The following is a 141281-nucleotide window of genomic DNA, read 5'->3' on the forward strand; positions in this document are numbered from 1 at the left end:
CTGCGATGGAGACGCATGGTAGTTTGTACTTTGGTGTTGATATTCGTATTACAATCGCTACATTAACATGTTTTTATTATTAAATTATTTATGAAATTATAAAAAAAAACTCCCAGTTTCAACACGCATTAAAGACAATTCATTCATCCTCCTCTAAAGCGCCGAGTTTTATCAAACCGTTAAAGACAATAGTTTGGTCTTTAGATGAAGCAGCGCAGTAAGCAAATACTACAAAAAAAAAAAAGCGAATACCCGCAGCAGGCAGTTCCACGAGTTTCAAACACCTTTTGTTGCTTGCTTTTGTTCATTCCCCTTTACCCCATTCCTTGCGCGATTCCTCGTCACCAATAACAGTAAAGTTAACCACAAACTTTATCTTCCATTGTCTTCACTTGCTGCCATCATCATATCTTATGCTGTTTCAAAGGCAGGACAACCTTGTTTTACACACTGTTTTACCGCACGGCACGGTACCCGCTCTATGAACGATGGGTTTAATTTTGCTGATGAAAAACATGGAAGTACCACCTTCCTAAAACCCTAAAGGTAACTCTCTAAATAAACTCTCCCCCACACTCCGACACACCAGCGCGGCTGCGGGTACTCTTGTCGGGGTTACACTTAAAGATACGATCGTTCTTTTTATCACAACTCGTAAAACTAACCAACTGCATACACCCACTCTCCTGTTCGCTCGTTACAATGGCACTCCGTACTGGACGGGAGGGGGGGGGGGGTCATGCGATACAAAAGGACCCTCCGGATCTTGCTTGGTGGCCTCCCGTCTGAAGGGTGGATTTGACGGGGTTGCTTAAAAATTATGTTCATCCAGCATCGTCTCACTCCCGACCAAGCCTGGCTGGCTGTACTGTCACGGGATGCAACATCGTGTAGGACATCTTTTGCCAGTCTGCACTCTTCTTGGTTTCCGTAGTTAAGAACTCATTTCGAGTGTTACATGAAATTACTTGGCCAGTGTACCCCAGGCCGGAGCGGTACTGCTTGCTGCATGACCTACTCTACCGAGAACGTTGACGTAAACGCACCCTCGGGCAGGCTGTGCAAGCAGCCGTACTAAGTGATGAAGGTCAGTCCGGGAAGGACGGGAGCACGGTGAAAGTCCAACAAGCAGGGGATTTTTCTGGAAATTTAACATAAACGAGAGAGCTTTCTTGAGCAGGAAAGCCTCCAGGGAGCATGGAACCTTCTCAAGAGAATGATGCTATGGGAAAATTTCAACTTTCAAAAGCTTAACCAGATTATTAGCCTATCCACCGGCAGGGATAGTAATGTGTCACAATCAGCATACATAATAATGATCATAAACTCGATTTATGGTCATCACAACCGTTTATGTTTGCAGTAGGGAGTCCCACTTTTTCTACTGCCAGAAGCACATCAGCCATTTTAAACCCTGCTATAGCCTGTAACATTTGATGCATCATGGAATTGACAAAAAAATTATTTGAATAATTTAAAAAAATAGCGATTGCAACATAAAACAAAACCTTTTCTGGTCCATTGATTGGCCAGACTTCTGCGATAAAGCAGAAAGGTATTGGAAAGTCAAGTAAATGATTGTTGTCGTATTATTTGCGAGCTTTTTTATGATCGCATAATATATTTTTCCATTGGGTGGCTTCCATTGTTTGTATGGAAATTTCCTCCCACATTCATTTTGTAGCGCTAGATGTCCTCTTCGATAACTATAAACATGTAATTTATACCGTCAAGACAACGCAAATTTAGATGCCTTTGATCATATCAGCTTTCTTACTTAAGTTATTTTTGTCTAATCAATTTAAAAATAGCCTAGGCCATCGAAGATATTCGCTTTCTTTCAGAAGAAAACTAACATAAACATCTTAAGTCGATATCGAACTAAACAGTACAACATTTTCAAATCTCTTTAATATAGTCCATCGAGTGAAGCCCATTCAACCAACAATATTTGTTATGTATAAATAAAAATGACAAGAAATTTGTTAAACCAGAAAAAATTGAATAAAATACAAACGCATTGCTTCAACAAACGCCATTTACAGCTAGCGCACGCTCTTGACAAAAGGATGTTCCCCTTGAGGTGTGGAAGCGTCGTTGAAATGTTACTGTACGAGCTTGCATGGTGTATCGCAAAGAAAAAGAAACTATTCTCTGCATTTCTTTTTTGAATTCTTCTAAAGGATATGGAAAGTATCTCGCCCCAACCACAGGCAGTAATAAACCATCAGCATAGCACAAAGGAAAGTGGAAAGGATCTGTAAAAGAGTGTCTATTTTCTGGGGAAATGGAAAACTATAACTCGTTTTCAAATGAACATTCTTTGGGGGTCTATACTTTTTCTTGTAGCCGTTTTCTATCGACCTGGCCGATCGTATTTCTGCTACATCTCTTTGCCTATTATGAAGGTCTGTGAGAAGTACTAAGCTTAATAAATGTCTTTCTGATGCATTAAAACGATCCTTTTTCTGCAATGTAATCTGTACAATTGTTGAATTTAGCCTTAACACACCCCAAGTTGCTACGTCTTGCTTTAATGTTTACTAAACACTTAAGCCTTTACAATTCTAGCAGAACAGTTCCCAGTTAAAGGTGCTACACTCGTACAACCATGCCTCTACGGTGGATCATTGATTTGAGTTCGATATTGGAGCAATTCGGTTTAATTAGCTCAACTCAATTCCACCCAACACTCAGGACCGTTATCTAACTCATCCTGCTAATCTTATTTTGTAATTGAGAAAAGCTGGCCATTGTTATCGGCTCCTAGTTAATACTCCCCAGTGAAAGCTCCTGTAAGTGGCTCAATACGGGAACATCGATTGAGATTAGCTGCATAGAAGGTTTGTAAGATGAGCTGCGTTGTTATTAATTGAAACTGCTGAAGGTTTTGATTTACCAAGTTTTACAGCAATTGTTTCAATTGTTCTTTTAAACCGTACGAAAACTTGTACAATCTTCTTCGGATTATCCAACAACATACAAACTGTGAAACACTTTTTATCGCTTCCTCACCTAAACAATCACGCCAAACGCACGAGAAACGCATTCTTATCAGACAATATTATAATTCACATATCATTTGCATTGCATTATGAATAATCAACACCGTTCGTCCTAGTTTCGCCCTCCACCCTCCCCAAAACCCCCAAGGAAATATTCTTCCCAGCTTCTTCACGGTCGTTCTCTTGACTCAAAACATCTGCTCGCCACCACACACCGAGATAGTGCAGCTGATGGTTATTGTCTTAAGAATTTACCCACCACAGACAAACACCAAACGGTCCTCGAGCGAGCCGACGGCGCACCAAAAGCTACGAAAACTCACCAACGACGACACGATGCTGCGTTGCCGAAAATGCAAATACTTGCTGCAACGGACGTGGCTCGTGAGCATACATTCACACATACATCCGAGCGATGCGTGCGTACACAATAATAAGATACGGATGGAGCTTTTCACTTCATGCTGTTTGCATTTCCCTTGTCCCAACAGACGACAAACGCACGGCCAGAAGAACAAAAAAAAACGCCAGCTTGGATAATCTCGCTGCAACCGTGAGCAAATATCAACAAACGGGACGGATTTGCGGACCAATGATGCTTTCGGTACAAAAATCCATCTCTCGCCATGAGGTTCAGGTTGAAGTTTTGTTGTGCGACACGGACGAGGAGACACGGGGCGGTGTTTATCGTTGTTAGCCCGGGTAAGTGATATATTATCACTTTGGCCAGGTGTTGCGTGCTTGCAAATTGTCTTGTTCTTTTGCGTTTTATGAGCTCGTTTTATGGCGCTTTACATGGTGCGTTTACGACGAACCGAGTGGAATTGCGAAGTGGCCTGGACTTTGCTGGCGGAGGAGCGTTGTTTAACAGACAGCGTGTGCCATCTACTGTGCCATGTAGTTTCGTTTGACGAATAAATCCATTCGGGATTACTGCCTGTGTAACAGGAACAGTGTAACAGTGAAGGTTCGAGCGGGTGTAATTGAAAACGAAGAGTTATTTAAGAGCTGAATGATCCCGAATGTTAATATGAGCGACGTTGAGATTGTAATGATGATATGTTTAAAGGTTTTGTACGCTCAGGAGATGCCAATGTCACAGTTTCATATTACCATCATTCTTCAAAGTGACATTTGGGGGCTCAATACACTTCCTGATGCCGATTCTCATGTCGGCCATGTGGCTGGACTCCTTCACAGGTATTTATACTGCCTTTTTATTGCTTTCACTCCGACTCTTGCTCCTCCAATGGCTAGTTTTATCAAAGACCGAACCCAACATCCAAAGTTAACGTGCACCGGTGAGGTGAGGTGAAGCTATCTGCTCTACAGCTCTATTCCCACATTCACATCCAACCATTAACTCTCAACTCCAAACTCCAAACTCCAATCCTGCATACGAGTCGTTTTGTTGTATCGCACCACGAACATCCAAACCCACACACATACAGACAGCTGTTCTCGAGCACTTTTGATCTGGCTGCAATTGCACTTCAAAGTCGTCGGACACTGTGGATGGTGCACGCTCGCAACCATTCGCCACTAAATGGTGATTTGCCAAATGGATTGGCGTACGTAGATTACATCTGATGAGATTACCGCGAGCGAGAAATATCGTGCCCTTGGATGTACAGGATTAGAATCAAGCGCGGATCGAAACAGACATTCGCGAATGTTATTGTGTGTAGGAAATTATTCAATTTCCGATCTAATGCATTATTCTTGAATGGACAGTTTGCTAGACTTTTCCCATCACTGCCACATGCAATAAGGATTTGCAAAAAAGACGCCAGAAACACGAAGCTCTGCCATGTGCCGCTGACTGCTTGTTTATGTAATTCAATCGAAACATCGTGCTCTTCTTGTGCTTTTAAGCTTCCATTTTAATTTGTACATTCTACTACTACTCGTGTCACTACTACCGCACTAAGCATTGTCCCATGTAACGACGCGAACGTAGAGACGAACGCTCCACAAAACACTACAAAACACTACACGCTTTGTTTCAGAGTTGGCCCGATGTGGGACTTTTTTAAGCTCTGTAACAACACGAACCGTACAAGTGCTCGAGGGGCTGAGCTTCTCTGCTGGTGACAACTGAACCGAGTAATTTAAAATAACAACACTGACACATTCCCAGCCACCAGCACTGCCACCACGAGCACCCAAGAACACCCAAATCTCACTACGAAGACGGGAAAGGGTGGCCTCCATTATGCATGGAAGTGAAGTATTGGACGAGGCAAAAGTGTTTTCTTTATTCTATTTGGCGTGTTGATGCTTGCTTAATGGAAAGTATTGCAACCTATAGAACAGTAGGTTAGTTTTGGAGATGGAGTATTGACCAGCAAATGTGACACGTCAAAGCGTAATGATTGTTCTACTACTTTGATAAATCCATCATTTCCAGCTGATTGTTCTTTGAATTCTTTTATTTTTTGCTAATAAGTCATCGTCGTCTGTTCGACGGTTCGGTTGGTCTGACGCTTTCCCAATTGTTTTACAGTCCCGCTGTGTACGGTTTGCAGCCCTACAGTGACCTTCAATGCATGCAGTAAACACCCACCAACAGCTGTTCCGGTGCCCAGTAAAGCGAATAATTTATGATTATGCTGCCATAATTAATCACTTTACCGACGGCACTGGATTACTGGTGGTCGTGTCGTCTGTCGTGAATGATGGTACAATGACGCTACACCGAAACATCATGCTTCACTAGTGTGTCACTCTAATCAGCGAACAATCACGGTGATGAATTTTGACAGCGATTAATCATGCAGCGGAGAAAATCGATGGTGGAGAGACGTCGCTCTGTCTATCGGTCGCGAATGTTTGCTACTTTCGTCGAGATCTCTGTCCACAGTGGCCATGCACGTGGGTGATTCTGTAGTGCATACGGGCCAAGTAACAAGAAATGAACGCCTTTTGATGCTCTTAGAACGTCTCATATTGCACGTACAATACGCCCAGAGCTTGCATCACAGCGCTCATCAACTTAATCACTCGTATTGATGATAATAGCAAGCTCATGTTTTACACTCAATACTTTGTCCAAAGAAAGATTGATCAATTAAGGCTGTAGAACACAACATTTGCACGAGTATGAATCAATGCTAATTACCGTTGATTATGTACTTCTTCCAACGTATTTCATTCTCTCTCACATGAACACTATTCTTGCGATAATGGCTCGAAGGATGTGCACTTTTCCACTTGCCAGCTTGATGCGGCTTGAGTTGTTAGTAATTATTTAAGCTACGGTCTGGCGTTGTAAGGAAAGTTTTTGCACCAACACTCTACCAACGTGTCGGTGGAGCTGTGAATGTTGTGTGGTAGTGTAAATTGAATTTAGTTATAATTGAACAGACTTGTGACTTGAGTCTTCATGACCGTCTTGTGGAGTTGTCGTCTGGAGGAAGAGAAGCTGTTTTGCTTGAGTTGGAAATGCTCATTAGAGTACATTGGTTGCAATAAGCTTTCCAACAGCAATTTCGGCGAGCATAATGTACTAAGAGCGATGCTGTAATATTTCAAAATTGGTCTTTCCCTTAGTGTTGTTTGGTTTTGCCATGCATCACTTCATTAAACTCTTGTATCGGTACTTCATAGCATCGGACAACTTTATTCCTTCGAAAAGGGCATTTCACTTCCGTTCAACTCTCTGTCATCAAACACTTAAAGTTCAACTAACACAACTTCCACGAAAATCGCCTCAGCTGACTTCACACTGCTTTCACAGTTTCTCAAGATGGATGGCTTGTGTGGGACGATCGTCAGCTTGGTTAAAGCTTGGTTTCATGTTCACAGACACAAAATGAATCGGTGCGACAGCTGGAGGTACATTGGGTGAATCGATTTCCACATATGCCCTATGTACGTCCCGGGCATCATCCGTTATGACGCAATCTAGTCTGAAGACTGTTGGCCACAAGTGTCTGCTGCGCTTTTGTTCGGTCGTTTGACCTGTGCTTCTAGCTGACGTTAAGTATCTTTTGATTAAAAATGCTACATGACTCGCTTGTTTCCTCACACAGGCTGGTTGATCGATACGTTTGACAATGACACCGTCGTGCAGTGAGAATCGATGGCCAAGAGGCACTTCAGTAGAACTCGATTATGGTGGCAATTGTGTTGAACCAATCGTTCAGACTCATTTCCTAGAACAAAACATTATTTCCATCCATTTGATCCATCGAAATAATTGTTCAAAAACATATCACACATCAACATGATAGAAAAATCGCAATTTCAAGCATTTGTCTTTTGTTCCATTCAATTGCAGTTCAGGGAATGTGATGAAGAACGATAAAAAAGAACAGCTTCCTCTACTTTTTCCTGCAATAGAAACACATTCTAGCATTGTTTGCATGGCTTCGAGCTCTCCTACTTTACAATAGAAACCACCTCTGCAATGGCCTCGTACAGCAGCACGTAATCCTCGTTTTATGGTTCGGATTTTAATTGAATAAATTCCCTCTCTAATTAGTCGCATTCCACACCGTACCCGATCGAACGAGCAGCCCGATCGAACGACGTGGAGCATTTTTCCAGCGCTAATTTAATTCCCGTACGGAAGAGCTCTATAGTCCTAGAGTCAGTTCCGGAATCGTATCATTTGCTTTCTTTATCTTCTGTTTGAATGCTGGCTCTCGACTCACTTTAAATGCGTCCAGCAGCAACGTTGGGTTTACCTATTTTCCGTCGTTTGCATTGTGTAAGGAAATCAATTAACTCGTTGCAACAGATACTGACATCTTCATTGTACATTATGTAGCACGATAAGGAACAGGTTTCTGCGAGTTGTTGATGCACTTCCGCGTGCTTTATTCTTGTAAATCTAACCTTTACAACATCTTTAATGTTCGGTTTAAAGTAACATCATTATAAGCTTTTAAACTCGTTTGAAAACACTGTCTGCTCATCAACTGGTGTCAAACTGAAGCTTCAACTTTACGCAACTTTATGACCTTCGTCCCCAAATCAATGCTACGGATCAGTGTATTATTTACTTTTTATTCCGCCTCTCTTCAATCTGTTTATGCGCCATTGACAATCACAAAGAGTAAACACACTTTAAGCCTCTTCTCAAAGCTTCTTTGAGCTTTTCGGTGCAACTTTGTATTGTTCTCTTCTGTGCCTTCCGTTTCGTCACCTTAACGACCCTTTTGAACGATGCTCCAATAGATCTGGCCTGTACAGCGGCGCATTGACCGGGTTTTATTAATGTTTTATGTCTTATCAAAATCCCATTAAATCCAACCGCCGCACTCGGAATGTGCCGATCCGTTAACAGACTGTCGAACTGCTTACGAAGAATGGCAAAGAGACGAAATCAACCCAAAAGTGTTCGCCAAACACACCAAATCCGTGCACCAAGTATCAACGCCTTATGATGTATTGATTGTGACTCCGCAAATGGAACGAGATGCATCATCAACGACCCCTCGATTGGCAATTAGTGGAAAGCCAGCTCCCTCTTCCATTTTACAACCTTCTTTTCCTAGCTGAAAATGTTTAATGAAAACGTACCACTTTACTCCTCATTCTGGTAGGAGTAGAACGAAGACAACTGCCAGCAGGAGGAAACATAAATTACCAACACTCAAGCATCTCCATCGTATTCTGCACGCACTTTGGCAGTTTTATAAACGGCTTGTTTACATCTCGTTCGATGGCCACGCTGGCCGTAACAATAACTTTCCAGCGGGGACCCACTGCGAGCTCGCCGGCCGCAACCTGAGCCCTCCGAATTCGCCCGTTGCGCGACGATTCTTTGCCGACGCGCAGGAGCAGGAAATGAATTACCGACAAAAGTTTGTAAATTAAATGTCCAACTTTATGCTTCGCACTGGGTCCAGTTACCCCCGGTACGGCCGGCTGGTTCAGTCATACTTTTGCACAATTTGTTGGCGGAGAAGCGAAGCAGAGAACTATTACGGACGGTTATTGCTAATGAGAATTATTGATTGTGTGTTTGTACGAAAGCGCGCGCGAGTTGCGGTGGAGTCCACGAAATACCGGAGCGCGAGCAGAGAACAATGAAATATTGAAAGTAATTGCAGAATGCTTCCGCACATTGTTGGGATCGTTGTTGAACGGCAATATTGCGTTGCTTAACTGAAGCAGATGCGGTTTAGGTACATGATTTGACAGTTTAATTGTTGCCGAAAGCACCGTGAACCGTAAACTGTCTAGCTTTGGTTGCAGAAGCGCCAAAAGTTGGGCGAGTTGTGTGTTTTCAGGACACTTCCGGGTATCGCAATTTTATCGTGTTTAATGATCACACACACTGATAATTGGAAATATTATGATCGAATGAATAATGGCTAATTAACCTTTCTTCTAATAACTGTACTTACCAGCCAAAGGTCATTTGCCTTTTACATTGGCCTATCGAACCGCAGCGACAATGAAGTTTTCAATGCGGTTTATAAGCCCTCGGTCCTTTTCGAGGGATATGTCAATGAGCAAAGAGTCAATGATATTGCAAAGTTCGAACCTGGTGACGGAACGTGGACGGAAAGTGGCCCACAAAAGAAACACCGAAAATTACTCGACTCCCGAGCCTATTATACACCGAAAGCCGTCAATTTATATGCAAATGAAAAAAGCAATTTCATTCTGACCTGAAAGTGCGATATTTTCGACCCGTACATTTTACTTATTTGGTGTCGTAGCGTGTTGCAGCGTGGAATGGGGTGGTAAAATACAATCATTGATATTTTTGGGACATTGATAATGCATTCACACACTGAAAAAGGTAAACGAGAATATGAGATCCAATCGCTAGATGCTCAAGATGAAGAAAGTGTGAGAGATTGAATCATTTTCTCCGCTTCTCCGAAATATCCGTAATGGAAACTCTTGCTGCGAGAATTTTCATTCGAGAGAACCCATCCTGGGCCGATAGAAAGTGTCTAGAGGTTGGCTTGGATTCGAACATGCTTCAAACACCAAAGCACCAATGAGTTGGGTAAGGTCAATACCCACTACCTACACGAACAAGCAGGAGCCCCCCTTTCCCGTCGCATCGCTCATTTTGAGCTCCAACTTCGATGCTTTCGCACATGTGACGCGTAAGGAGGATACGAAAAGGGACGAAAAAGCAGCGTGAATCATGGGTATGTGTGATAAATTGATCCGGTGTGATAGAACGTAAATACAAAAGCGTCGTGATTGTGGTATAATAGTTTTACTTCGTCTCTTTGGGTGGCCACACCCACCCGTCGGCACAAATCTTAAGCAGGAGAGCGGGAATTGGTTTTGCCTTTGCCAGCTTAAGGCTTCTTAAGCTAGGCAGAAAGTTGCTCTGCAGTGAATGATTGCCACTGAATCTTGCGATGACATGATACTTTCATCGCAGTTGCTCCGTGGGACGGAACGGTACTGAAGCGGGTATAACTTTTTCATTGAATTATCTACGACTTCAATCATCCGGTTTTCGTGGGTTCGAATAACGATTTCGGGCAACTTAATTGCCAGTTAAAGTCCAAATCATCGTATTATAGTCGCTATTTATTGTTTGTGTGACTGTTTTGATTGTGTTTTTGTAGAGCTCTTTCATGTTAGTAATGAAACTGTAAGCTGTTAATATGTTTTATTGTTTACTCTGTCATTCAACGTTTTAATATGTGCCAACAGAGCCTACACGATATACATTGCACTGTTAGGCTGAAGGCTTAAGTAATCGAACCATTACGAGGTGCTCCATATCCACCAAATAACAAGTTCCAATTCATTAGCGAAAGCAGGCCGTTTCCGACAGGCAAATATGCCTTTTCGTGCTTGCTTTGACGATTGCACAGCATCTTCTGCTTTCTTCGGTGCGGCCCACAGGCCCACCTCAGCGCAAAGCTCCGGATTAGAGCGCTTAATCCTTTGTCATTAAATTGTGCCATTATTGACACCTCACACACCACCGTGACTGTCGCATCCTTCTTCACGCGTTGGTGGGCTTAAGAAGGGCCTTTTGTGCAGTGCTTCCCTTTTGCTGGCCGTATCGGTGTAGGAGAATTGCGGAAGCAGACACATGGCGAAGGCTTTCCGCCCCCTTTGCACCACTGATTCGCATTATCTTGCTCTCGCGCGTTCGAAAGCAGCTTCATCACGCTTGTAAATGAAGTGTAACGAGCTCGACTGTTGTTTGCGGTGTGGGATGGGATGGGATGAGATGGTGAGTGTCAGCATGCTTTTGGCGGAAAGAATGAAATTAACATTTTACGCTTTGTGTCCGTTGTCGTTGCGAAATGGCGTCCTTGATCGGAGGGGGAGTAAATATGCGATTTTGTGGGCTAAGGAGTTGTTGGTTATTAAGATATTAACTTTTGATGCTGGCCCGCTTCAATGGGTGGCTCGAAGCCGGGCAGCAGTTAAATGTCTGCATATCTAATTGTTATCTACTCAAGCTTAGCAGCCGTTCGTTGCGACAATTGTGCGCTGTGTGTCGTCTAGGGTTGTGCTTATCATAATGTCAGCGCAAGGCAATACTTTCCAGAAAGCTTCAATATTACTCAAGCACGCTTGAATGAACGTTTGTATCGTTTGAACGTGTCTTGCTGTAATTGTGAAATGTTTAAATGACATTTCCACGCGCACAAATCTTCTATTGCAAATTTCCACTAAAGACGGTACCAATCGCTTCATTTGTTCTTGTGACGACCCCCACCGGGATAGTTGCAGCTCGCATTCCATCGAACGGACGAATGAACGACCGAACGAAAGCTCTCGAGGGAATTGAGTGAAAATATCGAGTGTTTGTGATCGATCGGACAGCTGTCTTTATTGCCTCGCTTCACCGGAAAATGAAAGATGATACAGTGGTGTCCGTCTTCGGTGGTGCAGGAAACGGCAACAGGCCGGGTTTTGGCAGCATCCTTTCCCGTACCATCCCGCGAATGCCTTCGACTGGCAGCAAAGGATATTGCAAAGAAAACAAATGCAGTGGCCGCTTCTTTCAGCACAGCATTCCGTGCAGCCACAGGCAGGGTCAGCCACACACTCGCACGGTGAAGAGTGGAGAGATGGTGTTGATTTAATCCACATTTCATCGGAACCGGACCGGATCGATTCCCGGCGGTGTTTTGTCCCGGGCGCTCTGACGTCGACGGTTGCCAATGTCCGTGCGAATTCCCATCACGGTGGGACGAAACATAGATCATTAGAGGGAGTGAGTGAGTGTGAGTGTCCATCGATCACAATCATCTTACGTTTTGTCATTCACTCCGCTTGTTCGGTGCAGCTTAAGAGTGAAGATGAAGCGGATCCGTTCGGGCGGATAAAACGGGGAAAAGTGATCCACGGATATTAAGGGACAACTTGGTCAAGATGATTATTATACAGACATGAAATAAGGACACTGTTATTATTCCATTATTATCTAGATATTAAATAAAATGTCGCTTGACTATTTTGCATTATTTTAGGGAATTTTTACAAACAGTTTTCGAAAAGCTTTCCAATTACTGTAACTAAATGAATCAATTGATGTCACGAATTTAGCCAGTCAATTACTTTAATTTATTTACCAGATGTCACTGGGAAGGATATTGCCTAGGTTAAAATTCTTATTTCATAATGGTTAATGTACCACATACTATTAAATCCAATCGCTCAAAATACGACCCATAACTATCTGAAGTAGTTCACATAACGAAACTAATACCCATTAGGATTACTGCAAATCTTGACCGGCTAACGGCTCATGGTCCCACAGTCGACCAAGCGAACGAGCATCGAGAACCGCACAAAACAGCTGTAACAACTGTGCGAATTGTGGTGCGAAGGTCATTTACCCAGAAATGAGCTATTTCTAAGCTTCACAAAACTGGCGACACAATAAATTAGATGACGAAACTTTCGACAACATGCCCCCATCCCACACACACACACACAAACACATACGTGTACAGTGCCCGGCGGCATACTATTGACCAAGTAAGAGAATGCCTTTCGGCTGGGGCTTTGCAAAGCTCCCGTTAATGTGCGTGCTCGCCACGGCACAGTAGCTCTCTACTATTGGCTAACCTCGTCGCATCACTGCGGCGGCCGCAAAGGCAATGCAGTAAATTTATTCCTAACGACTAGCCACTGAGCCCACCGAACGGTGCTCGTTAAGTGATAAATCAAAAAGTTTTGATCCTTTGACAGCTTTAAATGGGCCATGAATTTTTATTGCCCTAAGCAAACGTTCGAACTGAGTGCGACTGTGACTTTTTGGGCCAGTCATTTCATTGTCTAGTGCGCGTATATCGGTGGGGTAGTGATGGTTTTATTTTGCTCGCTAGAAACAAAATACAATTGAACTGAAGCTGCCGCGAACCACAGGAAAATGGCCTGACTTGGTTGTTTGAGCTGTGAGTGCGCAGTTGTAAGAAGACGTGTGAATTGGGAGTAGCATTGCTTCGTATTGGGCGAACTATGGCGAAGGTTTCGAGTGGCATCATTTGAGTTAGACGAGCTTTCAAAGAAGAGATGGATTTACTATTAATTTATTTTACAAACCATGCTTATCCTCATTGCTACATAAAAAAAATGCAGTAAAATATAAAATAAAGCATCGTAGTATAGGCGAAATAATGTATAGGCGAAAATATTCAAAATAAAAAATCAAGCAGAAATACTACAAAAGCAAGGTCCGCACATGCTTTAGAAATATAAAAAAAGACAAAGTGTAACAGGCTCATGCTGTTCCACGTTTGCTGTATACAGGCGTGATGAAGCTGCTTTCGAAAGCAGAAAAAACATGCAAATCAATTGTGTCGAAAGGTGTCGGTTAGGCTTCACAATATGTTAACATTGGCATTCCTGCATGCATGGTGAGCCGGAATCCAAAAAAGCTCCGAAGGAAAAGTGTTGTCAGCAGCTTACATTGTTAGCACTGCTCCAGCGAAGAGTGGTAAACGTTTCATCATGCGAGATGTCAATAATAAGGCATTTTAATTACAAGAGAGAGTGCTTTGTCACGAGCTTGCAAGGTTAGCATGACAATCATGAAACACTTACTACGACAATTTTCAACCAGATGTATTGCTTTCATACTATTCATACTTATACAATGCTGGCCAAAGCGAAATTTGTAAGGCTATTCGGAAGAAAGCTGTTCTGGTCAATTTCTTCTTCTGCTTATTCAGCATAACAGCAGAAGCCCATCAATCTGCGCAGAAATGTAGTCGAACCAGGGCATGATAATCAGCATAGACAGGCTACCCATGTGGAGGATGTTATAAGGTATTTTCACATGATACAAATTATCGAAATTATCAAAGGCATTTTCCAATAATTATCTTCAAGGGTACTAACCATTTCTCACATACCCATAGGCACCACTTCTCTGCAAGACGCTACGACACCAAATCAAAAAAAAATGTACGGGTCGAAAATATCGCACTTTCAGGTCAGAATGAAATTGCTTTTTTCATTTGCATATAAATTGACGGCTTTCGGTGTATAATAGGCTCGGGAGTCGGGTAATTTTCGGAGTTTCTTTTGTGGGCCACTTTCCGTCCACGTTCCGTCACCAGGCTTCGAAGTTTGCAATATCATTGACTCTTTGCTCATTGACATATCCCTCGAAAAGGACCGAGGGCTTATAAACCGCATTGAAAACTTCATTGTTGCTGCGGTTCGATAGGCCAATGTAATAGGCAAATGACCTTTGGTTGGTAAGTACAGTTATTAGAAGAAAGGTTAATTAGCCATTATTCATTCGATCATAATATTTCCAATTATCAGTGTGTGTGATCATTAAACACGATAAAATTGCGATACCCGGAAGTGTCCTGAAAACACACAACTCGCCCAACTTTTGGCGCTTCTGCAACCAAAGCTAGACAGTTTACGGTTCATGGTGCTTTCGGCAACAATTAAACTGTCAAATCATGTACCTAAACCGCATCTGCTTCAGTTAAGCAACGCAATATTGCCGTTCAACAACGATCCCAACAATGTGCGGAAGCATTCTGCAATTACTTTCAATATTTCATTGTTCTCTGCTCGCGCTCCGGTATTTCGTGGACTCCACCGCAACTCGCGCGCGCTTTCGTACAAACACACAATCAATAATTCTCATTAGCAATAACCGTCCGTAATAGTTCTCTGCTTCGCTTCTCCGCCAACAAATTGTGCAAAAGTATGACTGAACCAGCCGGCCGTACCGGGGGTAACTGGACCCAGTGCGAAGCATAAAGTTGGACATTTAATTTACAAACTTTTGTCGGTAATTCATTTCCTGCTCCTGCGCGTCGGCAAAGAATCGTCGCGCAACGGGCGAATTCGGAGGGCTCAGGTTGCGGCCGGCGAGCTCGCAATGGGTCCTCGCTGGAAAGTTATTGTTACGGCCAGCGTGGCCATCGAACGAGATGTAAACAAGCCGTTTATAAAACTGCCAAAGTGCGTGCAGAATACGATGGAGATGCTTGAGTGTTGGTAATTTATGTTTCCTCCTGCTGGCAGTTGTCTTCGTTCTACTCCTACCAGAATGAGGAGTAAAGTGGTACGTTTTCATTAAACATTTTCAGCTAGGAAAAGAAGGTTGTAAAATGGAAGAGGGAGCTGGCTTTCCACTAATTGCCAATCGAGGGGTCGTTGATGATGCATCTCGTTCCATTTGCGGAGTCACAATCAATACATCATAAGGCGTTGATACTTGGTGCACGGATTTGGTGTGTTTGGCGAACACTGTTGGGTTGATTTCGTCTCTTTGCCATTCTTCGTAAGCAGTTCGACAGTCTGTTAACGGATCGGCACATTCCGAGTGCGGCGGTTGGATTTAATGAGATTTTGATAAGACATAAAACATTAATAAAACCCGGTCAATGCGCCGCTGTACAGGCCGGATCTATTGGAGCATCGTTCCGTTTCAGGTGACGAAACGGAAGGCACAGAAGAGAACAGTACAAAGTTGCACCGAAAAGCTCAAAGAAGCTTTGAGAAGAGGCTTAAAGTGTGTTTACTCTTTGTGATTGTCAATGGCGCATAAACAGATTGAAGAGAGGCGGAATAAAAAGTAAATAATACACTGATCCGTAGCATTGATTTGGGGACGAAGGTCATAAAGTTGCGTAAAGTTGAAGCTTCAGTTTGACACCAGTTGATGAGCAGACAGTGTTTTCAAACGAGTTTAAAAGCTTATAATGATGTTACTTTAAACCGAACATTAAAGATGTTGTAAAGGTTAGATTTACAAGAATAAAGCACGCGGAAGTGCATCAACAACTCGCAGAAACCTGTTCCTTATCGTGCTACATAATGTACAATGAAGATGTCAGTATCTGTTGCAACGAGTTAATTGATTTCCTTACACAATGCAAACGACGGAAAATAGGTAAACCCAACGTTGCTGCTGGACGCATTTAAAGTGAGTCGAGAGCCAGCATTCAAACAGAAGATAAAGAAAGCAAATGATACGATTCCGGAACTGATCCAGAACTATAGAGCTCTTCCGTACGGGAATTAAATTAGCGCTGGAAAAATGCTCCACGTCGTTCGATCGGGCTGCTCGTTCGATCGGGTACGGTGTGGAATGCGACTAATTAGAGAGGGAATTTATTCAATTAAAATCCGAACCATAAAACGAGGATTACGTGCTGCTGTACGAGGCCATTGCAGAGGTGGTTTCTATTGTGAAGTAGGAGAGCTCGAAGCCATGCAAACAATGCTAGAATGTGTTTCTATTGCAGGAAAAAGTAGAGGAAGCTGTTCTCTTTTATCGTTCTTCATCACATTCCCTGAACTGCAGTTGAATGGAACGAAAGGAAAATGCTTGAAATTGCAATTTTTCTATCATGTTGATGTGTGATATGTTTTTGAACAATTATTTCGAAGGATCAAATGGATGGAAATAATGTTTTGTTCTAGGAAATGAGTCTGAACGATTGCTTCAACACGATTGCCACCATAATCGAGTTCTACTGGAGTGCCTCTTGGCCATCGATTCTCACTGCACGACGGTGTCATTGTCAATCGTATCGGTCAACCAGCCTGTGTGAGGAAACAAGCGAGTCATGTAGCATTTTTAATCAAAAGATACTTAACGTCAGCTAGAAGCACAGGTCAAACGACCGAACAAAAGCGCAGCAGACACTTGTGGCCAACAGTCTTCAGACTAGATTGCGTCATAACGGATGATGCCCGGGACGTACATAGGGCATATGTGGAAATCGATTCACCCAATGTACCTCCAGCTGTCGCACCGATTCATTTTGTGTCTGTGAACATGAAACCAAGCTTTAACCAAGCTGACGATCGTCCCACACAAGCCATCCATCTTGAGAAACTGTGAAAGCAGTGTGAAGTCAGCTAAGGCGATTTTCGTGGAAGTTGTGTTAGTTGAACTTTAAGTGTTTGATGACAGAAAGTTGAACGGAAGTGAAATGCCCTTTTCGAACGAATAAAGTTGTCCGATGCTATGAAGTACCGATACAAGAGTTTAATGAAGTGATGCATGGCAAAACCAAACAACACTAAGGGAAAGACCAATTTTGAAATATTACAGCATCACTCTTAGTACATTATGCTCGCCGAAATTGCTGTTGGAAAGCTTATTGCAACCAATGTACTCTAATGAGCATTTCCAACTCAAGCAAAACAGCTTCTCTTCCTCCAGACGACAACTCCACAAGACGGTCATGAAGACTCAAGTCACAAGTCTGTTCAATTATAACTAAATTCAATTTACACTACCACACAACATTCACAGCTCCACCGACACGTTGGTAGAGTGTTGGTGCAAAAACTTTCCTTACAACGCCAGACCGTAGCTTAAATAATTACTAACAACTCAAGCCGCATCAAGCTGGCAAGTGGAAAAGTGCACATCCTTCGAGCCATTATCGCAAGAATAGTGTTCATGTGAGAGAGAATGAAATACGTTGGAAGAAGTACATAATCAACGGTAATTAGCATTGATTCATACTCGTGCAAATGTTGTGTTCTACAGCCTTAATTGATCAATCTTTCTTTGGACAAAGTATTGAGTGTAAAACATGAGCTTGCTATTATCATCAATACGAGTGATTAAGTTGATGAGCGCTGTGATGCAAGCTCTGGGCGTATTGTACGTGCAATATGAGACGTTCTAAGAGCATCAAAAGGCGTTCATTTCTTGTTACTTGGCCCGTATGCACTACAGAATCACCCACGTGCATGGCCACTGTGGACAGAGATCTCGACGAAAGTAGCAAACATTCGCGACCGATAGACAGAGCGACGTCTCTCCACCATCGATTTTCTCCGCTGCATGATTAATCGCTGTCAAAATTCATCACCGTGATTGTTCGCTGATTAGAGTGACACACTAGTGAAGCATGATGTTTCGGTGTAGCGTCATTGTACCATCATTCACGACAGACGACACGACCACCAGTAATCCAGTGCCGTCGGTAAAGTGATTAATTATGGCAGCATAATCATAAATTATTCGCTTTACTGGGCACCGGAACAGCTGTTGGTGGGTGTTTACTGCATGCATTGAAGGTCACTGTAGGGCTGCAAACCGTACACAGCGGGACTGTAAAACAATGTGGAGAGCGTCAGACCAACCGAACCGTCGAACAGACGACGATGGCTTATTAGCAAAAAATAAAAGAATTCAAAGAACAATCAGCTGGAAATGATGGATTTATCAAAGTAGTAGAACAATCATTACGCTTTGACGTGTCACATTTGCTGGTCAATACTCCATCTCCAAAACTAACCGTGTTCTATAGGTTGCAATACTTTCCATTAAGCAAGCATCAACACGCCAAATAGAATAAAGAAAACACTTTTGCCTCGTCCAATACTTCACTTCCATGCATAATGGAGGCCACCCTTTCCCGTCTTCGTAGTGAGATTTGGGTGTTCTTGGGTGCTCGTGGTGGCAGTGCTGGTGGCTGGGAATGTGTCAGTGTTGTTATTTTAAATTACTCGGTTCAGTTGTCACCAGCAGAGAAGCTCAGCCCCTCGAGCACTTGTACGGTTCGTGTTGTTACAGAGCTTAAAAAAGTCCCACATTGGGCCAACTCTGAAACAAAGCGTGTAGTGTTTTGTAGTGTTTTGTGGAGCGTTCGTCTCTACGTTCGCGTCGTTACATGGGACAATGCTTAGTGCGGTAGTAGTGACACGAGTAGTAGTAGAATGTACAAATTAAAATGGAAGCTTAAGAGCACAAGAAGAGCACGATGTTTCGATTGAATTACATAAACAAACAGTCAGCGGCACATGGCAGAGCTTCGTGTTTCTGGCGGCTTTTTTGCAAATCCTTATTGCATGTGGCAGTGATGGGAAAAGTCTAGCAAACTGTCCATTCAAGAATAATGCATTAGATCGGAAATTGAATAATTTCCTACACACAATAACGTTCGCGAATGTCTGTTTCGATCCGCGCTTGATTCTAATCCTGTACATCCAAGGGCACGATATTTCTCGCTCGCGGTAATCTCATCAGATGTAATCTACGTACGCCAATCCATTTGGCAAATCACCATTTAGTGGCAAATGGTTGCGAGCGTGCACCATCCACAGTGTCCGACGACTTTGAAGTGCAATTGCAGCCAGATCAAAAGTGCTCGAGAACAGCTGTCTGTATGTGTGTGGGTTTGGATGTTCGTGGTGCGATACAACAAAACGACTCGTATGCAGGATTGGAGTTTGGAGTTTGAAGTTGAGAGTTAATGGTTGGATGTGAATGTGGAATCGGTACAAATCCAGTCGATGGCATCGAGCAGTGATTTCCAATCTGTGCAAATGCATCCACCAGATGAAGAGCCGGACTCCGAGTAGTGTACTTGTTGCGTTTGGTCAAAATAGAGCTGTAGAGCAGATAGCTTCTCCTCACCTCACCGGTGCACGTTAACTTTGGATGTTGGGTTCGGTCTTTGATAAAACTAGCCATTAGAGGAGCAAGAGTCGGAGTGAAAGCAATAAAAAGGCAGTATAAATACCTGTGAAGGAGTCCAGCCACATGGCCGGCATGTGGAGCGTTGCAACCGTTTTGAATGCTAGACACAGGACTCTCGTGGAAATGGATTACAGTTCTGGTAGGGATCGGTGTTTGTGTGACAGAAATAAATAATTCAAAGTCGGATAGATCAACGCATTTCTTGGCTACACAAAACGTACAGAAGATAGTAGATTGGTTCCGATTTTGTTTGAGAGAGACATGAACTTTATGACCAAGAAACAAAACGAGGCCAAAATAATACAAGAGAATCGGCATCTCGAAGTGTATTGAGCCCCGGAATGTCACTTTGAAGAATGATGGTAATATGAAACTGTGACATTGGCATCTCCTAAGCGTACAAAACCTTTAAACGTATCATCATTACAATCTCAACGTCGCTCATATTAACATTCGGGATCATTCAGCTCTTAAATCACTCTTCGTTTTCAATTACATGCGCTCGTACCTTCACTGTTACACTGTTCCAGGCAGTAATCCCGAATGGATTTATTCGTCAAACGAAACTACATGGCACAGTAGATGGCACACGCTGTCTGTTAAACAACGCTCCTCCGCCAGCAAAGTCCAGGCCACTTCGCAATTCCACTCGGTTCGTCGTAAACGCACCATGTAAAGCGCCATAAAACGAGCTCATAAAACGCAAAAGAACAAGACAATTTGCAAGCACGCAACACCTGGGCAAAGTGATAATATATCACTTACCCGGGCTAACAACGATAAACACCGCCCCGTGTATCCTCGTCCGTGTCGCACAACAAAACTTCAACCTGAACCTCATGGCGAGAGATGGATTTTTGTACCGAAAGCATCATTGGTCCGCAAATCCGTCCCGTTTGTTGATATTTGCTCACGGTTGCAGCGAGATTATCCAAGCTGGCATTTTTGTCTCTTCTTCAGGCCGTGCGTTTGTCGTCTGTTGGGACAAGGGAAATGCAAACAGCATGAAGTGAAAAGCTCCATCCGTATCTTATTATTGTGTACGCACGCATCGCTCGGATGTATGTGTGTGAATGTATGCTCACGAGCCACGTCGGTTGCAGCAAGTATTTGCATTTTCGGCAACGCAGCATCGTGTCGTCTTTGGTGAGTTTTCGTAGCTTCTGGTGCGCCGTCTGCTCGCTCGAGGACCGTTTGGTGTTTGTCTGTGGTGGGTAAATTCTTAAGACAATAACCATCAGCTGCACTATCTCGGTGTGTGGTGGCGAGCAGATGTTTTGAGTCAAGAGAACGACCGTGAAGAAGCTGGGAATAATATTTCCTTGGGGGTTTTGGGGAGGGTGGAGGGCGAAACTAGGACGGACGGTGTTGATTATTCATAATGCAATGCAAATGATATGTGAATTATAATATTGTCTGATAAGAATGCGTTCCTCGTGCGTTTGGCGTGATTGTTTAGGTGAGGTAATGGAAGTGATAAAAAGTGTTTCACAGTTTGTATGTCGTTGGATAATCCGAAGAAGATTGTACAAGTTTTCGTACGGTTTAAAAGAACAATTGAAACAATTGCTGTAAAACTTGGTTAATCAAAACCTTCAGCAGTTTCAATTAATAACAACGCAGCTTATCTTACAAACCTTCTATGCAGCTAATCTCAAACGATGTTCCCGTATTGAGCCACTTACAGGAGCTTTCACTGGGGAGTATTAACTGGGAGCCGATAACAATGGCCAGCTTTTCTCAATTACAAAATAAGATTAGCAGGATGAGTGAGATAACGGTCCCGGGTGCTGGGTGGAATCGAGTTGAGCTAATTAAACCGAATTGTTCCAATATCGAACTCAAATCAATGAGCCACCGTAGAGGCATGGTTGTACGAGTGTAGCACCTTTAACTGGGAACTGTTCTGCTAGAATTGTAAAGGTTTAAGTGTTTAGTAAACATTAAAGCAAGACGTACCAACTTGATGTGTGTTAAGGCTTAATTCAACAATTGTACAAATTAAATGGCAGAAAAAGGATCGTTTTAATGCATCAGAAAGCCATTTATTAAGCTTAGTACTTCTCACAGAACTTCATAATAGGCAAAGAGATGTAGCAGAAATACGATAGGCCAGGTCGATAGAAAACGGCTACAAGAAAAATGATAGACCCGCAAAGAATGTTCCCTCTCATTTGAAAACGAGTTATAGTTTTCCATTTCCCCAGAAAATAGACACTCGATTACAGTTCCTTTCCAGTTTCCTTTGTGCTATGCTGATGGTTTATTGCTGCCTGTGGTTGGGGTGAGACACTTTCCATATCCTTTAGAAGAATATAAAAAGAATGGCGGAGAATAGATCTTTTCTCTCGTGATACACCATGCAAGCTCGTACAGCAACATTTCAACGACGCTTCCACACCTCAAGGGGAACATCATTTTCCTATTGTCAAGAGAGCGCGCGCGCTTGCTGCAGATGGCATTTGTTGCAGCAATACATTTGTTATTCATACCATCGATCCGGCGGAAAGGTAACAACAGTGCCCGTTTGAAGTGGGTTCAATTTGTAACATCGCTTCGTTTGAATGCATTGTTCTGCAATGCAAAGTGACAACACGCTCCGTTTCAGTGCTTCTCGGGTGCATTTATGGGCAGTGTGTGTGTATGTGTGTGCGTGTGTACACGATGTCAAGTTTAAATGCATTTTGCAGGGACGGGTTTTTGGAAAGCAAGCAAAAGAACATTCCCGGTTTGAAGTGTTTTGGAAATTGCGTTGCGCAAATGAGCATCTTCACTGGTCTGTCTTTCTAATGCACTTTATAAACACCTCTCAACCGATGCGCACTCACACGGGCTTGCCCACGTGCAGCAACCCTCCCAACAACAAACAGTAAAAAACAAATACATGGCAAAACTTGCAATAAACTTTCGCCAATGCAACGCGTGAAGGCTAATGGATGCTGCACATTTATCAGTCGTACACCATCGAAGAGGAATCGCTCAGGGCATGATGTTACTTGGCTCCAGTTTGGAAACCATAAATCTGTGCCGTCACCCGCTGTCACCCCGCTTCCGGACCGGTAGATAGTCCTCAGCGTGAAGTGGCCACTTTCGAGAAGTGTACCGCACGTGAATACAACACACACACACACACACATACATCTCCACATGGACACGCCTGCTTGACAGAGCGCGACCGAGAATGGGACGAGGGGAGCTCGCACGCCATAACCATACCTTACCCCACCCTCTGCCCCATTAAAACAGGCTAGAGAGAGAAAGAAAGACAGAAAGAGACACACAAACAAAGCGCATCGTGTGTCAAGACAAACCCGGAAACCGGGACGAACCCTTGTTCTTGGTTGTTCGCTATCCGGACAGTTGCCCCCACCGTGCACAGTGCACCGGGGGGGGGGGGGGGAGGGGGACTGCCGCCAGCAATCGAAAACACACACGAACAACGAACGCTGCTCCTGATGCTGACAGAGTGATGATGTATTGGAGTGCCCCCTTTTCGTAAATAAAACATATAACCGCTAGTGGTTGAGTAGTTGGGATTAGAAAGTAAACTTTTCCCGGCTTTCCAATGCCAGTCGGAAGGGTTTGAGCCTGTGTTTCCTTGTAGTCTTTTTTTTTTTCTTAGTTTCCGTATCCGTTTGGAGCACCGTTTTTTCGTCGGGAAATCCATTTAGAGAAACAATCATTTATCCGCACGAAGTGCTTCGTGTGTCGGCGGCCGACTCTAGCTGATGGATCGTTTTAACGCGACTTTAAAGTTGTAATCGTTATCAGGGGTAAACAAAACAAAAGGGGTAGGCGGGGGTAAAGCCTTTTTAGGGGGAAAAAACTCTCGACGCATTTGATCGAAAAGTGTCCCTTTTTTTCAATGGTTGAAGTTGTACAAATCCTACGTTTGAAACTATGGAAATAATTTATCACTAGCAGCATTGTTTGCAGGGACGCGACAAAGAAGATTCTGTCGGAATGCTCCCAAAACTTTGCTCAATTATTTACACAAACCTTCAGCCCTCCTTCACTTTACCCTGCTCACTCAACACTCGAGCGCCTGACAGCGATGACATGGAGAAGTTTTCGCTTCTTTTTCGCGGTAATTATACGGGGCTCTTTTTCATTTCACTTTCTTATCTTTCACCCCAATCGAACAGCAATGCACGGAGGATCTTGATTTTACGGAAACCGAAAAGGCAAAAAGAAATTAACACCTTTTCTTGTTTGTGTTCCGCAACAAGGACAAGGAAGATGATCACAAGGACAAGGAAGCTGATCACAAGGGCAAAGAAACGTCACTGGGAGCTTGAGCCGATCCCCATCCCTGCCAAAGGATTAGGAGAGACGTTCGCCTTTCTTTGGCGTAGCTTTGATGAGGATCGTTTTCTGATTGTGGAGGATTAGCGATTGGTGAAGAAGGCTTAAGGAGACAACTAAGTGCGGAACAGATGTTGTGTTGTGTATGAGTGGTGTAACTATAGTTAAATCAAGCTGAGAGTTAAAGGAAACCAACATCAATAGAAGGCAGATTAAGTATGGGAATAGTATTCCATTTCGAAGGTAACATTTCAAAGCCACTAACATTTTCTTCAATTACCATTTTACATTTACTTCAAATACCATTTTATTTTACCTAAATACAGATGGCAATATATTTCAACCACATATTACAATAATATTATAAAAGCATAATAAAAAGAGCAAAACTCACCGCTCGTAGTTTTGTTGATTGCGGTACTCAGTGGAGACGCATGGTGGAAAATCTCTAAAAACAAAAATGAAAGAAAACATAAACAAACCGGTATAAATATAAAAGATAAGTTTAAAAAACCATATATATACCATAAGTATTGCCAATTTGTTTACTATTTTTTAAATATCGTAGAAACAAGTACATAAAATCATCAAAAATGTATCCTCTGTATCTAATCGCAATTAAAGTTTAGATTTGAGCTAATTTATATAAGTGAATAAAATTAAACAATCAGTCCTAAATTACTGTAAACATAAATAAATAATGAATTAAGTAAATAAAGCTGATTGCAATAGCTACACTACATAAAAATAACGAATAAAATAAGAAATCCTTTTCAAATCTAATGGAGGTTTTAAAACACACAAAAACATAATGCAAAAACTAACAAAACATACGTAACCTTTTTTTCAATCGCATGAAAATCGTGGCTGGCACCATCCCACCATCATTTATTGTACGTTCACCTGGCGCACGGATGAACAACGAAAACAACCACACGCCCGTTGATTGAAGCGCTCATTACGGTTGGTAATTGCAAATAAATTACTGCTGATTGCGGTACGAGCAAGCTAAAGTGCAATAAAATTATTTCACCTTTTTTTTTTCTTCTTTTGTTGGCCATTGACAACTAATGAATGACGAAGCCAAACTAACTAGTTCAGAAAAAGAGCGACCGGCACACCTTCTTCCCGGCCTGTGCGATTGCATTCCATTTTGCATACCAAAGTCTGCCACCGACGATGACGACGACAAAGCAGCGGGGGATTCCATTTCCATTCCAGTGTGTTGAGTCCCTTGTCACGCAACTGTCACTACCAGCCGATATTGACGCTGACGGTTCTGGAGAAAGACGCTTGCCGGCGGCGACTAGCGGCAGCAGCACGGAGAAGAGGCTTGTATACGCGCAGGGCGGAGAGAGTTGGCGTTTTTTTTTCATCGAGTTCGCGTTGCGTTTCGAATTATTTTAAGTCAAAAACACTTGCCAGCGGGTTGACTACGGCGTGTCGCTCGGTACTGGTGACGCGCTTGAGCCAGACGTGACTTGTGCTTTAATATTCAAAAAATGGAGAATACATTTACCATCGTCGTCTTCTAAAGTTGACAACTCCAGTAGCATAAGGGACATCGCTCTTGGTGGGATGTGGCTTGTTTCTTTCCACCGTGCTTGTGACACACGAAGGACCAGTCCAACCGGTCAGCTGCACATACATTTTCAATATTAATAATGATCCTTTATTCATTACATTGCTCTTCTTTCCAACATAATTTGCCCGGATGCTGCGCTGCGTCCATCCACAGGGTACGGCCCTCTTTTTTTCTCTGCCAGCAAGCGTGATAGCACGACTGTCTGACGGCCGCCCGTGTCCAGTATGCTGCTGCCGAATTATGTTAATTATAATAAGTTACTTGTTTTACTGCTTGCCTGCTTACTAATTTATATGCCTCCCCTTACTCTTGCTCGACTTGAATGCAACCTAACCGTTACGCATCTCATACGTGTATTAGCTGCTTGCCTGCTGTTACACGAGTTACTTAAAGAAGATGATTTAAGCATAAGAACAAAACAACATAAAAAGACACTCCTTTCCTGCAACTAGAAAACGGAAATAGAAGCGCTCGCGTAGGGCAAACGATCGAGATATAAATCAAGATCGAGCTGAATTGCACTCAGCATCAACAACACAAAGGATAGTTTCTCTGCTACACACTTGTTGTTACACCTGTTCCTGTTTATGTCTCTCGTGACGATTGATAGAATGTAAAAATGGTGTTTGTAAAAGCCTTCCAAACGGTGACGTGTATAAATGGTTCAGTTTCATGGGTGAGACAAGCGAGCGAGCGTACCGTTCACAAAACGGGAGACAATTAATGGACTTTCTAGTGTGCACACTAGGGTATAGATAGCTGGTTCGGCTTTGGTACCAGTGGAAACACACGCAATGAGCAGTGGAGGATAAGGAACGCCATAGCTCCCCACTGCCATACCGTTTTAGTACATTTGGTTTTTTCCTATTCTTTTCCACTGTATATGTGCTTCGTTCACAGCCAGAGAAACGGGTAGAGCCATGTTTGTTTGCGAATGATTCCATACGATAGGAGAAAGGTGTACCGTTCACCACTACAAATCGAGGTACAACGGTGCATGGGTGCTAGTTAATTGCAGCAAAAAAAACATAGAAAAGAAAGACTGCTTTTGCGTCCGACAAAATGGCGCAGAAATGACGCATTTCTGCCAAATCCAAACGGTAATATGCAAATTAAACAGCTCCGTCCAGCAACTCTATTACCCCACAACGGCATACTATCCTGATTGGATTTCCTGGTGGTTTACGAGCTTTAAATTGAATATTCACCTTACTGCAATACCATCAAAAACTCAAGACAGTTGGTCATCTTCTCTGGAACAGTAGAGTAAGCTTTCAAACAAAACATACTTTCATTTTTCCTATTTCTTTCCCGTTGTTCTCAGTTTTGCCAAGACAAATACGTCATCATCATAGCAACTAAATTTTAAATTCATCTTTGGAACGGAAAATAGCTCTAAACGGGGTTAAAATAATCCATTTTACTTCATTGCATTTCATCACTGTTGTATACTCGTGCACTTCCCTTTGGTGGTGTGTGTAAATGCATGCACAGTTGTGTTTGCTGCCAATGCTGCGCGCATGTTGAAAAAACAAAACGATTCCTTTCGCCAAACGAGCAGCTGGAGTTAAAGCATTTTTTGTTAAGATGAAGTTCTAAAGTTTGCATTTGAATAGTTATTGGGGGGGGGGGGATTTACAGTGCTTTTATAAATCATGCATTGCCATCTCTAGTATGAATACTTTCTCAACGCACGCACACACACACGCATAAACAAGCTTATTTGCAGGGGCAAAATTATTTACTTGACCGATGCTTTCCTTACACCTTTGATAGGGGTCATCATATCGGTCTCATGTTTGATGATCTTTCTTTTCTTTTTCTTACTAATCTCTTCACAGTGCGCGTACCATCTCCCCCACGCCGCTGATTTGGGTGGAACATATATTTCTACTTAGTTTCCAGAAGGCAATAAAACGATCAACCGAAAATAATCGGAAAATCTCTCTCTATCTCTTTTTCGCTCTCTCTTCTATTTCTCTCATATGTTATGTACGGCATTGCCGTATTCCATCTTCGCGTATTGAGTAATGTGTGTATGGGTGTGTGTATAGGTATGCATATGTATATCTACATTTATATATATAATTCTCTCATACGCGCACGCACATATTCCAGAGTGCAGTTCAGAAGTTTGTTTTTGCATTTTGCACATTATTTTCGCCCATGTACTACCATTATGTCCTACCAGCATACCAATAATGGAGACTATCCGCGTTAATTTTTTCTTCTTCTCTCGCTCTGCTGTCTCACTTCGAGCACTCTCTCTCTCTCTCTGCGTATCTATGCTATGTATGGGAATCGATTTCATTTCCAATTTTGGAACTGATTTCCAATCATATTTTGCGCTCACAATGTTGAATGATAACATTATATACGCTACCACTGAATATGTTATGCATGATTTGTTTCCGTACGCGTGGTTTCGAGACTATAAATACAGATGCTTTACATATCATCTCCTGCCCTTTCCCTGCACTTCGAGTTCATAAATAATAGTACAGAATACAACCTTCACGCAGCTGTGGCTGGAAAGTGTGTGCACTCTTCAGATAGACACATGAGTGGCTCTAACACTATGACCGTGGTTGGTTAGTTTGTCCCTACGAGCAGGTGTGCTTTCACTCTTTGCAATCACTCGCAATGCTGTTTTTGCTGTTTTTTTTTTTGTTGCTGTTGTTGTTGTTCTTGTTGTGCTGGCACTACAGCTGTGGCTCAGCATGTATTCATGCAATCTGTTTCGTTTAGTGTATTCACGATCTCTCTATCTCTTCTGGTATCGAGAACAGAGTTGCTGGTACGATCAAGAGTTTCCATATTTCCTTGCCACACATTTTACACTTGCATGCCTTTCCTATTTCTTCTAACCCTGTGTGTGCCACTTTGGCATATTACATTTGTCGGCTTAATTCACATATTTTGCCCTAGCAATCTACTATTGCTATCGCTTTAATAAGCTTGTTGTATCATCTCTCATTACTTTAGTGTTCTTTTCGCCCCATACTGCACACAAAACACGCCCACAGTGTGCAAACAGCTTCCGGCCTTACCGATGATGGTGCGCTGTTGTGTGTTTATTTGTTAACAATATCATGCGATAAAAACTACGTTATTATGTTTCTTTGCTCCGCATCATCATTCCTTGTGTTCATTAACCTCAACAGGCTTATTGTATCTGGTTTTTGTTTTATCTCCCTCTCTCTCTCTCTCTCATTCCCTTTTGAATTCTCTCACATTCTCACTCGCTTCCTATATACCGCGACACAGGGCGATAGTCATCGTCGTCTTCTGCCAACCGCATCGTTTGCCATTTGCCACACATTCTCGACCGACTTTCTTTTCGGAACAGTTTACGCCTCACTCCCGCAGAATGTGTACACCGGGGGGAGAGGGTTATTGCTTCCATACACCCACAACAGAAGAATTGTTTTAAGTAGCTTAGGCGGACTGCACCTTGTATCGATCAAAGTGCTACGCCCTTAGCTGCCAAAGGAATTTTGCCGTGAGCCTGCCGAGGCACCGAAGGTGCGCAGAATAGGCACAGTCGAAACCACTGCCGGGCTATTACTGCCAGTAGCAACGGCGATGGTCGATGCGGTCGAATATCCATGGACCGGCACTGACCGTTCCCTGGCTAACGCGCCACTACTAATAACACTACTGCTACCACCTGCTGAATGCTGAACCCCGGCAGCAACCCAAATAGGGGTAGGCTTTGGTAGTGAAACCGCCGGCGGATAGGCAGGTAACTGTCTACTAGCACCCGATGATCCACTCGGTATCGCATGCGCTCCAGAGGAATGCAACAGGCTAGTAGTGGTGGTCACCGTTGCTGTGGGCGGTGGGGAAAAGCAGGAACGGTCCGTGCCGTGCGACAGATCCTGCTGATACTGTGGGACGGGCTGGTGTAAGTGAAGCGCTTGCATTTGCATTACTGGTACCGTTTGTAACGACGGTGGAGGTGGTGGGGAAGGTAAGGAACAATCTTTCTCCTCCTCCTCCTCCGCGGCTTTCAAGCACCGCTCAGTCAGTGAAGCATTCGGACGAAGGGACGAGGGCGTAGCAGGCCGTAAATGCGACGAAGCCGTACCGCCATCGATACTTGGCAAAGATTCGTCAGAAAATACTATTGCTTTTATTGGGACATGTTTCAGCGACATCGAAGACGATGGTACACCAGCGCCGGACGATGCTGATGCAGCGCCCGTAGATGATGATGTTGCTGCTGATGCCGTATTGCCGTTCACTGTGTTAACTCGATCGTGGTCCTGGCAGTGCGCCAGATGCTCGGCCGCAGGATCGTACGGTACGGAGGTCCCGGTAAGCATTTCATCGTTACAAACGGCAATGGTAGAATCGTTAGTGGCATTGGTAGCAGTGTTTGCGGACGAACTGGCCGCCTGCGATGACTTCTTCTTGCTGCTGCGTCTCGTCAGGTAGCGGTTGAGAAGGGAGAGAAATTATTATTTCCGTTTATTGGTTGGATTCTGATTGCGCTGGGGCGTCTGCGGTCGCTGGTTGTTAGTACCGCTGTACTGATATTTAGCCTTCTTTTCCGACGGCTTCAAAATCTGCAAACATGAATAATAATGCATATTAGTACATGGTTCCACCGAGTGCCCTCAAATGTACGCAGCGCGTAGTACACGTACCTGAAACGAACACATTAAATTTGCATCAACCGACATCATGCCGCCGGCATTGTCAAATTCACCACAGTAGTTCGGTGCAGAGAACAGCGTCACCAGCGATCGCCGGGCAAAGAACTCATACCCGTCCTCCACGACCTGATGCGCCCGGCAGATGAGATCCAGCTCATGGATTAGCAGAAACTTTGCCACGATATCTACGCCGAACGTGAAGCTAACGCCACGATCGTTCTCTCCCCATCCTTTCACATCTTTGTCCGGATCGCTCCACAGCAGATCGCACAGTAGGCCCGTATCGGGAACATCTGTTGGTCGCATGATGCGTTTGATTTGTTCCATATGCTACAGACGAACACAATAAACCACCCTTGTTAGTAGCCTCGAAACATTACAGGATTTTCCAGGGGTTCTCATAATTGTGGGACATTTCTTTGACTCTTTCTTATGGGAAGTGAACTTTCAATTTGTAAATTGGACTCTATAGCACCCTTCTTGAATAGGTTGCTTGGAAATTCCTATTGGATTTGTCCAACAAGGGTGCTATAGAGTCCAATTCTCATTACATTAAGTTCATTTCCCTTAAGGAAGACTCAATAAAGTGTCCCACAGCTATGATAATTCCTGGAAAACCCTGTATTCATCAACTAAAACCAAAAGCTCTTACGTTCAAATCCGGACTTAAACCTCCGTGACAGCAGAAGATTTTCTCATCAATGATGGCTGCGATCGGCAGGCAATTGAAACAGTCCGTGAATGTTTTCCACAGCTTCACATTGTACCGCCGCTTGCACTCATCGTAGAAACCTGCATTTAAGTGGAAAAGCATTAAATAATCTCTACCCGTTCGTGAGCAATCGTGACCACCTCTCCCCTTCGCTTTCTCACCATATATCCTATTAATACTGGCACACTCGTGATTTCCGCGCAGCAGGAAAAAGTTTTCCGGATACTTGATTTTGTACGCTAACAGGAGACAGATCGTTTCCAGCGACTGCTTGCCTCGGTCCACGTAATCTCCCAAGAATAAATAATTGGCCTCCGGGGGGAATCCACCGTACTCGAACAGTCGCAGCAAGTCTGTGTACTGGCCGTGTATATCACCTGCAAAGGAGGGCAAGCAAAGAGCAGAACAGGTTCATGAGCAACCAGATTTTTTTTTTTTGCATAACAACAATACCACATCATTAAGCACCCCACTGGCAGTGAATCGCACACTACTTACCACAAATTTTAAGTGGAGCCTCCAGTTCCAACAGGATTGGTTGTTGTAGGAAAATTTCACGAGATTTTAAGCATAGCGCACGAATTTCTTCCTCTGGCATAGGTACCGATTTTCCTGGACGACATCCCCGAACTGCGGTGAAAGGAAGCAATTTAAAATTCAAAATAAAAAAAGATGTATTAACAATAATTTAACTGTGCTATGCTCAACTGCGTCACAGCGGTGAATGGCTAACAGAAACAGAATACCCATACGCTGAAATCATATAAATTCAGCAGATGGATTAGACCTAATTTGGCTGCCGCTATTTATAGTTATATTTCCCCGGAAGTCATATAATTCGTGCTTTCCCTTTTGCACAGCGCGTAAAACGAATTGTTCAAATGCGGCTTTAATTAAATTATCCACTTTGCACAAGTGGAACCACCGTCCAGTGAAAAGAAGAACAGCAAAGCAGGAAAAAAATAACAGTTTTCTTACGAACCAATAATGCGTGTTGTATAACCAGTGCATAAAAGGTCGAAAGGTATTGTAAGGTTGCAATAGATGCATTCATAATATGCCTTTTTGTTTTCAACGCAACATATTATTCTATGTTAAAACATACGTCGACACGTCGTTGACATGCCTAATTTCATTCCAGTTTCCAATTTAATCAAATAATTTGAAGCATGAATCAAGAGACTATTAACTAACAACTGTTCTATCTGGTCGATTTAAGCTAGAGCTATTTTCAACACATACATGAATATCGATGTTTTACTCAGACCATTAGAACAGCTTGAACTGTTAAAATAAATACTCGATAAAATAAAAGTTCCCTAAACTTTAATAAGTAAATCAAATATATTTATATTTATGTGATCGTATGGCAAAAGAGAAAAAAAAATTGCACTGCCAATACTATGAGAATGAGAGCTTTCTAAATTATAGCTGCGGAGATCAATGCCTTGCCACAAGGCACGAATGCAGTAATAGCAACAAGCGCTAGGCGACTTCGTATTCCCTTTCCGAACGATCGCTGTGTGCGGAGGAGGAGCTAATCAAACCGAAACGATGTATTCATTCGCGAAACAAGCCGCCACAAAATTACTTTTCCGCCCAGCCAGCTCTCTGCTAAACAATGATTTGGGGCGAGGATTTCATGCCCATTTCCAGAGAAAATTCTAGTTCCACGGGGTGTAAAATTTGCCGCACGTCAGGGAACTACATCGGGAGTACAGCGTTTGCGGGCGGGCGCTGACAATGGGCGGACGATTTTAATTGCACCTAATTTACGATCAACGAACAAACCCGGTTGCAATCGGAACGAGAGAAAAAAACACACACACACAGCAAAACGTGACCAAAAAGGAGGTAACAACACCCACTCCGCGTGACGGTGGCCGGGGGTTGCACACACCCGATTGTATTGGATGAAGCTGGGTCCCCCCACCATCACTGGGTTCCCCTCTCAAGGGTGTTATTATAATGGTGACGTCGCTGTTCGTCGACAATAATCACCGAGGGGGGGGGGGGGGAGTGGCCAGCCAGAGGGAGTAGGTAGAGTTCGGGCCGTTTAAATCGTCATCGGCAGCATCGCGTGAGCTTAATCGAATGCAATTGATGTACGAATTAATAGCAGCCGTCAGCCGGTAACAATAGCGGCAGCACGCGTGCAGTGATGTTGGTTGGGTAGTAGTGTTGGTAAAGTAGTACACGTTCGCTAGGAATTAGATGCGCTAGTACCCGGTACTACGGATATAACATCAATCGTACCCGGTTCGGCTGCTACGCCCCACAATTACACCTTTTGCGCCTCTACATTCTTCGCACAGCACAGCAAACCCCGGCAGCACTGATTCGATGGGTTGAGCAAATTATAGCTTTGGAACCACGTACCAGATGCAAAATACACGCCATGCGTCTAAACTGCTCTAGTATCACGCAATACTTTCGTTTATACTTCAAATCGACATCGAACTCCCCACACGGAAATTTAGTTCCTTCTCAGAGCTATGGGTATCTTATTAGACCTTGTTCATTTTGCAACCGAAACAGTTTAATTTAACCATGACTCTTTGTCGTTCTTACATAAACAGATATTTCTTCTTCTTTCCCTGCTCACGTTACCTCTGCCGATTGAAATCACGCATTATCACACTTAATAGCAAAGCTTAAAGCCAATCCCACCGCCACAAAGTTAGTAAGGGCAATGACGTCCGGACTTGACACGATGGGACAAAACGAATGCATTCGCCGCATGCGACAATCATTGCAACGGCCATGTGTATCGCTCGTGATTCGCATCTCATCCCGTCGACAACTGGCACCGATGTTATCACGGTGCAATAGTTGCTGCTCGTTGTTGAAATATAATCCCCTCGCCGGGAGCAAAAATGCCACAACCTTTCAATACCGTCCACGGGGAGCAGAGCTTGCCATAGAGTGAACCATAGCAAAACAAGGTAAATAAACAATCGAGTTGTTCTAAATCGCCCAACCGTAACGCTCCTCCAACTTCGCGCGAACATACACACACGCGGAGGAACACACCAACAACACTCGCTACCGGTGTCCGGTGGCAGTAGAATCGTTGGCCATGAACTTTACGCGAGATGTGGGAGAAAAAGGCGGAGAGCTACCCCTCTCCCCACGTTATCTGAAGTGCTCGGTTCCGCGCCATATTCGTCCGGTAACCACCCTCCATCCATCCATGCGCGGCATTTTGCATGCAAGCTTTATAGCTGGAAGGTAGCAAAAGGCGGCAGTAGATCGTAATTCGTCCAGACACCATCACCAAAAGCACCGACGCAGCAGCCATGCACCGATGACGCGCATTCTCAGCCCTGATGACAGTTTTGCGTAACGATTTGAATTGTGTGCAAATCCACAAACCGCTCATAGTGTGCACATAATGTGTGCGGGAATGAACGAAGACACTCAAGTCGCATCCCTTACCCAGACGTCATGCTTCAGAGTCCCATGGAATCGTATTGGAATGTTCCAACCAGTACAATGAATGGTTTCTGCTCTTGACTGAGACTGGCATTCTAAATGATAAGTAAACAAATAAATACTAAATATAAAACAAATTATGATTCAAAATTTCCTAGAGATTCCTAGAAGTACCGAACGTAACATCAACTTTGCAGGAGAACGTCGCGTTCCATGGTTAGCTCACGACACCTTTTTTACGTAACAACATTGCAATCACTGACCCACAGACACACACACACACTCATTCAATTACACAACTATTACTGTACCAGATAAATCCCTAGTGTGCAAATATACTGACCTGAAACGAAAATATAGAAAAAAGAGGAAAAGAAACACAAATACATTAGTGACGCACTTTTTACAACACTGATTTTAATTAAAGAAACTACACAAAATATAATGCACATTTATGTTATCCTATCTGCAGAGCATAAAACATCGGTAATAATCATTCAAACACACTATATGCTTTACAGACTACGACTAGTGGAGGCTAGAGGAGCGGGAGCTTAGATTACATTGGACAACAAAATAAAACCCTTTCTAAAAGGCTTAGATAACAACAACTTTAGGGGTGAGCAGGGGTTTAGCGGACATGTAGTAGAAGGAAACGTAAAGTGGTGTAGAGAGCGAGCGAGACAGAACTTTCCGATCAAAATAGATACACATTCGAGCCACAATGCCACCTAAGTTCAAGCATGCTAAAGATTAACTCGCAGATTTAAAAAAAATACAGCAAACACAAAACGACAACACTTCATACAAGCAAGAGAGGGGAACTGTTCGGAGATATATTTGTTTGCTGTTTACAATGTCCTTTAAATAATTTAAATAATTGTACTTCCACGCGGTCCACAGCCCAGCTTACGGCTAACACGATCAATCAAGTAAGCAGAAGTACGTTCTCCATTGTTGCCTACCACTTTTATATAGAACACAAGACAGATTGCTTGAAATTACACCCTTTCCACCATTCGCTTTAAGCCTTAATTTGGTGAACGCAACGAAACCCACCAGAAACAATCAACCGCTGAGCTCCACCAACATAAAGTACGGTAGACGATAAACGATCCGGACGGTTTCAAGTAATAACCCGCTCCCTCCCTCGACCATGGTTTAGTGGTTGTGTGGAAGCAGCGCGTAACAGCTCTGCCATACTGGAAGTTTAATTGTATCATCAAATATTAATCGTTTGATTAGTATGTAGCAGTCCTAAGTGTGAGGTTTATAAGCAGCATAGATAAAAGCGCAACCACTAATCACATTTCTGGCGTACCAAAAAAGCACACACGCCCTCTTGCTGTGAAAACCCACATTATTACAAGAATACAAATTTGGACTGCCTTTCGGAAAACAGAATCTTTTCCAACAAACGCTTATTCATATACTATTTCCACTGCTTCTTGTTGCCCCATTTGCTTCTGTCCTGCTCACGCCAGCAAAGACGTTGAGCGTGCGCAGATGGAGACGCCCGGTGAATGTTATCGTTGTGCCTTTTTTGGTTATGCTTAGCTTTAAGGCAATGGAAGGTCATTTGGATACTGGCAACACCTACCCGCATATACGTGCGGTCGGCAGCAAAGTTATGAACCACAATCGGTTGAAGATTTTCCGCCACACTGCAATCAATCATCAACCGCTCAAACCTACGTAAAAGAGCATCAAGCAACAAAGCTAGGCGCTGGGTTGCTCTCACACGCTGATCCATCACCGTCCGACACCGTCATTTGAATGGGACGTGCGATAAGAAAGGATCGCAAACCCGAACCGACCAAGCAACCAGCAGCACACACCTACACACGCCCAAAAGGATGGTGTTGGGTGGCTGAGCGAACCCGAATAGATAAACTAGGCGTGAGAGGGTGATACTTTCCATTCTCTTTAGGATGCGTGACAGGTAAATCAATCCATCCATCCACCAAACACAATTATCGTTTCGTACAATAAACACGAAAGGTTCGTAGAATCGTTGCATTCAGCAGCTATCGATGGATAATTCAAACAAAATTATAGACACAACCAAACAACCACATCCGGGACGGGTAGGAATGCGCGGCTCTTGACATAGCTTATCCTGTGTGAAAGTTTACGCAACATGACGGGGCGAGAGGCTGTTATCTTGCCAGTCGTAAGGCTAATAGATAGTGACGCATGTAGCGGAACAATTAGACCTCTGGTTCGTGCGAAGCATGTAGACTCGCTACTGCAATTAAAACATGCTAACTAACGCTTAGGGGAGTATCAAGCAAATCCCATAGATATTTTAAAATAATACAGAGATTTTTTTGGTAAAACATCGATTTGCAAATCCCATTCCATTCCTACAAACTATTTAAGAAAATAAATCATCTTAACAAATTGCCCAACTCATTCATGATAGAACTCAACGAGAGACTATCTTTTTATATACCTGTCATTACCCAGCAGAAAGATTTCACTAAACGTAGTTTTATACCTATACAGTTTCCTTCAGTTCCCAGCCTCGAACCACAAAAGCCTTAGTGTAGAGATTAAGATTGATTGCGATGAAAGTTACCATTGATGTATCCTACAGTACCCGCATTATTTACTCACTTCAATGCCTTCGACAGCCGACGACATCCCCCTGTACTGGGGCCAGTGGTAACGGCCATGGAGCACATTTATCTAGCCAAACGATCATCCAATTAAGTCATAAACGATAGCAACAACAATAATAATCGCAATAAAATATGCCCAAGCCGAGCAATATAACCCTTCAAGCGCACGCCACGCCGCGTTGCCTTCGCCAATCCATCCATGATAATGACATTGACAGCTAAATCTGCAACAACCAGCACACAACAACGAAGCAACGCACGTTCGTCGCCGGTGCTGCATGCGGCACACCACAGAAAGTTCACCCGACCGCGAACGGACCGAATAAACAATGCTGCTGGTGGGTAGTGGCTGTCTCTACACCGACCATCATTCGCCGCCGCCGCTCACTTTGTTTTCCAATCCCATCCCTAACGCAGCACCACGCCGGCCGGGGCACGTGTGAGTAATGGACATACACTGCAGTGTCCGGACGGCAACACACCAGAGTCGGCAGCTGAACGAACGCGGCTCCAGTTCGTCTTGGAGATGGTACGCTGCCACGGATTCGCTCAAGGACTCTAGTGTCCGTGCACACGGCGGAGGGTTGGATATTTGCATATCCAACGAACGAGGGGAGAAGCAATGTGGATCCGCCGCGTGTGCACGAACGAGCGAGATGCGCCAGTTTTCGCGAATTCATTCATGCATATGTAACAGGTTGTTGTTGCTGCTTGTTACCGATGTGTTCATCAGCCACGGATTGTGCAAAACAAAACCTTTATCGCCGTTTCGACGAGCTGACATTTCCTTATGATATTTCATCATTGAAAAATACATGCGCTACTTTCGCCTTCCCGCCATTTAGGACAAGTGTCAAGAGCTAAAAAATCCACGAGATCAAAAATGCAATCAAAAGTTTGATCACACAACACTCGCGCTGTAGGACCTTCACTACACAACATTATTTTTGCATGTCGAACTGGATAGATAAAACACCTTACCTTTGCTTCGTATCGTAGAACATTAGTTTATTCTACCGGTACATATATGTAGGTTAAATTAAACCATCAATTGGAAAGGCCGTCGACGATAGTTAGTTTAGCTAATATGTTCACCGTAGTGACTTTTCACAATAATCAAACCAGCTAGCAACTGTAATCTACAAAACTGACAACTAAAACAACAACACAACTGCAGGCAAATAAAGTCTAATTAGAGCACAGAATCGCCGGGTGTACCAGTAAGAAAACAGGAAAAAATAAAATAGATAAAAAATAGAACATACAAAAACAAACAACACAGCACGAAAGTATAGCTTTCTTCATTACAATACAACGGTTACGGGAAAACTAACAGACAGAGCGAGCGAGAGAGATAGAGAGAGTGAGAAAGAGTGAGTGAGTGAGAGAGAGAGAGAAAAAAAAGAGAGAGAGAGAGAGAGAGAGAGAGAGAGAGAGAGAGAGAGAGAGAGAGAGAGCACATGTCAGCAAATGCAGCAAAGAAACAGTCTAAAGACACTTTTTAACACAAGAAAAACTGTAACAAACTCCTACAAAACGCTTTGCACGGTCGGAAAAGTACGGGACAGATCAACAAAACTAGACGTGAGTATTGGGAGAAGGGATTGTAAAATTTAAACAAACCAAAAGGATATTAACCCTAATCGACACAGGATGTTAAGTGAAAACCAACACAACCATTCAACACGATCAACTAATCATACGAAATCAAACCAAAAACTACTACACGAACGAATGCAACGAACATAACACTTCGCAAACGACGCAAACTGCGAAACTAGGCAAACAGAAACAAAGGAATGTGTTGTTTGTTTGTTTGTTTTTTTTTTATCATTCCATCCGTAGTAATTGCTCTATATGTACCCATGAAATCGTGGGAGAATATCTCTTTCAGTTTGCCCTTTTTCCGGGACTCTTGTGCCTGCTGCTGCTGCAGTTTGTGGGCTGCCGGCGGGTGAGGTGGAGGATGTGTGTGCGCGTTGTTTGTTGCATATACGCGAGACATAAACGATGAAAGGTGGTGGTGTGAGCCGGCACACAACGCGGGAATCGATATGCAGCACACACCGTGGCCAGGCCACGCGCGCGGGAGAGAAAAAACAAGGAGGGATTTCGATTGTTTTTTTTTTTGCATTCACAGATGGTTGATGCGTGCCGTGTAGCGCCGTTGATCATCGCCAGACAGCAAGGGGTCGTGCGTCGTGCGCGTTGGTAGCAGAGTTCGCCGTGAGCCAAAAGAAAGCAATAGAAAAGCAGCACATTACAGCATCATGAGGAAAGGAGATGCATGGGCAGGTTTATATGTGAGAGTGGGCGGCGACGAGTTTATGGAGCAATTGTTTCATCAGTGTAATTTGGGGTAGATCAGGAAGCGCGCAATGGCGAGACGATTGTATGCGGGTGTGTGTGAGAATGATCGTGATGATTTTTTTTTATGCAGAATGTTTATCATTTTTTCACAAAACATTTAAACATTAACGCCAAATTTCAACGATAAATTGCCACACATATTTGAACAGTTTTAGATGTAGTAAGCATTTTCAGAACGGCCCCGAAAAGAACAGTCCCTCACACGGCAACGGCATTGCAAATTACAAAATCATCACCCGAATGTAGGAAGAATTAACGATTTGCACGAATTTTCCACATAATTTCACACACACACACACACACACACCGTTACCGATAGTACGGTTGCGTCGTTCCCGAGCGTCAGATTTTAACAGTTCAAGTTAGTTTGCGCAGTACACAGGTAGTAGAGTAGTGTAGTTGGTTTTTTACAGTTGTTGCGTTTTGTTGCGTTCAAGAATCGTAACGAAATCCAGTTTTTTGTTTTGTTTTAATAAAGCAGCAGGAAAAGAAAGAGAAAAAGAAAAAGAGAAACGGAACAAATAAATAAGGAAAATTCGAAATTTCGGACGTGTGGTGCGAAGAGAAGTATAGCAGTAATCACACAACATATTATATGAAACAGCGAACGGGGCAGTATGTTTATCGAGAGCAGGAAAAGAGGGGTGGAAATTAGATACGCCAAACACAGGGCACACACACACACACACAATGATGAAGCTGATACATGGAGGACGGGTTGGGAGAAAAGGACGGTTGGCTGACCGATTCATGGGGCGCGCATCATTGATGTTCATGGTATTACTATATAATGCGCCGTCCTTAAAGGAAATTAGTGGCATGCCATATGACATATTATGATGCGTGATACAGAGCACAATGAAAGCGAGATCGAGAAAAACAACTCCTTCCTACACATGCACTGTGGAGCGGGGGTGGTCTGGAGTTGAATGTTGAATAAGAGAAGAGGCTACACAGATGTTGATGGATAAAATTGAGAGCAGGTACGATCGATATGGCCACATTGGACAATAATAATTATTAAATAGTAAAACAAAACTACCCCTAGCTATCCTTTCGAAGCTCTTGCTCTTGAAGGCTTCTTTGAATACTTCCAGGCATCATCAAAACTGTTAGGGAGAGTTAACGCATACATTTCAACGCTTTAAATCCTTACAAGCGAAAGGTTTCACACCAAAGGCGAATCTCATTAGGGGATACGCCAACCGTGGAAACATCTCAAAACCCAATTTCCTGTCCAACGAAGCGCCACCGCCGCTGCCGCCGGTCAAACGCTAGCTGCTGCAAAATGTAATACTATTACCCCAGAGCAGTGCCAGATCTTTCTCGTGCCCGGCTCGCACAGTAGTAAAACGAGATATAGAGAGCGCAAAGCAAAAAAAAAGAGGCGACACGTTGCGACACCATCACTAACGGACACAACACCATCTTTTTTTCTGTCCACCCCCTCCCGACGTGGTTTAAATATGGTTGCTGCCGTCAGACGGCCGGACCAGAGCCACGGGGCACGAACCGGGAGAGGATTTCATTTTCAACCTAATTATTGCGCTCAAATTGAACCAGCGAACCAATTTCCCGTGCTCTTCACGCTTTAAACATCATCGTCAACCTTCGTCGTCACCTGTCGTACCAATTTGTGCGCGTTGTAGTAGTAGTTGTGTTGCTGCTGCTCCCGCAACAAGAAATTTCCCTAAATCACCCTTTCCATAAAAAAAAAGAAATTACTTCTTCCCCACCAGCAAGGGTCGACCTGTCCCGCTGGGATGATGTTCGAAACACCTTGTTTATCAAATATCCGCGTCGGTGCCGTGTTTCCCACTGGTGCGCGATGATGACGCTACAGCTGCTGCTGCTAGAGACTGTGTGCCGTAAACGGAAGCAAAGTGTGCCCGCGAAAGAAAAAATGCTTCCCTCCAGGCACGCTCCGTGGCGAGGCCTTCCCAAATGGAAACAGCCTCCGGGTGCGGGGCAGCAAAAGCTAGCTCGAGTAGTATTGAATTTATACCTTCTATCACACATCCACAAAAACTGAGGGTGCCACCTTGGCAGTATCTAACGCCCAAACCCACTGCCAGGCCGTGTGCTGAAAAGGTATGTGTGTGTGTGTGTGGTGTTTGTGTCAATGACTTTCTGTGCGGCTCGCGCGGCGGCGCACGACGTGCACACCACACCGGAATGTACACATCCGGAAGACATATTTTTGACGCTCCCTGAGCCACGCCGACATCTTGGTGAAAATGAAACCGGAACCGGATCATTTACCGTATCAAAAGGTGATAAATATGTAACATTCCAGGGAGTGCGGCAGAGCCGGACGATGTTTCGGTTACGAAACCGTGACGTAGTGTGTCGAGGCGTTTCGTTTTGCTTGTGCGAGACCGACCCGCTTTGAGTGCAGAAAGGCCGCCGCCCTAACTAAGTACAGCTGGGTCTGTAACGAACGCGGCTTAGCGAAGCGAGCGAGATGCGGCTTACATTACAATGCACAGACGACGAACCTTTCTCTCCGTCGGTGTATAACCAATCCATGCGGAGAACTTACGAAAGTTACGTAAAAAAGCACGACGTTTGTCTCTAGGGGTGTACCCAACGGAGTTGCATTTTAACGGACATTTGCTCGAAGATTTCGAATGATAATTTTGATTACTGTTAAACACGCTGGTTAAATTCAGTTCGAAAAAAACGTTTATACCATCGCAAACAAAACCTTTACCTTTGCTGTGCCGGTGCATACTTGCAAACTTCCATGCACACTGTATTGAGCCGCCAACCGTGTGAGAAAATAAGTGCTAATAGTTTTCTTTTCTTTTTTTTTGCATTTTGCATTTTGATGTATCGTGCCAACAATGCACCCCGGGAATGCACACACCAGTGCAGGTTACGTCCAGCTCCGTCAGTCAAACACACGACACGTGCAGCCGATCGAACAAGACACATGACGTGGTGGCGCAGGCATGGGTATTTGTGTGTTAGTTTAAATTGTTTGACATGGTTCCATGATATTCCATGATTTTTCTCTCTCTCTCTCTCTCTCTCTCTCTCTCTCTCTCTCTCTCTCTCTCTCTCTCTCTCTATCTCACTTTATCGTCACCACGGGGTGAGCTCTGGCTAATCGATATAGTCATGAAGTTCAGTGTGTAACGCGTGTCAAGCTTTCCTCCGTTCTCTGTCAGGCGCGCATTGCAGGAACAGTGTGTTTGGTTATTGCAAGAAAAGCAAAGGGAGATCAACATCGATTATATTGAAGAATGTTCAGAATGATATTATTCTTCGCATGAAACTACTGAAAATTTAATTGCTTCACGGGTCGGACACACAACAGAAGCTCCATAAATCTTGAACCTAAAAAAAGTTATCCCCCAGTAGTACTCAAATGCACGTGTCGCGACTTGACACAATCGTTCAATACATCTTTGCATCACTTCCCTATCCTGCATTAGCATCCCCAAGTGACATTTGCTCGAAATTGTTTTCCCATATCTGCTCGATTAGTACTCGATACGCCTGAAATTGTAGATTTGTGTATGATCGAGTGAGTTGAAAGCGCTAAGATTTGGTGAGTTCGTAAATTAGACTTTCTTCTATCGATTGACGATGCCGTCGAGCTCATTTTACATTCGTAGCTTAGATTTTTTATGAAAAACAACAGCAAATTTTGTGTGATGTTATTTTATAAAAAATCGATAGTATATATGTATAAAATGGCTCCATGACCAACTATAACGATAGGAAACATTATTTTCGAGCGAATTTAAAAGAAAACAACGAAAAAGCCGCATCACAGTTGATTTTAAAGGCCTTTTTCTAAATTCCCTTAAACTGGTGCAGTTTAAGGGAAGTTTAAGGCTCCAGTTTAAGGGAATTTGCTCGAATTCCCGATTATTCGTGCTCGAAAATGTCAATTGGGTCATATCATGAAGGCATATATTGCAAACAAAGCAAACTGCAACTACTGCAGCAAAATGGCCCCGAAATCATCGCACACACACTAGCAGCAATGTGATGAAAAATTGCTTCAACCGACCTCTCCTCCCCCAGTGTGTTTGAGTGACATGTTTACACGAGTGATGGGTAAAAATGGCAAAAATTCGGTGTCGACTCCGATCTGACTCCGGTGATTTCGGAACCGACTCCGGAAGGTAGATGCCGATCGACTCTAGACGTCCTGAATGACTCCGACTCTTGACAACTCCGAATGACTTCGACTCCGGACAACTTCGACTCCAAACAACTGCGGGTGACTCTGGACAACTCCAAATCACTCCGGACGACTCCGGACGACTCCGGACGACTCCGGACGACTCCGGACGACTCCGGACGACTCCGGACGACTCCGGCCGACTCCGGACGACTCCGGACGACTCCGGCCGACTCCGGACGACTCCGGACGACTCCGGACGACTCCAGACAACTCCGGATGACTCCAACTCCGCGTAAAACTAGTGGTTCGGATTTTGCCGGAGTCGGTATCGCACTAATAATAGCCGGAGTCGAATCGGAGTCGTGGGTGCGCTCCAAAGAGCACATCACTAGTTTACACCGACAACAACCGAAATGGTGCTTGTTTTTTTAGCACTGTCTCTCTCGCCAGCACTTGGAAGGTCGTTTTTGATCAATGTGTTATGATTTCTGCGCACTTTCTCCCGTCGCCTCTTCCTGGTCGATGAAACAGGCGCAAGGCGCGATATGGTGGTACTGGTTTAAGGCCGGCCTCCATCTACTCTTCCTTTTCCTCTCCACCGAAACTCTTTCTAGCTTCCAGGTCAATGCGCGCATGCAATATTACGAGATACGGCACCGATTCGCGCAAGCAAAACAACATTTGACCCTGAAATGCCATCATATCACTTTACTGAGCAATTTATTGTTGCACACACAACAGAATCATTTTAGCGGCGATCAAGCAAAATATCATTTGAAGTTAGGAAGATGGACCCTTCCCAACCAAACTCCCTAACCACACTCCGACACGGCATTGGGGTCTCTCGTCTCGCTTTAAAGTTCTGGGACTGGCTAAATATGTAACGATCTAAATACAACACACATCAAAGAAGCTGGCAGTGTGCGGTGTCTGTTCAAAATGCGCAATGACCTGAAAAAAAAACCACCCGCCCCATTTTCGCCGCGTTTCGTGGGATGCTAAATTTAGAAGCATATGTTTACACCGTCACCAGAAACCTAGTTCAATCATTGAGCATCATCATCTAGACTTTGGCACCCTAGCCCGCCCCTGTCCTGTACGAAGAAAGTTTGAGGATTTGAGAGGAAGGACACACAGGAAGTGGAAAGAACCCCCGTGACATACATTTTTCACGGTCTTGTTTTTTAGTGCTGTCGAGTTTGTTTAGTGTGGGGCTTGAAACCGTCCTTGTGTGATACCAGATTTTTGTTTGTGCCGCACAAACAAGACACCCCACACATCAGGCCCCATACAGTAACAGGTTTTAATTGGATTACTCTGTTCTTGTTGCCTTTTTTACTTGCTTTTATGTTGCGTTTAACAATTCAATTTGTTCTTCTGCTTAATCGTGTGGTTTGAACCATATTCTAAACCAAATCGATACGCCAAACATTGCAGAGCATTGATTGAATTGCTTAAAAGGCAAATTGTTATTGATTGCACATTTTACAGTGCTCCTATTTTAAACCGTTACCAGTCCGACGGGGTGTATGAACCTCCGCGGCTACGTCCAGTTGTCTGTGTATGTGTGTATGTTTTTTTAAACAAAACAGATTAAACATTTAATGGATTTTCCCTAACAGGAGACCGCCGGCATTTCCCGGCCCAAAAGCACTCCCACCATCGCACTTTCGCTTTACACATGCTTATCATTCGTTCGCCTCCCAACTAAAAAGCTCGCACACGAGACCCATTTCTCCCCACAGCAACCAGCAATCAAACACCCCCCACTCTTCCTGAGCTCACGAACACAGCCCAAAAAAAGGCCAAGTTTGAAAGTAATTATCTACCCTTCGAAAACTTTTCCCAAACAACTTTGATACAGCGCGCTGCTGCTCCTGCTGCTGTTATAAATTGGACCACCCCTTATGGCCTTATGCCCCCACGTACGTTCTTCTGTGACCTTCAAGGGCTAACACATTTACAGGGCGTTCTGGTTCAGGGTGTGTGTGTGTGTGCTGGCAGCAGAAAAATACATTAAAACGCATTTGAAAACTACTTTCGTCGGTGCAAACGTTTCCCTTTTGCAACCCCGTGGTAACTTTTTCCCTCGCTGGGAGAAATGGCGTGGAAATAAAACAATAACCTCATCTTCCCACCCGCACACGCCAGGAGAAGAAATATTATATCAAGAAGTAGGGTGGAAAAAGATAATAGAGCCTCAATAAAAAATGGCTTGCGTCGCATCTTGTTAAATCGATTTCGCTTTCTTGCTGCTTCATCACTGAAATTCTATGAACAGTGGAATTGCTTTAGCAATCAATCGAACGGCATTTTCTAGAGTTCAACTCAATATAATTTATATAAAATGCTCAACTACCATACACAGACACAACACACGCACAGTACGTTCGAAAGAGCCTATGCAACAACATTAATACAATGCTACCCTGCCAATGAGCGCAGAGAATACCTCTCTGAAACCCAACCGATATCAGTGCAGAAAATTCAATCAGCAAGAAAATTAATTATTCCAGCGCACAAGCAGTGCACGCGTCTCCATTGTGATGGAGAGTACCTCCATCCACAGGAAGAAAGTTTTTCCTCCGACCTCCCAACTCACCCACAGTATTTTTCCCGATAAATCTTCCAATCGATGCACAAGTCCTGCTCGGCTGCGGGCCTCACAGCAACTCCTAGGATAAGGGGCAAAAAAAAATCCTCTCACACAGCAGCAACAGCAACTACCCAACCCGCCGCACCATAAGCTGCAGACCTTCATCGCCCCCGCCTACCGCTTTTACTGGTTTCAACGGAAGCCATTGAAAAGTGAGAAAAACGTGATCTCAACTTGAAGAGCCCTCGAGAAGCGCGCGCAGAACGGAGAGCACGAAGGGAAAAGCTTCTGCCAGTTGCTTGGGTTTTAGAGTTATGTTCTTACTCCCTTGGAGCGAACGTCTGCCACACAGCTGTCCCTTCTACGTCCTCGAACAGTTCCTCCCCCACCCCCATTTCACCACATCCTCCTCTCTACAGTTTTGTCACAACTTATTCAACGGTGAGTGTCATGGTCAACGCACAAAAACCCCGTCCTGAAATGACACAACCAGTGAGGGGTGGAAAGGTGAAGAAACCATCTTCCCCAGTGACGCAGGGAAAACCCGTGCCTTTCGCCAATCGTGCGCCCCTTCTCTCCCACTCTCTTTCTCTCTCGCTCTGTCCACAGTACAAGTATAGCATACTTCGCGGTTAACCACCACAAGCAGCGCCACACAATTTAAAGTTCGTTGTGTCCACCCACCACTCCACGCTGGAAAATGGGAACGCAAGCCGATGGAAGTAACCATCCTTCAACTCACCTCTAGAAGCTTCAACAGCGCTGCCAGAAGCAGTAGAAGATAGAGTATACACTAAGTAACACATCGATAGTACCAATCCGTTTGAATTGATGAAAAACAGATGACAATAAATGAGTTTGAGACAAATATAATAATAAAAATACAAGCATGAATTTCCCCATTTATTTTCTCTAGCTTGCCCACTTGTTGATCCTGGGGGATTAGTGGGTTTCATATCCTCAACATGTTTGCATATCCTAAGCAATACAATTGAAAATGTTCATGGAAAGAGGTGGCCTATAATTACACTTTTGGGTGAAATAAGCATTATTCATAATTTGAGAAAAAGTGTCTTTCAATTTCCCATTTTATACCGAAGAGTATTTTAAACAAAGCCGGTGGCGTGCTGCTACAGCTATGGCACGGAGTGTGTATAACAGTTTGTATAACAGGGTGTACCTACCACGACAGCGCGTAGGCCCCCACGTGCACTGTGGCTTTTTAGTCGCGCATACAAACACACACATACAAACACCGTTCATCTATCGATTTTCTCAACCCACAAAGCTGGGACACTTTGCAAAAAGCTCCTTATCGTCCTCTAGCATCCCAACCGCCCCCTCCCAGTCACCCCGGATGTAATAGATAAGGAATGGCACAACCGCTCCGCTCCTGCTGCTGTCGTTTGCTGCGCACCAGAGCAGGAAGACACGGTCGTCGAGTGAAAAACGTCATTTGACATTTTAAATTGCATTAGAGCCGTTTGCTGGCTGCGAGTGTTGCATGCTCCTCCATCGGTTCCCATTCGTGAGCGAGAGTCTGATTTACCGACTGTTCCTGGTGTTAAATATTCAAGCAAAATGCGCCAGCAGCAACAAGTACGAGTGTGAGATATACATTGAAAGAGGGAGAGAGACAGAGAGAGAGAGAGAGAGAGAGAGAGAGAGAGAGAGAGAGAGAGATAGAGAGAGAGAGAGAGAGAGAGAGAGAGAGAGAGAGAGAAAGAGAGAGAGAGAGAAAGAGAGAGAGAGAAAGAGAGAGAGAGAGAAAGAGAGAGAGAGAGAGAGAGAGGGGGGGGAGAGAGAGAGAGAAAGAAAAGCGCGTGTGAACGACGTGCAAGAAATATGCAGCGAAGCTACCGTGCCAACGGTTTTCCGAGTAGAAAAAAAATAAAACACCAACACCTTGACCAACTGCATTTATGTGGAAGGAAGAATTTTCTTCCCATTCCGTTTTGCAGCTTAGCTTATAAGGTGCTGCACCCGCCTACCACCCTCAGCCGTGCCATGCCACACACGTTTTCGATCGATCGACCGCTGTTCGAATCACTTTCTTCGGCACGATTCTCATCGGCGGCGGACAGGCAGATTGGCGGCACTGAAGTGGAACCGGCAGGAAGGACAACCTCAGGAAGTCGATTTGCCCCCGATGTCGCTCGCCCCTATCTACCCAACACCCACCACCACTGCGTGACTCCTGTACGGAGGGGGTAGACTGTTGAGTTTTCCCCTGCCCCGTAATAAACCATACACACACACACATCAACCACCTTCACACCACCTTCTGTTGCTTCTAGCAGGGAGCGAGCCAAAGGAACCATCATAAAACCAGTGCTGCAGCAAACAAACACTGGCTGGCGCCTACATGGTCGTAAACTCGGTAGCGTGCACATTTCGTGTCAAGGACATTCTCGATCGAAAAGTTAGTTGCCGCTATCGGGAACGCCAATCCAACGGCAGGAGCAACACACACAGTAGGACCCGACCGGCGTGGTGATGGTTTCCCTGGGCGGAAAGAAAATCACAAATAAAGCGCACAATGTGGGTGCGTGTATGTGTGTTTATGCGCGCTAGTGCCTGCCTGTTGTAATGTAATTATGCATCATAAGCACGGGAATGGAAAAAGGGTGGCTGTTTCGCGAGTTCTGCAGGGGTTGTGGGTCAGTCAGCGCCATAAACGCGAGCGCAGAGCACAGGAAGTGGGAAAACTAGGCTAATGGCAAACGAACTTCCTTCTTCTGCGCTTCAGCGCCGCCTGTTGGTCCTCATGGTCTCTGCTGGATGGATTTATATTCATTGTTCTGTGAATTTGGGGCGAGGCAGAGATATGAATCACATCGAAAAAAAGTCCAAAACAAAGAGCAAACATTGCACCTTCTTGCGTGCAGCAACGTTCTGGATAAAAAGAGGTTTCGCTAAAAAGCGAAAATATGCTTATCGCCACCACCGCCAAAACGGCAAGCTAAGGGCGTGAACGGATTAACCTTCAAAGGTTACTTTCTTCTGGTGGGAAACTCAACCGCAGGCGAGTGCCGGGAATGTGGAACTTCTAATCTAAACTACACACAGCCCCCCGCACCACCGTGTCATATGTTGTTTGTTTTGCAGTTCATCAGGCAAGCTAATATAAAGCAAACAAACCGCTGATGAGCTAAGGCGTGTACCAGTTCATCAGAAAGCCGCCGAACGGAACCGTTTGTGCCAGTCTGTGTGTGTTTGTGTGCATGAATGATCTAATGCAGAAATAGCGCAACACACAACGCGGGAAACGCGTCACGTTTTGGGGCGGGGGGAGCTCTTATTAATACCATAACATGCAAACACGTTTGCGTTATATAATTAGAGCAATTTAAACAACAAACCCCTTACCCCTGGAATTGGCGTGTGTGTAAGTATAAAAAAAAGGTTCTAAAGCATTGGTGAGTGAGCAATATCCACACTGAATTTGAATTTAAAATTGTTTGGGGTGAGAAAATGCTGCTGCCCTTTTTCTTTTCTATTCCCCCTGCAAACACATCATGCTAGAGACTCCCCGCCCTTATCTTGGCGACGAGGCATTGCACGTCTGGCACGAAAAATGAGCGCGCAACCGATCGCGGTAAACTCGCTCAAGGCAAGAATGCGATAAGATAGCAGCAGTAGCAGCACGGGGTCTTCCCACTGCACGTTTGCAAACACAGCAGCGCCAACGAGGAAGACGTATTTTACCAACGCGTGTGTTTCAAAACGTGTTTCACACATGCTGTTTCGCACGAGAATGCACATACCTTCGCAATCCTTTGGGATTTAATCTTTTTCTTAAAACGCTACCACACAAATCCAGCCAAATCCTTTTATGCACTCATTAAAAAGTGTTAACATACTCTAAAATCGGCACGTATACAGTCATTTACGGGAAAGCTCCAGTGTAGTGGTGGACCTACCCGATTCCGATTCCGTGTTCAGAATCAATTCCGAAGCCGATTCTGATGTTGGAACCAATTCCGATTCCGGAGTTGACTCCGAAGCCAATTTCAGAGCCGGTTCCGAAGTCGACCCCGGAATCGATTCCGGGATCTGAATCGGCTCCGGGATCGATATAGGGCTCAGAATCGGCTCCAGAATCGGAATCGTCTTTGAAATCATGATTTGCTCTGGTAATAGAATCAGGATTGACTCAAGAAATGAAATTAAAAAAACAGAAAAAAATGAATCTCCATGGAAATGGATCGTTTGCAAATACTTTTTTTTGCACCTATCAATTCTTCGCATCATTGCACCCAAACGCCTATTCCTATGAGATGCCAAAACCGAGTCCGTTTCGAAGCAAATTCTGATTTTGGAGCCAATTCCGATGCCCGATGAGTCAATTCCGGAAAAAAATCCTATTCCATAGTCGATTCCATAACCGATTTTGGAGTCTATTCCGCAATTGATTCCGGAGCCGATTCCGAAGCCGATTCAGGAACTGATTCCGGAATCGATTCCGGTGGTGTGTGTGTGGCACCATTGAACTTGTGCCAAAAATTCACTACCAAACCTTGGAATAAGGTCTGCCGTCAGCCAGAAAACTTCAAACACATCGAACCTGCTCGTCGCCCTGCACTAACTGCCGAACTTCCAATGGTGAAAAACCTATTTTTGGACGCATCGCAGGAGCGTGGCATAATGTTGTTTGCCAGCGAAATCGGTTCTGACGACCGTACCCATCCGCCCACACATGCACCACACGACCCCCGCGCCACACGCTATTAGCAGGGTGAGGGCGGTTCCCTGCCGGCAAGGTGGAAAAGCAATCCATACATCAAAACGCGATGAAACCTTCCGCTCAATGGGAAGGATGTAGATTGGATGCCGGAAAATTGAGCATTGGGTTTGAAAAAGCATAACGAACTTTCCATATTACCACCGTACTATAATGTTGCGGTAGAGTCGCCTGCGTATGCGACCGTATGCGACGACATGGTGTGTGACGCGTGTGTAGAAGGAGCACGACACAGTTAAGGACATCACACATAGAGAGAGAGAGAGAGAGAGAGAGAGAGAGAGAGAGAGAGAGGGAGAGAGAGAAAGTAAGAGATAGAGAGATGGAAACAGTTTGCCCAGGCAGAAAGAAAAATATTATTCGGCAACGGTGGAAATCGGGCACTGGCTACTGGCAACCACAAAACATTCGCGTGTGCGTGTGCGCGATTGCGTGAACAGAAGTGGGAAACGATTGGGGGACCAGTGAATGAAGGAGTGTTTCCCTTACACATTAGCAACCAGACACGTTAAAAATAGAAATCCATTACCCATTGACATGTTTCGATGCGCGCAGAAGGGCACACACACAGTTGAATCGAGGGGTTCGGGTGGGGGAGAGTATGACAGGTTCCTAATATGTCGAATTTAGCTTTGCCTAGGCTAGGTACGGCCCTAACACGCGCGCTCCAAAAAAAACCACCCAGCAACCACACACACACACACACACACTGGAGCGATTCCAAATTTTTTACCTGACCAAGGTCCATCAACCATGGAGACCATGGAGGATCGGTGTTGGTATGTTGTGTTGCTGTGACAGCGCCGTAGAGAGGGTGTGTGGTGGTGTGCCAGTCCAAAAATAGGAAGCAAAAGAAACTAATAAACAAATCTGTACGTAGTATTAATGCAGATGTTGTAAGCAGCACACTTCACAGCAAATGTTGATAAGCAGAAGAAAAAGAACTTCTGGGCCAAGAGCACGACCACCAAAAGAAAATACCCGTATGCTGTGGGTGTATTAAAAAGACGCAACGAAATATTGAACACTTTTCCTCGGCACGCTGAACCATTTGTGGGGTGGAGATTAACTTCCAGCGCCCAGCAACGACAACGACAAATGGGCTACGCGTGGTACAGAGAATTGCCCTTAACCCACCTACACATACAGGACACAGGTTCCCAACATACACTGAACACAGTGGTGGAGGGGAACGCATTAACGAAGACTGTATCCAAGCGATGTTTGATCGCTTCTTTGAGATATTGTGTTGTGTGCTCTTGGTTACACACCTCTTCCACTTCCCAGTAGCAACATTCGATCAGTTGATCCGTCGACGTAAATAAGCAAAGCTACCTCCCCTATCCGATCCCACAGGGTTTTTGCTAGACCATTGTCAGCGGACACATTGTGGCCATTCCCAGACCATCGACTCCGTGTGTCGGTATTTATGGGGCACTTTATGTCAATATTGGCACTGGGGGCTACCGCCATCATCAGCATCGGCGTGCGCTATGGTGTGTACTCCCAATCCATGCCATAAACAACAGCTAAAAGATGCTTTTTTTCTTCTTCTTCTAAAAATAGGATCAATACGCTGAGGGAAGAGGGATGGTAATGACAACTCCAAGCTGTCGATTACTTATCATCCGGGCGCGAACTACTTTTGTGATGCAATCAAACAACCCTGATGCAAATGTACAAGACATACAGAATGGAGATCGGGAACTAATAAACGCCTGACTGCATTGCTTTGGCTGTATGAATGAAATCTGCATAAATGGTGACGGATAGAGGATTATGAAAAAGGCATTCCTCAGTAAAAATAGTCCAAAATTTTGAAATTATTGAATAATAATTCAACCAAAGCAGAAGTATAGGACACGGAATGCTTTCGAAGGCAGCCTAAGGTCATAAATAAAATCCTAACACAACTTCTTTAACATTCTAAGTATACATGATTTCAGCACTGCATAGGATAACATCATCAATAATCAATAGAACATCCACATTTATCCGCGTTTTGATGCCGTGGATTCGCAATACAATCTCAGCAATTTCGTGCGCTGATTTGGATGATTTCGTTTTGCAAAATTCTTCCATTGTGTGCTCGGTTAGAACCATGCCTGGAATAACACAGAACGCGCTACTAACCGAACCTCCAACTGTTTTCCACACTGTCACCGTCGTACGGTCGAAGTGTCAGTTGCGAAGTGGAAAACTGTACAACAACCAGAATGTATTTTACATTTTCCACGCTGACTGAATAGACGCGACTTCTTTTATCACAAGAAGCTCATAATAAGAGTGGTAAAGAAAAACGGGGAAACATGACTTCAACAACGAAAGAGACACGAAATGAAATGTAATGCTACATCCACACCCGCACCTGATAACAAAAACGCACTCCCCACACACACACACACACACACACGTACACACACGCTGAGAGTAACACTCCAAATGTCAGCGCGTTTGTCAAGGAGAACACAGCTCATCGCTGATTTTCTTCGCATATCATCCTGTCCCCAACACCTGCTGGTGCTGCTCATCCATACATAAAAAGGGTAATATCGTGAGTTCGAATATTATACTGTGTGTATACATGACATTTTCCTCGCTTCCAGATTGTGAAGAAGTGCGGACATACTGCTGATGTCTGTCTATCAAACGCAGCAAATAGTCGAGAGGATGGAGGAAAATATGCTCCCCTCCCAAGGCATCGCTCCCTTTCATGTGCACGTGTTGTTGGAAAATGTTTTGATTTATGCTAACGAGCACTTTTGTAGTCAGGGAATGGTGATGGCAGGAAATTGTATGTTTACAAATGAGATAACGAAGCTTCCGACCGACAATTCGGCCACTGGCACAAAAAGTGGGAAACAATCTTCTAGAAAATTGCACACAAGCAAAGAAGAACACTGGACATTGAAAGGGAAGTGAGTAGAATCTGTTCATTTAAATATTAGCATTTTTGTGAATATAGAGCACCGGCCCGGCTCGGTAGGAATGATTTCTTTGAAGAGACAAAAAACATCTACAACCATGTGGTTCAGAATAACGAATAATAATGTAGGTAGAATGTGCTACATTGGTCTAGTTTCAACGTCCAGACTATATTGTAATATTTTACGTTTCTTTATAAAAGCCTCACTTCGACACAGTAACAAAGATACAGCACCAGTAATACACAGCAAAAGCTACTCTAAGTTTGACAAATATTGCCATAATCCCATCGTATACGACCCAAAAAGCACCTAAAAACCACTGTGAAGCCAAAATCCCTTCCAAACGAAACCACTCCAAAATTCACCACTGGAAGTCAATGGGACGGAAAGCCAAACAGCATTAAAACGGCTCCCTCCAACCACTCCGGGGCTCAGCTCTTGCTATACCTCCTAGCCCTGCGCGTTTTGCACCAGTTTACTGATGCTTTGCTGGCAGCACCGGCAACGAGACAACGACCACACGCCACACCACCCACAAATGGTCATGCAGTAACGACTTTTATCGAGTGTCATTCGAAGCCGCCGCAGTAGCAAAAGTGGATGGTGTTGTGGCCTCTCCGGGGCGTTTTGTCGTTGTTGTTGTTGTTGTTTTTTCTATCGCTCCACTTTCCTTATGTGACCACAGTTAGAATGTATCAGCAGTCGTGCGCACCACCGCCTAGAGAAGGTTGACGTAGTTCTCTCACTCTCCTTTCGGAGTGATCCGATTCGTCCGACAGCAACAGCACACGGCCGTTTCGGAACACCGCGACCCAGATCGGACGAGGCGACACACAAACTCTGAAACCTGCCGGCGGCGAAGAGGGACCCGGAGGTAGCTTAAGTACCGCCGTGAGAACACACGGGGTACGGAGAAAAGATTTCATTTCGCGCCAAGTCCGTTATGATCCGCTTCAAGTGTTTTCTTTCGCGAAATGAGCAGGCAAGAGAGACGGAAGCCGTGAAGCCATTTAGCCATTACACAATCGGATGGTTTTTGGCGCAAGGGAAGTGAAAATGCGAAACACCGATTAATGTACTTGTCTCGAGTGGGAAAATCGTATTCAATACTGCAACACTCCATGTTCACAGCAACAGTGTAAATCAATACGAAACTCTAGTGCGAGTCGAGACGTGATCTTGAAAATGATAGTATAGCGCGCTGCTATACTAAAACCATTTAAATTTACCTACTAGCGAATGAGCTTGGCTGCGCGGTGCGTGGTGCAGTGTAAAGTGGCTGTTCTTACGAGCCACAGATTGTGCGTTCAATACCCATTCTGGATCGGATCTTTTTAATAAGTGGGTTTAACGAAAAGTATAAAGCAATTTTACAAAGGGAGGGGCGACTACTTCGCTATTATTGTGTGGTGATCGATGACTAATCGAAACAAACTAAAAAGCCGCCATCTGTGTCACGCTTTATTTGCAACAACAACTCCGCACAAGTAATTAACTCCATCCATCAAAGCAGCAGCGTTGTACTTGTGTGTGGTGTGTGTTGGTTAGTTGGTTGGTAAAATGCAAAATAAGGAAAAACGTGTTCCGTTTAAACCGCAATCAAATTACCGAAGCGGATGATCGCGCGCACAAGCTTTGCTTCTCTCCCTTCTCTCAAAAATCACGAGATTGTATGTGTGTTCTACTCAAGCGAGCGTTTCTTGGCTTTACCCACATTATGCATTCTTGCCATCGGCTGTAGTGGAGGGTCCACAATCCACAGACACAGACCATTGGCCAGCAGCAGGTGGGTGTTGTTACCATTTAGCGGTATTCTACAACCGACAAGCCCAAACCGACTGAACGGGGTACGGATGTTACAAATACCAACAAAACAAAAACACATCCAATTCCTCTCACCCACCAAGAAATAGACAACTACCTCCGACTATCGGTTGCGGAAGTGGGCAGAAGAAACACAATCATCACATCCATCCATGCTAAATAGCAAAATGGATGCACAGCAGATAAACCTCCGAACGGTACAAACTCGCCCGCAAACCACATCCACCCAAAGAAGAAAAGAAACAACAGACAGGAAATTATCATAGAATGAATCGAAACAACGACTACTTCCAACACCCAGAGCGCCATAGACTGGAGAGATAGAGAGATCGAGCGACGGACGGAGGCGATGAATCCGGAGGAGGGTGTACCGGAGTGGAAGCAAAATCAGATCATCACCCATTCGAGAAGACGCTCTTCTGTGCCTTTCTGCCAGCATCTTCCCTCGCGTGGCCAAATGAATTTACAACACTACCTCCGTCTGGTTTTTGCGGACTCATAGCGGGGCAACCCTCCGCCAAGGTATACGTTTAATGTGGTTTTGTTTTTTCTCACACTCCACACCTTTTGTAACTCTTTCCCCTCGGTAACCACCATTATTCCGCCCACTGTGCCGCTCTCTTAAAGATCATTCACGATCAGCCCTCCCCTGCTGCTGCCTCTTCCCCTCTCTTTGGTCTGTTTATTTTGCTGATGCCCCGAGGCATCTTGGCAGAAGCGAAATAATAATAAAAAACCACCCAGCACCTCCGGGATCTAACGGATTCGCGGGCGGCGGATAGCGAAACATTCATCACCCTTGCCAATGAATGATTCTTAATTACGGGGTGGTGGTGGGTTTTTTTATCTCTCCATTTCTTCCCCTTATTCATGCACTAGAATTTTGAAGCCGTACAATGTGCCGGGTAAAGATTTCCTATTAAGCAAAGTATATGTTTTCTTCTTCTATTTTTGTTTTCGTTTGTTGCTCCAAATGATCAACGGGATTATTTGGGTCAGCAACTGTAGAATAGGTGGTAACGAAAGGCACCCACGCACTAGAAACACATAATTGCGTACGATTTTTTTTTTTCAGATGGAACCTGCTGATACTGATTAGTGTGGTGCTTGAGGTATCTTTCGTAAAAAAATCATTCGTAAGAGTCATTAGTGAACAAGTAATTACGTGGAACTATGCATGCAAAGATTCATAAATATATTGTTTGATTTATCTCTCCAGATTCATATGAATATCTATAGACTCATGTGCCTTTAAAGACTTATAAAGTTTAACAGAGTCATAAAGGCTATAATTAGTAGCGGTCAACAACTGATTTCAAGCTGATTTCAAATCGCTTATATCCTAGTGAAGTGAAATGAACAGAGTAAGGGATGTATTAATCCTTAGAGGTTGTATAGAGATTCGTGAAGCTTTAGAGATGAGTCGTTAGAGTTGAGTGTTTCGAAATTTATAAATTCATAAATCTGTAACGATTAATAAAATTATTTCATATAATAATCTTATTAGATGCAATTACGACTGATGGGATCTCTTTAAAGCTTCATTCGGATTCATGAACCTGAATGGATGGGTTACTACCATCCATAATTCTTAATAAAGGTTGGAAAAATAAGGTTCCAAACCAAGACATGTTGTTTTTGTTCCGAGAACTAGAATACTGGGGCGATGACTAAAATCCGCAGTGCTCACACTATAGTCATCCGAGCTCATGCGACAACAAAGCTTCTACTAAACCCGACAACAAATACAATCGATTAAAAACAAATCCAAATTATACAAAACAGTTCAGACCGTTACATGGCTACTTGTTTTCTTTTTCGCTCTTTATGCAGATGAAGTATTGAAGCACAATTTGAAGCGGCAGGGCTCATCCACGAAACCTTGGCAGTGCTGGCGCAGCTGATCAAGCATTCATATACAACCCATTCTCAGCAAGAACATAACCCGTTACCGGGCTGCGGCGCAACATACGGCGCAAAGTAGCGCGTTCCACCACCACCACCATCACCGCCAAGTGGCGCCCCAACGAGCGAGAGAGAGAGAGAGAGAGAGAGAGAGAGAGAGAGAGAGAGAGAGAGAGAGAGCACCACATCCGAAAATAACATCACACCGAGAACACGCTGTCGCAAAATATCGATTGGCGAGAACGGGCGATAAAAATATTCCCCAATCAATTGAAGTCAATAATAGAGCTTTCTAACCCTCTCCCCCTCCCTCCTTTCCTTCCCGCGCACACATGCCACACATTAGCGCCAAAAGGCAGAGCGCCTTTTCGAACAGCAAGCCCGGCGTGTGCAGGAACAAAATAAAACAGATATGCTTCACCACTTCACGGTCACCCACACACACACACATGCACAACGAACGGAACAACAACATCAAGAACGGGCCACATCGCAAGCCGGTGGAAGGGGACAAAACGTCAAGACGAGTGTGGGGGGTTTACAGTGTTGTTTTTCCTTTTTTTTTTTTTTTGGCGCTTGAAAACGAAACGCGCTTCCCCCTGCCTCTTGAGACGAGTTTGGGGCGATGCGAGAGAAGGTGGTGCAATTTTGGGCGATTTTCCAAACGGAACCCGAAGATCCGTGGATTGTTTACATTTACAAAAATATACACCGCACACTCACACAATCGCACACGGCTGCTCCTAGAGCACAAGGGAGGAGATAAATAAACCCCCACCGAAGGCTAAAAATATGGCCATGATAATAATAACAGGCGTGTAATGAAGTAAAGCTTTAGCCAAAGTTAATACACACACACTCGGGCTGGAAGAAGGATCAGTAACGGATAATCTCCAGCACAGCCTACACACACACACACACACAAACACGTGCCCACAAAGGTTCAGGCGCGGGGGGGGGGGGAGCAATCGACGAAGGACGGACAGCAACGCGCCCCAAGGACGAACGTGAGAGCTCGACTCCATCCATCAACAGCTCTCCCTCCTCGCTCCTCGATCATCATCACCATCATCAAACGAACGAACAAACACGCCCGATATTGGCACTTCAATCGATCGGACCGATAACGGGACGGCGAAGCGGGTTGATGATGGGGCGGTCGGCTACACTTGCCAATCGGTCGGTCCATCATCAATCGACAACCTAACGAGCATTTTAATTATTAATTTCGGTGGCCTGTGTGGCGGCGTGAGAGAAGGTGGCGCGATAAGGTGGCGGGACACGACGCGACCATTGGTCGGCCCAGGCAGGGAAACGCGACACACGACCGTGCGCCGGCACCACTATCAACCCAACAAAGTAACCCCCGGCGAGCTTTTATTTTCGGTGTGAACACGGTCAACAAGAGGGGGGTTGTTGAATGTTATTAAACTTTTAAGCACTTCATTGGGGAATGTGTGTGTGTGTGTGGATGCATCAGGTCTCACGTGACTGGGGAGACCCTCTGGGACGGTGGAGCTTTCGCGTTACTTTTGTCCGAGCAGCATATTTTATGCATTTAATTTCTGATACGTTCGATTTTCACACAAAATTGGGTAGTGCCTGTTATTCAAGCGTAGTCGCAAAAAAACGTGTCTTGATCGTGCAGATTGAATAGATTTCTGGTGACAAAGAACTCTTATTAGATGTTCAAAATACGAATGAACATAAAATTGCTTACAAGGCCTTTGAAACTCGCTTTACACGTCATTTGCGGTAATAAACCACTTCACCCTTAACCGTCGCAGCCATCCTGAGCGAGCTACAAACGGATCTGAAAGACCTTTTGTGGGCCAGATTGTGCTCCAACTGTATGATCGAAGCTTCATCGGTTTGTGCACATTACTGTCACCAATCTCCTATGACTACTATGGAGTCCGGGTCGGGTTGCCTCTTGCCAAACAAAAGCACCCCGCTTCAGCTTATAAGAATTTTGGGTCGAGATTTGATTCGCTCGTTGCGATGCAAAAGGTAAGAAACAAAATAAACTTCATAAATAGAATTTGGATACAGAAATATCAAAAGGTACTACAAATGATAATACATGCAAAAGACTAGAGTCGTTTGAAATGACAAACTGAGGTCGAACGATCAAGGAAAACAAAAAGGAAACGAATCACGTCACACCAGAGACTACGTGGAGGGGACTTGGGGATAAGACTTGAAGGTTAGAGAAGTTAAACGCTAAATGAAGCAGCTTTGAGTAGACTGAAAATAAAGTAAAGCAAAAGCTCCACCAAAAACAGAATCTTTTTGCAGGTGAAACACACAAAGGAGTGGAGTCCAATCGATAAAGCGATTACAAAGGGACAAAAAACACAAAAAGGTAAAAGTGAGTGAAGGAAAGTGAATTAAAACCAACGAGAGACAGCGTGTTCACGCCACATTAGCAATACAACGGTGCGTGAAAAACAAATGGACGTTCCAAGGGGTGTTTGTGTGTGTGTGTGGTTGTGTGCGTATATGTAGTGAGTATGGACCTTAGCTACTATGTCCCCCTTTATATTCATGTTCTACGGCCCTCCCCCACGACACCACTGGCCCAAAAGGCGCGTTTTTTTCCTTTTTCATGGAGTTTACCGTGATGAGACACGAGGTGTTACGAAAAGAACTCCCCCCCCCCCCCTAACGAAAATGCATGATAATGATGGTTCGGGAGGAAAATTGATCCCTCCATCCTCCCCCGTCCAAACGAGGTTTATTCTTGCGCAAATTGTATGTATGTTGTGTAAAACGGGTGGAAAGGACATTGTTGTTTTGGGGGGGGGCAGGTTTGAATGAAACCGAGAAGGATGGGGGGCAACGATAGGGATAGATTATGCTGTCGGTATGTGTGTTCGCTTACCTTCTAGGAGTCGCTGAATCAGATTGTCCACATCCAGCGTGTAGTCGCCCATTGTAGTAGCGCAGCGGTCCCGGTGGGTGGTGGGTGTGTCACGAAGCTTTGATAGTTTGCGCAGCGGTGTCCGCTCTCGAGGTTTAGTTATCCGCCACAGGAAATCCTTCTTGACACGATTTCACACACACACACACACACACTCACAAACGCTCACAAAATCGCACAATGCTCTGCTTAGCTGGCCGGTGTATGTTAGAACCTCTACCGGGCGATGCGAAGAAATTATACCCTCTCCTTCCTTCTCTGTCTGCCCCCGCAACAGTTTCAGCCTCTGCGGAACACAATGCGTAAATTTGGACACTTCGGGAAAATGGATCGACGGAAAAACGGGTCGTTCTAGCGTCGCGGCCTTCCTCTCTTCCCTAATTGCTCTCGGGTTCGCCGTGAAAAGTGTTCGCTGTTGCCTGCCAAAAGCTGACTACTTGGATGGTTGAGCACGTATTACAGCACTGACACAACGCGCAACAGTTCCATCACATTACAATGACGCGCACACACACACGCACACTGCTCTTCTAACCCTCTCAAGTAAACGCACACGCATACGATCCGGTTGGGGCGGCTGCTGCTCGGGTGTAGCCCTTTTAGCTAGACCTCCTGGCGGGGTGGTTTGGTGGAGATGAAAATTCTTCAAACCACAATTCTTTTATCCGCACACGCACACTCACGTACACATTGGCTGACACACAAGAACGCACGTGCGCAAACCCCTGGGGATAGGGCGGCCCGGTGACGGACGACAAATTTAGCTGATTGCGTACGCGAAAAACAATCGTCTCACCAGCAACCATACACACATACACACGCGCACACACACACACACACACAGGAGAGTGGAGGGAGAAAACCCTCACACCGGGGTTGTGCTGTTTTATTAATAACAACCCAAAAAAAGCCGGCGATGATGCGGTGTTTCCGCTGGGGTTTTTCTTGCTCACTTGCTGGTTGATTTTCTTCTGCTCGGGGGGTTGAAAATCTTCACACACTCATTACATCACTCGAGCTGTCGGCGATTGGATCCTGTAGATTTGAGTAAAATATACATTTATTTTAAAAGAAAAGAGCAAAATGAAACCCAATAATAAAAGCGTTTTAATGTGTATTAATCCGTAATTACAGGCACGAACTTAACACATGCGTTTTTTTTGTGTTCACTGCAACGATCTATCACCGTCCTGTGTTTTATGGTGCTGTTAACCCATTCTATTACTCTCTCTGTCTCTCTCTCTCTATGCCCCACGCACACACAGTTTGCTGTGCACACTTCTGTTTACAACGCACGCGCACCTGGTTTTATTCACGCGCGCGGCTTCCCGCTTTTTTCCCACACGGATCCCTGTCGTCCACACGGAATGACTGTACGGTGTCAGCACCACTACCACTATCACCGCCAGCAGGCGCACGTTGCAACGCGACGATGGATGCAAGTGGTGGCGCCAGTGTCGCTACGGACCGGAGTGCATCACAGCTGCCGAACGTGCGGCGGCAGGAAAAGTGTGTTTTTCACGTGGAAAAGCACAATTTTTACACGGTCCCAACAGTTCTAGAGTTTATTTTTTCACACCTCGACAGCAGAAACAAGCTACCATCCAACGCATACTTGCATATGCAGCACACAAGTGCTACACATGCATGCGCACACACACACACACATTCACACAAGCGTGTAAACGAGAATACACATACACAGCCACATGCATGTAGGGGTTTTATTTTTGGAAATCGGTTCTCTTCTCCACACAATCGCCGTCGTCACCACCGCCGCCTACTTGAATACATAATTCTCTATCGTCCATGGGTTGGACACATATTCCATTTAAAAAAAAAACCCTTAAAATTCACAGCGACGGCAACGGAGGAAGAAGAAAACAGAAGCACCAGCTACGAGAAAATGGCTCCCTTCCCTTTTTTGTTGTATTTTCTTTACACACAACGTTCCGGCGGTTCCACCTTTCACATCCGCGCACGGTCGGTCAACACAACACAGAGCAGGCGGCGGCCGATCCAGCCAAGCGAAACTCCCGTCCGTCCAACCGACCAACGGGCTAACGGGATGATGCATGCAGAGGCAGCGAGGGGGGTTAGGGGAATGGTTTGTCTTTTACCATCTTCTTCCCTATTCACGGTCCGCCGAGGTGTGGCGGTGATTCGATACACGAACACGGCAAGAACCCGCTCAAAATTAGATTCACAGAAAATGGGAGCAAACTCGCCCAATTGCTGGCACACACACACACACATACACACACGCTGCATTTTTGCACACGTTTCTCTGGTCGTTTCTTCCTACTGGCACAGCTACTGCATCATCGCCCCCGTTTTCTACACCTCCTAGCAGCACTCACGGAGCTGATGGCGATGAATAACTCTTCTTTTTTTCGTTCGAGATTGTAGCAAACAGAAAAAAACACAATACCACGCCTCACCTCACGGCACGACACGCAACGAAAGGAATTCAGCGGGAGTAGAGCGAACCACTTCGACTGTGATTTTTCACACGTCCGAGCACCGTTTTCTATCGTTGCCTCGAGGGGAAGAGATGAAAAAGAGACTCACTACTCCGCAGGGCAGTGCACACACCTTTTTTGCGGGACCCTGTCCTGAGAGTGTTTGCGTGTAGAGTGTTTTCCAAACGAAGCACAATGGCCCACAGTTGCGAACGGTGCGGTCGCGGTGCGCGTTGACAGGAGCGGATTTTATTGCGTTTTGTGACCAAACGAAGTGGCCCATAGTGCAATATGACGGAATGAAATGACAGAATATCCCATAGTCTATATGGCAAACGGGATTTACATACAGTTTCGTTGTGAGATTTTGGCGATATTTTGTTATGCATTTGATGGGCTAGTAAAGAAGCTTTTTTCATTAAAATTCTTAAATTTTTGCGTTCAAAATCGCAATTTGTAGTTTTTAGATGTTCGAACAGTTTTCGAACTAATATTCCGACACGTTCAAACTTCAAACCAACTTGACAGCACAGGGTGATACACAAAACGCCGTTCGGATCCCACAAACATTCCTTCCAAAACAAACAACAAAGCTTATCGCTTTTACGCACTTCGTCGGTCTCGAATTAGTGGCCAATACAACACAGCTCGGTTAGTAGCAATGGCCGATTACGACTGGAATGAGCAACACCGGCAGCAGGTCCTGCAGGGACGACAGATTCTAGAGCGCACTTCCGCTAGTCTGGCCCGATCAAACCAGATCGCCATCGAGACGGAACATACGGGTCATGAGGTGAGTGTGCCCCACTGAATGTACTCCCCGAGGATGTGTCCACGGCTCTTCCCAACGTCTTCCTTCTTTCTTGCGCTAGGTAATAAACGAGCTTGAGGTGCAGCGAGAATCTTTGCTGCGGAGCCAGCGCCGGCTGGAAAATGCCAACGATGATCTGAGCAAATCCGGCGCCATCATCCGTGCGATGAAAAGGAATGTGCTGTACAATAAGCTCATTCTCATCATGATCATCGTGATGGAGGTGGTCATTCTAGCGGGCATGATCGCGCTGAAGTTTATGTAGCGAACCTGCATTCCCTACAAGCTACAAGCCAAAGCGTAAATGCATCAGAACATGCCGCTATGGAAAGGGAAGAAAATGTCCCCTTGTCGTGCAATTTTTTCTTGCTAAATTCGATACATTCAAAAAACCGCCTTTTCCCATAGCAAGCAAAAACAATCGTTAATCAGTTCACATTTATTGTATCCCTCTACAATACAATCCAATAGTATAATCTTCGGTGAATAATAATAAAAAAAATACTCTCAATAACCTTACAGTTGTGTAGCAATAAGGTCTTTGGAAGGCCACAAGGGTGTAAATCTCGCTGCTGGATGTTAAAAGGTAGTAAAAACTCTCGTAAAACTTTAACCAATTGCACCTTACCGAATGCCGTTGAAAACCCTCTCTACTAAAGACGCTCCCTAACACGTACAGGTCACGCTGACATCGTTTCGCGCTTGGGCGGAAAGCCACCGACCCACCACCACCATCATCATCATTTGTTCTTCAGTACATGCATGATGACCTCATCGACCGTGTGATTGTTCAGCAGCGCCTTAATGTCTTCGTCGTCCATCGTAACGGAGAACAGTATTTTCGTGTTCTCCCGCATGCGCGTCGTATGGTCGCCGACCTCCTCGCCCTTTGCCGGCTGATGTCCGCAACCCCGGATGACGCGGCCCAGCACCTCCTCCACCGGTGCGTCCGGCCAGCCAAAGCTGGTCAGCATGTCGTCGCCCATCAGCATCTGCAGCAGTTCCGAAATCTTTTGCTCCAGCATATCATCGCTCAGGAAGATCGGTATGCTGTCCTCATCCATCACGCGCGCACGCTTCGGCGTTGTGGACGATTTTGATTCACGTTTACGCTTCGCTTTCGGTTCCTCCGGCATCGGCAGCGGCTTTGACTTTGCTTCTTTCGGACGCGGAGCTGCCAGCGGTGGTACTACGGGTAGCGGTGACACTTGTGGTTCTGGCTTGACACGCTTCACACTTTCCACCGCCAGCACGGTCGATTGCTCTTTCGTTTGCTTCGGGGAAGGAGTTGCCGCCTTCGTCGGTAGCTCCTTTGCCGAATGGGGCGTTACAGCTTCCGGCTTTTGTTGTGCGGTTGCAGCACTTGCGCTCGGTTTCGGGACGCTCGGAACGCTTTGCCGTTTCGGTGGTGAGATCACGTCACTGGCCTTAATGCTCACAACCTTTGCTTCCTTCGGTTTAGCGGTGGTCGCAACAACCACTGGCTCCACTGGCTTTGTACGTAAGGGTTCGGCTGCAACAGTCACGATCGCTGGGACCGGCAGCAGCTTTACTTCCTTCAGCGAATCTTTTTCCTTTTTCACACTCTTCGCGGCTACCACTGCCGGTGGTAGTATGGTGGATTGCGTCTTCAATTTGTCAATAAATTCCACTTCTTCGTTTGCACCTAAAATGACCTCCGTATCCTCCGTGATCGGCAGCAGGTCGTACGGGACCGAGGTGGTTGGAGGCAGCGCGATGGGCGTCGCATTTCCAGTGCTGGCCGGAATCTCCACCACCTCGAACACTTCCACCGTCTGCGCTGGATTGTCCTCCATCGTTGTGATCTGATAGACGGCGCCGTCAATTTCGACCGTTGCCTCCTTTTCCGCGTCCCGCTTGGCGATCAGCTTTTTCATCTTTTCCTTCTCGGTGTCCTCGATGATTTGGTCCAAGTAGTCACTGTCGGAGGAAGAAGTGCACGGGTTGATCAAAATGGCCGCTAAACAACTAGCAAAAGGGAAAAATGGAACCAGATCTCACTTACCGATGTTTCGAGCGCATGTGGCGCAGCAAGCAGTCTTCCCGCTTGAACGTCCCCGAACAAACCTTGCACTGTACCGGATTGTCCTCGTCGTGCGTTCGCTGGTGCAGCTGGATTGCATGCTTGGTGGTGAAAAACTTATTGCACACCAAACATTCAAACGCTGCAAACAGAAAAAAAAAACAATCTTTATCGCACCTAGTCCTCCATCGCCCTTGCGCTAACCCATTACTTACGCTTGCTCTCCGCATGGATAAGCAGGTGGCGCGCCAGATCCTCCTTGCGCAGGAACGTTTTCGGACACTGGTCGCACTCGTGCGGGTGTTCACCCCGGTGTGTAAACTTGATGTGGTCGTTCAGTCGCGCCTTCCGGTTGAACGACGCGTCGCATTCGCTACACTGGAACGCATTCTCGCCACTGTGCGTCAGTACGTGCGCCCGGAGCTGCGTGGCCTGGATGAACCGCTTGCCGCACTGGTCACACTCGTGCGGCTTCTCGCCCGTGTGCGTCTTCCGGTGCCGGTTGAGCGTTTCGCGCGCCGCAAACGTGGCAGAACATTCGTCGCAGCGGTACGGCCGCTCGCCCGTATGCTTGCGGCGATGCTTCCGCAGCGCACCGGTCGACGGGAACGACATCGGGCACAGATCGCACGGGAACGGCTTCTCGCCCGTGTGCGTCCGGATGTGTATGTTCAGCAGCGACGAGCCGTAGAACGATTTCGCACAGTACGGACACTGGTAGTCGCGCTTCCGGGCGCCCTGTCCCATGTGGGAGCGCAAGTGTTCGCGCAGATTGTCGATGCGCGTAAACTCCTTCCCGCACACCTCGCACGGCAGCACCGCGATCTCTTTCGTGACCGTGCCACACTTGGTGTGCTTCTCGTGCCGGTCCAGATGGTAGCGGCGGGTGAAATCTTTCCCGCACGCCATGCACGCGAACGGTTTGCCCTCGTCGTGCGTCTTCACGTGCTCGTCCAGCACCGACTGCGTGCTGCACTTGGCGTTGCAGTAGCCGCACGGGAACGCGTCCGACTCGGAGTGGACCGAGCTCAGGTGCCGCTCCATGTACTCGTACGCTTTGAACGATTTCGGGCAAAACTTGCACCGAATGTGGCCGACGTGGGCGGTGCTCACATCCTCCCCGCAGCAGTAGCACGGATTGTCCGGGTTCGGGTTGCAGTACTTGTGGAACTCTTCGCCCGGGTTCGCGTGCTTCGCCGCCTTGCGCTCCTTCAGTATAACGTCCTGCACCTCATCCACCACGCCCGGGCACTTGTATTTGTGGTCTTTCTTTTCCTGCAAAGGGGATAACGGGATGACGATAACCCATCGTGATCCAAACTTCTACTAAACCTGACCATCGCTAGCCGCTACTTACCGCCGACGATTTGAAGAGCTTTTTACACTTGCCACAGTACTTGCTGCGCTTCATGTCCAGTATCAGCCGGCCGTCCTCCGTCTCCAGCAGGTCCGGATCGGAGTCCGGATTGTCCGACAGCTCGTCCGATTCCTCCTCATCGCCGTCCCGATCGTCGACGCCGGATGCGCTGCGTCGGTAATCCTTTTGCTTGGTGACGGGCACCAGATCGATCTCGTCATCGCCGTTCACCTGAACGTTTAACAGTATTTCTTCCTTCTTCGTACCCCCTGTACGGATCCCTCCAAGCGATCGTCGACCAACCATCTTTCTGTGTGAGGCAACGTAGCCGTGTTGACGTCGTCGTCGTCGTAGTCGTCGCTGTGTGTACAGGTATGCTCCGTTCAATTAGATTTCACTTCTCGTTATGCACCAGCAACAAGCCGACGCGGTGTGCGCAAAAAAAAGCAGAGTACGGCGACGATCACTTGGAATCCCTTCTGGAATCCGTGAGAGCATCGGTATGCAAACGTTCGTTCTGATGGTAAGTTATGCGCCTGCAATCAAACCAATCGCACGCATGAAAGAACATCACGGGAGGACACACCGAAAAAACTAAGCGCTCGATGAAGCATCGCCCGCTTCTACAACACACAACACAAACCCAAGCCCTCGACACAGTTCTTCTTCTCTGGGGCGTAAATGTCAGACTTGTTGCATACACACGCAAAAGGGACGCTCGCGCATTGATGGGGGGGAAACACACGCACGCAGCTTTTCACTTGATTTTCGATGCTTACCTGGATTAGTGAACGATTAACACCTGTGTGATGCAGCAACAGCAGCAACAGAGCATACTTTGCGCACAATTATGCTTACGATATTCCCGTTACGATTGGTACGTGTTTACAGCAGGTCCGAAGAACCCCTGATTGTTCACTGTTCATCAGCTCGATTTGACAGTACGGCTACAGTGGCGCAGACACGTCACCAGCTTTGCCGTCTATCAGGCGCTTTTGGGCGTGTGCGTGTGCATGAAGGGAAATTAGGCGCTGAAATAAAACAGTAGGGTCAGGCGGCCTTGATTGTTATCCGGAATGAAACTTCAATAAATTAACTAGAAGAAAAAATTAGATAAAAATCACCCATAGGGTCAATGTCAAGTTTGGTAAAATACACAGACGCCGTGGCTAGTGAGAGCAAAAAACTCTCCGATGGCTCCAGAGAGGATCGAACTCACGACCTTCGCGTTATTAGCACGACGCTCTAACCAGCTGAGCTATGGAGCCACTTGTTTCTTCCACCGAGTAAACTGCTATTAAAACTGAACCCCGCTCCAAGACAGTTCGGGCTGCTGTCTCTTTATCTGCATCCCGACATTCATTAAATAGTGCCAAGTACATCAATATTAAATGCATAACCAATAGAGACTATAAAACATTCAACAGCATACACAATGTTTATATTTCTAGTTTAAATTGTAACGATTTATTTAAGATTAATAAAATAAGAACATTTTCATACCCATTCGTACTGTACACAATTGGTTGTTTTTTTTGTTATTCTAGAGGAGAGATTGAATTATTTCTTGCACCTAAATCCACTATTATATCGCCTGACGCACAATATCGAATGCGTGTCTCTATCTAGTTGCAAATCGAAAAGCATCTACTATCACGCAGTGGGAATGTGAACTATTTTCGATAACGAAACTATGGCATCGTTCACACAATACCGGCGCGCGCGTAATATACCGCGCGCTGTTCCCACGAGAAGCAAAAACGGATTTTGTCTTAAAAGAAGTATAATTCGTTCACGAGTAATTTACACACATCCCAACTAAAAATGTAGAGCTTCGCAGCTAAATAATTACCAAATAAAAGCAGCTCAAAAACATCGCGTCATACAACACGACCGCATCCCGCACTATGAGCGGTGCGTTTCTGTTTGCAGTGCAATGAGATCAATCAACGTCAACTAAAATGATTCTTTGTGTGCTGATGTGTTATATGTGTGTGTATGTTCGTACGAGATGGTAAAAAAAGCGCTTGTTGCCCCCCACATTACTAATTCTGTGGACTGGTCTGCAACCAGCCGCGACTGACCAGATACTTCTTCACGATGCTCTCCGCAACCGAGTTGATATTGTGGTCGAGCGCGGGCCGGCTAAGCAGCACCGTCTTCAGCGTGAGATAGCGCGTAACGGGCATGTTGAGCGTACTGCACAGCTGGATCTCGTTAGACGTTAGCAGTTGACCCCCGGGCTGCTGGGCCGGATCGGCTGCCAGGCTTCCTACCCCGCCGGCGGCGTTCGCCTGATGGTGGTGGTGGTGGTGCTTCTGACCGCTCGTCGGCTGATGGTGGCCGCCCGGATTCGTCACTGCCTCCCGCTGTAAGCTATCCAAGCAGTTTTTGCTGCTGTATGAGTCGTCGGAGCAGCCCCGGTCGTCGGTGTGGTGCGTGGGCTTTCGGTCGGTGGAATTTGAGCCGCGGGCGTCTTCGCTTCTTCTTGCCGATGCCCCGTGTGTCGCAGTCTGCGGGCCCGCCCCCACCATTGGGCCCGTTCCGCTGCCCGACGCCGAGGATGCCCCTTTGGCGTTCTCTCCAGAGCCGCCTCTGCTTCGGTTGTCCTGTCAAAATTTGTCGTATACAACCGGTGATCGACTGACCGTTTGGACTGATTATACATGCAAGCTATTTCGGAACCACCGTGTGTGCAAAGCAAAGGGCATTACAGGCCAAATCATAAAATTGACACGGGGCGACCCAAGTGGGAAAAGGGGGGGAGAAAGAACAGAGAGAAAAGAGAGTTGAGAGACACCGATTAGCTACTCGCGGTAGGCAACAAAAATCATATTCACAAAAATAGCTCCCATGTATAATCGGAACCGGCCCGGTATGCTGCGATGGATGCAATGGAAATGGGAGGACCGGGGGGAGATGGTATTGCGTGCATGAGAGGATCAGTAACAAAAAGTGCCCTCGTTCCCATACCCAACGCCCATTTCCATGGCTCACATCAACGGGCATACCGGTGCGGAAAGCTACGCCAATGCTTACCGTGCGCCCGTGTCCGTACGGTCCTGTGTTGCGGTACTGGGCCGCGGCCACATGCTGCTCGAAATGCACACATTCGTCGACGCGCTGGATGCCATTCCAGCGGTACCGGTTCAGCTCGGACAGCCGGATCCGAAGCGCTCGCTCGCGTTCCAGCGAAGAAATGAGCCGTTCGAACTCCAGTGAGGTGTAGAACTGGGAGTATGTGCGTAATCGTTCGCGGAATTCACGCTGGTCGCGGGTTTGCCGGGCGCGCTTCATATTGCCGCGGAAAAAGTTACCAATCAGCTGGTAGTCGCGCACGACCCGCTTCCTTCGGGCGCGCTCCCGTAACCGGCGGGTGTAAATGTCCACCTGGGCAAGCTTCAGCAGCATGTCCACATCCTCATCGTCCGGCTGTAGCGAGAGCGTCGAAACGAGCTGCTCGGCCGTCGGGTCGTACTCGCGCTCAAAGTCGTCCCGATTCGGCATGTATCCGAGAGCGGCCGCTTCCTCTGCGGTACAGTCCATCGGCGGCAGCTTCTGTATCAGCAGCTGACTCAGCGGCCCCGTATCGTCCGACGTGTGATCGGTGAGGATCGGCCGCTGGTCGACCGCCGTTTGCCATGTGTGCCGCCCGATCGTGCCGTTCAGAAACTTGGACACGTACTCCTCCTTTGCTTCCTCCGGGGTGCGGGTTTCGATGTGTTTACTAATATCCTCCCAGTTGCCGAACCCGTACTGCTCGATGGCATCGAGCAGGTGCAGCTCTTCCCGGGCCGACCAGCCGCTTTTGCCGCGGAAGATGGACAGAATGCCCGAGTCCATGAACTGGTACGAGTGGTCATTGCGATGCGGTCCGATTTCGGCTCCGGCAGCGAAACACTGTAAACAAAGCACTGGCAATCAATGCAAGCCCACAAGCAAACTTCTCGCTCTCTCTCTCTCCCACTCCTCCTCTTCCTTTTCTACCCCATCATCTTCTTGCTCTTCGCATCAACACCTACCGCTAGGCACAGTTCGAAGTCCGTGCACACGACGCAGTGGACGCGGATCCCCGAAATATCCTCCTGGCAGTTGGTGCATGTGTATTTGGCGAACAATTCTGTGGACATGGGTGCGAAAATGGATTAGATATGATGCCGAAAGTTGTACGACCAATTTTCCGTCTCCCAGCACACGGACGCTCGCACTTACCCGCCATCTTGGTTATGCTGGCGAGTTTTCGATTATTCGTGCCTGCTATTTTTGAGCTCGGATGTTCGAGCAGCTTCTCGGCTGTTTCGAGCAGTTCTGCTCGATTTATGCACACTGGGCACAATAATTTATTTTTATACGGTCAAATTTTGCGCATCGTTTTTTTCTAAATGCCGTTAAATTTAAATTGATTTTTTTATTAATATTAAAAGCAAAAAATTAAATTATTGTCAGTGATATTTAATATATTTACTTCTCATGAATGTTAAAACGTAGTTCATTGGGAAAACTAAATCTCCTGAATGAGCCTTTCTTTCTTTTAAGAAGAACAAGATTAACACATTGCAGGAATTCAGCAAAACATCAATTATTATAAGCAAGCTAATTTGATACTTATTATTTAAGATTATTGAAGATTTTGTGAAATCGTAGCACGATTAGGATGGAGAAAGCTGTAATAATATATACATCATATTCTAATTTGTTTTATATGAATATAAAAATAATTTTATTTCGTAAATGGAATCTATACATTTATCGCTGTTAGCTGCTAAAGCTCACAAAATGTTGCTTCAATCGCATAAAATAATTGAATTACAGAAACGCAAAAAACAACTACAATGCATTGTTCGGCTTTTCTTAGACTTTATTTGTTTGTTTCGATTTTTACAATTGTTCGTTGGATTCCTGCATCTACCGCACTATTTACAATAATACTCGTTGATTTTGTTATCAAGTGATCTACGCTTACGTATAATGCCTACGACATCCATGGGGTGTCTCATAAAATTGTCACCTGTGCTTCACTACCGTTAAAAGCGATACCATAGAACCATGTACCATAGAGTTACAATTGAAAAGAAACAGTTATTCACATGCGTGGTACGTCTATGCGTATCGTCCTGAATCATTTGCCTGCCAGAACACATCTAAAAACATTAACGCTAAGAGCTCGGATTGGGATTGTTTCGTCGGATTGTCCAGCCATCCGAAGGCGGCTCACGCGAAACAATCGTCGACAGACCGATAGTACTATTAATTAACACGTAATGGCCTCCACGTGGTCATGGTGAACTGGTTATTACACAATATAAGATTTGGATGTGCTGCACACGAAAGGATCCGCAGTTATTGACTAGTTTTCCCTCCTTAGTTTGTTTTTGTTTCCTTACCAGACTAACAGCTGCTCTACGTTACATCAAATAAATACAGTCTTGTTTAAACTTAACGGCTAGAACGACAGAGAGCATTCCCAACATTCGCACGGGACATCCATGCTGAGGGCAGTAGGACCGGCCTCTCACACATACGTACACACATACATCCAGGCTCCATACATGCTCCACCGCAATCGTTTGATATAAAATAAATATTCTATGCTGGGACTGCTCAGTAATCGGTGAGACTAATCTTGAGGATCCCTACCCGCTGATGGCACAGTGTAGCTTAGTAGATACAGTCGTTGTTGTAGCTTCTGTTGAATCGATACATATGAACACGCTCGTGCTCCGTGCCCGCCTGATCGTCGCAATCTTCCTCGTCCTCCTCCTGGTCGTCGTCGCTATCGTCACTAGAGGGTGGTGTTTCTAGCTGCGGTAGCCCTAGGTCTAGGTACTCCTCGTTGGACGTTATGCTTACTAGCCGGTCCAGGTGTTGTACGATTTCGCTGAACGTGGGTCGTTCCTCGGGTCGATAGTGCCAACACTCGCGCATGAAAAGGTATCTGCAGAACGTGAAAATAAAAGAAAGAATATACTTCACTCATAAGTAAAACGTTGGCAATGGATGGGAGCGAACGATGCACAACCACATACATTTCAATTGAACACAGTGGAGGTTTTTCCATCCGTTTTCCTTTCTTCAGATGCTCCAGCAAGTTGTCCCACGTTGGTATCGATGGGTAAGGGTTGCCTCCCAGCGTCATAATCTCCCAGAGCAGCACACCAAAGGACCATCTAAAAGGCAACAGAAACAAAAAGTTGAGCAACACGCGATCTACTCCAGTACGTGGCAATTCCAATGCTTACACATCGCTCTGTGAGTCGTAGAACTTTTCCTCCAGCGATTCTGGTGCCATCCATCGGATGGGCAGCTTACCGGTCGTCGTTTTACGATAATACTCCTGATCGTGGATGTCTCTCGCCAGTCCAAAATCGGCTATCTTCATCACGTAGTTGTCGCTCACGAGAATGTTACGCGCCGCCAAATCTCGATGAATGCACTGTAATAATATAAAAAGACAATAAGTAAGTTATTCCAGTAAGGACACGAAAACTTTGAATCTTCAACACATACCCTTCGCGATGCCAAATGTTCCATTCCGCGTGCAATTTGATACGCGAACGAGATGAGCTCCTTTTGGGTGAGGATTTTTTTCTCCTTTTCGTTCGTCGCCTCGTAGTTCGAGCCGAACCGATGGCTGCGCAGAAAATTTTTCAGATTGCCGTGCGGCGCGTACTCGACGATCACGTACAGTGGTCCATCCTTGCAGCAGCAGCCAAGCAGATTGATGATGTTCACGTGCTTGCCAATCATCTTCATCACCTCCATCTCGCAGACGAGATCCTTCACATCGGCATCCGTGTGTCCCTCTGTTGCGTGATACGCAATGGCGTTGTGTTATAGCAATCGATCCCATCTACCAACCCCGTGTGCCCATTGAACACTTACCCTTCAGCATCTTCACCGCAACCACGGTCGATGGATGGCCCTTGACCAGCCCGTGCGCTTCCGCCATCACCACCTTGCCAAACATTCCCTCGCCCAGGCTCTTGCCCAGATGTAGCTTGTTGCGGGGAAACTCCCAGTTCAAATCGATCGGAAACTCGTACTCCGAGATCATGGTCGGATCGCAGTTGCCGCTCTGCACCAGCGTCGAACGTTGCTTTTCGATGCGTACGATTGGCATTTGCTAAAAAGGGGAGGAAATAGCGATTAAGAATCTAACCGCCAACCCAGGCCGACGATCTGAGGTCTCTCGCACTCCTTCTTACCAGTGCCTCTGACATGCCCGGTATGCTGCTCTCCACGACCGGCTGCTTCAGCACGATCACCTTCTTCGTCCACTGGTTGACGTGCTCCATTGCGCGGTGTTTCATCTTCTCGCGCTTCAGCTTCTTGCAGACGATGATCACGATCACGGCCAGCACGGTGAAGCAAGCGCACAGAAAGATCGTCATGCCCATGATGAGCGTCGAGTGCGTGCGTACCGGATGTGCGGTCGGCGTGTCATCCGGCGGCAGTTCATCCAGCACCTGAAGGTAGGCACTCTCGTTCGTCGCGCCGAGACTGTTGGCCGCAATGCAGGTGTACCAGCCCTCGTCGGCGTGGGTAACGTTTTCCAGCGTCAACACTTCGGGATTGTCCGGATCGCGCTGTTGATTGGATGGGATACGAAGTGTTAACAATGTCGAACGATGAAGGTACAAAAGAAAGAGGTAATTATTCATCCAGTTGATTAGTTACTGTTAGTGAAGTAGAACTGCTTAATGTTAGTGAACCCAAACATCAAGGAATATTACACACCTAAACAAACTGTTGGTTAACGTATTGATTAGTACTTGCGGTGTCGTTAGTGGAGATATCTCTACAAATGTTTTAAACCATCACCTTAACAAGTGTAATATTGTCGCAATTCACTTCGCAGAGACCCTTGACCCACTCGACGTGTTTCGTAAGGTCGCTCAGCACCATACACTCCATCGTGACATTTCCACCGACAACGAGGGTCACGTTCGATAGCGCTTTCGTAATGATAGGCCGATGGTTAACCCGATCTGCAATGTGATTGGAATAGTTGGATTTTGTTGGTTTATGTTTCCATCACCGTCCGATGTCCCATCCCGCAATGTCCCCTACAACCATCACCCATAAGAGTCAGTAATCAATACAAAGATAAACGAGCAGAACAGAAATAATTCCAACACCGGCTACACATAAGAACACGCCACAACCTGAGACCAATGTATCAGAAACCTTAAGCGCTAAACGACCTAGTTCACCATCCACCAAGATAAAGGTAAGCTCTCTTGCTTTCTCGGTACCTTAAGCTTGGTAACGTTCTCCGGCATGGACATGTTTTCCAGATCGACTAATCCCAGCTTCACCCATTCAATGTGTGGCTCCAGATCGGACAGGATCGGGCAGCTGAAGATCACGGTCGTGTTGACCAGTGCGGTCACATTCTTCGGTCGCTCGGTAATGTGGGGCCGTGCTGGGAAGCGATCTGATGGAGGGCGAAGATCGGGAAGGATTGCCGGAAGCGCGAAAGGATATAATGTTTAGCAAATCCAACAAACTTTGACGCGTTGTTCGAAAAGCTGAGAACAAACCAAATGAACCAAGGAACCAAGGAGTGTCCCGACACTTACCTTTCACCTCCAGCTTGGTGGTAAAGTTGATACAGCCCACCTGGTTGCACACCGCGCAGGTGTAGCTGCCCGAGTCCTGCGGTACCAAATCCTCCAGTACGATCGCCCAGTTCACCTTCTTCACCTGGCCCATGGCGCGTTCGATTTTCCGGCCATCCTTCGTCCAGGTGATGTTCGGCTTCGGATACCCATCGGCCGGACACCGCAACCTCACCATATTGCCCGACGGTTTCGACACAATCTTGGTCATTTGGTCTTTCTTGGTGAATATCGGTGCCCGATCGGGGGGCGGTGTGCCCGATCCATTCACCGCACCGGCACTGTCCTCGGTCGTGTCCGACCCGTGCACACCCGTGCCATTCGTTGGACCTTCCTCTTCTTCCTCCTCTTCCCCGTCCTCATCCTCATCCTCATCTATGTCCGCGTCTTCCGGATGGTAGGTGTGATGCTGGGGCCGCTTTTCCGTCGCCCCGGCCGGATAGTAACGGCCCAGCGCGCGCATCATCACCTGGGTGTCCTGGGTGGCCGGATCGCCCTGCAGCTGCGAATGGCTCTCCATCGTGTTGTGCTGGATGTAGGCGGGCTCGTGCTCGCCCGATTCGACCACCTCCAGCACGGTGGTGGCATTGACACACCCGTACACGTTGCACACGTTGCACACGTACGTGCCGGCGTCCGTCGGCAGCAGCTGCTTGAACACGATCGTCGATTTGTAGGAGTTGTCCCGGTACTCGGCCCCATCCTTGAGCCAGCTAACGTGCGGTGCCGGCTGACCGACGGCGTCACACTTGAGCCGGTACGCTTCACCCACCCCGCGCACCACCGGGGAGGGATAGGGTTCGTCACGCGTGCCAAGTATGCGCGGCGGGCCTTCCTTCAACTCGTTGTCCAGTATGGGGGTGGCAGCGGCGGTGGCGGCGACCGATGGCGAGTGTAGGCTTTTCCGTTCCAGGTTTGCCATGCCGGCGCCGTCACTCTGATACTGATCCGTTTCCTGGCTGAACACGGACAGCGTCAGGTTGGACCATTCGTGAAACTCGGAACCGCACGAATAGTAACCGGCGTCGGTTTTGCGCACTCGTTCAAAGCGAAGCCTGGTGAAGAAATAGACAAACCAAAAAACAAGACGCATTAGTTGTGATGACATCTTTCTTGCACACCATTTTAGACCCGTTTCGTACTAAACTATCGTAATAAAATCAAAAATAAAGATTTCTCTTAGTTTACGAGCAGCCTTGATCGTTAACTACAGTACTGGCTACAGTACAGCAAAGGCAACTAAACAAAGCGAGTCTTTTTAAAATTAAACACCCAACAGGACACATGTTCAACAGTTGTTAAATATTGTTCCACTCCGTTCAACTACTCTTCGCATGGGGTAGAGACTGGCAGGAAATAAATACTAGCTACTTATGGTGAAGTGACACCATCACCGCAGTTCTCCCAGGACACAGCGAGAGGGTGGCCCCCGATAAGTATCGACACGACAAGGTACGGTCGTAAATCCGTCAAACAACGAATCCAATCACGTTAAGCTCTCACCGGTCGGCAACATTCGAAACCCATGTCTATCAACTAATCGCACAACAGGCGGCCCTCGAAAGGGAAGAAGAAAGAACCCCGTGTTGTGTCACAAATTGCATTTTTTAAAATTTCCCCTCGGTACCGGAGCAGTTAATTCAAGTGTCAATCGATTGACTGCACTAATCCACAGGCCTTAAATTCTTTCCGCGCTGCTACTGCTGCTGCTGTTGCTTCGATCTCTACCATTCATGTCTTCGTCAATCGTCGCAAGCGGGTAACGCCTGAACCACGCGTGCCCTGGCACGTGGTCGATCGATCGGACGGCCACAGTGAGGAAAAAGGAAAACAAAATTACGCAGTTTTCTTTATCCATCGCATTCGGTGGCTTCAGTGTCACGAGGATTTGTTTATTTTTCAACAATCTAATAAAAATTAGTCTCGATCGTGGCAATATACTATACCACGCAATCACTAAAAGGGGAACAGTGAGCGCTCTGTTTGTTTGTGAAACTTATTTCTAGCTTCCAGTGGCAATGCTTCCAAACCAAAAGAAGAAAGATGATAATTGAAGGCTTTTCCAATAACTTTTCCTGTGATTGTTCGGTTTCCCCTCTTCTTTCTTATCTTTTTCAAGCCGTTGTTTAATGCTTCAATCTGCCCCATGTATATAGATGGATTTCCTTCTACCACAGCCATCAAAACCAAGCGATCGAGCAGATGTGGCATGAAAATGCACCATGGAGATGTTTTTTTTTTTATGTTCATGTAGTTCAATAATGCGCACGTGGGTATCTCAGGCCATGGTTTTCTTCCCCGGGTAGCCAGTACCAGATGCAATACAATGCAGAGCGCTGTTGTTGATGAGGTGCGCGCTGCACTATATCGTGCGTCCGCGCGGGATGGGGTTACACGGGAACGCATGTTTGTAAACATTAAGGGAAAAAACTACTGCAACTGCTGCTGCTGCTGCTGACACTCATAATTTCTCCTCACCTTCACGTTTCATTTCCAAGGCGTATTTTTAGAAACACGGACATTGTCCAAACCGAACCGTTGCAGTTCGAGATTGGATCCGAGCTCAAGGACGACGCTCGCGGCTGAAATGCTGTGCTGTAAAGTGGAAAATTGAGCCCATTAAACGGATGTTGCTGGTGAGCTACCCTTCAAACAGACTGTCGAAGGAAAGCCAATCCCCAGTGTTCCTGGCTTTCAACTCTGCCCCGCCAACAACAATCACTGCAACTGTTTGTATGCAGTTTGCTGGTAAAACGGCTGTCGCGGAAGACACTGGTAATTGCTCTTAATGGATTACAAATTGATGTGCCTTTGCTAACCGAGCGCGGTTGCCTTCACCCGGAATCATACATCCACGGCTGCCGGAATTGGAAGTGAGCAAAACAGATCGATCGTCGGTATGCAGATCGAAATCAAGCGCTTCGATGTGCTGATCGAAGGAATCCGACCCGTCGTTGGCAAGGCGTCTTGGCTGTAGGAATCCGTTTAAACAGTGGAATTTCAGTGTTTCAGTTGGCAGCGGTAGCAACCGCAGCAGCAGCAGCAGCAGCAACACCCATCAAAGGCACTGTTTAATGTACACACATTAGAGCTTAATGTACTACCTGAGTGGATCCAACCGACCCGTGCTGGCGTACTCCGCCGGGATGGATTATTCTAACAGTTTTTCTTTCCTCCTCAGTTCCCAGACTCCACAGCGTGGTCCACGCGGCCAGCAAGTGTGTGCTCCTGCATCAACGCTAGCACGTTTCCCGCTAGAGACCGCAGCATTCAGAGCCACAACCATTGCTGGCCGGTCTGTTTTTGTTCCTACACACACACATACGGTGAACCGTTTTCATCACTGTTTTCCCGTTTCGTTGCCGGACAAGCCATCTCGCGACGGATGATACTGCCAAAAGTTCCAAAAAAACTCTTTGCGTTTGTGTTTATTTTAAGTTGCTCAATGAAATTTCAAACACAACCACACACACACACACTCATACAATTTTTCCATTTGCGCTGCTAGGGCGAGGTTCTCGGTTCCGTACCCAAACAGACAGAGCGACGGAAAAGGCCCCACTTTTCCAAACGGAACGCCATGTACGTTGTCGGAGTGCGCCCCGAGAAAAGGTAAACAGTTTTTTAGACCAATACCGGCCGCCATCTGGCGAGTTTTCCTCCGGGAGTTTCCACGAAAGCTAGACGCAGCGTATTACACATTCGCTTCGTTTACAGCGAAAAGAAGCGTTTATAACACTGGCGATCGTTTCGTACCTTCAAACGCCATACATAGTATAGTTATCAAGGTATGACTCTTACTGTACTGTATTAGACGTAGATTTAGAAATACATGACTAATAATTAGTTTTTAGCTTTTTACCAATTTATGATTGTGTTAATTGTGCTACTTACGATTTTGCACGCTTATGATCCACCGGAATCAGTTTGCCGTTTTTATACCACGCCGGGCTGTCGAAGTTGCACTTGATGATCAACTTCGAATAAAGTGGGACCGTCTCCTTTACTAGCTTTTTATTGCCTGTGAACATAACATAAAGAAGCATACAAAAAACAAGAGTTAGATTGATTTTAATAGCTATGTGTTGAAATTGGGACTTCGTCAACAATGTTGAGCGTATGACGTTCCACACAAAGTTCAAATTAAAGGTTTTTTTTTCGGACAAACAAACCGCACACCAGATGACACTCACAAGAGGCAGATTTGCAAATCCGAAGGGAATGGAATAGAGGATGCAAATAAAAAAGTAAACTCAAATTAAAACTGCCATCAAGCAACGATCCTGCCAAAGGATTTTGTATACGAGCGTGCATCGGGCAACGAAACAACCGAGACAAGACGAACATGATGAGTACGGCGTTGATGAAGATCGGCATCTTCGGGAACACGGGTGTCCTGTCCCTGCCACAACCTGCACGCTCAAGCCGGCGTCGAGTTTCGTTTAGAAGGGGCGTTTTAGACGCATAGTATAGCATAGTTTGCACATGTTTCCGTTTTGATTATTTTCGGGATTCCGAAACCCTTTCGCTGCAACGGTACGGTTCCGGGCCCGGGGTTTGCATTGGGAAGAAGATGGAGTTTAGAGGCGTTCGCTTACCGGAACGAGCAGAAGATGCTGCTGAAGGGTGTATTGTTACGTTTGCGGCTTCTACCCCGTCTTCCAAAACCAAATGCGACCAGAAAAACGAAAAAACTACCACTACCGCTGTGCCGTTGCCAGCTTCGACCAAACGGTAGGCCGCCTAGCGTGTGGTGTGTCGATTTCGGGGCGGGATGAAGATATTAAATCTTGCGAAAGATTTTTATTGCCTCAAACTCGATCTTCGTTTAAAGGAAATGTGGAAGTGAAAATGCCACTAGCGAGCTGAGATTGACAAATGCAAAAACGCTACCAGCTAAACCGTGAAGAGATGCTTACGCTAGAAGCTTAGCGTACGTTTATGCCGATTTTTAACGAAATAAACCCACACCACGCGCACGGTGCATGCACAGCTAGATGATACAATTTCGATGAGTTTTACGCGTTGTGCGATTTTAATTAAATCGTGCAACCTTCCGCAGATATATTCCTGGGCAATTGGTTGGGCTTTAATTAGTGACATGTGCGCAACCTGAAGGGGCTTTTGCGCGTTCACTATCGACCGTCGGGTGCGCACGTGCGCGAGTGAAGCTGACGCGCGTGATGAGCGACACCGCTTCCTTGACGGGCTGGCCCTGTCAACGCTGCTGTCACACAAGCACAACGCTTAAAGGATGGGTCCCCGTCTAATCTGTAGTCCGTACAAGGGGTTTTGATTCCAATAATTCACGCGGGTCAATGTGTTCCAATGCGATCCAACTCAATGAAACGCCGTTCCAATTATGTACATAGAATATTTTTTTATTTTTTTCGTAAAACGTACAACATTTGTAGATTCTTAATAATGCATCGATGCATTTGGTGTTTGAAGAGATATACACTTTTCACGTGCAGAACATATTTTGCCTAGACACCATGCAGTCTGGTTTAGTAGCAGAGTCTGAAAAGATGTAACCGTCTGGTAGCCACAAACCATCAACCTATGCTACCTCCTCTACACTATCGATCATCAGACGGCGAAGAAACCTACATATGGTGAACGAATACTCCTTTTGGTTTTCTAGTGTTGAGTGCCGATTCGTAGTAGCAACAACAACGATTGCTTGCCCCGATCAAAGTGGTGATGACCTTCGTGTGAACGATCCGAACCGAACTCTTGAGTTGAAGCACTCGAGAATAAAATATTAATTATAGCTCATACGTGTTCCTGGGGTGTACGGTGACGGCGGCAGTGAAGGCTTACATACCCCGTGTGTTCGAATGCTGCAATTGAACGTATCGTCAGCTTCGGAACTAAAGGTTCGCTAACGCTCGTCTTGCAGAAGAAAGACAAGACTGCACCGCAGACGTATGGCAGAACGGGGAGACTTGGAACTACTCCAACTGCTCTGTGGCTAATTGATGTCTAGGCACTGTCCACGGCGCGGCATTGCTCAGAGCAGTTCGGATGTGAGCTTCAACGTTCAACAGATGCTAGCAGTATTCCAACGAGAAATTCCTGCTAGTTCCGGTCCGCTTCAGTACGATATCTTCCAACCCAGACACAATGCCATAAAACGTGCGGAGAAGCTATATCTCTTATGCAACTATGTATGAGCGCTCCGTGCTCTTAGCGAGGTATTGGAAGATCGTGATGCAGATCGACCCCTTCCAGCCGATCGGTTCCATCTGGCGCACAGATGCTGCCTCTGTATGCCATTGCATTCGATCGATATCGTCGCTCAGAAGCGAACGTTCAAACGAAACCCACGATCCAATACTCTTCGCTTAACGATCATCATCTGCGGTGCTGCGGTCGCTCCCTGCTTAGTCATTCATCTTTCTTTCGCAAAGTACGACCAAATCGCTGGAACGAAACATTGGCATTGTAGCGTTTAATTAATGATATATGCCACTCCACTGTAAAGGTTGCTGCACCTGTTCTATTTTCGTGTGCATCGCTATGCTGTACTGTGCGGGTTCTTGTACGATGATGCCATGCTGCGGTGTGGGTTATTTTAGTTGTCGCACAATTTCGCGTTCATTCATAATTTCTGCGCTTGCCCGTGGCTCGGCTGGTACACTTGCAGTCATTCATGGCTTAAGTGCTCGCCCGTGTGGTGGGGAGTAGAGTAACGCAAGCAACGGGTGTACCACATCTTTGCGGGATCTCGGTGACAACACTCGGGCATCGCCCAAACCCCTTCCCAGCGGTTTCGGAGGATCGATGCTCTGGCCGGCTGTGCAAAAAGAACATCTAATGGGGAATGGTCTTGTACCGCTTCTGGGGAGATGCCACGAACGAATCGACGAGAGTTTTGCCTTTGGCCAGACGGAAATGAGCTTCAATTACCAGCGTCTTCATTGCTCCGGGTTGCTCTCCGGCGGTGCTGGACCTCGACCCATGACTCCTTACCTTCCCGGGAGTGTGGTGAGTGAACCGATAGGAAGGATTTGAATACGCTTTTTTGCCCACCGAAATCACGCTATCGCTCATGCACACGAACGAAGGTTCCATGTGCGTGTGAGTCTTGCCGTGCACGGAGATGGTTATGTTGGTTGGTGATGGAGTGGCCGCCATACTGTTGCCGTTGATGCGCCGTTGCATCGAGCATGGTAGCGAATTAAATAATTTATGGCAGTGCTAAATTTGTCCACGCATCGCGTTGTTTGCCTTCTGGCAGCATTGCCATACCTTCCTTCTACGTCACAAGCAGTGCGTATCGTGCTGGAGTTTCGTGCGGCAAGATTATCCAACTCAAACGGGAATAGCATTCCTGCAGTAAAGACCTGGCTAATTTCATTTCATTTCTACCTTTGGATTGATTGCTGACGCGGAAGCTTATCTGTTCACGTACTTCAAAGTGAATACAAACAGCGGAAATACAGTATTGCTTGTTCCTACCTCCATCATAGCTCCGACTGGGAATGGTTTAAACATATTCCATTGCGCTCTGGCATTGCTAACTGTTCCGGTGTTGGTGGTATATGCAGGAAGTAGTATTTCCTTTTCAATCATGACCACACGCAAATAAACACACTCACCTACACATTTTGAACTATCCTTACAACAGTTTGTGTCTGTGCTAAGCAAGTGGTTCAGTTGCCGAAGGCAATCTATTGGCAGGGGAAACCGGCGAACGAGTCTCCAGCATATTTGATGCTATTGGTAGTTCAATTAGCAGTTCTATTAACCTTTGCCCCTTTGGCACGCGGTGCGATCATTACGATTACTTCTTATTTACAAACACATCACATAGTCGGGTCGAATGTTAAGTGAAAAGTGTCGATGAGCAATGAATTGTGTACAGAAATTACATCGTAATTGCATTAATGTTTGACCTTTCACAGGCTGGTACAGGAACGGGAGTTTTAACTCTTATTTAGATGCCATGGTAGTTTGTTTTATGTAAGAGAGTTGACATTACAAAATCGTTCATGTGTTTTCAACTGTACTAAAACATTATGTATGCAAAATTATCAAAACAATCAGTCCCTTTTATTGCCACTATCGAATTATTTAACTAGTTCCCCTTCCGCAATCACGTACTATGGTTACCTACAATCAGCTCGGTAGCCCTTTCGATCACTTTGCGTAACAAACGTCGAGCGCATACTCTAACAGGCAGCCCTTTTAAGCGAGCATATCACCATCTTGGGATCGCCAGTAACCTTGGTCCACAATAATAGTCTCAAGGTGTACGAGCCGCGTCCCAATTCCACCTCGGGGCTGCCCGCGACTCGGTGGGGCTGCTCAGGTGAAATCATCCACCGGAAGCTTCCTATTTCTCGAAACCGTAAGGGAGTCGGCATTTGTAACCGTTTGTTCAAAATTGGTCGTGCTGCGTCAATTCCCCACCCAGGAATTTGTCCGCAGAAGCTTTACAAAGCAACGTGAGCTCGTTGCACACCTTCTCCATTCTTTGCTGTTACTGCTAACAGCAAATACGATCACCATGATCATCATCGTCAGCAGCAGCGGCAGCGTTATTATCATCTGCAACGTACAGTGCGGAGGTGCGCTATTTTCGACACCTTCCCATAAAACCAAGGTAAATAAACATTCCAAACGTGTGGTATCGCAAACCCATGCGCCTCCCTCACCACCAGCAAACCCGAAAAGTGCCAATGTAAACAGGGACAGAAGCCAAACAGCTTCGAACGCCAATTGGTAGGTGATCCGTTCGTTGAACGTTATTGGGGAGAGCAATCTATTGGCACTAACTCTTGCCTTACCTACCAGTGTGGAAGCCTCTTGACTGAAGCGTGTAGCAGTGCAAAGGGAGATGGGGCAGTGAATTCCGGTCGATGGCGTTGATAGAACATTCGGTTGGTTGCTAAGGCGTGAGCTAGTGTGATCGCTTACTGCAGGTGTGCACTTTACACGCTTAATGGCTGTTCCGAACATGGCAAGGGGAAGCGATTGACATGCGACAATCGTACGGTGTGCGATCGAAGAGTTTGGTTTTGCAGCGATCCACATTTGGATTTCAACCCCAGTAAGAAGACGAAAGGCCTAGTTAGTATGCTTAGCAGACGGTCGGCGACACGGTAGTGTCACTAGCCAGGCTGAATTTGTTACATTTACGCGTCCGAATCATCGCGATACTTCGAAGAAAAACTTCCACCGCTCGGTTCCATTAGGCAAAGCTTGAAGCTAGTTTGAAGATAACTTTTTGCCATCATTTTGCTTAAGTGCATCACGCCATGATTAGGTCACTTTTCTCCGCTCCGCACGACATTTCAACGGCTCTCCATTCAGCGAGATCGTATTTATCCCATGGTACTGAGCTTTACATCAGTGCATGTCTCTGTGAGGCTGGGTGTGTAGAGTACACCCCATCTCGTACCACGCTGAACGCGACGACAGCTCGAGTGACAGCTAGCCGGACACTAGACATCGTGGCTGCGACAGCCACAGTTCGCGGTCACCGGCCTGGAGTAACATTTTGGGGCCAGTTGTACCAACTTCTATCCGCCCATTGCCCCATCGCTTCTACCGTGCTATGTGAATGTCATGTGAGCTGGGTCTAACGGAGGCGGGAGGACAACGAGATGGAGGAATAGGCAAGATTTATATGCCGCATAAATGACTGTCCCGGAGGCAGGCTAATTATCTGACGACAAACATATCATTCGGTTAATTATTTTAAGTGATTCAAAAGATTTCGTGTACGTCCCTGTTCTTTTTTTTTTGGGTTTCTTTTGCGCACACCGCCTAATCAAATCGTGTTGCTTTGGCGGCATAAGATGCGTGATGAGGATTATACACGATTCGGGATGTATGTATGAAGTAAAATACCACATAAACAGCACGCCGTATATTTTACTTTTTCGGGAAAGCTTTAACGGGAAAATGTTGAAGAATGTACACAGAAGATAAAATCAGTCCTTTCATTAGGATTTTTTTTGGGAATGTTTTGTTTCTGCTGAGGCCCGCGACGGTAACCGTTAATTTGAAAAGGTTCGCGAACGGATCACACGTCTCAATCGACATATTCCAACGTCTGGCTGTATTCCCGCCACGTACTGACCAGCGCTCACTGTGTTTCAAGCTGTGACGCGTATGCTTTGCGCGATCGAGATTCATTTATAACCGCTTGACTTTGGAATGGAATGCGCTGGAAGATTATCTTGATGCGGAGAACAATGCAACGCTGTTTTCTTGGTGTTCGATGTGTGGAAGGAACGCGCAACCCCACAGAACGATGGCGCGCTTTTCAGTAACCTTGATGATACTAAATCAGTTTAAAGACAGTTTGGAAGCATTTTGACGCACAGTAACTGCGAGTGTGTAAGGTAAGAGAAAGAACTTGGTCTCCATTTCCAATTACCGAATGATTCATTTAATGTAGACTATCTATTCTCGAGAAATGTTTACATTCATCCAACCTATTTTCAACACATCTTCCAGTACCAAGACGTCAAAACTGAGTGGAAAAGGAGAAAAAAAGGAAACTCCACTGATCCCACCCGTCTACGTACTTTGCTAAACGGCCAACATTCGCACAGCGAGTGTCTGGTTTTGACGAATCAATCAAGAGAATGCTGCTAGGAGAATCTGTTTCTTCTCCTGTCAATCGTCACCCATCTAATCGTGAGCATCTTTCCAAAACGTCTCGCCTCGGTAGACGCTGGAGGGTTGGCGCCATCTTGGTTGGGAGTCGATTTCCCGCCAACCCCGCTGTACTCCGATGCTTCGAGAGGCGGCAGCGACCATGTGCGGTTGTGCCCGTCTTCCAGGAAAGTCAGCCAACCAAGATCGCATCAACACAACAGCGCCGATTCTCTACACATACGCTAGGGCTCGCCAGCCGGCAGTTGGGTAACTCCGGTAACGTACTGCAGAGATTTGACAGTATCATCATCTCGTATCACCCGCTTAGCGACCGTGTGTGAGTCAGCAGCAAGATGGAGGAATGGATCCGTAAAATTATGTACGAACAAATACTTTAAACACACAGAAACACACATACGATGTTACATTGCTGCTGTCTGGCAAGTTCAGCAGGATTTGTTTCTTTCCCTCATCTTACTGATCTTCTACTGTAGCTGTGTGTGGCTGAATCGTGTGTGCCGAAATTTGTTGAACCATCAATCCCACAGTACCACCTCGAGGGAGCGAGAAGCTGTGCTGCTTTGCAACTTCTGCAGGAAGGAAGCTACGCCAAAATTTCGTCTTCAAGTCCCGGGTTCCCCGCACACAACAACACTGCCAGCCAGGAACACGGTGAGTGCAGGGCAAAGATCACATCTAATAAAGTGATGCGATCGTATAAACAAATCATAAAGCGAACGATGTAAACATCGAGTTAACAAACGCAATAAAAAAACGGCCCGGCCCCACTAGAGATAGGGCGCTCCCAGTGCAAAAAGATGCTGCCGGAGTTGTATTCCGGCTCGAGGCCCGTGGGTGAAAGAAGTGGAAATCCCAAGGCAAGGCGGCAGTTAAATGAACCATTCCGATGCGTCAGTTTAATGGGGGGAAAATTACAATACTGCATGTGGAAAGCAACTACCACGCTGCGTTCGTCGTGCGGGATACAGGCGAGTAGTGAAAGGTTCAATTAATCCTCGATACGTTGCAACGATGGCTGCCAGTAGCGAGAAGGGCTCATCGTGCACGGGACACAGCATCCCACAGGAAGTTGGCAGAACTTACTGAACCTTCCTTTTGATTCAATTCACTCGGTGGCTATTATTGATAGGAAGTAGCAGCACTAATAAGCTAACAAGTTATCCAATGCCATGCAATGTTACGCTGAGGGCATGTTGATGGTGGATGCCCGCCCCTAATGGCCGTAGTTCGCGGAAGCGCGGGTGGTCTATTTTGAAGTGCACACAGACAGATCGAACCAGCTTGCAGTACCCGTAGGGTCAAAGAACTACGGCTGAGCGTAGCCTAGTACTATCTCACCAGCCTACTCGATCGACGAGTCATGCAAATCGCTTTATGCGACACATCCCAGATGACGAAGTCTGCATCTCCCAGAGACGGAGTGAGTGATTTTGATGGGAATTGGCCCGATCAGATCTTCTTGGACGCACCCAGCTTCGTTTATGGTTCGTTGTTTGTTGCTTTTTTCGTTGTTGTTGTTGCACTTCTTAACTCGCGATCTTATTTAATTTTTGTCATTTTATTATTTCCTGTCTTCCTGTGGCTACGCCGGGAGCTGTGCGCGTGACAAACTCGGGTCGGGAAAGCAGTAATTTATGATCTCTATTATATGCGCCAGACGCAGCTCTCATGTCACCCACCTCCACTATGCTCTGCTTATGCTGGCGTCTCGAAGACATCAGGACGCAAGACGCCTGATCACAAACTCCCGGGAGTGATCTTGAAGCGACCGAAGGACGTAGAGTAAAGTCAGGTCGAAATAAAAATGTGGCGACCTCAAGAGGGCACCTCTTACAGCATTCAAATCGGCAACAAAATATCATTTTTCACGTTTCTGAAAAATGATGGCAAAAAAGGGAAACACAAACACACGCCCCTTAATGGGACACATTGTTGGGATGTTGCGGCCTATGGGTTGCCGTTTTCGGTTGTTCGGTGTGTGCTTCACCAAACGCAGAGCAAAACAGTGAAGCAAGAAAAAGCTAACTTTCTAGCCTATCGCGTCAACGCTGGCACAGCGCCCAGGGATCACAACAGGCTAGTCGATCGCACGCTGGGACGCGTGACCTTCAAGGGTTTGTGCACAACACATTGCGAAAAGTGACCCGTCACGAAACGGGGCTGGTGTTTGGATGGTTTGGTGGTACGTGGTGATTCAGATTCGTCACCGATTTCGCGGGTCCCCAGTTTATTGGAACCGCTGCCGCTGCTGCCCGATGATAAGGGTTCGTCGTTCCCGCCTGTTTGCAATTAAATTTCGGCAAACAATCTGCCGGCTAGCTTTGTTGCACGGATTTCTTTTTTTTCTGTGTGTGATTTTTTGTGTATTTTGCTTTCCCCTTCCTTTCCCCATTCGACAACACTGCCTAACTTGACAGTTGAATGGCATGAATTAAGACTGAAGAACAACTGCACACGATGGTTTCCACTCCCCGGCGGTGAAATGTAGGGAAGAAGGCTGCGAAGGAGGGTCACCATTTTTTGTCACCCTTGATGATTCCGTGGACGGATGAATGCGGGTCAAACGCTACACTTGCCGGTTCAATTCAAAAATGACCAAATCTCAGAAAAATTCAACAAACTCTCGCAGCGCTTTAAATCTCCACCGAAGTGCGGTCGTGTTCGCTGGAAAACGCTTACAAATAGTCATTCTAAAGAAGAAGAAGAAAATAAAGGTTCAATGCTCTGGTAGCGCGGGAATCGACTTGCTGTGTTATGCCTTTTTTCTGTTTTCTATGTTTTATTGCAAAGGGACAACATTTCCGACACTCACATTGTGCCAAAATAAAACGAATTTCGTTCAAACGCTGCTGCCTTACGTCAGCCAAGGTATTGAAGTGGCCGATGCGACCGCGTCAGAAAATGATCCCGCATCCACCACAAGCGGTCAAAGTTTGGCGTGAGCACAGTGGCTATGGGTAGGGGCGATCTCGTGCATGCAATCTCTTCCATCCGCTGGGGTCAGTGTCCAGTACCGAAATCAAATTCTTTTAATTAAAAAGATTCCCATTTTGTATGACAGAAATGCACGCTCTGGCTGCTCCTAATTGCATCTTTTGCGATCGACAATACAACATCGCGGTCCATTGAGAAGAGTAATTAAAACCAATCATTAGCAAATAAAGTCTCATGGGGTCATTAAATGAATGACAGGAGTAAATAACTTGAGTAAAGCTCTTAATTGAATAGGAGAATCTGATGTGTAACGAAATTTGATTTCCCGCCTCTTTTTGTGATAGATTAAAAAGAACGATTTTTGTTATTGTGCTGGAATCATATCAACAGACGTAAGTAACGATCATTTAGTCGTATTCTGTTCTGATCTTAGTTCAATTCGAGTTTGCCGAATGAACTTCGAAATGAAATTTCCCCATACAAAAGGGTCATCAACTCGTCGGTGAAATAGAACATGCTTGATTGTTTTCTAACATCTAATTCTATTAATAGCACCCGTGTTGATCGTTAACGCACGCATGGTTTACATTAACCTCACAATTTTGCCCGGTGATAAAATCCTGCATCCTTTTGAAATGGCAAACAACGCCAAACTTATCTGCAAAGGGCAGAAAACAGCTCTTTCATTGAAAAGCTGAAACTCGATCGCAACCGAATGGCGTTGAACGTGAGAGCCGCCATAAAGCCTTTGCTCGGTGCCAGGAAATCTGCTCATTGCTGTAAACAAAAGCTTGTGTGCGTAACGGACTGAGTGTTTTCCACAATGGGAAGGAAAATCTAAATTACAACGGTTACGCTAGATTGGGAAATTCAGGTTACCATTGGGCCGTGCTGTATGGGTTCGCCTTAACATTTTTCTACAGTTAAATAATTTCCATTTTAAAGAATGTTGTAATGTTTTCCGTCGATCTGGTTTACTCCTACTTCTTGGTGTAGTACATTTGCAATCGCAGAATAGTACCGACCAAGCAAGTACCGTACGAAGTATCGAATTTCCCACCAACTGCTGCCAACCAGATGAGAGGAAATTTCAATTTCGCCTAAGCAAACATGGCACCGCTTTTGCGTACTGCGCACGGTCTGTCTGACTCGTGGAAAGTCGGAAAGTCGAGCAAAGAACGTTTCTACACCGAAACCCAGCTGATGGAATGTGACATACGCGCTTTCATCTACTTCCTTCTCGTAATAGGTGCGTTGCACCCCCTTTTGCATGCGTACTTCTGCTCTGCCTGACGGAAGTGCCCTTCTTTTGACACACACACAGACACACACTCGAAATATTTAAAATAGTGAGAGAGAGATGGAGAAAAAAATCGAGAAAGAAAAGTCAACAGCGACGGTGGACTTTTTTTTTCTTCCCCTCGTCCACTCGAACCACTCAAGCATGCGAAGGAATGTGTCAAATGCTAAACGGGAAAATAATTATGAAAATTTGGTGCTTAGTGGGAGTGAGGAAAGCTACAAAAACAAAGCAAAAAAAACAATATACACAACGCTAATGAGTCAGTTGGTTAGGGGGAAATGGCGCCGAAAAGCGGTGCCGAAAATTGGAGCCAATGTGCGTACGATGGGGTGAACTATTATCGACTGTGGGGTAGAACAATCGTGATCGATAGGGAGAGAGCAACATTCTCATTAATCAACATGCACGATAGCAATCATCACTTACCTAAATTGATCCGTATCGTGTCCGGGTCGGACTGCGATAGTTTGTACGTTGCGGTCTGCACGATCCACACACTTAACAGCAGCGCTAGAATGCACCTCCAATCTGTACCGTTCGAGGCCATTTTTGTGGACATTGTTTTCCCCTTTGGAGTGGACACAACACAACACAGCGGCTTCACAAAATACAAACCACCCCTCAGGTCCTTATTCGTTGCACTCTTCACTGGGTCGCGATCGCGATTTGTTTGTTCACAATTGTACTCGTCAGCTGCGTGGCCGTTTCGCGACCGTACGGACACATCCGATCGAGCTCACCTCACATTGCAACATTGTAAAGGTCACCGTTCTGCAAGGAAGGAAAGGGAGTAAAGTATTAATGGCAAATCAGAATTTCGATGCAGTAAAACGAAGGAATGTGAGCCCAAAATTAACCAATTCCCATGCGCACGTGTGTCTGTATGGGGGTACGCGATAGAGTGATCGTTTTTCCCGCGAACGCCACCGTCAGCTCTCAAGACCTCCAGCAGTTTGTGTTGCCTTTCGTAAGGGATCGCTTTGCTTCTGACATGGAGGCATCATAATAATTTTATTATCCTCACATCCGCTGTACTGGTGTGTGTGTGTATGTATGTGTGTGTGTTTGCTTAACCCTGCTCAATGCGCATGATTCGCTTGTTTACTATCGCATGGTAAAGGATTATGCTTTGTGTTGAGCATACGCGATTGGAGTTTCATCCATATTATCCAGTCAAGGGTACGATTGTAATCTAACGAAAAAAAAACGACAACACACACTGTTTAACCCAAACAACCACCAAACGGATCGGATCGGTCTTTCAGTTGATCCGCCAGGCAAGTTTTAACGCCACCAACGAGGATCTAGCGCATTTTAGTACAAAGGACAACCTTCACGGAAATATGAGCAGGACTGTAGGATGGTTTAAATGTTTATGAACTGTAACCGGGTACCCGCAAGTTTTTGTTTAATGATTTAACTCTTTGTAGATTTTCCGGCAGTTTTTATTAGACCTGCAGCAGACTTCGAAGCTAACCTAAAGCGGGATGATAAAAAGGATGTTTGCCGCGACGAGTTTGTCTGCCGAGTTTGTGTATCCAAGCGAGTCAAACTCTTTCTTCGGGGGGTGTAATGTAAATTATGTTACAAATACCTTCTAGTTTAACGACAATTGCACCTTCAATACATTCATTATTATCATATAATTATCCTACAAAGATCCTGATCGTTACAAACGGAATGTTTGCCTCCAAAAACGACACTCTTCTGACCGGTGGGAATTTCAGTTTTTGCTTCACCGAAAATTAGTCCTTTTCTCATTCTCATTTATTATTAACCCCTTTTTGTGACTGCAATTGTTCAGTGAAGTACGCATTTCGCTTTGCTTTGCATTTGGTCCTCTGAGTACGCACTTCATTAGCACACATGGCGGGAGGCGCACTCGAGTGCGGGAGATGTTACCGGACGAAGGCTCAGGATCACCAACATCACAACGATGTACAGAAAAAAGGCAGCTACAATTTCCCATCCCACCGGGAGGAGAGTCTTATTCTTCAAGACCCGGTCCTAGCTAGAGACCCGCCGGGAAACCCTAGAGCCACTTTTCGTTAGGGCGTTCCAAGCTCGAGAAATTAAAAATGCAAAGTAGGGCACCCCGGTGACGTCCCAGTGTGTTTGTGTTGCTGGTTGTGTAGGGAAAAATGCAACTGCACCGCGCGCAAGTCATTATCCGTTTTTCCCTAATTCTCCGCATCCTCCTCTCTGCCCGCACTCGAAACATTCGGATTCGTGTTTTTTCTCTCTCTCGCTCTCTCTCTTTCAGTCTTTCCCGCCTGCGATTGAGCGCATCGTGTTTTTGGTAAGGGTCTCGAAAAATGGGACATGAAAAACTCGCCCGAAAATGAATGGTGCCCATGTGTTGCTGCTGCTGCTGCTGCTGCTGCTCGACCTCAGCGTGTTTTATTCCTCTGCACACGCTCTCCGCAACCTCGGCGGACGGTAATTGGTGGCGGACGTAAATAACGCCAAACAACACAACCGGCTATGTGGTGTGGTGTCGACGACGACGAGCAAAGCAGACGGCTCCTGCTGGCACAATGGCTTTGGCCAGGCAAACTGTGTCCTTCGTAACGATTTGGATATTAAAGAAGAAGAAAAAAGCCATCTTCACAGTACACAACACAGTCGCAGTCGCACACATACTTCGTGGTACCAAAAAAGATTCAATTGTCCTGTCGCTTGCACCCAAACGCCCAAACTGTAACTGCGCGGTCACTGGATGTTTGGATGCATCTTACCCCATTGATGAGCGCTAACGGTAGAAACTACGCAAATAACACACCGTAAATTATTCAGCACCATTATCAACCATACACAGGCTCACTGAGATGCAGATGAATAAAACCTCCGCAGTCGTTTTATGGGACCGCTTTCGTCATCTTCGTACGTTCCTTCGCAGTACAATGCAAGTACAATTTATCCAACGATAAGATCCCTCCAAACAAAGCTGAAAATTGTCTTCTGTGTGATGAGGATTGTGGTGAAAATTTAGCACAGCGACGAACTACTTCTGCCGTTTTTTTTTCAGGAGAGGTTTTGGACACGTCCGGCCGCAACAGACTCATTACTTTGGCCCTTCCAACCACTTTCAAAACTGCCATTCCAGCACGAACGCGGGCAGACGAGACTTCCAAAATATGGTCAAGACGCGTACGCGACCTATCGGGCAGCAAGCAACAGGGAACTGTTATACAAACGCCTCGATTGTGTGCGATCTTCGACGCCGAGAGTAGCCGCCAACAATGGGTAGTTGTTTTATCGTACTCAATTTACAAAGTAATTTCTTGGACAACCAGTCTTTCATGATGTGTTTCGGTTTTTACACCCCCCACCGTTAAGTTGATCGCTTCTTAAGGTTCTCCGGACCTCGCGCGTATTTCGGGCAATCAAATTTATGCTGGACACGCATTTGGCCCCGAGTTGAGGGAGAGAGAGAGAGAAAGACATACACATACAATCACATAAAGGCACTGTGCATTACTTGACATTATTTTAAGGCCACCATCGGCTGTGGATGACGAGTAGATTTGGTAGTAGTTGTTGTTGTTTTTTTCTTCTTCGTTTTTTGTCAACCCTCAGTGTGCGGTAAATCACGACCCGTAACGAATGCCCGGAGAATCGCGGGTTGTAACGGCCGCAGCAACCGAAAAAAAAACAACCCAAACCGCCGTCGTATCTCTCACTCAATCAGCATCGTTTCGAGGGGGACATCTTAATTCGAGCTAAAGGTTCAAATTGGGCTACGGCACCTACGGTCAGCACTGGTCGCCACGAGGTCGTCGCTGCGAGAGACCGTTGCACCGTCCGCTTAGAAAGAGTGAAACAGCGTCAGTCGAAACGAAACCCCTTTTTGAAGGATTAGGCGGCTCGCTGTCTGCTACGGCTGCCTGCGAGTATGATAGCAGGGCCTGGGCAGTATCACTGCCCAGATGGGCGTGAAACCCTCACTGGGAAGATTTGATTTAATTCAATTGAGTTCGGTCTTGCCGCACCGCGGTGCTAGGCGGGGATAGACGCACATCGTCGGGTCAGGGGACACTACGATACATGTTGCCATGGTCGCATCGCGGTCAGCTTTTGATGCTTCCCCACGGGCGGGTACATCTTGGATATAATTTGATTAATAGCATAATTATACCCTATACACGATTCGTTTCGCCCGCACGGTGTGCCGGAGGTCGTGGGATATCTATGTGTCGTCAACGAGCAAGCTGAGCTGATGAATCAGCCGCGCACCGTACTGTTGTTGTACTGACAGTTGCGCTGTTGATAACTCCATCATGGAAAGGTGTATTTCTTCATTGTGCATTTTGCGTCGGAGGCGCAATGGACGAGGAATGCAATTTGTCTCACTGTCTTTGTCTCTGCTCCGCTGTCCGCCCGCGCAGGACATTTCGCAAGCGCTGCGTAACCTTGTCAGGAGCCGCGCACTTACGCACGGACAAGCGTGTGTGCTGCTGTTTGCGTGAACGGGCCCCAATGCACATTAGCGAATGCAATCAACAACAACCAGTGCACGCGTGCAGCAGCGTGTGCATCGGCGCGCGGGTGGTGTGTGTGTGTGTGTGTGTGCGCGCGCTTTTTCCATGTCAGTTTGCGCGCCACTTGACAGGTCCATCTGCCCATCGTACATCTCTTTTTTACGCGGCGGCGAAGGAGAGCGTTAGCCCCGCTGGCGGTTATTGCAAACTCAGGGGATTATTGCAGCACGCTAAAAATGGTGTTGGTGGTGCGGCTGCTGCTGCTGCTGCTGCTGCTGTCGCATAAATTACACTTCGAACTGCAGCCGCCCAAAGATTGGCAGCAACAGCGGGGTGTGTGTACCGCACATGGACGCGCGCGCGCTCTAAATTTGTCCTTTTTTGTGTGCGTGTATGTGCATGGTGTTGCGCTCCTCCTTTTTGTCACCAATGGAACCTGTGGTGCGAGGCACATACTTCAAACGCGTTTCGCAATGTTTTGATAGGGAAGTCGTCGCACCCAGATCCAGACCGCTACGCTACGGTAGCCGAGCGCACGTGGTAGCGTTAAGAGATCAATGATCTTGCAACACCACCAACAGCGGAGAGGAACCGAGCTCTTGATAACGATGTGAATCGAGCACTTAACTCACCCCAGCCGCTGGCCAGACCTGCCGGTGCGGTACCACCTTTGTTCCAGTCGTCAAACCGGTGCCGATGATCGGCTTCTGGCACCCACAGACGACCGAAGATATCAAGGATTCTAATTGAGTGCCATTAGCGGTGATGATCAGGCTGCCAGACACACCACATCCGGGCACGGCTGCGATCCTGCGCGCAAACCAATGCTCCTTTTGGCCACTTGAACGACAGAGAGCATGAATTATTTTTCCACCCTGTTGGCTCTTGTTGATCTGCTGCTACTAGCGAAGGCTTCCTGCGTCTTGCCTGGTGGCTCGAAAGGAAACATGCTTCCCCGAACCTGAAGCTATCTTCCATTAGGCACGCAAACGTGCCCGCCACCAAAGCAGACCGGAGCGAGTGGGGCTGCTCAAGGGCTCGTGACAGGGATTTTGATTAGAGGCTTCTAGCCTCTCGAACCCGAACACTGAATCAATTTCCAGCAGCTACATTCAGGCATGGGTACGCGCGGCCCGGCTAGCTATTGAATACGAAATTATGCAGCCAGCGACGGCCCGACGATGCTCCTTTAATGTGCACCGAACGGATCGAGTGTTTGTGTCCTGCGCGGGGCGTTTGTTTTGCTATCCCTTGAGCACACCGGAGGTATGGTCATGAATTAATGAAACGGAAAGGTTTAGCTGTGGGTATGATTAGATCATGCGTTACTCTTCTTCCCTCGCTTCGCTTCCACGTGCTTAGGAAGGCATGATCGATGATGGACGATCGCTCGCGATCGGGGGCTAAAAGTGAAACACAAACGTGCCATTGTTCTGGGGGTGTTGCATAGGTATGCGTGCTGCCCGTCCGCTTAGCTAACGAGACTAGACGGTGGCACCTAGATTGTGCGGTTAGCGAGAACTAGGAATTGGGTTAGATGAGCGTCACATATTAATGGTGGAATGTGCCGATTTGCACACATTCGTTGGATGGTGTAGGAATGTGGTTATGATGCTATCGGTGTAAGGTGCGCTTAGCAATGTGTGTGTGTGAGATTGTGAAAGTACAGTTTAAAGTTTTAACGAATACCAGGATGGTGGTGGTAAGGTTTTTAAGATAAAAATTAATTCAAAGGCGACGAAACTGGAATAAAAAAATATGCAGTTTTCTGCGATACATCCCACTCACTTTGAAAGGTTTAAAAACGAATTGCACTCTATTGCACAAACCATATTTCAAATGTAATTAGTAAGAAAACAATGTACAACAATTCAAATAATATGCAGCACGGTGCGTATTTAAGTTCTAGAGCTTCATCCAGTTGGATTGCGATTCCTATAATAATTATCCCTTTCTAGTAAATTATGCTACTCTGCACATAAAAAAGGCCCCATGCACACCACAATCATCGAAGCTGACTCGCGATTGTCTCTCTTAAATCGTACCCACCCCGGCCTGGTACGCTTTACAGCTGTAAATGTCCACTTAATGCGCCCCATAACTCTGCAGACGCTATAACGTGTCACAGTTGCACCGAAAGAAGCGCCAAAAAAAAACCTCCCTTACTGCGTCCTCTTGAACCAAACTGTGCTGCTACCTTCCCGTGCTGCCCCTTTCCCACCCAGCTCGCTCTAATTAATTACCGAAATTAAACTTAATCCCATCGGTACATTTTTCACCCCCGCCACCAACGCGAGAGGGCAAAGCGTGCTGAAATGGGCCCATTTTCCGACGTCAGTGAAATTTGAAAAATAAAACATTCAAAAACAGAATCGAAAAAAGAATACACACAAACACGCTCGTTCTTGGGGAGCGGGGGGGGGGGGCAAAAGAACTTTATCACTCCAAAAGCTGTAAACAACGTTTCGTTTAGTGTGGTGAGGAAAATGAAAAATTACTACCCGTGAGGGGGGGGGGGGTGGTCCACTACGAGACGCGAATCGAGCACGCGGATGCAGGAACGATCGTCCGTCCGATCCGTCCGTCCGAGGTGAAGAAGCGCATTTATTTGGTACCGGCCATGTTTACGAAACAAGCACACTCGCGGCCAGAGGACGAGAAAAAAAAACATGCTGCACCATGTAGCGGGCATGTTGCTTTGTGTATTAGCACCGGTGTATTAGGCCGGTGAAATATGAACTTCCCAACGGTTGACAGTTTTCGGTGCTGGTGTGAGGGAGCGACCGAAACAAGCGCCCGGTTAGACACGGGAAATCCTGCACTCAAGCCTGTAAGATGCACGTAAAGGTGTGTTGTTGGCCTGTGCATGTGTGGTTGTCGTTCGCTAGTAACCCAGTGCAATTGATGCATACGAAAAGTAGAGCACAACTAGGTGACCGCATTTCGCGATCCATGTCAGTCGGTGAGGAGACAAGGTGCCGGCTCGTCAGACCTCAGCGTGCAGCTTTTGGGGCGCATTAGAAGGGCCGATGCGGTAAATCAAGCGTCACGCTATCGGGACAGTAAACATAAATCAAATCCTTACGATCACCGTGGGGCCCATTACGCCCGGTGGTGAAACGAATTTTAAGCGATCGCAGATCAGTTGTTCTTTGCACGCGCAGGGGTTGATAGGGGCAAAGAATCGGAAAATAGAAAAATCGATGCCCCTACTGCCCCGGGTGAGGTGAAAAAAACACGGTGGCCATCCACCCAGGGTCGGCTCGGGCTGCTGTGTGTTCGAATTTTGACGCGAGAACCATGTTTCCCCCCTCCATTCCGTTACATTCTACAGCGAACCTACAGTGCCAGGCAGTGCCAGACCAACGAGCTGGCGTTTGCACCTTACCTCTGACCCATCGAACAAAATGCTATAAATATTGATGTTTACTTCCCCCCCCCCCCCTCTCGCTTGCACACTTCACTTCCTTTCAAGCAAACGGCTTGGGAAATGTGTGGAGCGGGTGCGACCTCAAACAGTGATGGAACCCCGTTGAGTGAGCTGGGCCCCCCCGAAAACGGCGCGTTCGATATTGGCAAAATGGAAAAAGGCAACATTTCCGCGGGGCGCTAGTGGGACACACACACACAGACACACGGACATGTATGTTTCAACACACAAAAAGATGGGAAATTCTCGCGGAGTTTCCTCAACAAACGCGAATAGCGATATGCCCACCTCCTCGCCGTCGATCGCGGCTAGGTGTGAAGATCGAGGTGAAGATCAACGACTGGGTGTTGATGTGTATTTCTTCACGTTTTTTGTTTAACTTTTCCTCTACTTTACTGCTAAATATTGAGGTTTTCCCCTGTTTTTCGTTTACTTTTTTCTTTTTTTTTTGCTTTTTGGCGAAAAACAAAAAAAACAAATTCGGTCACATCGGTAAAACACATTTTGTAACGTTTGTGGTTTTCTCTCACACCAAAGTTTCGGGTTTTACATTTTCGTAACACTAGCGTCTGTTAGTGCGGTCGCCGATCGCCTTATGCGGCATGGCAAACTGCTGCGAATGGGACCGTGCAGAAAGCGAACTATTTTTAAATACAGACCACCAAATACAACAGCAGCGATCGATTGATTCGTTCAAATCGTTGAGTGCTCGTTTGTCGAGGGAGAAGAGAGAAAAAACGCTGTCAGATATCGATGCGTCAGGTAACCAATTCGTGCGCGTTCCCACACAGCGCACCAAACGCGCGAAGGACGCGAAAAGCGCACACGTGTGGTGTATGTGTGTGTTTGTGTGATTGTTCCAATTCGAGCAGGTTCAGTAGTGACAATCTAATTCCTACTCAATATAAAATAAGTGACGAATTTAACAAAAAATCCTTTAAAAAAATCTATTCCCATGCTCTAAACCTTTCAATTAATCCCGGTCCCTCTGACAAATTGATCGCTTTTCACTGTGCATCCATCCCTTTCGATCGAACGGCGGGGTATAGTGATTGATTTTGTTACCTGAGTCGATGTGTGTTGACAGCTTCCTATTATGATCGATTCCCGTGCTTGATTTTCTATTCTTTTTGCGTAATCCAATTTGTCCGCGGTGGTTTTAATTCAGCTTAGATAGAAACCTTCTTCTCTTCCTCTAATTCTTCGCACACTGCACACTGTTTCGTCGCACGGCACTCTACACTTTGCGGCTTGGCACTGATATTGAACACTTCGAACGTAAGGACAAATATCGCCGATCGAATGACAATCGATCCGATACTATTCCTTATAGGATTTTTTCTCCTGTTTTTTTTTCTTTTCGCTTCCGTTTCGTTCGGTTCGTTTTTTTGTTGTTGTTTTGGCCTTTGTTGCTGCACACTGCACTGATGCACTGATTTTTTGCCTTCTTTTGATAAGTATTGCACCTTTTTCGCTTCGATTGACACACCTCAATTTCACTAACTCTCAATCCAATTTCTAACCGTTCACTTTAGCAATTCACTTTTGAAGTGCAACTCTTAGTTTTGCATCTCACTGTATTCTTTGAAACCTTCTGTTCAGCAAACACAACTCTTGACGGCACACATGGTCACAACAGAGCCAACACGTTTTGCTTTGAGTGTTGGACGGTTGTTTTGCATACTTCGATTTTTTTCCTCTTGTGTTGGCTTTGCTTTTCTCTTCTTCTGTTTTTCTTCCTTCTGTTCTGCGTCTACTGTACGGGCGGTTATGTCTGCCTTTACGCACATAACACACACACACACGCGCGCTCATGGAGTTTCACATTTCACATATGGAAAGTGCACCTTTTTTTGTAGTTGGTTCCAAAAACGGAAAAACTCAGCACAACGAATGGAAGATACACCACCACAAGATGCACACGCTGCACTGGCACAAAACTATTCCACCGTCGGTTCCACACGCACACCACAAACACGCACGCGCGATATTGCTGCGTGCGGTGGAAAATCTTCCGAGAGCAACGGGAGAATCAAACAACGGCAACGCTAGGACGATCTTCCACAACTGTGCGCTACACACGTCTGCACGATCGTGTAGTCAGAGACGGACTGAGAAAATATGTTTCGATGCTGCGGCTGCTTTCCGACGTGCGGGCACGAATCGCATACTCACGGCGTGCTCTTTTGCGCCAAGTAAGAGTTGGGTTGTCGTGAAAGCGTCGTTGGAATTTAAGATGCACAGTTTTGACAGAATTGCGGTACATTTGGTTAACGATTTTTGTTTGTGTATATTTTTTCCATAACTTTTTTCAAACATTCAAAAATATCCGTCGTTATTTTTCTCAATGCCAACAATGCTTATTTATTATTTCAGTACGGCTACAAGATTGTACTACGGGACCGGTGTACTAGCAGCCGAATCAGAAATGCGATCGTAGGAGATATAATTTAGAAGATCAAACAAGTGATGTGTAGTAGAGTTAGCTACAATGAATGTTTTGTTTGAATATTGATTACAAAATTTGTAAAACATAGCGAAATGAAAAAAAATGGAAAATATTGTTGGTTACTTATTGGAATATTTTGAAACGAAGTTTATGAAAATTAAAAATATGGAAGTATAATTAAAGTGGAAGTATAAAAATTATACCACTTCTTCAAGGTAAGCCAAACTATCATATAAATCGTCGAATAAAAGCTGCAACTATTTTTAAATTTCTAAACATTTATAAACGAAAAGTGAATGAAAACATCCAATTATGTAAGTACTAGATAACACGGAAAATTCACGAGATAAATAAGTAGCTAACTAAACACTCATCCTGGAGGTTAACACAAAAAAGCACCTCACTTACAGAACAACCCATCACTCTCTTTCCAATGCTCTCTGCGATCGCAAGGATGCATGGTGAGAAAGAGAGCACGATCATCGCTGTGTTTCTCACCGCGTTCTCAGCTCATGCTCGACCGCTTTTTCTCGCTGCTCACTTTGCGTGTTTTCGTCCTCTCATTGGGAAGGATACACATCACTCTTTTGAAGTTAGCTTAGGTGTAAAACATCTACTGGCTACCCGTATTAGGTGAAACAGTGCAAACCGGATCCGAATGTCGTGTATACCTTTCTGTTTTTAACCATAGAAAGCAATGCACCTGTGCTTTTTTACTATTGTGATCAGCAGGGCATCGAACACAACACAAAAGACGAAACATATTAAGGATCGATACTTCTAGTGCGTATGGTTGAATTTGACACAACCACCATGATTTTGAGCCTTTGAATCTTGAGGCACGAACCGTTCCATCACCCGAAAACCACATGACATCCCGCATACTTGCCGCTTGTCAGACCGTTTAACTGCTTTAATTCTCTTAACGAAGCGAGTGCACGTGCCATTTGCCAAACATAGGTCCGGTGCGTGTGTGTGTGTGTGCGTGTGTGTATACATTATTTTGCCTACCTTCCCCGCCCCGCCGGAAACACCGGAAAACGGAACCGGAATTATGATGCTTGTTTTAGCTGCACTTCCTGTTCCTTCCTGTCCACGCAGCATCCGCGGGAGCATCCGACCATCCAAAAGAAGTTTCAAATGCATAGCCTACTAATATTTGTAGCTATTTGTTACCTTCCAAAGCCGCTGCCGCCGCCGCCCCATCAGTTTCCCATTTCGAGAATTTCCGCTGTACAGTCCCTGCCTTCTTGTGAAAGAAAACTCACATCCGGAAAATCCATGATCCATCGTCATCATTGACAGCGCGCGATCATACGCAGCACACCCCTTTTCCACCAAGTTTTGTGCGACGCGCACCGAGCCCTGCACTGCACCGGATACGTCATCGTCATCGCACGTCAACGGAGCGCTCGATTTCTTTCGTTCGACATCATGTCACGTTCGATGGGAGTGATGGTGGATGAGGCGGAAAAACGGCGCTCTTTTCGCTGCTTCCAGTTTCCTGCTGGTTCGTTTTCCGCCGGGCAATGTAAAAGAAAGGAAGCAATGCGCTATTCCAGAACCGTTAATCCAGCCGAATAGACAAAGGAACGCGTACTCCTCCCGTCACAGCAAAGGTGAGGGTGGGAGTCTTTTTGTGCGTGTGTGTGTATCTGAGACGGTCGTTATGTGCCCTTGTTGTCTTATTATTTTTATTTCCACACTACGGCTGGGCTGTGGTGTCTCGGGTGACAAACAGTTGTAAACATGACAGTTTAATCACGTGAGACCGCACTTTCTGACGATCGCACCCGCGTGCGATGCGCTTTGGTTGCGTCGGAGACATTCTTAACCTCGCACACACACACACACACACCGACGAGACTAGCCAACACAGAAGTATACATGCACCTACACAGTCCACTCCTTTCCCTCCATTCCGAAACTAACATCCGCCATTCGTCATCGCGGTGCGTTCGATGAGGTTCGACAGAGTTCGTCGAATAGTCGAATTCTGGCGAGAACTTTGCAACAGCCGCATGCAAGTGGGCCACGGAAAATTCGAAACCACTGACCACCGTGCCATCGCACCGGGAGGGGGAAAATAGTAACCAACGCGGCCGCGGTGACGTGACGTGGGAAGTGAAAGTATCCGGCCGACGGGAAATGGTTCACGCCGCACGGAAACGGTACGCGGCGAACGATTTTGGGAAAGATATTTATTTTTAAGCAAACAAGATGACGTTTTGGCATCACCGCCGTCTTCTAACGCGAAGCCACGAACCGCGGGGATCGGACGTTCCCCTGAGAGGAAGGTTGCCGTTGCGGTTGGTGGAATTGTGTTACGTTCAAGCCACAGGCCGTAGTACTCATCTGTTTACGAACAGAGCTAGACGAACGGTTTGATGTTGCAATAGAAATACTTCGAAATAGACAACAGAAGCAAAGATGACAGTAAAAAAACGATTAGAATTTAACGTTGAGGAAGACTTTGGACTAAAAGGTTAAATAAATTTGAAGATTAGGAGTACATATAGTTTCAAATGGAACAATTATAGTAAGTTTCACTCCATCCAACGAAATGTTTTCCTTCCTTAATCATTAAGTATTAAATATACCTTCCGTCTAATAGTTGTAACTGCCCTTAATTTGTTCTACGCGTTAAGCTATAAGCCATTATTCAGTCGATTATTATACCGGTTTATTTTCCAACCGTAATTGACTCCCTAAGCACTACTGGCATGCGGAGTACATCCAGCAGGGATAAGGTTTGGTCCGCTTCACTCATCACCTACTGGCCAATAATACCACCACACACCAACGGAGGTTCAGCGGTGCGAGCTCCTACAGCAGGGAGCAATAAGTTCAGTGGTCAGCTTACATGCCCTGCCCATGCTGCAACTTCTCGTGGAGTTGGTTTTAGTTTTCCCTTCGCCAACGGCAACAAACATGCGGTAGTCAGTGCTGTGTGGGGTCGTGCGTTGATTCATCGTTGTTAATGTTTTATGAACTGCAGCGTTATGGGGAAAATTCCGCCTCCATACAACTGGACCCGATGATGTTCACATTTAATCGAGTTTGGACATTGATTGCCTGGCAGCAATCGCCTGCTTTGATGGAGAGCGTGTTTATATAGGGGAACTTTTTAAAATTAATTATAATTATATACCTCTCACAGGAACCAGAGATCAGTAACAATAAAAATGGAATAAAAAATTAACAATAATAAAACGCCAGTTTCACAACATTCAAAACCAAGCGGCCAAAAATGACTAATCATAAATTATGTAAAACAATCCAACACATTTTTTACGGTTCACTACACCACCCTCCGAATGACAAGCATTTCCATATGTATTCTATAAATTATGGTTTATCAGATCAGATAAATCTCTGTTAATTATTGCGCACCGATTTTGCAGACGCGATCTCTAGAGCCATCCTACTATAGCCAACTCCCATACTTCAAACCATACCTTTATAGATTATTCATTAGCCCTCCTACGATCGATAACATTTCAACGCGACGGGTCCGATCTCACGCCCGTGTGGACGATCATCTGCTCTATGCGAGCTTATCGTATCCGACCAGCCCCTTTGCACTCGCCACTTATCAAAGCTACCACCGGCACCACCACCACCACGGACTAAGGCAATGCACAATCGCAACGAGCATGTATCTTTGATTAACGTTACGATTATTAACCTCCCGAAGAAGATTGCACAAGACGGAGAGAGCAAAGGAGTTTGTCCCCTTCTTTTCTGTTTGTTTGTTTCCTTTGCTTCGCAAACGGTCACACGTGCGTAAGCAGATCTCCTCCGCTTGGCGCTCGCGTGGGAGCTACAAACATAAGATCGGAAGGAGAAACTTCCACGCATCGTGTTCCAAGCGCATACGGCCGTTCCGTGGCAGGGATCGAACACACGCAACGGTTGCCTGCACAACGCTGAACCGTCGCATTCTACTGTGAATGGGAATTCACAACGCACCGAGACGATGCTGCAGGAGGAGAGTGCACACGGATCGTAAGCTCGCCCCCTTAAGAAACGCATCATGTAGTAATTCGTAGTAAGCGTTCGTTCAAGTCAATGGTTTGTTAGCGATTAATGTTGCCCTCCCTGTAATCTTGTTGACAGGAGCGTTTGGAGAAACGGAAAGAAAAAAAAATGCAAAAAGGTGGAGTTGCAGTTGGGGGATCATGAATGTAATTGCGTGGAATAGGATTACCCCGATCGGTGTGCTGCGCGTACAGGCATCATTAATAATTGCAATAATGTGATGCTTGTATGGGGTAAACGATCGGTGGAACGATTTGACGATAACAGTAAAATTAATAGCGCAGCAGAATGAATATTGACAGCCGCACTGATGGTAGATCAATATTTTTTTAAATAGTTATAAATTTCTGTATTACAACAATGAAATGGACTTGTTTTGAATGAATAAACGATGTTTTCGGGTAAATTTTGATTTAATTTATATTAATAATTTATCAAATATTAGTGGTTTGTATCTTTTTGTCTTTCGTTTTTTAGTAAAACACAAATCATTCCACCGATAGTATTAAACAAGACTTTTTTCTAATAACATTCAACCACCATCATACTTTTCTCCTACCGGCACACGGTTCGGGCACAAGTGCACTGACAGCTTCCTAAATATTGTTCTTTCCTTCGAACCGAAAATCCGAAACCCCCAACGCGCCCAACGCACAGCAGCAAGCGTCCTTAGCGGCAGCTGCACAGCCGGCCAGACCATCACACAGGCGTCCGTCGTTCGTGCCCTTGTGCTCGTGCCTTCATTCTACTCATCATAGTTGCTCCTCGCATCCTTCGCAACGGAAAATCTGGAACCAAAACTACGAAAGAGACGCTCCTTACGCTACCGTCTGTTGCTCTCGTGCCAACTGCATCAACAACCGGTGCAACGTGCGCGCAGTGTGCATGGTGCATGCGTGTGTACACGACTCTCCACACCATCCCCATTCGGGCTTCCATCCCTCTCAAATCACAAATCTGCAGTGATGCAGGCACATCTGGAGCACGATCGTAGACAATTTTACATCGCTTGCCAACACTCGGTGTGCTGCTTATTCTTCCCATTTTTCATTCTTCCCTTCCCTAATCGGGCACACATACAAACACACAGACACACACCACATGACTGTATGATCAGTGAAAAGTTAACCACTCTCCCCACAATTTCCCTGCCCGAAACACCCCACAGTGTAATCAATCTCAGCCCCGGGGTCGCTGACAACACGTTTCGGAAATTCGGTAAACACGCTCGGCACCATTTTCGGTGACCCCCGGGACCTTCCCGGATTTCCCGGAATTGTCAACATAAATTTTGCACTTAACCACCGATTGGACGCGTGAGCTGCGAGCGTTCCACGGTGCTCTTTCCTACCGCGACCAGCAATTAGCGATGTGATGCTCGCACCCCCGAAGCGGAGGAAAATCCTTTCCAGATGTTGGCTGCGACCATCGCAAGCTGTGCCTCCCGCTGCCTATCTGCCGCGATCTCTGGCCGATTAGTGGATCTTGCCGGCAATACGGGTCAAATTAGTGTCGATGTTTTTGTGCATTTTTGTGGCGAGGTAATTTGAATAGTGAAGCTGCCTACTCCACCACTACTGGTGTGCTCCCTGGAACGCTGCTCTGAAGGAGTTTTTGTGATGGGTGGACAGGTCACGCCACGATGCTGCTGTTGCTGCTGCTGCTGCTGCTGCTGCTGCTGCTGCTGCTGCTGCTGCTGCTGCTGCTGCTGCTGCTGCTGCTGCTGCTGCTGCTGCTGCTGCTGCTGCTGCTGCTGCTGCTGCTGCTGCTGCTGTTGCTATCAAAACATCCCTTCGTCCGTTTAAACAACCGATTTTTTGGTTTGGGTTCGGCGATCATAAATTAGTGCACGGGAAACTACAGCCAGTGGAACTACTTCTGGGCCGAATAATAATGTTATTTATGGCAAATGACGGGACCGGGGCCAATGATTTACGATGGTTTATGCAATACGAAAACATGAAGTGTTTTGCTGCGGAAGTACGGTACGAATAGCAATGGTGAAACATGTTTTTAATGGAGATTTTGAGCCTACTATTAGCATCATTTGCAGCTCGAGGGAAACATTATAGGCTGTGTTTGTTTGCCAGATTTTAGATTTATACTCTAACATATCATTTTTATGTTTGTTGAACGATGTTGGTGGTAGATGGCTGCATGATTAATAAGATTCGGATGAAAATAAATCGTTTAAAGATTGTTTTAACAGTGTTTTGATTAAAATAAAACCTTTCCCCGTTGTACATGGACGTTCTTTATACAAATAATTTAAGGTTTCTTTATGTCAAATCGATTAAAGATGCGTTCTAGTACCAAATCAAATGTATATTATTCAAAAATGCAAATTCAATTAAACCTTCGTTTTAAGCAATCTTAATTATTGCATTAGTTGAAATTGGCAACATACAATTAATAATAGTTACAACCGCTTAGAACAAGAGTCTTATAACTGCGCAAAATAACTTGAGAGTTGTCTATGCTTCATTAATTTAGTGTCTAAATGGTTTCAAAAATATCGACCCATCAAAACCGAGCCCTTTGTCGTCCCGCCGTACCGAAATGGCGTTGAACGGCTTACACTTCAAACCCATCGGCTGGCCTCCCTCTCGAATGGTCAGAGCAGCAAGCCTCTATAGTCCACCCCCACCAAATATACATAAAAACCAGCAACAAAAGCGCGTCCGTCAATCGCTTCGCACCCAAATACTGTTTGTGACATCGAATCAAGCGATTTCCGCCCATCGTCCACAAGACGCTAAACAACGATTTGTATCATCATCATCATCATCGTCAACTTCGTTTGTTCGGTGCGGTTCGTCACGTTTGGTTGTTGCTTCTCACCCACATTTCCCACTATAGCTCGTGCGGAATCGTCCCAATCTTTACTGGCATTTACTTTTCTCACCTCATTCCGTACCATTTCCGGAACCGTTCATGACCAGCGTGCGCAGGTTAAGCGGTGGACTTTAAGTTTTGTGGCCGACGCTCCCGACCGCCAGTGACAAACGACTGCACACTGCCTAATCGCACTTGACAGGGCCGACGGAAATGATGGAATTTAGATTTTCTATTTCCATTTGCCGCGTGCTGGGTGCAAGCATAATCATCGTCGCGCCCGGATATGCACTACGCGCTGTATACCGGCGGAAGGCAGCGCAGCGTGGGCAGGAAGTGTGCTTTCTTGGGTGCATCCGAGGCACGTCGAAAACGAGGCCACCCGTTAGCTACACAGCGCTGTGACACCTGTCCACCGAGTTCGGTTTTGTTTACATTTTCGGCATTGTTTTGTGGAGGTTTTTATGAGGGCACGGATTAGAAAGATTATTTGTTTTGTTGCAGATTGTAATAGCTTGATAAATGTCTGGAAAGTTTCTATAGGAAATACTTGAAATGAATTTATATTTTAAGTTCAAAACTATACACCGTTAACTTGTTTATTCTAAATATTTTATTTAGACGCAAATAAAGTGTCATGAAACCACTGCCCTTGCCTGCAGGACACTTGCGCCTGTATTGCAACACTTGCTGCAGGCAATAAATCTGTTCCATTTTGACAATCACCATATCCAGCTCCGTACAAAACAAACGAAGGAAACAATATTAATTCGTTGTCATGCTTTAGTACACAACACTGCCACATCTGACACCCATCACAGCTTTGCGCAGCAATAGAGGAAACAATACGTGTGGGTGGAAAAATCATAATTATAACCTTCAACAAACACAACAAGGAGAGGATGTTCAAGGGACGACGGAAAGTCCTATTTAGAAAGTAGAGGGGGAAAAACGATCCCCTGTAAAGCAATGCCCGAGAAGATTTCAATTTGTGAAACGATTATCTTTCCGGTCGCCTATAGTTGTAGGAACTGCTGGTGATGGAAGGATGTAGGCAGCGATACGCTACTCCCGCATACCGCCGAAAGGGATGCATGCACTTCTGGCTGAGTGAGTGGTTTCCCGTTGCCTAAAGTACCGTATGGCACTGTGGGTAGGGTGTTGTGCCTGCGGCGCACACTAGTCATGAGTTAAACGCAGCCGCGCATAGATGACAGGTGAAGTGGTCGTGCGGTGGTGGGAATGATAGATGGGATAAGGGTAAGCTTCTGGGAGGTACAAACCGTCAGAAAGCGGCTACCACCATTCTCATTATTGGATCGTTGCCGACTGTCAAACCACAATGCGAGCGATTATGTGCGGCGAGACGACGCAGGCAATGTTTTGGGTAATATTTTGTCTGTTGATTACGAGTGTGTGATTGTACAGTGTTAGGAGATTGAAGAGGATTTTTTAATAAAAAATATATAGTTATTCTTTTTTTATTTAAATTTAAAACAATGAAAAATATTGCACAATACAATGAAATATTCTTACAAAAAAACCTCTACTGATATTTGGTGGCACAACATGCACCGGGGTCAGTATTTCATGTATTTGATAGGCCGTTTCAGTTTTTAGATTATTTGAATGTAGTAAGTGTTAGAGGCTGGGCGCAGTAACATGTTCGCGGCTACTGTTAGGCACTCGTGCAATTCAAAATCGTGTTTCAATTTGAAGCTGTATTACATTGGTGGTAAAAGTGACCTTCTAACCTTGAACAAGAGGGTTATGATTAATGCACCAAAAAAGAAAAATCTCACCCGAAATAATAAAAAATATATTAATCATTTCGACGATAATCTTCTGTGATGTGAAGCTTAGTTTTTGTTTCTTTTTAATTTCGCAATTGTACTGATGATTTAGCGATTGTGGTATTTTAGCACTCTTGTAACGCGTTCAAATCGTCACAGAAGCATTAAGGTGTATCGTAAAAGCAAGATTTCCGGTTTTGATTTTTATGTTATTTTAAAACGTTTATTCCATATCACGCCGAAGATGCGGCTTCTTGAGGTTGTAAGATTAGAAAACACACTTTCTCACTGCATACGATCGAGAATTTCTTAGAAACCATCGCTCTTTTAGTTAGAGTACTCGCATATTAATCTCCACGCTCTGTGAGAAAGATACTGATGAAAGCAGATACGAACCCAGGGACATAGGCTAACCATCGTTTGCCGCCACCGCAGTCTACTTTGATCCGTCCACAGCTGTATCGAAATTCCCGGTAAAGCAAACCTGCGCCCCAGTGCGCCTGTAATGTGATCACTTAAATACTTTTATTTCCTCCACAAATTCATTTCCCATCCATCAAACTTCCGATTCTTGCCTGCTTGCCGCGCCTGCACACGCAAGCACGCACCGTAGATGGTTTGATCGTTGGCCGATGACTCTCCAACCGCCGATCGTCAGTAGTGCCGCCGCCCCGGTAGTGGGAGGAAGCACAGATTCCCAGCAACTGTTTACAGTCATCTGGCGCGCTGGAGGGGAGCGCCCAATTCGTCGAAGTAAACAGAGTATACCGCTCTGTGACGCATCATCTTCCAGTGGGTCCACCGTATAAACATCAGTGGTCGTCCAATGTGACAGATACCGTGCGGAACGTTATTTCGGAGGAGCGAACCTGTGTCGCCCGGGATATATCGTGACCATAAACTCGATGGCAACCTTTCGCGTGATTAAATGTGTTCCTAACGGTGTCCACCGAAAAGAGTTTATGCTTCGGGTAAATAATTTACCTTCGCATTGTCAGCATTTTTGGAACAGTTTTTTGGACTTTTCAAATTTGCCTGCGAGCTAAATTCTCTGCCACCTTCACCCACTCGAAAACATCCAAAACGCGACCAAGCCGACGTGTGATCTCATATAAGAATAGAGGAGAAAGAAAGGCCTCCCCCGTTTTTGGTTAACGACGTTTTAACCTGTTTTATGAGCATCATCACCAGCGCACTACCTCCGATTCTGATGTACAACAATGTACAACACCCAGCACGGAGACGCGTTTTAAGGCGGCTATTTCATGCAGCAACTCCACACACCCGTCTTCCTAACGGATATAGTGCCTCCCACCTGGAAGACATACACCACCGGGCAGGCAGCGCCGTGTTTTTGCCAGCTGCCCTTCCACAACGGTTGCGCCATCTGAAAACGGTCTCATCTCACATGCACGCGGATTGTGTGTCGTGTAACACCTCCGCAAAATGGCACCTCCGAGACACACTTGCAAACAGAGCAATAAGGGGAAAACAGGAAATTAATGTGCACAGCGCCCGTTTGTCAGGGTCAACAAATTGGCCGCACACATTTGCGCGCTGCACTTGTTCTGGTGGTCGGGAATGCTCTGTCGCGCGCAAGAAACACGCCATGACAAATGTACCCCAAATGGCCCCAACCGTGGGGGGAGATGCTTCTTGAGCCAACGGGGGATGACGACCAGAAGCGTCATTTTTGGGGGTGGCGTCAAAAAACTACCCAAGGTTAAACACGGCGTACAGGATACACTTGTTGGCTCTGCTCCTCCTGCGCGTCAGTGTCAGGGAACCGGGAGCCGGGAATCTCCATATTCCGCCGGTGGAGCGCCCGCAGCACAATTAACATTTCACCAACGTATTTCCTTTCCATTTCGTCGGTTTGATTAATAATTCATGTTTATGATTATTTGATTTTAATTTATCAACCGGCTTCGGAACACTCGCGCTCCCACACCTGATCGTTGTTTCGGGGTTTATCTTTTCGGGGTAGAATTTTATATTTTTCGACCATTGGCTCGTGGGTTTGCATACTAATATGTTGAGGTAACCGTTGGTAGACCGCCTTACAAGGAGCAATTCCGCTGGATGGATGTGAGATGGGTTTGGAAATGCAGGAAATGCACTTGTACGCTGTGACTTCTCGAATTGTTTTGTCAGGTGGATGTCTGGGGTTCCTTTGCTGAGCATTCCAGGAACATAAAAACTTCCCCCAACATGTGAAACATTCATCCAAGCCAAATAAAACAACGCCACCGCTTACTGGACAGCCTCCTATCTCCTATCGCAAGTGGTCAGTGTTTCTTGGGAAATTTGCACCAAAATTATCATAAGCAGAAATCGCCATGGACACCGGCACGGCGATGGCCACGCGAGCACTCTCCGATGTTCCTGTGCGTAAGATGAAAGGAGGCGCATTGTTGACGGAACGCGCACGCTCGAGTTCGTATTTTTATTAAAAACTTATGCTGTGATGCCGCCAACGTTGCTTCTTCTTCTTCCAGCCGGTCCCTTGGGTCTTCGTCTTCATCAGGGCACGCGTGTGCGCTCGCGCGCAATTGAAGATGAAACGGAATGGTTGTTGTTTGCTTAATGCATACACACAAGCAAACGATGATCGGTCCCGGTCGGTTTGCAGATGGCGGTCGGTTGGAGCTGTAGAGTATGTGTGGCCAAGACGCATGGCAAGATGTTGACGATGTTGATGATGAGCCACCAAGGTATTAAGAGATCAAAGGCTGATGAGGTACTTTTTTGACTCTTTTTTCACCAGCAAGCAAGTCACGCATCAACCTGCCGGTAATGTTTCGATTCGAGGCGCAGCACTTCCCATGATCGAGATGATGATCCTGGAAGAAACATAGGGATGTTGCGATGTATTCATATAAGCAGACATACTGTCGCAAACAGGATTTTTAACGATATTTCATGAAGACGGATCCGATCATAACTTCCCAATTCTCCCCAAAGCTTCAATACTCAACCCAACAGTTTTTTGTAATGTAAATACTTGATCATATTTTAAATAAAAATTTGACTAAATTTGATTCTTGCAAGTAAATTAATGCTGTTTCGCCAAAGTTCCGTTGCAAGTCATCTACAAGTGCAAGTGTTCTACTGCACCCCACAACACCAAATGTTGTCAAAAGCAAAGAAACAATTTATCAATGCACCAAACTCCCCGTAGAGCCTTGAACGAGGGCAGACAAACAGTACTGCTGCCCCTGTATGTGCGTGGATGTACGTTTCCGGAACAGTTTGACTATAGTAAATTTATCCACATACTTTCTGAGGATGCGTGTAGAATACAGTCTAGCGGGTATTCGAACTGTATGTTTGTTTGCATAAGTACATCTTGACGCAAGGGGGCGCGAGAGCGATTGAGCGAGAGTTTCGCTTACGCCATCTTGCACACACAAGACGCACGAGACGCCCCTCGCTGTTACACATGCAAGAAATTGAGCTGTTTTCCCCTGCCATCTGACAGGGGCACGTGGTGAACGAGCTGTTCCACATGATTTTGTTTCCCTTTTTATCCGGCACGGGACGGATCCACCGGAAACGGGACACCACACACTCGGAACCACTCCAGATTTCTTCGATCGTTGGGAGAAGAGCGACAAAAAACGAACCGGATTTAGACAAGAGTAAAAAAACGGAAACAAAACTTCCCCACCCCAGCCATTCGAATCATTAAATTTGTCCTCACCGTATCCGAAACGAATAAAGCATTCGTCCCGCCGAACGCACTTCGTCGATGATCGAATATCAATGCACACTGGTGGCGGGCGCGTAACGCTATCGCTTGCGGTCCTATCGGTCCCTACCGAAACGGGGGACCCATAAATCCTTAAATGTGACGGATTTTACGATCCTCTCTCGGTGCGTGCCGGTTCGCGCGAGCCGCTTTACAATTTTGCTTTATTACTATTTTCTACCTCAATATTCTAGCCAAACCACACCACCGTGATCGAGACACGTTCGTGGGAAGGGAAATTATCATGCGTGCGACCTGGACATGCGGGGTGATAATATAACGAACGATCGTGTTTCTCGGCGTGCTCCGGCACTGCTGCTGTGTGTTGGAGAGTTCCTTCTTAAGTTACGCTATAAATAAATCGTTTATTAGATTGTCAGAATGTTTTGATTATGGACTGTTTTACGATCGATTCCGATGTTTGACAGTAAAATATACATCTTAACAGGACCGCAGCAGCTACCGTGGTCAGTGGCGGGGTGTAGGATGCGGTAGCCACGGTAGCACTAGCGAGACAGGATTGTAAAACATTGTTTGAGAAAGATCAACAACAGCAACGGCGCAGTATTGCAACACTGTATTACATTGCGCTTTCTTTTATCCAGATGGTAGATGCTTTATCTCTCTCCTTCTCTATGCCTCGTTTTCTTTATAAATGTAAAATTTCTTGCATCAAACAACGCAGCATCTTGTGTTGATTCTGGGAAGCACTTTCTTTATCGTGCACACAGGCACACAGTGCCCCATGCCACTGCCATTACACAGCATAAACAAAACGCACAATGCTTGATCTTACGACATACGGCGTGGTCTTATGCTGTACTACTGCCCTCATCGCCTCCCCTCCCAAGCATTGGCACAATATGCACGCAACCACCTTTCCAATGCATCTGTCGGTTTGCGCCACGACCGGAGGGAAAGGGGGGAGGCAATTTTCCAGTTGAATCGATGTTTCTGTGGGGAAACCTTGTCCAGGCCATTCAAATCAATTGGCTTCAATTGTCTCCCGCCGATGGGTACCACCTCGGTGTAGATTTATTTTAATGCTATTACACATTAGAAGACGTTCGCCACACTAAATAAAACTAATAAGAAAGGCGAAATCCGTGCTGCTTTTGCCGACCGGGGCCAGTGCCTAGCATTTTGTGTAACCGTTTCTTCACACTCGCCCGTTTTGCAGCAATTGACTTTGATTGAGCTGACCCAATGCCTAGACGACGGGTGCACAAGCCCTGGCACCGCTACGAGATGCAGCTGGAGGGAAAGTACCGCTTGATAGTGTTGATGCTCTCGGCTCGAGCCACACGGCAAGTGATCCTTCACACAGAAGTTAGAAGTGTTCGTAAACAAACAACCAGCTAGCGCTTCTCGGACGGCTAGAACGCGCGTAACATTGCAGCACGCAAACAACTGTTCAAGGACTGCGCCCATCAACAGTTCCGTCACAAGAGCACTCTTCATCCCCAATTTTAGCTTTTCCCAGTAGATTGGATACACACTTACCTAAGAACACTGGGTAGCTACCGTTGCTCGTGCTATCTACGGAGCTCGTGCCCGCCGTCTGATTGGCAGCCCGAGCGCGTTCAGCAGGTAAAAACGAGCATAAGGGACGACAGACTTTGTGCGATAAAATCTCGACAAAAGGTACAATGATGCTTGCTGCTTTCTTCCTTTCAACCCAACGCACCAAACAAGTGCAGTGGCCGAAGGGGTGCTTAATTTATTTCCAGCTATAAATTAAATCTAACCCGAGTAGTAATCGGAAGCCGCCTTCGTACGGGTAGAACGCCACGGTGGCTGCCGGAGTTTGTTGCTCAGGCTGCTAACCGGTACAGGTATCGGATGGTGCAACCGTGTGGCAAGCATGATGGTACGCGTCTTCAGCTTATACACCATTCTTCTTGGGAGGTGAACCACGCAGCATCAACTTTCTACGGGTGCTGGGGGAAGCTTAGGCTTAGCCCAGAACTCTAGATGTTAAGCGCATCATGCGTTAATGATGAGCTATTTTTTAGTATTGGGAGAAAGTTGCTCGCTTCGAACTTGCTTAAATTGATATCATACTTAATATTGTCCAATACCATTTTTCACCATCATCTCTAAGAAAGGAACCGGAAATTTTCTAAAATTTATTTTAAAAAAACTGTTTACTTACACTTAAGCTTTACAAATTGCACCCCGCGCCTACATCACGGCCGGATATTAAGCAAAACAATCAAAACATCCGCTGTTGTTCCTGCAATCGGAACACATTTTTGATCCTCTCAATTGCATCCGGATGAAAGATTACACCCACCGAACCCGGGCGACTGACAAAGCGGGAACCATTTCTCTGTACGTTTTAATCCCGTTTTTGACACCCTCGTGTAAAGATTGTTTCAAGAAAGCGCTTTTTTTTGTATAGTAAAAAAGGGACAAATCCTTAGATCGTGTGTATGTCGCTACCTTTCCTACCAGGTGTCATTCATCAAACTAGGCAACTTGAGCACTTCATCGTTCCGCTCATCACGGCGGTGATCATCACCAAAACGCCCGTGATCGACCGCCAACGATGAGACCGCCAGTGAGTAAAAAAGAAAAAATACAACTCACACCCACCCCATGAAGATAAGACTTCAGAGCGCGCGACAAATGCATCGATTCATAAATGGATGCATTTCCGGAGGTTAACCTTCACGCCCTTTTCACACCCGTGACGCATTGGTGCCTCCCCATCCCCGGCTGGCATCTCGAGGCAGTATAGTGCGAGGGTCAGCCAGCGTGTGACTGGAGGTGATTCATACCAGGCGGAATGTAAGTTGCAAAAACGCGTCGAAATGCGATCACGTTCCGCGATCACTGCTCGGGTGCCGTGAAATGTGAATGCAAAAAAAAAACAAGGGAAACACCCACCAGCCCTTTTAACAAGGTAATTTGGGAGAGCAGGGTTTGCTCGGTTGATAGCAGCAGTACCGGCACGTGACATGAGCCCCGATTAAAGGAAAGGGAAACCGGATGCATCTGGTAGGTACAGATGCACCGGTGTAAAACAGTGATTACTGGTAAACATGAAAGTGAACTTTTTTTGTTTCGTTATATTTCTTACAGGACCAAGTTAAAATAAACAGTTTTATACATGAACCGATATGTGTTTTAATGGAAAAACACGATGTTTCGTCAAATGTAGCTCTTTTCAGCATCTTCTATCATTGTTCATCTCTTTTATCCACTGTCATTTGCACTAAAATTATCGGGAAATGGCAATCAAGGTTATTGTTGCCCTATCAATTAATTGAAAATTATATTTCATACCGTTGGAAAATTAAAAAAAATATTTCGTTTGGTGCCCATTTAATAATAATATATCCACTTTCACGTAACCTCGATACGTAACATATTTGTTTGACCGATAATCTCACGTTTGTTTTCCATTCGGGTGCGCAAATGAATAAAGTTTAAAAAGGTAAGTAATTCATGCATGGAGAGCTTAGTTTTCGGAGCATTTTGCACATTTCAAGGTAGCAGGCTAGACCGTGTCTCAATCGATAAACTATAGGAATGTATTGCTTTCCTTGAGGATTGTTTAAATGGTCTACCTAAACTGGACTGTTTGGTAGTACGTTCATAATGGATCATGTACTCATAATTGTCGTGCAGCAGTAAATACAAATGTTCAACAGTATCCTTATTCTTGTGTCTTCTGTTCGAGAAACTTTAGGAGCAAATCATTATCGTAGTTTAAAAAACACAAACAAAACTTGCAGGCAAGCAAAGCACGATTTTAATGTTAATCCTTCTTTATACGGGCCGGGATCCAACAGTCCACACACGAAGAAACTTAATCCTCCACCGCAACGCTCAAAGGATACACACACACCCCCTCTCCACAACGTAATCTTTCCTTCCCTTCCTGCATCAATACATTTGCTTTCAAGCTTGTGGAAAATACACAAAATAATGCTTTATTATTTATTCCACCTATCGCTTACCAACCGCGCATCGCTTTCCAAGCCCCTACAGAGCGTACAGTGCTTTGAAATCGAATAATAAATAATCAACCAAACCTGTCACCACAACTGTGCTCTCTCGGTTTACCAGCCACACCGGACATCCCACCCGACACATCGTTCGAAATGCTAGTTTGGTTGATTCTTCATCATTGCAATCCGTTCTTTCCTTACTGGCTGCGCGCGATCGTCTCCGGAGTGCACTGTGTGTTGTGTTCATCTTCTCGATACCTGTGTGTGTTGTGCACTTTTTATCGCGTTCGTTTGTCTATGTTTTTCATGGTTTGTCCTGGTGCTTGAAGAATATCTTTACGCGATCCCTTTTGCATTATCATATTTATTTATTCATTCTAGCTATGTTTTCACACCGGCAACATTTGCGCTATCCGTGTGCTTATCGATTGGTTTTTTTTTTCTGTCCCTCCTTTATCGCCTTTTTGCGTCCATCAACCGGCCGGTGCCGTTGGCCGAACAGTTGATGTGCGGTTTTTGTCGTTCGCAGCTCCTTGATGTATGATAACCCTGTTTGTCGGAGGAGGATCATGGGACTGGAGTGCGTGTGTGAGGTTGGTAAACGAGCAAAATGCTATTTGCATGCCGGTCACACAATCCTGACGACATCTTACTATGGGGACAATCCAGCGTTAAAATGATGATATAAGTAAAGCGGAAGAAAACTAACAAAGGGGGTATAAAAAGAATTCGATTAGACACAAACAAGTTTAAAGTAACACAACAATTAAGTAAAGTATTGAGTTAAAAAATATATGATTTTTGATAACATTTTTTAAATGTATAAAACATAGAAGAATTCTAGAAACAACGAAAACTTGAAATTAATCCCAAAACATGTATAAAAAGACACATACTCTTATAAATGTTGTCAGTTTCGCTATGTTTATATTGTTCTACCTTTCCGCGAGTAGAACCACCTAACCTGCTGGGTGGTGATCCTCGCCCAGAAGGCAGACGAGTCGTGTGCTGTGCCGCCGGGAGCGTCACGGGACGATCAAGCAAACGTCTTCGCTTCATTTGCGGAAGATAATACACAACCATTCAAGCTGATTTCGCTCTGAATTGGGTAATTGTGATTGCTGCGACCGGGTATGGCAGCACGAGAAGTTACGATGATCAACGATGGCGGTCGTGTTCAATGGATGTAAACGAAAAGGATGGATGTGTAAGCGGACATGTTCTTAAATCATGTGATCGTTTGATGTTTCGTGAATGAGGATACAAACAATGGTGGTTTTAGTAGAATTCATCTATTACTTAGAGCTGATAAAGCAGTTGTACTAACTCCAATCTCCCGACTGCAGTGCATTGGACAATCCCATGCCGTTTCGTTTTTTTCCGCGTACCGCCAAAGTGATGATATAAAACCGAAATGGTTGCACATAAAATTTTACGACATAAAAGGAAGCAAACGAATCGCAGGACGGCACTAGGCTCAAAAAGGAATCCTAGACGACGACAACACACCCCCCGAAGGACAGTGATTGTATATTTCTTCCACTTTGCTCGTAAAAACTGTACCCCAACGCGATGGTATTATAGGGTTTGAGGCGCGTACGGTTGCGCATTTATTTAGTGCCGCACACCACCGATTGACGTGCGCGTGCCACTTCGATTGGCGACAATTTATTACGCTCATTGAGGAATCTGTTTCACCCGCCAGAATGGGGCGCGCAAGCAAAAGCATAAGCAATTCGCATCGCGCCCGAGGGGGAGGGGGAGTATTGTAGGTGCACAAAACGCAACGTGCAAATAATGCACAAACAACCAAAAAGCATCTTTTAAGTGCGTTAAGAATTTACTATTACTATTAATAGCCCATAGCAAAACTATTGTCTCCGTTTTGCGTAATCACCTCCATATGGTGCGGCTGGGATATGTAGTTCGTGTGGGAGTGCTGCATTGCGAAAAGGCGTGTGGAGGAGGAGGGTAGTGTGGTTGTGTCTATTGCAACTATAATGGTGTCCATGCACGCTGCATGCATGTAAATTGTTTGCAGCTGCTCGCGCTGCTGGATTTTAGTTTGTGCAATGGAACGATACGTCGAATGCGAAGGCAATCCCAGGGGAAGTACATTTTGCTTATTTAGTTAGTAAATAAATCACAAATTTTTATATCAAATTTCGTGAGTATGCTAACATGACAAATGTTCTATAGAACATAGCGTCTTAGAAAAAAAAATATGAAGAAAAAAACAAAAGAGTTTCCCATACCGGGAATCGAACCCGGGCCTTCCGGGTGAGAGCCGGATATCCTAACCACTAGACAATATGGGACTGTTGACCATAAGCTGCTTAAAGCAATATATAAATACAACCTTTGCCGCATTAACACACCACACATAATGATTTATGCTTTTTCGTGATGATGAGTACTTTTCACAACTATTTCTTCTATAATAAACTCATAATAGTGCTTTATTCCTAAGTACCATACAAATATCCGAACACTAATTCCTTTGCCACATACTGGTTCACGCATGAAAAACCACTGCAGCACTTTTCTCAACGTCATTGTTTACTATTTTTAACACATAATTAGCAACTTTTGTTAATCAACCTAATTGTAGGACTGGTTAAAATTTACTTATGTTTAGCCCTACCATGTTTCGCCAACACATCAAAACTGCTGCTCCTTTGGTGTATCAGCAAAATTGTGTGCCTTCGGCGCCTCTGTCCACGCGTCTTCTTTGACGTTTTCCTCCTCCAACCTCTTGCCTCTCACAGCATAACGCTACTGTCTTCACCCCGAGAGGGCGTCATTTGGCGAATAGCTACTTTGAAATTGATTTAAATTAGTCTCAATCAAACAGCAACGCGAAGCGCAAAACGGACGACGTCTCTCACCACAGTTTGAGGCGATCGTTGGAACGCACTTTTGAGGATGGTAGCAGGCCCCCCGCGTAACTGTGTATGAGTGCTTTTTCGGACCGGGGAAGATTTTGAATCCGTTTTGGAATCAAAAGAGCCAGTGTGTGTCAGTGAGGAAACAGTATTTACGTATTGCTGCTGCCGCCACGAATCACTGCCCTATGCCACGGTTTTAACGGATACGGTGGTATGGCTTCCTGCGCTCTACACACTAACAGCTCGCCTAAGAAAAGTGGCTGTGTAACGCGCCATCTGACGCGATTCTCAATCGATCATAAAAAAATCATATCATCACACGCGCCACTACGACACAACAGTGTACGCGTGTGTCAGAGGCATGGCGCGTTAACAGCGTTCACCCTCGTCACAGATTCCCTCCTCTCTAACAACCACCGTATCACGCTGAGTGCCAAGCTGTCAGAAGGGGGGTGTTTGTTATTGTTGAATTGTTGATATTATTACGCCCTCCAGTTGTGGGTCCTATTCCGCGGACCGCACCAATACACTGCACGCAGCATCACACTTCGAGATCGCGCTCCATCCAGTCATCTCCCGGCGCGGCAGAGAGGATCATCACGGGCACTCACCGTCATCTATTCCCGCGGCGCGTTCGGATGCTGCTGGAGAACCCTCTATCGCATACGCATACGTACCGCCGTCCCGTATCGCACCAGGCAAAACAGGTACCCGGGGCCGTTAATCGGCGTCAATTGCAGCGAGATAGCGACTGAGTGCTGACACATTCCTCTTCTCTACACGCTTTTGCTTGCAGCAGGAGTACAGACAGTTCCCCCGGATGTGTGTGTTTTAAGCGGAAGTTTGCAGCCTTAGAAACACTGTGCTCTAAGTAGTTCGGTGTAAAAGATAAGTAGTTACGACGTTCGCCAGCGACGATAAGCGATTTAACGATCTCCAGAATCACTAGAGAAAGAAACACGGTGTCGTGTGAAGTGGCGCACTGTTCAGCGGATGACCAATGTGCAAACGAGTGCAGTGCAGTAATGAGGTGTAGTGCTAGCAGCGGCTGCCTCCGAGGTGCGATGGAACTGGGTGCCGATAAACCGGCCAACAAACACGATAAGGGTTCGTTGTCAGTGACGGCGGCGTCTTCGCCGGCCCCAACCTGCGGCGAGGACGGTGGTGGCGGCGGCGGCGGCGGTTGCACACTCGGCATCGATGAGCGCACAGGCCGGCTGCAATGGTGCCCGGGGTATAGGTTCGTGAAGTTCCTGTTCGTGATACCGGCAGCGATGCTTCCGATCGGTTTGCTGTTTCTGCTGTTGTCTCGGTTTCAGGTGGTTGGCTCGGTTAGTCTTGCCGGCGACGGCCACCAGTTAACCGAGCCGTCAACGACGACGGATGATCTCGAAGGGTGCGGTGAGTACGGGTACTACTACACCGAGGAGCATCTGACCACGAACAACAACCATCTTACCGAGGAGATCGACTGGGCGGAACAGACGGCGGACGATGTCGAACGCCGCTGTGAACCGATTCCGGAGAAGGGACCGAGCGAGAGTCTCGACACGGACGATCGTGGCCTATTGCGGGGCATCGTGCGCACCTCGTTCATACCGTCCGAGCGACGTGTCCTGCCAGCAGATTGTTTAGGTGAACAGGCACAGCCTAGCACAGCAACGGAGAAGGCTGTGGAGCGGTCCGAGCAGCTGCCCCGTGTGAGAAGATCCGTCGGGTGGATGAACGACGACCGCAGCAGCCCAGAGAGTGTGCGGGCCGCGCAGGTCGCCATAATGAAGCAGTACATGGATCCGGACGCGGACCCGTGCGACGATTTCTACCAGTACGCCTGCGGGAACTGGGATCGGGTGAACCCGATACCGAAGGACAAGGCCGCACTGGACACGTTCGAGCTGCTGCGCGAAAGCCTCGATCTGGTTCTGAAACAACTCCTGCTCGAGGGTGAACCGGCGGGTCTGCACGATGTAGAGAATGCGCTCTCAACCGTGCGCTCCCAACCGGACGGGACGAAAAAGAGCACAAGCACGACAACGACCGCTGCATCAGCGGGATGGCCAACAACGACGGGTGGACCCGCACAACAACAGCTCCATCGTGTACGAAAGCGTGGCCGGGCGGAGAATCGGAACCGATCCGGGCGTGCCGTCCAGAACAAGCTTATCATCCGCTCGGCCCAGGTAAAGCGCGTCCGCCGCAAGCGCGAACTGCTTATCAACGATGATGCCGAAATGAAAGCACGCCATCTGTTCGTGTCCTGCATGAACTACGAGCTGATCGAGCAGCGTGGCCTGGAGCCATTGCGCACGCTGCTCCACAGCCTGGGCGGATGGCCCGTACTCGAACCGGACACCTGGAAAGAGTCCAGCTTCGACTGGCTCAACCTGACGGCGGCTCTCCGGCGCTACAACAACGACGTCCTGATCGTCGAGTGGGTCGGACCGGACATTAAAAACTCCGATGAGAACATTGTGCAGTTCGATCAGACCTCACTCGGGCTGCCAACGCGCGACTACTACCTTCAACCCGGCAATCGCAAATATCTCGAGGCGTACCGCCAGTTTATGCTGGAGGTGATCGGGCTGCTGGAGGTGCCGGCCGACACCGCCCGCCAGGCGACGGATGAGATGATCGAGTTCGAGACGCAGCTGGCAAACATTACCAGCACGCCGGAAGAGCGCAACAATGTGTCGACGCTCTACCGCAAGCTGATGCTGGACCAGCTGCAGGAAGAAGTACCGCAGATCAACTGGACGCGCTACCTCACAATCGTAACCGAGCGGCCAGTGAACGGGTCCAGCTTTGTGGTGATGTTCGCCATGAACTACATGCGCGATCTAGTCGAGCTGATCGATCAAACGGAGCCGCGCATCGTGGCCAACTATCTGCTGTGGCGATTCGTGCGCCACCGCATCAACAATCTGGACGATCGCTTTCTCGGCGCCAAGCAGCGCTTCTCGAACGCACTCTTCGGGCGGGAGCGCAATCCACCGCGCTGGAAGAACTGCGTCACGCAGGTGAATGCCAACATGGGCATGGCGGTGGGGGCCATGTTCGTGCGGCGCTACTTCGACGAGAACAGCAAGCGCGACACGCTTACAATGACGCATGAGCTGCAGGACGCGTTCCGAGAGATTCTCGGCCGCACCAGCTGGATCGATATGGCGACGCGCCAGCTGGCCGAGCAGAAGGTGAACGCGATGTCGCTGCGCATCGGCTACCCGGACTTCATACTCGATCCGGAGCAGCTGAGCGCCCGGTACGCCACGCTAGAGATACACCCACACCGATATTTTGAGAACACGCTGAACGTGCTCAGCCACATCCGGCGCACGGACCAGGAGAAGCTCGGCCAGCCGGTCAACAAGACGGCCTGGCACACCGCTCCGGCCGTCGTGAACGCGTACTACAGCCGCAACAAGAATCAGATCATGTTTCCGGCCGGGATACTGCAGCCTCCGTTCTACCATCGTCATCTGCCGAAGGCGATCAACTACGGCGGTATCGGGGTCGTGATTGGGCACGAGCTAACGCACGGGTTCGACGACAAGGGCCGGCTGTTCGATCGGGACGGCAATCTGTACCGGTGGTGGAGTGATCGCGCGATCGAAGAGTTCCACGAGCGGGCGGCCTGCCTGGTGGAGCAGTACGGCAGGTACAGGATCGCCGAGGTCGATGTGCAGCTCGACGGGGAAAACACGCAGGGCGAAAACATCGCCGACAATGGGGGCATCAAGCAGGCGTTCCTGGCGTACAGCAAATGGCTCGCGGCTCAGACGGATCGGCGCGTACTCGAGGCAGAAACACTGCCCGGGTTGAACGTGACGCGGACGCAGCTCTTCTTTCTCAACTTTGCCCAGATCTGGTGCGGCGCGATGCGGCCGGAAGCGACGCGCAACAAGCTGAAAACGGCCGTCCACAGCCCGGGCCGGTTCCGGGTGATCGGGACGCTCTCGAACTCAGAGGACTTTGCGCGCGAATATCACTGCCCGGTCGGTAGCACCATGAACCCACCCGGCAAGTGCAGCGTGTGGTAGAGGGCAGGGTTAGGGCGACTGAGATGCGTACGTTTGTAAATAAGAGAGAGAGAGCCGTGTTTAAGGAGTTGTGTTGCTGTAACGCTCGCTGACATTTGCATAGTACCCGGATCATCTGACCTGACCGGATCAGATGGCAATGGGAATAAAAACGTGTGGCGTACGACACTATAATGCGTGTTACGTTTTGATCGATCGTGCTTGATCTGTGCTATGTGCATGCCATAGCCCATCGTCATTGATCGCAGTGGGGCTAGCGAGTTGTGTCGTTGAATAAATAAAACCTTAGCTAGTAGTCGCTTACTAGCGAGAAACGACATATCTCCGCTACTTGCACGCTGCTTGTCACCATCCTAACCTCCCGCTGCAAGACACTAGTTAATTGAAATCAATTCCAAAACCCGTCCGAGAATCCGCGCTCCGGTGATTCCCGGACCGGGCTTGACATGCCCTCTTCTTCTCCTTGCTTCTCCAGTATGGGACTGTTATCCAATTTATCTGCCGTAGATCAATTTCGCCGAGGTCGAATCGTTTTTCCACACAGTAGCTTACGGAGTGCTGCTGAAGTGAGCACGCCACACAAACGAATTGAGAGCAATATTTCACATTAGTGATGGTTAAGCAATTAGTTTAGGTATACCTTTCTGCCTAAAGTGTGGGGATAAGCTGGAGTTGGAGATATCTTCAAAATTGTCAGCAATTTTCGGACCTCGAAGCTCATACATCTCTCGTTGGGAGTAGTTTAGTTGCGTCTCGCCGATGCAATTGTGAAACCACTACGGAATTCCCCTAGTTGTCGTAAGTACCTGAAGGATATTCAACATCAAATAATATGCCAATTTACGTCTCAGATCAGGAAATATAGAATAAAATTCGCAGAGATAGACGTTTGGTTTCAAGTATTTTAATTAATGAAGATATCACCAGCAGAAGCAATATTCTCCTTCTCCAGCAGGTGCCACTTGAGTACGTATTTCCTTCGCTCATTCAATGAATTCCAACAAGCTCCCCAAACAAGACGCTACTCGTCCACGGCTCATTGCAACGCGCACGGTGTGGACGCACGATGGAATCAATTCCACTACATTGCAACTTGTTCCACCCATAGTAGAGGTGCTCAAGCCCATCGGCTGTGGCCAGAAATAGTCTCCAAAATGCACGAATCTTCACGGAGCAAATTTTTGTTCCACCAACGACAACCAGTCCCGCGCCAACCGGATGCACACGACGGAATTAACATCCAACCAACCAGCCAACCAACCAGCCAACCAACCAAGTGTTTCCTCCCATTTGGGAGACGCGATGCTCTGGGTGTTTTACAAAATAGTTTCACTGCTACAACACACACCACACCCCAACGTTTGCAACGATACTGTGCCTGCGCAGTGTCCGGTGATGTCTACCCCCCTCATCAAAACTCCCACAAACCTCTGCTCTGGTATCAAACCGATTACGGAAGCAACGAACCGGTGACCCCAACACGGGAGGGGGGACACCCAACTCCATGCCCGTCCTAGCGCAACATATGCACAAGCCCAGTTGCATCTTTCGCCCGTTTCGCGGTTGCTCAAACTTGCCAGCGATCGAAATGTGTGTGAGGATTTCTAATTTTAGACACCGCGGTCATCTTTGGGCCAGCAGCAGTACGGTAACGGAAGTGTTATTAGCTACGTCGTCGCGCACACCTCTTGCTCATAATGTCAGTGCGGCCCCGCGGGTGGAAGTTATACGTGATGTTGTGTGCGCGGGCACCAGAATTACTACTTCCCTCCTTTCACTACAGTTGGCCTCCACTCTATCCTCTCTCGGCCAACACACGCTGTTCGGTGGTAGGTTTTTGAACACTTTCTCAACATGTGTTTTCCGCAAGTGTAAAGGGAAGTTCTACCAGACACACACGTGCGGTGATAAATGTAGACGATGAAAAGCAACAAGTCGTTCTTTTATAGGCGGTTTTTTTTGTGTACCGTTTCGTTGCGCGTGAATGGTAGACGATCATTTGTGCATAACTCAATTTGTCTCAAAACACGATCATGAGAATTGGAAACGTCGTTGAGCGAAGTGTTACAGGGTGCTTTTCTAAAGACATTTCTCCTGGCAAACATTTAGAAGGAGTTAGGTTTTTACAGACTCTCCCGGTTCAGATCTTCTTTACAGAGATCTTCCGGTTCAGATGGGACAATTTGCGCTAATTAAGCAAGCAAATTTTTGGTATGATTTGATCATCATGATCTCAGATTTAGTGCTGAGATTACGTATGCTTATGCTGAAATGCGTAACATAAGATTAAATTGTTAATAAATGGCTCAACATCAGCTTTACAGTTTCATTACAGTCAAAGAATATCAAGGAACATTACACAATGCTAAAGAACATTGATCAAGTATCTTTAATATCATTCCACAAAATTGCATGTTCCTCAAACACAATTTGCACGTACCTTCCCCACACCTGTTTATTTTCTTTTCTGCACATGTTTCCCGCAGGTGATAGATGGCAACAATGCCATTTGAAATGAGTTAGAGAAGCAACAATAACAACCCCTTAAACCGATGCATTCCACTACCGTCCATATTACTTTGCAAATCAAATCGTGCAGGGTCAATGGCACTTATTGAATAGTCGACGCAAATTGCATCTTATGCAAGATTCACGAACAAAGCTATAGGAAGCGTTTGTGGTCAGGTAAAATAAATCAGTTATTATGCGTTATTTTCCACAACCTGTTCGGCCCATCAGTAAGGAAATAAGAGATAAAAACAACGGAGCTATCAATCGTTCACCCCCGGCACAAGACAATAGGAACTGGAGACACCCAGAGCGGTAAGATAGAAGCGTATTCCCCTCCGTCCGACACCGGTGCCACTGGAGGAAGTGCGAACAGGAAACAAACACCGAAGGTACTGGAATTAGAATATTAAACAGCAGCGATTGCGCGGCATCAGATGGCACACCACGGTGGTACACAACCCTTCTTAATTCTCCACATTTTCCAGCGCGGGAGAGTCCACGGGCATGTGTGTGCTTTTCGGAAATGGATGTACGCCCGAAATGGCGGAACTAGCCTTTGCACACACACACACAATGGGACACACGATGTAACGTGCTAACCGTGTGCGGTTTTACGAGGTTGGACAACCACCGGTCAACCTGATCGTTAGGTGGGTACCACGCTTTCCTCACGGTTTCCTTTTACGGTTTGACACACACCCCTACATGGACTTCCAACCCTCCAGAGCTGCGGCGATGGTGGTAACAGGAATGCCTTTTTGGAGCCGGCAAATGATTCCCGTAAGACGGTAGCGAAAACACATTTACGGAAGCTTTACTGTCCCATCCCCTAAGCTGCGGGCGAAATGCGGGGCGAAATGGTTGCGCCAGGGAGTGGCCATGGTATTGATATACCCTTAGTGCTGGGAGAGCTTCTTTCTTGCCAGCATTTCCGCCTCCGTAATCAAGACGGCTAGTTTGGGGGGCGGCCAGGTGATAATTTATACTGTGAGCACATTCGTTCATCCCGTTAGTTTACTGCGCTCACAATAGCAATCGCTTATAATGCACAACATATTGAATAAAACAAAGATATTTTGAGGGGCAAAGAGCGCAATGAAAATCGTGAATAATTTTAATCAGATCAAGCCACACTCTGATTATGATTACGAAATTATCACTAGAGTAGCGAAAAAGATAAAGAAGGAATGGAAGGAATGATAAAAACAGTATTCTTTTCGGTCGTTCTCACGATTATTTACGATTGTTTCGGACCGGATTTTGCACAGGATAGTAGTACATCATCATAAATCTTCATCAAGCGGAAATACAGTCCTTGGGACACGGTCTGATTGGCGTAGCTTTGGAATGAGCTTAGATGAACGTTTCTGGGCAAGAGGGAGAGCACCGTTTACTACTTAATGTGGTTTAATGTGATTGCAAACAATTTAATGCGCGTTGTCATAGCCACAGTGATGCAAATCTGCTATGCTCTACGAAAGATTGATGAATCTTTCAGAGGATGTGGAATAAAATGAGATAATGGATAATTTGTACACACGCTCTGCTTACCCAAGACCATGGACACTGCAACATCATGTATCATTTGTTATCATCATCATTCGTGTGCAAAATAACCAAATATACCATCATGAAAAAACAAACGACAAGTTGGGACGGAACAGTGTGTGCGTCCGATGAGGAAAAAAAGAATTTCCCGATAGCAGAACGTAGTTTCGATCTACGGACCTCTGGGTTATGGGCCCAGCACGCTTCCACTGCGCCACTCTGCTCTTCGTGCTAGAAGCCAAGTCAATGCTCAACATAAATCCTTACTACTCATCATACAACCAGAAAATAATATTCCAATCCACATTTGCACCTGTCTTAATGAAACAATACTTCCAACAGACCTTAATTTTATACATAAACAATTTCAAATGGTATATCAATCTGTTGTCTTCAAACTTCAATTCAAAAGCTGACGTTAAGTATATTTTGCTATTCAATAGAAATAAATGAATTTTACAAATATCTCGAGGAACTGCACGGATAAAATAAACTTCGTATTTCCCCACTAAATATTTGTGTGCATGGTTCCGCTCTACCTTTGCGCACGCTGCTCGCCTGTTCTGCAGAGGCTCTGCAAACAACAATGCATCAGACACATTTGTTGTTTGTTTTGCTTTTGTATTTGTTTCGTCATACTTGCTAGCAGTTCTTACCACTTTGCAGCTAACTTCATTGGTGTATAGCAAATATATGGATGAACATAAACAAACAACATTAATTTTAAAACCTTGTCGGATCTCCATGAGCGACTAATTTGCTTCTATCACATTTCTAACAAGCATCGGTGGTTCAGTGGTAGAATGCTCGCCTGCCACGCGGGCGGCCCGGGTTCGATTCCCGGCCGATGCAAGACTCTACTTTTTTGGCTGTTTTGGTGTGAATTTACAGTAGATTGTAAATACAGGCGTCCCTCAAGTTACGACCCCATCGAGTTACGACGATTCGCAGATACGACGATTTGATTTTGACGGTTTAAAATTGTCATTGAGATTCCCCAACTATCCGATCTTGAATATCTACATTGTGTAAACGCCTTTTGGAGTAAAATTAATACAACATCGAAAAGTATTTTAAATAAAATACACGATTTCCTCCATTCCGATTATTCCATTTCGGTTATAACTTTTATATTCACAAATATTCAACATATGACTGTTTCGACTTACGCCTTGCTTTGGGATTTTCTTTGGTCCTAAAACCAGTCGTATCTCGGGAGACACCTGTATAGGGTTTTACAAATCAGAACCGTATGTCACCAAAACAATTTCAAAAGCTCAAGATTCAGTTAAGCTGTCAAAAGTTGTTGTTTGACCGCACCGATGCTATTGTTCACAAGCGCAATATGATTTTTGAATCGCTCAAACTGTTTTTAGAAGCTTTTCGTATCGATCATTCTTAATGTGGATAGCAGCACAAAACTACACATACACCAAGCCAGCCAATGGCCAATGGGCCTGTTTGAATGCTTAAGCACCAATGAACAACAAACAAAAAGTCATCAAGCGCCCAACGTGGGGCTCGAACCCACGACCCTGAGATTAAGAGTCTCATGCTCTACCGACTGAGCTAGCCGGGCTAGTTACTCTTCCGACCACCAATATCCATTTTATTCAAAATGCGTACCTTAATCCATGTTTCCAAATCGCTCAAGGAGTATGCGCATTACGTGCTGCGTTGAATGCAGAATTACACAGAATGCGCACCACATTTAACACATATAAGAATAACTGTATGTTGAGTGTCATCGTTTCATTAAATCTTTCACAAAAAAGATACAATCTATTACTGTTGTTGAATATTTCATCGCATAAAATAACTTGATTTACATTTATGTATAAACTTTTGCACTAAACAAACGCATTTTTCTATTATGCTGTGTATCACACACTAGCGAATCATCTTCAGCAGTCCCGTTTAATGTAGACCATGTATATTCTTTATACCGCCTTTTAGATATACACAAACACCCGTTACACAAAACATACACGATAATACTTCCCAAGCGTTGCTTATCACATAAAAGGATAAACTTATTGAATATTCATTCGTCAAAGTATAGTTATTTAACAGGGACTGCTGTTCCAATCAGTCCCACTGAAAATAACTCAAGAAGTAGCTGTACTCCTACTCCTAGCTTCAGCGTTACTGCCAAATCTTCGCTATTGTTACTACAGCTCGGTACACCAGTGTGCGTTATTTGCAGGATTTCTTGGAAGAGCATTGTCAGTTGTGTTTTCCTAATCCAACACATGAAGGCGAAACAGTTCGTTGCTGGTGTTCGACGGGAAGCGTTCGCTGGTGGTCAATAAACTCAAAAAGAAGAGTAAATAATTTAGTTTCAGGTTGTAGTTTGTGTAAGTTGTTTATTCTAATAAAAAGGTAAAACATGATTGGTATATGCAGAATCAGCGGTTAGAATAAAAACAAGGCAATGGTGTCAACAAGTAATGATCATCATGCATAATGTTGAATTCTTTAGTTGCATTTAAATAGCGTTGTAAGTGAGGGAAGGAACAACGGCTCCATAGCTCAGCTGGTTAGAGCGTCGTGCTAATAACGCGAAGGTCGTGAGTTCGATCCTCTCTGGAGCCAGTTCTTTCTTTTTTATTTCACATTTCTTTTTCCCTTCATTATTAAATATCTTCCAATACAGCGAAAAGACAGGAGTGCACATAAAGCAATTGTTTATTTATTGTAAATCGACCAACGACGAATGCAGCCAATTGCACTTTTCTAAATGGTGACCTTTCAAAGAGTTTTAGGCTTTACTTTAATTGGGTGCTCTACAGAGAGCAATGTGTTTTGCAGTTCGATGCTCCTCGTGTTGTGCAAACATAACGCGTAGTCTCGAAACAGAAAAATAAAAGTCACTGACCGCCGCCAGCTAAATGGCAAACATAATTGCATTTCTCTAGTACTGATGCATCTGCAGCTGTCATACATTTTTGTCTTTTTTCCAGTAATTTTCCGACTTTTTCCTCATTGTTGTGTAGCACTGGACCTCATAAGGACTGTTTAGAAAATTCTTCGCACGCGCCATACACAATCTAACGCGAAAAGCCGGAAACACTTCGTCAAAACATAACTGGCTCCTCCAGTCATGTTTCTGTGCATGAGGGAGAAAAGGAGGCGCGCGCCCAAGTTCATCAAGACGACGAAGACTTCCGGTAAGCATAAACGTTTCAACATCTTCCCTCCGACCTGCGAGACGACTGTAGAAGCAGTAGCAGCAGTGAATGTTGACAAAATGTTTAATTGATTTCTTCTCGCGTACAGCCGTGCTCTCCGTCCACGGCTTCCTGTCCTGTCCAATCGATGCACAAACACGCTGTGTCAAGTGGAATGGAGTTCTTCTGCCTTTTGTGTAATAATCGACTTTCACCATCCGTAGGATAGTCGATGGATATTCTATTAAAATTCTTATCACGTTTCTAAACACAAACATGAAAAAAACATTTCGTCCCACAATTCGCCTTTTGTGCATTATAGATGTAAACACAATATTTTCTTGTTTTTTAAATCCCACGATCGGAAACGAGCCCCTTTGAGCGTGGTCGTAGATTCGTAGATTTAATCACCGAACCAATACTTTCTATTGCCTTCCCAGGGTTCATAATTTATGAATTGATGAAACGAACATGAAACCTGTCAGCAAGTGTGTGTATGTGTGTGTCTATATTTCTTTTCTTTTTGTCTCTTCTAAGCATTATATTCAATTGTGCCTGCTGTGTGTGACTGTTGTGGAGGGGGAAAAGGGGTGCCCGAAAATAGTAGGGACTGTAAACCGGAAGAGGTATTAATAAATTCGGACTGTGAATGCGCATTACAAAAGGCAAGGGATGGCGTTAAAGGGTTTGACAATAGGGAGAGGTAGAATAATTTTGAAGGTGTTGACAAGATTTGATGTTTTAATTTATGTAGCTCGCATAACGCAAAGGTTATTGGATACCTGTAGTTAATCATTTAGCCCGAAATAACTGTTTCATGGCGTGTGGGATTGTATTTATGCAATTAACTGGTTAAATGTCTTAAAGTAAAATGTGTTAAAAATAGTGGTAAGGCAATGTTAACATCAATGCATTAACGGCGATTTGAATTTTACTCATGTTTCTTTTAAGGATAGCCAGCATTCTCTAGTATTAATGAAAGTAGGATAGTTTATTTAAAATACGAAGAAAATCGTTCCCTAAATGCACAAATCTTTTTCGAACCCCTTTCAGATGGCAAATTGCGCTGAAATGTACGACGCACGAGCACACCACTGGATTTTTGTGCTCCGGTACGAAACATGTGGAAGGGTTTGAGTGTGTGTATTGCAGCAACCAACTGTACAACATGCGCTCCTGGTATCGAAGAGTTGTACGCAGAAGCGATGAGGTCGGCCATTGCAAATTGTATACCACCGAATGGATGCTTGTGGGAAGATATGGCGGCTCCATAGCTCAGCTGGTTAGAGCGTCGTGCTAATAACGCGAAGGTCGTGAGTTCGATCCTCTCTGGAGCCATATGACGCTTTTTTGTTCAGGCTTGTTTTATTTGTGATTCGAGACAATCTCTCGAATATGTTACCTTTAAGTAACACTATTATGTTTTAAGTTGATACGTCTACCAAATTCTACCTTCGTCTATCACACCACAACACTTGTCCACGCACTTCACGGGTAATATTTTCACGCATGCATTCGCGCATCAGCACGCATCCGCAGAAATTTACGCCCAAGACACCCGTTGTACGCGGGATCATACGTCGAACAAATGTCAATCTTAAATAACCCTTCGCTAATGAGTTTACGCGTCGCCAACCGTGCGCCGCACACACTGCTGCGCGACTATACAGGAGTAGCACAGCATATTTTGCATGTTGTCCAAACCTTTTGGAGTGTGCCGGTGTTCATATAGGTGCCCTTTTTCTGCACAAAACCATTTCCAAACATGTTTTCAAGCAGCATTGGCAAGCACCTCGCTTACCTGATCTTTGACAGGCTGTAGCAGTGTTTTAACACAAAACGTAGATTGACGGGTGCGTTTTTTGGGCTTTTCTAACGGACCATTTTTCATCTCGATTAGTCGTACACAGTCGTGTGTTGTCTATATGGTTAGTTGACCATGAAATGAATGTGTCATCGGCAGTTGTTTCAACTATGAAATATGTTCATTAGCCGAACGTTGTTTGCTATGCAAATTGTAGTTTTTTTTTAAATTCAGCACAGATTAATTGATTGTATATGGTAAATTAATCCTTATTATTAAAAGGAATTTTGTTGTTTTAATTCAACGTTTTTGAACAAAATTTATTATTTCAATATGTAATAAACTTAACTAATTTTGTATAATATATTAGTGCTTAAAAATACTTTCCTTGTTCCGTCCTTCTATGCCTCTTGCTCTATCTTTTCTGTAGCCTAATATGACTTTATTTTACTTCTGGTGCATTTAAAAGGGAAAATTACCTGAAATAATCCAATTTTATTTATGGCGAGAAGCGGTGTCTTCAATATGGTATGGTCGTTGACAAATTTTACCTATGATAGTATTCACTCGTACATAAGTACTATTAAACTAAAATAATGTTTTACCGCATTAAACTTGCTATAATAATATACCTTTGTCAGTTGGAATCTCCTCCAGTTATTAATCTAAATGCAATTTTAAAACGGCGCAACATATTAGTAAATATAAAGTAAAGAACAGTTGTATGATTTCATTCCTAGTAGTAGACTCCCTTAGCGATGGAGGGTGGCGCAGTTATTTATACACGGGGATGAACTGCATGCTTCCAATTCCCCACCCCACATTTTACACCACGTTCACTCAGCTGTTTTAGATAAACCGTGCAACCCTTAAATGGGGAGCTGGCAAGAATGAATCGCAAATGCTTGCCATGAACACGACAACACGAGAGCTGTCATGTATGCAATTGTTTTGCAAAGTTAGTTTTGAAGGAAACAAGCATAGGATCTATTTTTAAATTATCCATACATATAGAGAGATGGTAATTGCATAGAGTTGCTAAAGAATGTATCCATAGCAACCACACATCCCCTTTATTTCCCTTGGCATCCAGACGCAAAACGCTTCGGAAAACGGTTCATTGTTATGTCAAAAGCAGCTGAGCTCGGGTTGAACGCATTCTCCACATAAAAGTCACCCCTAACCACCCACAAGGGAGAAATCACACCAGCACCAGTCCAGTGTTGTTTGTGGTTTGGTGTGGCGGTCTTGTGTTCTCAAAACGCACCCGCAAAGGTTAATTAATTTCACGCACTGTTGGTAGTTTGATTGACACGAAACAAAACAAAAAGCTGCGGTTCGTTGGTTTTTTGGGGGTGCTTCTCAAGCCCACTGATAAGAGTGACAAATAGTGAAGGTTCTTCTCTCGTTAGCGTGTGAACACACATTCTTCGCCAACCTCACACAACATGACTGCGCTTAAGTTTTGTGCGAATTTGAATTTTATGTTCCTGGAAGCGAGTTCCTTCCTGGGTCGCTACCGTGCTGCAAAGGCGGCTGGCTTTCAGGGCGTTGAAGGACCATTTCCACCCGCCGAAATCAATCCGGAATCGCTGAAAGCCGTACTGGAGGAGACGGGATTGAGGCAAATCCTACTGAACATTGCGCTGGGTATGTGTGTGGAACGAAGTGCAGTGTGTGCCAACGGTAGCTGAAAGATTTTCAATGCAATTTTGTATGCTTTAAAGGAGCCGCGCAGGGTGGTCAGTTTGGGTGTGCCGCCCTGCCTGGATGGGAGTCGGAGTTTCTCGCCAATGTAGAACGCACCGTCGAATACGCCAAGGCTGTCGGTTGCGGGAAGTAAGTGTTGAGATGAGATAATGTTGTTTGCATTTGCAAACTCAATAGAGACATTGCACTGGAACGATAAGAAGGGTGACTTTGAAGGCAGTTGTTGATTGGTAGTGGTATAGCGAGCAGTAGGAGTTGATTCTCCCTTCCTTCACGAAGCATCGGTGGTTCAGTGGTAGAATGCTCGCCTGCCACGCGGGCGGCCCGGGTTCGATTCCCGGCCGATGCAGCTCGAGAGAGATTTTTGCTGCTTTGAGGTCAGAGTGGGCAAATCTCTTCTTTAACACAACATTGTTGTTTCACCTTCGTTTTTGCAGAATACACATAATGGCAGGTAAGCTGGAGGGTCCGGCAACGGAAGCACACGATCGTACCTATCTTGCCAATCTTCGACTCGCTGCTCCGATCTTGGAACGGAACAACATTATCGGTGTTATTGAACCCATTAACAAGTATGCGGTGCCTGGGTACTATCTTTCCTGTTACGATAAGGGTTAGTATTTCACCTCATCTTGACCTCTACAACCACACTAACCGCCCGTTTGCAACTATTGCTTTCACTTCTAGCTGTCCAGGCCATCACCTCCGTCGGCAGTCCGAATTTGAAGCTGATGTTCGATATCTACCACGCCCAGCATATACGCGGGAACATCACGAACAGCATCCGTGAGCTGGCGTCCCACATCGGACACGTGCAGTTGGCACAGGTACCGGGCCGAAACGAACCGGACAGTGATGGTGAATTAAACTTTCGCCACGTGCTACAAGTGCTGGACAGCGAGGGCCAGTACGCGGACGGCTGGGTTGGGTGTGAGTATCGCCCGCTGACCAGTACGGTCGAAGGACTCCGCTGGTTGCGTGACTTTGGCTATTGGCAGTGACATTGTCAACTTGGGTCGAGGGGGTCCTTTCTTGCCACCGGAGGACTGACCGAAGCGCCTTAAACATGTGTCAACATTATGCATAAGAAATGTGATCAAATAAACGGGACTGGGTGATACATGATGTTGGGTACAGGTGAAGTGTTTCCATTATTAAGCGATTATCGATGGTGGCATGCGTTGGAACGGTTGTCGCTACAGATATAAAACGGATCAAACACCACAAAGACGGGCTGAAAAGAATTTCATTCGGCGACATTGCCCTACAAAAACGATGGTTATCAAGGAAAGTGAGTTCGATGATTCGCTCGGGTACGCGTTGCTGCGCCGCGATATGGGCACCGTCTGGGACACGGCAAAGGACGAGCGAATGGTCAACGGTACGATGGATCCGGAGCTGATCCAGCGGGCCAAAGAGCGTGCCGTCCGGGCCCAGCTCAATTCCGCCGATGGCGACACGTGCGAAACGCACGACCAGTTCTACCGCGACCACAAGCTGCTGCTTGTGCTATTCCGGGGGCTGGCGGTGATGCCGATTACCCGTTCGGTGCCGGGCCGCATCACCTTCAGCTGGCGGTCGGCGGCGTCCATCTACGCGTTCTGCTTCTACATCGTCTCGACTGTGATCGTGCTGGTGGTCGGGTACGAGCGGATCAAGGTGTTCCAAACGACCACCAAGTTCGACGAGTACATCTACGGCATCCTGTTCGTGATCTTTCTCGTGCCCCACTTCTGGATCCCGTTCGTGGGCTGGGGCGTCGCGAAACAGGTCGCCATCTACAAGACGATGTGGGGCGCGTTCCAGGTGAGGTACTACCGCGTGACCGGCACCTCGCTTCAGTTTCCCCACCTGAAGCTGCTGATCGTGTTCCTTTCGATCGGCTGTCTAGTGTGCGCGATCGTGTTCCTGCTGTCGCTCAGCTTCCTGCTCGAGGGCTTTGCGCTGTGGCACACGTCCGCCTACTACCACATCATCACGATGCTCAACATGAACAGTGCGCTGTGGTACATCAATAGCCGCGGGATACGGGTGGCCTCCTCGAGCTTGTCGCGCTGCTTTCGCCAGGACGTGGCGATCGAGTGTACGGCGGCGATGATCTCGCGCTACCGCTTTCTGTGGCTGAATCTGAGCGAGCTGCTGCAAGCACTGGGCAATGCGTACGCGCGCACCTACTCGACCTACTGTTTGTTTATGTTCGTCAACATAACGGTGGCCATTTACGGGGCGCTGTCGGAGATCATCGACCATGGGTTTGGATTTTCGTTCAAAGAGATCGGCCTGATCGTGGACACGGTGTACTGCTCGACGTTGCTGTTTATCTTCTGCGACTGTTCGCACAATGCCACGCTGCAGGTGGCGCAAGGTGTGCAGGACACCCTGCTCAGCATCAATCTGCTGAAGGTGGATCAACCGACGCAGAAGGAGATCGATCTGTTCATACAGGCGATTGAGATGAATCCGGCAATCGTAAGCCTGAAAGGGTACGCGGAAGTGAATAGGGAGCTGCTCACATCGGTAAGTAGATGTCCGTACGGGTTTTTCCCCCGATATTCATGATCATGATTCGCACTTCGCAGAGCATTGCCACCATCGCTATCTATCTGATCGTTTTGCTGCAGTTTAAGCTGTCCTTGATATCGCAACAGATACCGGTAGAAATTATTGAAAATGTTAAGTTGCTACAGAAACAGTAAGGCCTAAGAGTAACTGATTGATGTTTCGTTGATCACGTGATAACTTTATTTAATTTTACAATTTTAATCTGTATTTCAAGAGCCACTGCTGGAGCTTCAACTTAATTAAAGAGGTAACGTAGTTTTTATTCTCGTCGTCGATCGCTGCACAATAAACGTAAAAGAAATATAAAAAATAAACTGGTAGACAAATTACAATTCATGTAAATGTAAAACTTTATATTTGAAAAATAATATTTTTTAATCCCCTGAAACCAATATGTACGGTCATAGATGTCTCATCGGTCCAAACAGCTTCTAAGCCACATTGTCACACTTCGTACCCCGGATGGCGACGGCCGGATCCTGGCGCCATAAGCGAAAATTGTAGTCACTCTCGTTCAACCGCCCGTAAATCCACACGGGCAAATTATTCGTCAACACCCACAGCACGCCGTCGGAGTCACTGGTCAGGTCGGACGGATAGATCAGCTCCCGATTGTCCAGATGCACAACCGCGTGATTCCCGGCCTCGCAGACTTGCCGCGTGTTCCAGCAGCCAATAGAGTTCCGGTTTATCTCCGCATAGAACAGTACCCCGGTACGCACATCGTAATGGTGCATCGTGGATTGCGTATTCGGACCTCGGTCACCCAACGGCTCAAACAGACTGGCGTAATTTCCCGACAATGCAATCCATTTGCTTCGCAGCACGTTCGTAAACGTCCCAAACTCGGTCGTACTAACCATTGGATGATAGTACACCATCTTCCCACTGGCCAGCGTATCGTTCTGTCCGAGCGCTATCGAAAACACTCCATCGTCCCACTCGAACCTCTGGCCGGCCACGTTCAACGCGGCCCGGGTAGCATCGTGTGCGAAGGAGCTGTGGTTAAACGACCACATATCGTTCTCGCGCAAACCGTACACGTGGATCGCGTTTGCGACAAGATCCGGGATGTAAGCGTAAGCTGCATCGCAATCCGTCGCTTCCACGTCCACGGTGAGGCTGGCCATACCGACTCCTTCCCGTACGATCGATGCCGGTATCGTGTACCGCTGGACTAGCTGGTCGCGCTTCAAATCGATGATCCAGATCTGGGGCCGCTGCACCTGCATTCGATTACCGGGATACTCGAGCATACCCGTATCGACGAACCAGAGCCGTTCGCAGGCATCCACCCTCGTGCGGTACACCGAGATCAGCTTGTGCAGGTCGGGTTCGTATTGTGGCTACAAAACAGTGTTCACCGTGATGCCAATTACATACTGTACCATTCTTGTAAGATTAAAGTGAAGTAACAAACCTGCAGTTCGTTAATCGAATAGGAGGGGTAGGCTTGGAGCGGTGGGCTACGATCACCCCGCGACATATTTGTTATATCGATCACGTTCAGCGTGGCCAGAATACCCGGCCTTCGGCGAGGAATGGTGATGAACAAGCGGTTTTTGTGATGCGTCGCACCCATGGGGACGTTGTTGTACGCCTGAAACGTTTCATTGTCGGTGGAACCTGGAATGGGAAATTGGGAGCGTTACCACCGAGTTCAACCAAGGCAAGTGCATTTTTCTAACCTTTGCTCCGATCCGGCTGGTCCGTGTAGGACATCTGTTTCCACTCGAAGACTTTCTCAAACTCTGTGCCAGCTACTCCCAGCACGAACAGTCCCCAAAGGATCTTAACAACGAAGCCGCGCGTACCATTCGTTTCTAGATTCAACATCCTAACCACCACGCTTGAATATTCAGCACCAGAGAAAAAAATTAAAATGGTGCCGAGTCGATTTGGAAATTAAACTTTTATTGGTTTTATTGTGAAGAAAGCGCTTAAGAAACTGCGTTGCACTATCTGATGATCTCTCGTTACACACTGATCAGTTACTGAATCACTTACTAATCGCGATACTGCAATGTCCATCACAAACGAGCGTAGTTCGTTAAATACTGATCCTACGAACACTTCGAAGTGTCTGCGTATCAACAACCTTGTGTCCCTTGTGTGTGTGTTCTACAACTGCAGCGTTGATTATGCACCCGGAGCACATATCGTGCCTGCGATCGCCCTAGCCGGTTTCTGACGCCAGATGCGAAAATTGTAGTCATCAGTGTCGAGCGATGCGTACAACCACCTTGGCAATCCGTTCGTCATGACCCACAGGTCACCATCACTGTCGAGCTGTTTGTGATGTGAAGGATCGTTAGTTTGTTATCAAGCAGTAGTGTGCTAAGCGAGACCGCCCCTGACCACCCTTACCGTCATATCGGATGGATAGATAAAGTTCTGATTGTCCAGTTGTACGATGCCGTGGTTTTCCGGCTCGAAGTGTTGCGCCGAGTTCCAGCAGCCGATCGCATTTCGGTTCACTTCTGCGTAAAACATCACACCCGTCTGGGGATCGTACTGGTGTATGGTGCATTGCGTTTTGATTCCCCGCTCACCGACGTACTGTTGAACGGAACTCCGAATGGGCATGACAAAACCACTTGAATTGAGAATGTACTTACCGTAAAGAGATGATCGTACCCACCGACATTGGCGAGCGTTTCATTCTGCAGTACACGGGAGTTCGTACGATACTCGGACGTGCTGGCCATGGCGTGGAAGTATACCGTGCGTCCCTCTTCTTGCGACCGTTGCGGACCGAGTGCCAGTGAGAAGATGCCATCGTTCCACCGGAATCGTACACCGGCCACGTTGAAGCCCGTCATGCGCGGATCGAACGACAGGTACAGGTGGTTGAACGTCCACATGCGATTGTCCCGGAAGCTGTACACGTACAGCCGGTAGTACGCTAGGTCCGGTATGTAAGCGTACGCACCGTCGCAATCGTCGCTCGACGAATCGACCGTAACGCTGGCCATACCGTGACCCTCGGGCACGATCGACTCCGGTATTTCAAACTGGCGTACCTTGCGATCCTGCAGCAGATCGATGATCCAGAGCGAGGGCCGCTGCACCTGTCGCCGGTGTCCCGGGTACTCGAGAAATCCGGTATCGACGAACCACATCCGATCGCACCGATCGACACGGGTGCGGTAGACAGAGATGAGCTTTTTCGGGTCGGGCTGGTATGGGGTCTGGAAGAAGTGGGAAGATTCAAGCAAAGCATAAGTATCAAAACCCCATATTTAGCAGTTAAAAATTTGCAAAAAATGCTTTTCATGATCATTAGAATGGCAAAATAACGGTGCCCCAAAACCAGTTTCTTCCAATTCAGCTCAAACGAGTTGCTGTTCCGTTCACTTGTGCTCTTAGTGATCTTTCGAGCGTAGCAAAATGTGATCCTCTTCCTCGATTTTAGAAATCACCGTGAGGTCACCTCTGAAGCGGGTTGTTCTTTTTTGTTTCTGTTTGCCTTACCCTTAGTTCGTTGGTCAACGCATTCGGATACGCGA

The 141281-nt window shown here is 46.0% G+C and overlaps 10 protein-coding genes, 1 long non-coding RNA gene and 8 other non-coding genes across 29 annotated transcripts in view; 8 read left to right on the forward strand and 11 right to left on the reverse strand.

Moving 5' to 3' along the window:
• Positions 1-27169: 27169 nt before the first annotated feature.
• LOC121602327 (serine/threonine-protein phosphatase PP1-beta catalytic subunit) lies at positions 27170-63326 on the reverse strand. 6 transcript variants are annotated; one of them, XM_041931120.1, is made up of 8 exons: positions 63229-63326; positions 60595-61668; positions 39067-39147; positions 31643-31774; positions 31306-31521; positions 31085-31224; positions 30424-30762; positions 27170-30342 (listed from the first exon to the last, which is right to left on the reverse strand). In XM_041931120.1, the coding sequence occupies exons 2-8, from the start codon at positions 60644-60646 to the stop codon at positions 30235-30237; spliced, it is 1068 nt and encodes a 355-aa protein (XP_041787054.1). In that variant the 5' UTR covers positions 60647-61668; positions 63229-63326; the 3' UTR covers positions 27170-30234. The 6 variants fall into 6 exon arrangements, with proteins under 6 accessions (XP_041787054.1, XP_041787041.1, XP_041787047.1 ...); XM_041931107.1 differs by having other exon boundaries at positions 63075-63307; XM_041931113.1 differs by having other exon boundaries at positions 63065-63307.
• Positions 63327-63642: 316 nt separating this feature from the next.
• On the forward strand, positions 63643-64425 carry LOC121589041. Its single transcript, XM_041907607.1, has 2 exons — positions 63643-63888; positions 63968-64425. The coding sequence occupies exons 1-2, from the start codon at positions 63757-63759 to the stop codon at positions 64169-64171; spliced, it is 336 nt and encodes a 111-aa protein (XP_041763541.1). The 5' UTR covers positions 63643-63756; the 3' UTR covers positions 64172-64425.
• LOC121589040 (protein suppressor of hairy wing-like) lies at positions 64334-68253 on the reverse strand. Of its 2 annotated transcripts, none has more exons than XM_041907606.1 (5): positions 68087-68253; positions 67308-67667; positions 66166-67225; positions 65933-66092; positions 64334-65847 (listed from the first exon to the last, which is right to left on the reverse strand). In XM_041907606.1, the coding sequence occupies exons 2-5, from the start codon at positions 67611-67613 to the stop codon at positions 64647-64649; spliced, it is 2727 nt and encodes a 908-aa protein (XP_041763540.1). In that variant the 5' UTR covers positions 67614-67667; positions 68087-68253; the 3' UTR covers positions 64334-64646. The 2 variants fall into 2 exon arrangements, with proteins under 2 accessions (XP_041763540.1, XP_041763539.1); XM_041907605.1 differs by having other exon boundaries at positions 67308-67843.
• A 248-nt stretch (positions 68254-68501) lies between these two features.
• Positions 68502-68575, reverse strand: Trnai-aau. Its single transcript has one exon. It is a non-coding gene; the product is annotated as a tRNA-Ile (tRNA).
• A 170-nt stretch (positions 68576-68745) lies between these two features.
• Positions 68746-71583, reverse strand: LOC121589668 (transcriptional adapter 2B-like). 3 transcript variants are annotated; one of them, XM_041908746.1, is made up of 4 exons: positions 71520-71583; positions 71330-71427; positions 70347-71207; positions 68746-69916 (listed from the first exon to the last, which is right to left on the reverse strand). In XM_041908746.1, the coding sequence occupies exons 1-4, from the start codon at positions 71524-71526 to the stop codon at positions 69353-69355; spliced, it is 1530 nt and encodes a 509-aa protein (XP_041764680.1). In that variant the 5' UTR covers positions 71527-71583; the 3' UTR covers positions 68746-69352. The 3 variants fall into 3 exon arrangements, with proteins under 3 accessions (XP_041764680.1, XP_041764679.1, XP_041764681.1); XM_041908745.1 differs by lacking the exon at positions 71520-71583 and having other exon boundaries at positions 71330-71513; XM_041908747.1 differs by lacking the exon at positions 71520-71583 and having other exon boundaries at positions 69597-69980; positions 71330-71513.
• Positions 71584-72147: 564 nt separating this feature from the next.
• LOC121589145 (fibroblast growth factor receptor homolog 1-like) lies at positions 72148-100818 on the reverse strand. Of its 2 annotated transcripts, none has more exons than XM_041907819.1 (11): positions 99780-100818; positions 91230-91574; positions 79823-79949; positions 75890-76983; positions 75129-75295; positions 74513-74893; positions 74190-74430; positions 73815-74110; positions 73547-73740; positions 73334-73474; positions 72148-73242 (listed from the first exon to the last, which is right to left on the reverse strand). In XM_041907819.1, exons 2-11 carry the CDS (start codon positions 91360-91362, stop codon positions 72966-72968), a joined length of 3051 nt encoding a protein of 1016 aa, XP_041763753.1. In that variant the 5' UTR covers positions 91363-91574; positions 99780-100818; the 3' UTR covers positions 72148-72965. The 2 variants fall into 2 exon arrangements, with proteins under 2 accessions (XP_041763753.1, XP_041763752.1); XM_041907818.1 differs by lacking the exon at positions 75129-75295 and adding an exon at positions 75563-75744.
• Positions 100819-117477: 16659 nt separating this feature from the next.
• On the reverse strand, positions 117478-120930 carry LOC121589046. The gene is made up of 3 exons (XR_006004257.1): positions 120431-120930; positions 120187-120357; positions 117478-118246 (listed from the first exon to the last, which is right to left on the reverse strand). It is a non-coding gene; the product is annotated as an uncharacterized LOC121589046 (long non-coding RNA).
• Positions 119789-119860, reverse strand: Trnae-cuc. The gene has a single exon. It is a non-coding gene; the product is annotated as a tRNA-Glu (tRNA).
• On the forward strand, positions 120930-125340 carry LOC121589045 (neprilysin-4). 2 transcript variants are annotated; one of them, XM_041907612.1, is made up of 2 exons: positions 120930-121137; positions 121227-125340. In XM_041907612.1, exon 2 carries the CDS (start codon positions 121456-121458, stop codon positions 124465-124467), a length of 3012 nt encoding a protein of 1003 aa, XP_041763546.1. In that variant the 5' UTR covers positions 120930-121137; positions 121227-121455; the 3' UTR covers positions 124468-125340. The 2 variants fall into 2 exon arrangements, with proteins under 2 accessions (XP_041763546.1, XP_041763547.1); XM_041907613.1 differs by having other exon boundaries at positions 121230-125340.
• A 3338-nt stretch (positions 125341-128678) lies between these two features.
• Positions 128679-128750, reverse strand: Trnam-cau. Its single transcript has one exon. It is a non-coding gene; the product is annotated as a tRNA-Met (tRNA).
• A 557-nt stretch (positions 128751-129307) lies between these two features.
• Positions 129308-129378, forward strand: Trnag-gcc. The gene has a single exon. It is a non-coding gene; the product is annotated as a tRNA-Gly (tRNA).
• A 654-nt stretch (positions 129379-130032) lies between these two features.
• Positions 130033-130105, reverse strand: Trnak-cuu. The gene has a single exon. It is a non-coding gene; the product is annotated as a tRNA-Lys (tRNA).
• Positions 130106-131047: 942 nt separating this feature from the next.
• Positions 131048-131121, forward strand: Trnai-aau. Its single transcript has one exon. It is a non-coding gene; the product is annotated as a tRNA-Ile (tRNA).
• A 1839-nt stretch (positions 131122-132960) lies between these two features.
• Trnai-aau lies at positions 132961-133034 on the forward strand. The gene has a single exon. It is a non-coding gene; the product is annotated as a tRNA-Ile (tRNA).
• A 1597-nt stretch (positions 133035-134631) lies between these two features.
• LOC121590254 (putative hydroxypyruvate isomerase) lies at positions 134632-136329 on the forward strand. The gene is made up of 4 exons (XM_041909738.1): positions 134632-135150; positions 135228-135339; positions 135648-135823; positions 135898-136329. Exons 1-4 carry the CDS (start codon positions 134949-134951, stop codon positions 136209-136211), a joined length of 804 nt encoding a protein of 267 aa, XP_041765672.1. The 5' UTR covers positions 134632-134948; the 3' UTR covers positions 136212-136329.
• Trnag-gcc lies at positions 135489-135559 on the forward strand. Its single transcript has one exon. It is a non-coding gene; the product is annotated as a tRNA-Gly (tRNA).
• A 57-nt stretch (positions 136330-136386) lies between the features above and the next one.
• Positions 136387-137906, forward strand: LOC121590581 (gustatory and odorant receptor 22-like). Its single transcript, XM_041910377.1, has 2 exons — positions 136387-137727; positions 137790-137906. The coding sequence occupies exons 1-2, from the start codon at positions 136387-136389 to the stop codon at positions 137904-137906; spliced, it is 1458 nt and encodes a 485-aa protein (XP_041766311.1).
• A 44-nt stretch (positions 137907-137950) lies between these two features.
• LOC121588836 (L-dopachrome tautomerase yellow-f-like) lies at positions 137951-139608 on the reverse strand. Its single transcript, XM_041907245.1, has 3 exons — positions 139461-139608; positions 139193-139398; positions 137951-139118 (listed from the first exon to the last, which is right to left on the reverse strand). The coding sequence occupies exons 1-3, from the start codon at positions 139606-139608 to the stop codon at positions 138204-138206; spliced, it is 1269 nt and encodes a 422-aa protein (XP_041763179.1). The 3' UTR covers positions 137951-138203.
• A 57-nt stretch (positions 139609-139665) lies between these two features.
• The window catches only part of LOC121588835 (L-dopachrome tautomerase yellow-f-like), a 2161-nt gene continuing 545 nt past the window's right edge, over positions 139666-141281 (reverse strand). Inside the window, exons 2-5 of the mRNA XM_041907243.1 lie at positions 141247-141281; positions 140391-140963; positions 140140-140331; positions 139666-140061 (exon numbers count right to left, since the gene is read on the reverse strand). The exon at positions 141247-141281 is cut by the window's right edge and continues 225 nt beyond it. Of these exons, the coding sequence (XP_041763177.1) occupies positions 139912-140061; positions 140140-140331; positions 140391-140963; positions 141247-141281 (950 nt within the window). The 3' untranslated portion in view covers positions 139666-139911. The remainder of the gene's footprint in view (positions 140062-140139; positions 140332-140390; positions 140964-141246) is intronic.

This window comes from Anopheles merus, chromosome 2R (assembly GCF_017562075.2).
Source record: "Anopheles merus strain MAF chromosome 2R, AmerM5.1, whole genome shotgun sequence".
NCBI classification, from domain to species: Eukaryota; Metazoa; Arthropoda; class Insecta; order Diptera; family Culicidae; genus Anopheles; species Anopheles merus.

Coding starts and splice junctions, on each gene's coding strand:
- LOC121588836 (XM_041907245.1), bottom strand. CDS start 139,608: ATGTTGAATCTAGAAACGAATGGTACGCGCGGCTTCGTTGTTAAGATC. Junction 139,399..139,460: donor CCAGCCGGATCGGAGCAAAG/GTTAGAAAAATG, acceptor TTCCCATTCCAG/GTTCCACCGACAATGAAACG. Junction 139,119..139,192: donor ATTCGATTAACGAACTGCAG/GTTTGTTACTTC, acceptor ACTGTTTTGTAG/CCACAATACGAACCCGACCT.
- LOC121602327 (XM_041931120.1), bottom strand. CDS start 60,646: ATGGGCGACTACACGCTGGATGTGGACAATCTGATTCAGCGACTCCTA. Junction 31,225..31,305: donor CAGTATTAATAGGATATATG/GTGAGAAAGCGA, acceptor ACTTAAATGCAG/GTTTCTACGATGAGTGCAAG. Junction 30,343..30,423: donor ATTTAATGTGTTCGTTTCAG/GTACGTGTACTA, acceptor TCATGTTTGCAG/ATTTTGAAGCCGTCGGAAAA.
- LOC121590254 (XM_041909738.1), top strand. CDS start 134,949: ATGACTGCGCTTAAGTTTTGTGCGAATTTGAATTTTATGTTCCTGGAA. Junction 135,151..135,227: donor CCTACTGAACATTGCGCTGG/GTATGTGTGTGG, acceptor TATGCTTTAAAG/GAGCCGCGCAGGGTGGTCAG. Junction 135,824..135,897: donor TCTTTCCTGTTACGATAAGG/GTTAGTATTTCA, acceptor TTTCACTTCTAG/CTGTCCAGGCCATCACCTCC.
- LOC121589145 (XM_041907818.1), bottom strand. CDS start 91,362: ATGTCCACAAAAATGGCCTCGAACGGTACAGATTGGAGGTGCATTCTA. Junction 74,894..75,562: donor AGAACGTTACCAAGCTTAAG/GTACCGAGAAAG, acceptor TCCAATCAACAG/CGCGATCCGGACAATCCCGA. Junction 73,243..73,333: donor CCACTGTGTTCAATTGAAAT/GTATGTGGTTGT, acceptor CACGTTCTGCAG/ATACCTTTTCATGCGCGAGT.
- LOC121589668 (XM_041908745.1), bottom strand. CDS start 71,437: ATGTCCACAGAATTGTTCGCCAAATACACATGCACCAACTGCCAGGAG. Junction 71,208..71,329: donor ACTTCGAACTGTGCCTAGCG/GTAGGTGTTGAT, acceptor CTTTGTTTACAG/TGTTTCGCTGCCGGAGCCGA. Junction 69,917..70,346: donor CGTACGGACACGGGCGCACG/GTAAGCATTGGC, acceptor AAATTTTGACAG/GACAACCGAAGCAGAGGCGG.
- LOC121589041 (XM_041907607.1), top strand. CDS start 63,757: ATGGCCGATTACGACTGGAATGAGCAACACCGGCAGCAGGTCCTGCAG. Junction 63,889..63,967: donor CGGAACATACGGGTCATGAG/GTGAGTGTGCCC, acceptor TTCTTGCGCTAG/GTAATAAACGAGCTTGAGGT.
- LOC121589040 (XM_041907606.1), bottom strand. CDS start 67,613: ATGGTTGGTCGACGATCGCTTGGAGGGATCCGTACAGGGGGTACGAAG. Junction 67,226..67,307: donor AGCTCTTCAAATCGTCGGCG/GTAAGTAGCGGC, acceptor TCCCCTTTGCAG/GAAAAGAAAGACCACAAATA. Junction 65,848..65,932: donor CACATGCGCTCGAAACATCG/GTAAGTGAGATC, acceptor TTCCTCCGACAG/TGACTACTTGGACCAAATCA.
- LOC121590581 (XM_041910377.1), top strand. CDS start 136,387: ATGCGTTGGAACGGTTGTCGCTACAGATATAAAACGGATCAAACACCA. Junction 137,728..137,789: donor ATAGGGAGCTGCTCACATCG/GTAAGTAGATGT, acceptor CGCACTTCGCAG/AGCATTGCCACCATCGCTAT.
- LOC121589045 (XM_041907612.1), top strand. CDS start 121,456: ATGAGGTGTAGTGCTAGCAGCGGCTGCCTCCGAGGTGCGATGGAACTG.